This window comes from Aotus nancymaae, unplaced genomic scaffold (genome assembly GCF_030222135.1).
Source record: "Aotus nancymaae isolate 86718 unplaced genomic scaffold, 86718_ANA_hifiasm-v0.15.2.pri h1tg000089l, whole genome shotgun sequence".
In the NCBI taxonomy this organism is placed as follows: Eukaryota; Metazoa; Chordata; class Mammalia; order Primates; family Aotidae; genus Aotus; species Aotus nancymaae.
The window spans coordinates 24,377,507-24,480,240 of NW_026988504.1; the positions used below are offsets into that span (position 1 = coordinate 24,377,507).

The window sequence follows — 102,734 nt, forward strand, 5'->3', positions numbered from 1 at the left end:
GCCTCCCGAGTAGCTGGGATTACAGGCATGTGCCACCACGATCAGCTAATTTTGTATTTTTAGTAGAGGTGGGGTTTTTCCGTGTTGGTCAGGCTGGTCTCGAACTCCTGACCTCAGGTGATCTGCCCACTTCAGCCTCCCAAAGTGCTAGGATTACAGACATAAACCACCGCACCGGGTGGCTTTTGTTTTCTGTCAGCAGATAGTATGGCCTCTCCTATCTGCTACACATGATTGTGGTGAGAAAGAAAGGAGGCAGGGAGTGTATAAGTGCTTTGTAAGCAGTAAATTACTAAACAAATCATAGACCCTATGTTATCAGGGAGGCAGTTAACTGCCTGGGATAGCACAGTTACAAGAGAATGTAGGCAAGATGGGGGATATCTGCCTTGCGGTGTAAATAAACAGTTTAATCAGTACACACAAACTCTGCAGGTAAATACAGCAATTTCCACACTGGGCTGTTTCTACCAGAGGGCAATAGGAGGCTCTCAATCCCACCAGCAGTGACCCTGTGAATTGCCCCATAGATGCCTCTGTCCTTCGTTGGATGCAAGGTGGTACAAGCGGTCTAAATCTGTAGACGTTAGACAGGCTTCAGGTATTGGGAACCATGTGAATTTGTGAGTAAAAGCTTGTACTGTATGTTTCTGGAGCTAGAATCTAGTCTCCATCAAACTCTCAAAAGGATCTGTGACCCCCTTCCAAAGGTTAAGAGTCATTGATTTTTCTCACCAGAAATTAATAAGAACAGCTATCCTTGGGGAGAAGGACTGATGGGGGTAGGGAAAGATTTTCATTTAAAATTTTTGACCTTTCTGAACGGTCTGCATTTTCTAAATATGAACATGTGTCAGTTTCATTGAAAAGTCAAGGGTTATCTGAGCAGTGAGATAATGGGCCCTTTTCAGATTTTGTCTTTATACCTGTTCATATTAAACAAACACAAATATTAATAACATCTTTTTAAAGACCTTTAAAAAATTAAAAACCCTGATAGTATCAGCACATACACAGAAATCACTCCATTATGCAAAGTTCATCCTCTATTATGAAAGGCAAAATGTGTACATTTCCTATGAACCACTGGCTTCAATTCAGTAAAACTTGCATACCAAGTAGACAAGGTGGAAAAGAAAAAGGCAGAACATTTCATGTATTTCAATTCAGACGCATACAAATGTCAAGTCCTACAAGTACGTGTCAGCTTTCGTATCATACTATCTTCTGCATTTGCCTGTAGCAGCCAATGGGCTAGCCGGTCGGCGTTTGATGCTTGAAGTGATGGAACGGAGGACGGGGTTAAATCCACTACCCTCTCCCCACGCACTCTAGTAATTACTCTATTTCCACGTCATGTTTCCGGGTGCATGTGTCCCTGCTCACGCAGAAACTGAAGTTCAAAGCAGGCGGAGTCACCCAGGTTCTTTTTGTTGTCCCCAGAACCGAATTCAGGAGTTGGGTCCCAGAGGATCTGAAGACACCTGGGGGACTGTCTGTCTAACTGGCTGATTCTCACGTGGTAAGAGGCTCTCAACCTCGCCACCACGTGGTGCCCAGGGCCGGGAAAAGGGAGAGCGGGCAGGAGGGAGCTGTATTAGGGGCATTTAAAGTGCCTTGACGTCACACACTGCCAGGAACTCAGCTGAGTTTTCAGCAGGACATTCTGGTCATCTTCCCTCCCTCCCCCCGGGCTTCTGTGCCCAAGTCTTGGGCTCTTCCCTCGCTGTGGCGGAGGGAGGAGCACTAAAGTGTCGGAACAGCCAGCACAGGGGCGTATCAGTCTTCTCTTGGCCCCGCCCTTTCTCCTACTGCTCCCCTCATTGGTTGGTGGGCAGGGCTTCGGTTGTACCGCACACGCACTGGGACCTCTGGGTGGCCGAGCGAGCTGGCCGTTCATGAATTATGCATGACGGCATGCCTGGGCCCGGCCGGGGCTGGGCGGGGATTGGCTGAAGGGGCTGTAATTCAGCGGTTTCCGGAGCTGCGGCTGCGTAGACTGGGAGGGGGAGCCAGGGGTTCCGACGTCGCAGCCCAGGGAACAAGCCCCAACCGGATCCTGGACAAGCAGACCTGCTCGGCGCTGTCTCTCCCTGTCGGCAAAAAGAGGCCCTTTGGCCTGAGGGAGCCCCGCCGCCCGCCCCCGGCGCACGCGCAGCCCCGGCCTCTCGGCCTCCGCGGAAGAAACAGGTGAAGGGGGTGCAGGGTGGGGCCGTCGGGGAGGCCTGGGGACCCAGGGGCGCCGCAGGGGTCGGGGGCCTTTGGGACGTTGGGGAAGTTGTATGGACGCTTCATTGGGGCGGGGAGAGATGAGGCGCGGAGGGTCGCCCTGAGGGAAGACTCCCCGGGATGACTGGAGCGGGCCTCGGAAGGGACTGGGGGCTCTGGAGGGAAGTTTCGTTCTTCAGAGAGACAGTGAGAACGCGCTCGAGAGGGAACCATGGGGCGAGGGCGCACTCGGCTGTGGCGACAGGAGTGAGGGACTGTCCCCCGATTTCCTGCTCCCTGGGGCCCTGGGAACGTTCCGGCCACCGGAGCGACTGTCACATTGGCGGGGATCACCGGCTCTGGTGGGGGTCGGAAAGCGCTTCCTTTCCGCCCGGCCGGCAGCTCCCGCTGAGCCACTTCCTCCAGTTGCCCGGTTCCCGCTCCTTCAGGAGCCAGCTGTGCCCCTCTGGAGGCAGGAATAGGTGTCTGTCCCCTGCAGCCTCACAGGCTGGCTGGTCTTGGGTAGGTTTATTGCATAAGAATCAAGTTTCCTGTAAGGAAATTGACAGACCGGTACTCTTCCTAAATTCCCTCCCATCTTTTTCTAGGTTAAGCTATACTCCCCCCACTCCCCCGCCTTGTAAAAAAGAGAGGGAAAAAAAAAAAAAAAGAAGACAAAATAAAATCCCCATTAACCCGCCCAGCCAGCTGTAGAGAGAAATAAACCTCTTGACATTGTTCTTTTCCAAATACCTGGTAAAGTCGGCCAGAAGATAAATAATTGAGCCATTGCATTTACTGGATTGTGTTGTTGCTTAATTGCATAGGACAGAATGAACCAATCGAGAGTGGGAGTTTTCTGTCTCAGAGCCAAGATCTTGGGTAAATGCAGAGGAGAGTGAAACAAAGACAGGCTGGCTTTGAAAAAAACCATGTGTGCAAACTTTACCTGCGTTTGGGGGTGTGTGTTTGCACTGAAGTTAACAAGATTGAGACTGTCACCCAAGTTGGTATTTCCATGTTTGGTACACATCACTCTGTGCTTTATCAGGTCGTTGTATGTGTGTATGTGTGGTGACAAAATCAGTGGTTAGTCTTTTTTTTTTTTTTTTTTAAAGAAATGTGTATAGTGTGTACCTGCTGGCTTTATTGTATATGCAACTAAAGGTTTATGTAGTCTGTATGGATTGTAAATTTTTGGCTGGCTGTGCTGATAAAGCATTGGTTTGAATAAAGCAGAAAATGATCTCAATCTTTTATATGTGGCTTTAGATTGTGTTATGACTTAATTCAGCCAGTTTATTTTATATCAAATATGTCTATGTTCTCTGAGTCAGCACATTTATTTCCTTATTACATGTTCCAGACTGGAGTGCTAGCCCAGTTTTTGTTCAGTTTGCACAGTGGGATGGGGGAAAGAAGTCTGGAATTAAATGTTTTAGAGGTTGAAGCTTTGATTTTAGTCTGTATATTAGCACACCCATCACAAAAAACCATTGGTAAATTCAAGAATCTTTTGTTTTTTATGTAGTTCATTTGGGAAGAATAATCACTTAGAAACACCCACAGTGCCAGGCATGGTGGTGCACACCTCTGATCCCAGCTACTTGAAGGCTGAGGCTGGAGGATTCCTTGAGTCCAGGAGTTGAGTCTGGTCTGGGCAACATAGTGAGATGCCGGGAGTTGGGTCTAGAGTCTAGTCTGGGCAACATAATGAGAACCTGTCTCTAAGAAACAAAGAAAAAGGATAGGAGGAAGAAAGGAAAAAAAAAATACCCACAGCACAATTATGAATTGACCCACAAAGGACTTGAGGTAGGTAGTTCACATAACAATTACCCTAATATTATAGATAAGAAAATTGAGGCCAAAGAATCAAGACACTTGCCCAAGGCAGCAGAGTGCCATAGTGGTGGAATTTGTGCCTCCTGCTATATATTTTGTGTTTTTAAAACTATTACAATTTTTTTTTTTTAATTTTTTTTCAAGACAGAGTCTCACTCTGATGCCAGGCTGGAATGCAGTGGCACGATCTTGGCTCACTGCAACCTCCACCCCCTGGGTTCAAGCGATCCTCCTGCCTCAGCCTCCCTAGTAGCTGGGACTACAGGCGCACGCCACCATACCCAACTAATTTTTGTATTTTTAGTGGAGACGGGGTTTCACCATGTTGGCCAGAATGGTCTCGATCTCTTGACCTCGTAATTCACCTGCCTCGGCCTCCCAAAGTGCTGGGATTACAGGTGTGAGCCACCGCACCCAGCCTTTTTTTCTTGTTTTTATTTTTTTATTATTATTATTATTATTATTATTATTTTTAAAGATGGGGTTTCACCATGATGGCCAGGCTGGTCTTGAACTCCTGACCTCAGGTGATCCACCCACCTCGGCCTCCCAAAGTGCTAGGATTACAGACGTGAGCCACCGCGCCCGGCTGTTTTTATTTTATTTTATTAATTTTTTTTTATACAGAGTCTTGCACTGTCACCCAGGCTGGAGTGCAGTGACTTGATCTCTGCTCACCGCAACCTCCACTTCCCAGGTTCCAGTGATTCTCCTGCCTCAGCCTCCCAAGTAGCTGGGATTACAGGCGTACCCCACCATGCCTGGCTAATTTTTATATTTTTAGTAGAGATGGGATTTCCCTACATTGGGCAGGCTGGTCTTGAACTCCTGACCTCGTGATCTGCCTGCCTCGGCCTCCCAAAGTACTGGGATTACAGGCATGAGCCACCGCAACTGGCAAGTAACAGTGAAATTCTTTTTTTTTTTAAAGATGGAGTTTCACCATGATGGCCAGGCTGGTCTTGAACTCCTGACCTCAGGTGATCCACCCACCTCGGCCTCCTAAAGTGTTAGGATTACAGGCGTGAGCCACAGCGCCCGGCCGTTAACAGTGAAATTCTAACATGTATCTGAACAGTAAAATACCACCAATGGGCTGAAAGACTTTATGGGAGATAAGTATTCAATAAACAGGTGAAAAAAGAAATATAAATCGAGCTTGCTGGTTATTTTTCTATCTAATTGCTATGTCTAACTTGGGAAGTAAAGAACTGTTTTTGGTCAGCATAATTTATCATCAGAATTTAGCTATTTACTACTGAAAAGAAATACTAATCTAGGTTTGTTTTAGGTGAAAGACAGTCATGACCCCAATGTCATTTAAACCAGAGTGCCTTGAAGCGGCTTTATCCTCCCTGCCTCCATGTGTCTTGACACTCAGATGTGAGATGCGGCAGAAGTGGTGACCAACTTTCCAGGCATCTGAGTCCACACCTTTGTAGCTTAGGGTTTTCTCAGGTGGTATGCAAACCAACAAATATATACTATTTTTTTGCGGGAGGGAGGGTGGGGATGGAGTCATGCTCTGTCCTCCAGGCTAGAGTGCAGTGGCCTGATCTTGGCTTACTGCAACCTCCTCCTCTTGGGTTCAAGTGATTCTTACACCTCAGCCTCCTGAGTAGCTGGGATTACAGGTGCCCACCACCACGCCTGGCTAATTTTTGTATCTTTAGTAGAGACAGGCTTTCACCATGTTGACCAGGCTGCACTCGAACTCCTGAGCTCAAGAGATCTGCCCACCTCAGCCTCCCAAAGTGCTGGGATTACAGGCGTGAGCCACCTTCCCTCACCAACAAATACATAATTTTTGCAACTTTGTCCGAGTTGTTATGAAGAATAAATTGTATCTTGTTCACAGAAATTGCAGTCTACTGGGGGACTTGATAAATGTTTTAACCATCCAGTGTAACATGTCATCAAAGAGATGGTGAGACTTTACACCCGTGCTGTCTAACAAGGTAGCTGTTCTACATTAAAAAAAAAAACATAGTACAGATGTAGAACATTTCTGTTATCACAGAATGTTCTGTTGGACAGTGCTATGCTGAATGCTACAGCTCTTAGAGGAAGGAGAGGTTATGAGGCCTGGAGTTGTCTAGGAAGTCTTTTTTGCCAAAGGAGGGATTTCAACTGGGTCCCAAATAATGGGTGGAATTTGATAGTTGTAAAGAATTTGATGGCTTATGCCTGTAATCCCAGCACTTTGGGAGGCTGAGGCAGGAAGATTGCTTCAACCCAGGAGTTTGAGAGCAGCTTGGGCAACATGGTGAAACCCCATCTCCACTAAAAATAAAAAAAAATTAGCCAGGCATGGTGGCGTGGGCTTGTAGTCCCAGCTACTGGTGAGACTAAGGTGGGAGGATCACCTGAGCCTGGGGGGTCGAGGCTGCAGAAAGCTGTGGTCCCGCCACTGCACTCCAGCCTGGGCAACAGAGTGAGACCCTGTCTCAAAAAATTCCTGGTAGCCTGGTAGACTAGGAGGGTAAGTAGAGAAGTAATTACTTTTAAAAGATATTGAATGCAAGACCAAGGAATTTCAGTTCTGTTCTTTTGTAGGGGAAGCTTTTTAAACTTTTGAGGCGAAGCACTGGTGTTTAATCATATAGTTCCTACTATGCGTTAGACACATGCCTGGTGCTTGTTAATTTGTACAAAGTAAATCAGTACATCTGCCCCTCTGCCCTAGGGGAGTTATCAACTGGAGTCCAACATTGTACAAAGGTAGGTATCCTGATTGATTTGATTTGGTACTTTGGGTGAGAAAAGCATAGTATACTTAAGTGTAGAAGTGTTTTTTAAGGATTTTTCATTGGCTACAGATCACCACTCATATTTTATGTCTTTCACATTTAAAAATTTCACCATAACTTTTGGGTCATTTATAAAAACCACTAAAAGATCACTTGAGGGACATCCCCAAATCCTGAAAAACTTCTGGTGTTTCGGAGCAGCCTCAGTGAGATCCAGGACGATGACATTGCTGGGCTGGCTCAGTCCTTATTGATTATGGCAGAAAGAATTAACATTGTGGTTACATACTTTTGCTAGACACCTTGGCTTACAAGATGCAAGTGTAAAGTGTAGTGCACTTTAGTCAGGATGGCCACATGGTCCTTTGGTGGTAAATTGTTTGAGATGCCTCCAGTTTTTAAAAGGAGTAGCATATCGGGCCCAGGAGCAGTGACTCATGCCTGTAATTCCAGCACTTTGTAAGGCTGAGGCAAGAGGACTGCTTGAGCCCAGGAGTTTGAGACCAGCCTGGGCAACATAATGAGACCTTGTCTCTTTTAAAAAATCAAAACAAAACAAAAACAGGCCAGGCATGGTGGCTGACACCTGTAATCTCAGCACTTTGTGTAGCTGAGGTGAGCGGATCACTTGAGGTCAGGAGTTCAAGACCAGCCTGGCCAACATGGTGAAACCCCATCTCTACTAAAAATACAAAACTTAGGTGTGGTGGCACATGCCTGTAGTCCCAGCTACTCGGGAGGCCGAGGCAGGAAAATTGCTTGAACCCGAGAAGTGGAGGCTGCAGTGAGCTGAGATCCTGCCACTGCACTCCATCCTGGGCGACAGAATGAGACATTCTATCTGACAGTGCTACACTGAATACTACACGTCTTCAGAGGAAGGAGAGGTTATGAGGCCTGGAAATAACATATGTCTATTATGGTCAGTTCTCATTTGTCATGTTAGGATTATCACAACTCTTTTTTTTTTTTTTTTTTGAGACGGAGTCTCGCTCTGCTGCCCAGGGTGGTGCACAGTGGCACGGTCTCAGCTCACCGCAACCTCCGTCTCCCAGGTTCAAGCAATTCTCCTACCTCAGCCTCTTGAGTACCTGGGATTACAGGCGCACACCACCATGCTCGACTAATTTTTTGTATTTTTTGTAGAGATGGGGTTTCACCATGTTGGCCAGGCTGGTCTTGAACTCCTGACCTCGTGATCCACCCACCTCAGCCTCCCAAAGTGCTGGCATTACAGGCGTGAGCCACCGCACCTGGCCCTATCACAGCTCTTTAATTCAGATCAGCAAACATATTGAGGGCCAGTTATTGCACCAGGCAGGATCCAAAGATAATGAAATGTTGTCCATTTTCATGAAACTGGAGATGTTGTAGGGACCAACGTGTGTGCTGTGCCGTTATGGACATAGGACAGGGGAGACAACTGGGTAGTGAGTGGTTCAAGACTCAGGCTCTGAAGTCAGACAGATCTGGGACTGAATGCTGGATCTGCCACTTCCTAGTCAGAATCCCAGCCTCTGTTTTCTTATCTGTAAAAGAAGATGATAACAGTACTTACGTAGTAGGTGCTGTTGAAGATTCAGTAAGATAATGTGGGTAAAATGCTTAGCATAGTGCCTGGCACATAGTAAGAGCTCTGTTAATCTAAGTTCTTATTAAATATCCAAGAAAAGAGACTAATTCTCTTCAGGAGTGAGAGAAAGGCATCATTACTGAGGGGATTTATCAGATGGGAACACCTGAATAGGGCTTTGTAGGATGAATAGGAATTCTCTCCATAAAGTTGCATTATAAACAGTTGCATTCAAGGCTGAAGGAACATGAGTGTTTGGAGGTTTAAAACAGCCTGGTGTGTTCAGGGAGCTATAAGTAGAAGTTCTTAATTTAGGAGACCTAAACCAAGGGGAAAGGAGGCCAAGGAGCTACAGCAATTATCCCTTTTCTTCTGTTAATAATTGGGTTTGCCGGGCGCGGTGGCTCAAACCTGTAATCCCAGCACTTTGGGAGGCCGAGGCGGGTGGATCACGAGGTCAAGAGATCAAGACCATCCTGGTCAACACGGTGAAACCCCGTCTCTACTAAAAATACAAAAATTAGCTGGGCACGGTGGCGCGTGCCTGTAATCCCAGCTACTCAGGAGGCTGAGGCAGGAGAATTGCCTGAACCCAGGAGGCGGAGGTTGCGGTGAGCCGAGATCGCGCCATTGCACTCCAGCCTGGGTAACAAGAGCGAAACTCCGTCTCAAAAAATAATAATAATAATAATAATTGGGTTTAAATGTCATTAAAATAAGTTATTTTGTCCTTTTACAAAAGTCATATCATGCTATTATTATTATTATTTTTTATTTATTTATTTATTTTTTTTTTTTGAGGCGGAGTTTCGCTCTTGATACCCAGGCTGGAGTGCAATGGCGCGATCTCGGCTCACCGCAACCTCCGCCTCCTGGGTTCAGGCAATTCTCCTGCCTCAGCCTCCTGAGTAGCTGGGATTACAGGCACGCGCCACCGTGCCCAGCTAATTTTTTGTATTAGTAGAGACGGGGTTTCACCATGTTGACCAGGATGGTCTCGATCTCTTGACCTCGTGATCCACCCGCCTCGGCCTCCCAAAGTGCTGGGATTACAGGCTTGAGCCACCGCGCCCGGCCATATCATGCTATTATTAACAAAAGACTTGTAGAAATGTAGAATGTGTGTTTTACATGTATCTTTAAAATTTTTTTATTTTTTTATTTTTTTTTTTTATTTTTTTTATTTTTTTATTTTTTTTATTTTTTTTTTTTTTTAGACGGAGTTTCGCTCTTGTTACCCAGGCTGGAGTGCAATGGTGCGATCTCGGCTCACCGCAACCTCCGCCTCCTGGGTTCAGGCAATTCTCCTGCCTCAGCCTCTTGAGTAGCTGGGATTACAGGCACGCGCCACCGTGCCCAGCTAATTTTTTTGTATTTTTAGTAGAGACGGGGTTTCACCATGTTGACCAGGATGGTCTTGATCTCTTGACCTCGTGATCCACCCGCCTCGGCCTCCCAAAGTGCTGGGATTACAGGCTTGAGCCACCGCGCCCGGCCATATCATGCTATTATTAACAAAAGACTTGTAGAAATGTAGAATGTGTGTTTTACATGTATCTTTAAAATTTTTTTATTTTATTTTATTATATTTAAATAGAGACGGGGTTTCACCATGTTGGCCAGGATGTTCTTGATCTGCAGACCTCGTGATCTGCCTGCCTTGGCCTCCCAAAGTGCTGAGATTACAGGCGTGAGCCACCGCACCCGGCCTACATGTATCTTGTTAATTGGCTTGGTTTTGTTCTCCAGATTTTTTGTAGCCCTTTCTGTTTACCAGTTTATCTTGGATATATTTATTCCAAATTCCTTTTAACAGCCTAGCAAAGAATAATAAGGAAGGTAAATCTGCCCCTACAAGAAAATAATGCTTGAATGATCCGGCTTTCCTTCCTGCTACCCCCAACCATAAGAATAAATGACCTTACTCATCACGGAATTTTTACCTGACCTTTGAATTTTTAACTGCATCAGCCAAAGAACTTATATTTTGAGTCTTCCTTGAGTGATTGCTATTGTAGTTTTGAAACACTTGGTTGGTATGTTTGAGGGTTTCATGGTCCAAAATTACTATAGCAGTTAAAAGAGTGGACTATCAAGCTGTTGGTGGTGCATGCCTGTAATCCCAGCTACTCCGGAGACTGAGGGAGGAGAATCGCTTGAACCTGGGAGGTGGAGGTTGCTGTGAGCTAAGATCGCGCCATTGCACTCCAGCCTGGGCAACAAGAGTGAAACTGTCTCAAAAAAAAAAAAAAGAAAAAGAAAAAAAGAGTGGACTATCAGGTCAGACCCCTTGGGCTTTAATCCCAGATCTGCCTTCTCTTAGACCTTGGGCCTGTTGCTTTCACTTCTCTAGGTTTCAGTTTCTCTATCCACAATCCTGGACCAGGTCCACTTGTAGAGTAGTTGAGAGGATTAAGCTAAATGATACATATCAAGTACTTTGCATAGTGCCTGGCGGATAGGTAACATTTAAGTGCTAATAATTACATTATTACTATTTATTATTATTATTATTTTTTTTTTATGAGAGGGACTCTGATGCTGTTGCCCAGGCTGGAGTGCAGCGGCAAAATCTCAGCTCACCGCAATCTCCACCTCCCAGGTTCAAGCAATTGTCCTGCCTCAGCCTCCTGAGTAGCTGGGACTACAGGTGCGCACCACCATGCCTGGCTAATTTTTGTAATTTTTTTTTAGTAGAGGTGGGGTTTTACCATGTTGACCAGGCTGGTCTCGAACTCCTGACCTCGTGATCAGCCCACCTCGGCCTCCCAAAGTGTTGGGATTACAGGCATGAGCCACCGCTCCGGAGGTCTCACTCTGTCACCTAGGCTGGAGTGCAATGAGTGGCAAGATCATGGCTCACTGCAGCCTTGATTTCCCAGGCTCAAGTGATCCTCCCGCCTCGGCCCGCAGAGTACCTGGGGCTACAGGAATGTGCTACTACCCTCAGCTAATTTTTAAATTTTTTTGAGTCGGGATTTCTTCATGTTGCGCAGGCTGAATCACTCTTTTGTTGTTGTTGTTCCTCAGCTGGAATACTCTTATTAAAAACTATAATATCAGTCCGGGCACAGTGGTTCATGCTTATAATCCCAGCACTTTGGGAGGCCGAGACAGGCGGATCATGAGGTCAGGAATTAGAGACTAGCCTGGCCAACACAGTGGAACCCCATCTACTAAAAATACAAATATCATCTGGGTGTGGTGGCGCACGCATGTAATCCCAGCTATTCAGGAGGCTAAGGCAGAAGAATCACTTGAACCTGGGAGGCAGAGGTTGCAGTGAGCTGATATCGCACCACTGCACTCCAGCCTTTGCTACAGAGCTAGACTCCATCTCAAAAAAAGAAAAACCTTTTAATATCAGGCCAGGTCATCTTTGGGAGGCTGAGGCAGGCGTATCACCTGAGATCAGGAGTTAAAGACCAGCTTAGCCAACATAGTGAAACCCCGTCTCTACTAAAAATATGTAAATTAGCTGGTTGTGGTGATGGACGCCTGTAATCCCAGCTACTCGGGAGGCTGAGGCAGGAGAATCTCTTGAACCTGGGAGGTGGAGGTTGCAGTGAGCTGAGATCGTGCCACTGCACTCTAGCCTGGGCGACAGAGCGAGACTCAGAAAAACAAATCTAAAAGCAAAAAAACTGTCATATCAAAAAATAAAGTAATTTTTTTTTTGTAAAAGGCAAAAGATTTATTCGTTATGAAGAGAAACCAGAGCATGCCTCAAAATAAAATAAATTTTAATATCTAACTACAAAGCAGGCAATTTATGATCCATGGCAGCCACTAATGACCCAAAGGAGAGAAATAATAATTGGCAGATTCAACCTAACAGGAAAAAACTAAATGAGTAGGGATGAGGGATTTACATTCTGTTAGAGGAAATTGAGGCTGTCATGTAAAAGGAATAGGCAAGGCAAACTTTAAATTCCTGTTTACACAAATGCTCTTTTGATGAATCTCTTTGCATTGTCCACAATTCATGATTACCTCTCACTTATTTTAAGTAATATTTAACACATTAAAAATGGATTACCACTCAAGGAGTTTCTTCCAACACAGAAAGTGCAGGTAGTGTTGAGGGTCTGAGGGGAAGAAGAATGATTAGAGTTGCCTGAGTCTCAGGAAGAAGCCAACAGGAAGAACCTTATTTTGAGTCTGGTAAGGAAGGTGGGAGTGAGGAGGCATCCCAAGTGGCTGGATATGAAGCTGGGAGCTGATTGCTGCACGTTACTCAGCTGAATTAAATATGCCTTCACATCTATGTGTGTGTGCATACATGCAAATGTACATGTATATGAGTTAGTTGAAGGGGTAGGCCTTTATTTTCCTGTCCTGTAACTTTCCTTTGCAAACTAATCTGTATTCAGAATAGTGTTGCAGTTAAGAACCACCCAGCTTTTCCATGAAACAAGTTCTCTCACCCCATCTCCCCAGTTTTAGAGAAGGCAGGAAAGAAAAGCCAATGCTTTTCTTTTTTCCTGGCCATGTGTGGGGCAGGAGGAAGCCAGCAGAGCTTGAAAGAGAAAGTCAACCTTCTGGGAAATAAATGGTTTGGCTTCCCTATTGTGGAGGAGGAGTGCAAATTATTAGGGGGATGTTTGGGTAGTTTTTGTAGAAGCCATTTCTGAAAACTGATTTGGATTAGCGAAGGTAAGCCCAATTTAGGAAAACCCTGCCCAGTCTGGTGTCAGCCACCTGTTTCCCGCTTTGTTTGATTGATTTGATTACTTTGTGGTATTCTGACCTCTCATTCTTATTACGAGAGTTGGAAGATTTGAGTCTGAACTTGAGCACCTGCTTTGGTGAAAGCTTCCTAAAATGCATGTTTTTCACATTTTTTCTCATGTTCATTTTGTTTTGCTTTTTAGCAAACACTTTTTCTGACAGAATCTAAAAGCATTAGACTTTTCCTGTTTTCCCCTTCTCTCCCCACAATGTAATTTTTAAAACCCAGATGTTAGCTGTGTAATTACCTCTCCCATAAACCAAAGTGCAATACTGCATTGAGTTAGCATTAAAATAGTCGGCCTTTGAATTTTTTTCTGCTTGTGGTTTAGATATAATAAATATTTCATCTCAGACTGACTTTCTCTGACAAATCAGTTTGTATCTGGGCCTCTTTTCATCAGATACTTGCTCTGTCACCCAGGCTGGAGTGCGGTGGCACAATCTCGCCTCACTGCAACCTCCACCTCCTGGGTTCAAGTGATTCTCCTGCCTCAGCCTCCTGAGTAGCTGGGATTACAGGCGCATGTCCCCACGCCCAGCTAGTTTTTTTGTATTTTTAGTAGAGACGGGGTTTCACCATGTTGGCCAGGATGGTCTTGAACTCCTGACCTTATGATCCGCCTGCCTGGGCCTCCCAAAGTGCTGGGATTACAGGCGTGAGCCACTGTGCCTGGCCAAAAATAGTTACCTTTCATAAAAATGTTATTTATGTTAGTATACAGTATATACTACATACATAAAAATGTTATTTATGTTAGTATACATACATAAAAATGTTATTTATGTTAGTATACAGTAAGTTTATTTTTATTTTTTTGAGACAGTCTTTTTTTTTTTTTTTTGAGATGGAGTTTTGCTGTTGTTACCCAGGCTGGAGTGCAATGGCGCGATCTCGGCTCACCGCAACCTCCGCCTCCTGGGTTCAGGCAGTTCTCCTGCCTCAGCCTCCTGAGTAGCTGGGATTACAGGCACGCGCCACCATGCCCAGCTAATTTTTTTGTATTAGTAGAGACGGGGTTTCACCATGTTGACCAGGATGGTCTCGATCTCTTGACCTCGTGATTCACCCGCCTCGGCCTCCCAAAGTGCTGGGATTACAGGCTTGAGCCACCGCGCCCGGCCGAGACAGTCTTTTTTTGTCACCAGGCAGCAGGCTGGAGCGCAGTGGTATGATTCAGTTCACTGCAACCTCTGCCTCCCAGGGCTCAAGCAATTCTCCTGCCTCTGCTTCCCGGGGCTCAAGCAATTCTCCTGTCTCTGCTTCCCAAGTAGCTAGGACTACAGACATCCGCTACCATGCCCAGCTAATTTTTGTAATTTTAGTAGAGACGGGGTTTCACTGTGTTGGCCAGGATGGTCTCCATCTCTTGACTTCATAATCCGCCTGCCTTGGCCTCCCAAAGTGGTGGGATTACAGGCATGAGCCACCGCGCCTGGCCTATTTTATTGATTGATTGATTGATTGATTGAGATGGAGTCTTGCTTTGTCGCCCAGGCTGGAGTGCAATGGCGCGATCTTGGCTCACCGCAACCTCTGCCTTCCAGGTTCAAGCGATTTTCCTGCCTCAGCCTTCTAAGTAGCTGGAATTACAGGTGCGCACCACCATGCCCAGTTAATTGTTGTATTTTTAGTAGAGAAGGGGTTTCACCATGTTGGCCAGGCTGGTCTTGAACTCCCGACCTCAGGTGATCTGCCCACCTTGGCCTCCAAAGTGCTTGGATTACAGGTGTGAACCACCATGCCCGGCCAGTGTTTTTTGTTTTAAGGTACTTTCTGAATGCTCTGGTTAATTTTTACAGACAATTCTGGTAAAAAAAAAAATAGCCTTTAAATTTTATGTGTTATCTGAGACTTCTTTTTTTTTTTTTTTGAGACGGAGTTTCGCTCTTGTTACTCAGGCTGGAGTGCAATGGCGCGATCTCGGCTCACCGCAACCTCCGCCTCCTGAGTTCAGGCAATTCTCCTGTCTCAGCCCCCTGAGTAGCTGGGATTACAGGCACGCACCACCGTGCCCAGCTAAATTTTTTTTATTTTTAGTAGAGACGGGGTTTCACCATGTTGACCAGGATGGTCTCGATCTCTTGACCTCGTGATCCACCCACCTCGGCCTCCCAAAGTGCTGGGATTACAGGCTTGAGCCACCGTGCCCGGCCTGAGACTTCTTAATAAAGTTAACTTCCATTTATTACATATAAGATACATAAAGCTTTCATTTTCCTTTCTTCTCATAATTGTTTGTATAACAAATTCAAAGGGAAATTTGCTTGGCAGAGATCACATAGCAGAGATGAGATCTAAAAGCAGGTAATTTGGCTCCACTAGCCTGGGAGTTTGAAGACTCCAAGTTTATGTTCTGGCTCTACCCTTATCCCTGTGTAGTCACTTAACATTTCTGTCCTTATCTGTAACACCTACTTGATAGGGTTGTTACATTATCTTGGCCGCCTCAGGGTTCTCTTTCGCTGAGTGATTGACTGTAAAAGTAATGTGAATTCAAGCTTCAGGCTAGGTTCTATATGGGTGTGCTTTTTAGAATTTAGATACTGAGGTATCCCCAACACAAACTGGGTAGTGTTTCTTTCTAAAGTCTCTCTAAGCGTGTATTCTCTTTCTTTTTTTTTTTTTTTTTTTTTTTTTGAGATGGAGTTTCGCTCGTTACCTAGGCTGGAGTGCAATGGCGCGATCTCGGCTCACCGCAACCTCCGTCTCCCGGATTCAGGCAATTCTCCTGCCTCAGCCTCCTAAGTAGCTAGGATTACAGGCACGCGCCACCATGCCCAGCTAATTTTTGTATTTTTAGTAGAGACGGGGTTTCACCATGTTGACCAGGATGGTCTCGATCTCTTGACCTCGTGATCCACCCACCTCGGCCTCCCAAAGTGCTAGGATTACAGGCTTGAGCCACCGCGCCCGGCCAACGTGTATTCTCTTTCTTTCCCAGGCATGGCCACCACCTCACTTACATTGTGAGATTATAATTTTATGAGTAGTAGAATTTCCTTAACCTTCTTTTATGTGGGAGCTAATGGATAAGATGAGATATTCTCTGAAGAGCGGTTACATCATGCAAAACTATGATGTATAATGAGGTCACTTAATTTTCTAAGTACATTATTCATTTTGATAAGATTTTCATAGAAAAGCCTGTCTCCTTGGGGAGATCACTCATCTTCCATCTTGATTATAATTTAAACTTCATGAGTCAGATTTATCTTTTTAAAAACTTAACCATAAAGCTCAATTAATATATTTAAAAAATTAATAGACTTTTTTTTTTTTTAATTTTGCTTTATTTTTGACACAGTGTCTTGCTGTGTCACCCAGGCTGAATGCAGTGGTGTGATCTTGGCTCACTGCAACCTCCACCACCCGGGTTCAAGTGATTCTCCTGCCTTAGCTTCCCAATTAGCTGGGACTACAGGCACATGCCATCATGCCCAGCAAATTTTTTGTTATTTTCATTAGAGACAGAGTTTCACCCTGTTAGCCAGGATGGTCTCGATCTCCTGACCTCGTGATCCACCCACCCAGGCTGGAGTGAAGTGGCCCGATCTCAGCTCAGTGCAACCTCTGCCTCCCAGGTTCAAGTGATTCTTCTGCCTTAGCCTTTGGAGTAGCTGGGACTATAGTTGTGCACCACCACACCTGGCTAACATTTTGTATTGTTAGTGGAGACAGAGTTTCACATGTTGCCCAGGCTGGTCAGGTAATCTGCCTGCCTTGGCTTCTCAAAGTGCTGATATTACAGTTGTGAGCTGCTACGCTTGGCCCAGATCTTTTGTGCAGTTAAAAATATATATATATAGTCCAGTGCGGTGGCTCACACCTGTAATACTAGCACTTTGGGACGCTGAATCGGATGTATCATGAGGTCAGGAGTTTAAAACTAGCCTAGCTAATATGGTGAAACCTTGTCTCTACTAAAAAATACAAAAGAAATTAGCTGGGCATGGTGGTGTGCTCCTGTAGTCCCAGCTGCTTGGGAAGATGAGGCAGGAGAATCACTTGAACCCAGGAGGTGGAGGTTGCAGTGAGCCAAGATCGTGCCACTGCACTCTAGCCTGGGCGACAGAGCAAGACTCCATCTCCAAAAAAAAAAAAACAAAAAACCAGCACATGGCCAAGACGCAGTGACTTACACCTGTATAATCCTGGTGTTTTTGGTGGCTGAGGCAGGGGGATCGCTTGAGTTCAGGAATTTGAGACCAGCCTGGGCAGCAGTGAGACAACATCTCTAAAAAAAAAAAAATTATTTTAATTAGCTGGGCTTGGCGGCATGCACCTGTAGTCCTAGCTACCCAGGAGGCTGAGATGGGAGTATCACTTGAGCCCAGGAGTTTGATAGTTTGAGGTTATAGTGAGTTACGATCCTGCCACTGCACTCCAGGCTGGGCCACAGAGCGAGATCCTGTCTTTTAGAAACAAAACAAAACAAAAAAATGAAAATTAAAAACAAAACAGCAACAAAAATGCTGCTTTTTGTTACTGAGTTGTAGCCCAAATTTCTTGAGGGTAAAGCATTGAAAAGCAGGCAGTAGATTTGCTATTTAAAGAGATTTACTTGTAGACTATTCACAATAGCAAAGACATGGAATTGACCTAAATGCCCATCAGTGCCCATCAGTGACAGACTGGATAAAGAAAATGTGGTACATACAGGCCGGTTAAGGTGCCTGTAATCCCAGCACTTTAGGAGGTGGAGGGGGGCAGATCACGAGGTCAGGAGATCAAGACCATCCTGGCCAACATGGTGAAACCCTGTTTCTACTAAAATATAAAAAATTAGCCGGGTGTGGTGGCACACCCCTGTAGTCCCAGCTACTCGGGAGGCTGAGGCAAGGGAATTGCTTGAACCTGGGAGGCAGAGCCACTGCACTCCAGTCTGGTGACAGAGTAAGACTCTGTCTCCAAAAAAGAAAAGAAAAGAAAAGAAAATGTGGTACATACACTGTGGAATACTATGCAACCATAAAAAACAATGAAATCGGCTGGGCATGGTGGCTCACGCCTGTAATCCCAGCACTTTGGGAGGCCGAGGCAGGTGGATCACGAGGTCAGGAGTTCAAGACCAGCCTGACCAACATGGTGAAACCTCATCTCTACTAAAAATACAAAAATTAGCTGGGCATGGTGGCACACGCCTGTAATCCCAGCTACTCAGAAGGCTGAGGCAGGAAAATTGCCTGAACCTGGGAGGCGGAGGTTGCAGTGAGCCAAGATCGTGCCACTGCACTCCAGCCTGGGCGACAGAGTGAGACTTCGTCTCAAAAAACTAAACAACAACAAAAAAAACAATGAGATCATGTTTTTGCAGGAACATGGGTGGAGCTGGGGGCTATTATCCTTAGCAAACTAATGTAGGAACAGAAAACCAAATACTACATGTTCTCACTTATAAGTGGGAGCTAAATGATAAGAACTTAAGAACACAAAAAAGGAAACAACAGATACTGGGGTCTACTTGAGGGTGGAGGGTGGGAGGAGAGAGAGGAAGAGAAAAGATAACTATTGGGTATTGGGCTTAATACCTGGGGGATGATATCTGTACAACAAAGCCCTGTGACACGAGTTTACCTATATAACTGCACATGTAACTCCAAACCTAAAATAAAAGTTAAAAAAAAGAAAAACTGGGTTAGTTGGGAGCCGAGGCAAGCAGATCACTTGAGGCCAAGAATTCGAGACCAGCCTGGCTAACATGGAGAAACCCTATCCTGTTAAAAATTAAAAAATTAGCCAGGTATGGTGGCACATGCCTGCAGTCCCAGCTACCAGGGAGGCTCAGGCAGGAGAACTGCTTGAACCCCGGAGGTGGAGGTTGCAGTGAGCTGAGATCATACCACAGCACTCCAGCCTGGGCAACATAGTGAGACCCTGTCTCAAAAAAAAGAGAAAAAATAAAAGACCTGTCACTTTGGGAATATCTCAAACCTATTCATCCAAGTGGTTGTATGATTTTTAGTGTCTATATATCAATATTTAGTATAATCTACTTTCTTAGATTCTCTAATGCTACCAACGGGCACATGTCGTGAAATAACCTGTTTTAGAGGATAACAGTTTGCTAAAGTCTCATTATTGCAGTTTAAGGAAAACAATTGTTAACAGTTTAACTTTATAGAAAATGCCTTTTGTTTAATTTTTTTTTTTTTCTTTTGAGGCTTAGATTTTTATTTTTATGTTTTTAGAGATGGGGTCTTCCTATGTTGCCCAGGCTGGCCTCGAACTCCTGGGCTCAAGTGATCTTCCTGCTTCAGCCTCCTGAGTAGCTGGGACTACAGATGTGTACTACTGCGCCTGGCTGGAAGTTTAGATTTTAATTTAAACTCTTCTATTGGGAAACTTTGTATGTTTGCTTTCCACTTAACGTTTGCATGCATTATTGTACCTTTTGTCTCCTGCTTAAGGAAGGGCAGTTTATGCTGCTATATGAAGTTGATTAGCCTACTGTGGTACTTCAGTTTTCTCTATGTTAAAAGTATGTTCCAGATTTTTGAAAAATTTATTTAATTTTCGTTCATTTATTCAATAAATATTTGAGCTCTGTAGTTGCTGGGGAAATACCAGTGAACTGAAAAATATCTTTGTTCTTATGGGGCCTAAGACCCTAGCTGATCATAGTGGAAGGAGATGTATGAAAAAAGCAATATATGACCAGTGGAGGGTGATGAGTACCGTAAAGGAGAATTCAGCAGGGGAGATGTTGCTGTTTTAGATAGAGGGGTGTCAAGGGACATTATGCAGAGAGGGAGCAAGCCATGGGGCTATCTAGGGGAAGAGGCTATCAGATGGAGAGAAGAGTCCTAGGGCAGAAATGGGCAAGGTGTGTTTCAGGAGCAGGGAGGGACAGCTGTGAGCAAGGGGAGAACTGTAGGGGAGGAGGCAGAGAGAGGTATCTGGGGCAAAATGGACTGTCTGGTGGGCAGTCGTAGGACTTTGGATTTTTTCCTGAGTGGGTTTTGAGCAGGGAAATGAAATGATCTGACTGTGGGTTTTTTTTTTTGAGACAAAAATCTCGTTCTGTTGCCAAGACTGGAATGCAGTGGTACAACCTCAGCTCATTGCAACCTTACCTCCTGGGTTCAAGCTATTCTCCTGTCTCAACCTCCTGAGTAGCTGGGATTACAGGCTCGGGTAACCAAGCAGGGTAATTTTTGTTTTTTGTTTTTTTTTTCTTATTTATTTATTTATTTAATATCTTTTGAGATGGAGTCTTCCTCTGTTACCCAGGCTGGAGGGCAGTGGCGCGATCTCAGCTCATATCAATCTCCACCTCCAGGGTTCAAGCCATTCTTCTGCCTTAGCCTCCGAGTAGCTGGGATTACTTGTTGCCTGTCTCCACACCCCACTAAGTTTTATATTTTTAGTAGAGACGGGGTTTTACCATGTTGGCCAGGCTGGCCTTGAACCCCTGACCTCAAGTGATCCGCCTGCCTCAGCCTCCCAAAGTGCTGGGAGTACAGGTTTGAGCCACTGTGCCGGCCATGACTCTTATTTTGAAAGGATCTGTAATGTGGAGAATAGAAGGTAGAGGGACAGGGATGAAAGCATCCAGGCCAGTTAGTCTAGTCGAGCTGTCTAGGTAAGAGATGCTGATGGCCTGGATTAAGGGTGTGTCAGTGGGAGGTTGTGAGAAGTGCTCACCTTTTTTTTTTTTTTTTTGAAACAGGGTCTCTGTTGCCCAGGCTGGAGTGCATTGGTGTGATCTCAGCTCACTACAACCTCCACCTCTTGGGTTCAAGCGATTCTCCTGCCTCAGCCTCCCAAGTAGCTGGGATCACAGATGCGCACCACCACACCTGGTTAATTTTTGTATATTTTATAGAGACAGGGTTTTGCCATGTTGCCTAGGCCAGTCTGTAATTCCTGAGTTCAAGTGATCTACCTGCCTCAGCCTCCTAAAGTGCTGGGATTATAGGCCTGAGCCACCATGCCCAGTCACCTCCTGGATATATTTTGAAGATAGAGCCAACAGGATTTGTTAATGGATTGGCTGTGGCAGGAGGAAGGGAAAGAGGAGGGGTAGGAAAAGTGAGAGAGAGACTGGAGTTGAAGATAAGGCTCATTTCAAGGTTTTTAGCCTAAGCATGTACAGGAGTGGAGTTGTCACTTGCTTAAATGGGATAGATTGGAGGAGAAGCCGGCTGGGAGAGGATTTTAATGAAGGGGTTGGCTTTGGGTACATTAGTTTGACACGCATTTTATACATCCAGGTGGAGATATTGAAGAGGCAGTTGGCTATAGGTGTCTGATGTTCATATTAGCAGACGGGGCTAGAGAGGTAAATTTGAGAATTGTCAGCATACAGACGTTGCTTTGAAAGAAAGTGGGTCTGAATAAATAATTTAGAAAGTGAGTGCATAGAGAAAAGAAGTTTACAATTAAAATAGCTTTAACATGCCGGGTGCAGTGGCTCACGCCTGTAATCCCAGCACTTTGGGAGGCCAAGGTGGGCAGATCACTTGAGGTCAGGAATTTGAGACCAGCCTGGCCAAAACAGTGAAACCCCATCTCTACAAAAAATATAAAAATTAGCCAGCTGTGGTGGCAGGCACCTGTAATTCCAGCTATTTGGGAGGCTGAGGCAGGAGAATCGCTTGAACCCGGGAGGCAGAGGTTGCAGTAAGCTGAGATTGCGCCACTGCACTCCAGCCTGGGCAAAAGAGCAAGACTCTGTCTCAAAACAAAAAAATTTAAGTTCTCTTTCTCAGCTTTATTTCAGTTGCCTGTCTTAGATGAGTATCAATGACTTACATAGCATTTTAGATCATCAGTGGATGTTTTTGTGATTCTTTTATTTGGGCTTTGGCCAAATAAAAGGTTTTTTTCCAGTAACTTGCCCTTCTCCCTTCAATGGCCCTTGAGCCTGGAAAATCTGACATGACAGTGTGCTTGCTTAGCCTGCCAGTTTCTCTTTTGAAAAGTTTGGCAGCCTGTTTCTGACACCTATGAGGGTGAGTTCCTCCACATTCAGTTTATTAGAAAAATACTTTGCTGTTCTCCAAACTCTAAATTCAAGATGACCAAACCTCTAGACTAGAGCTGATCTTATTTTTCAGTGTGCAGTTGTCATGTTGATGCCAGGCTTTTCAGTATCGTGGTCATCATCTGTTCAGTAGAGACTTTTGCAATGGGAGGCGGTGTTTATGTGTGTGTGCAAGTGTTTAGTTGGTATCTTAAATTGCACAGCCAACGGGAAGTTCTAAATCAGGATGGTACATGGTTGCCAGCGGAGAGCTGCAACTCAAGTGGAAGAGACAGAATCAAAGCCAACAGGAAAGAGCCTTAGATGCGTATGTATGTGCCATGGGCATTCAGAGTTAAAGCAGTAATTGGACTAGGGTTGGGGTTAGGGAGAGCCTCTCTAACAGACACAGTGAAGGGACAGATAATGCCACCCAGAGGAAAAATCATTTTAGGCAAGAACAAATGTGAAAAATGAACAAAGTCTGTGGGTCGGGGGGAAGGGGGAGATAAGTTGACTTGAAGGAAGACAACACTTACGAAAGTCACCTGGAGGCTGGGTGCCATGGCTCATGCCTATAATCCCAGCACTTTGGGAGGCTGAGGTACAAGGATAACTTGAACCCAGGAGTTTGAGACTATCCTGGGCAACATAGTGAGACTGAGTCTCTACCAAAAAAAAAAAAAAAAAAAAAATCCAGACATGTTGGCATGTGCCTGTAGTCCCAGTTACTCAGGAGGCTGAGGTGGGAGGATTGCTTGAGCCCAGGAGGTTGAGGCTGCAGTGAGCTGTTAACGTACTATTGCACTCCAGCCTGGGCAACAGAGCAAGACTCTGTCTCAATAAAAAAAAGTCATCTTTAGGCTGGAGAAGGGAACTAGAAGGGGCTAAAGTTGGCTGAGTAGTTAGAGAGCCTGAGACAAGGGTAAAGATTTTAAATTGGACAGTGAGTTGTTAGTGTGTGTTTTTGAGCTGGGGAGTGCTGTGATTTTACTCTTATTGAAAAGTCACTGAAGGATCATTCTTGAATCAGTGATTCTTGAACATTCTTGAAGTTTTCAAACAGCAAAACTGAAAGAGTTGGCCTATGCCTCAGAATATTTTCTAACTGGGCTCTCTGTGTCCTCACTTGGGAGAATCTGGCTACAGTTTAGTTGTAAATTCAATCCAGTGGTTCACTCCTTTAGTACCTTTCAGTCCATCCCTATGAAGACAAGAAGAGTCTGAGTCCAAGTTATGGAGTCACAGTACTTGGGTGCAGGTGATACTGATAAAGATAGAGGGAAGGCGTGTGTGAGGGCCAGTGGCAGACAGGAGCTTGGTGTTTTGAGGACCTGAAGAAGGGGCAGAGTGTGTGCCAGGAACTTAGCCAGCAGCTGGTACCAGCCATATGAGAGGGTCAGAGTGAGCCAGGCCATTGGTCATGCTAGTAATGCATACAAACACTTACATGCTGCACGCTGGTGGGCTCCTAAGTGCTATGTGTCCATTAGCTCAATGAATTTGTACAGTGACCCTGTAAAGTAAGCCCTGTTTTCTCCCCTTTTTAAGATGAAATTAAGGCACAAAGAGGATAAATAACTGGCACTTGCTACACACTAAGTGATCTAAGTGGTAGAACCAGGATTTAAATCCATGCTATTTTGCCTTAAGATAACAAATCTTGTTTTTTAGCATAAGAACAGAGCAGTCATCAGGGGGGTTTTAAGTAGGGGAGTGGCGAGATCAAGTTTGTGTCTTGAAAACGTCTCTACCCACTGTGGAAAATGGCCTGAAGGCAAGCACACGGATGTTGAAGACAGTTAACAGCTCTTGCCATGGCCTCCTATGCATTTTGGCTCTGATGTTTCTGCCTGATTTTTCTCTTGCCTCTGCCTCTTTTTCTGAGGGGATGGCAGGGTTTACCAGTCAACTAGAGTACAATCCCTGAGCCCTTTTTGGTTAAATATATACTTTCTTTTACTACAGCACTTATTCTTGGGTTGCTGCAACTGTAATGTCTGAGGGAATGAAGCCCGATGGTGATTTATAGACCAAATAGTCTTTAGAGACCGTGTGGCCCAATTGCCCTCTCAGTGTTGGCACTCCTGCCATGACATTTACCATGGTGAATATTTGACTTCCATTTGAAGACCAAATGCCACAGGAACCTGGGAGGTTGTCACTTACTCCCCCGCCCCCCTTCTCTGAGTTGCCTTTGCCCTTCAGTCAGTCACCACACCCATCACATGTAGCTCTTTAATGTCACGGAAGATGGATGTCCGCCTCAAAACACTTCTAATGCTGCTACCTAAGTTGGGCCACCACCACCTCCCACCTGGATGATTGCAGCCTGAGGGATCTTTTTGAAATGTAAATTAACTTTCACTTTTCTGTTTAAAACTTTTCAAAGACTTACCCCATTGCCCTCGGAAGAAAGTTCAGATACTAACAGGAGAGCCTTCTCCAGCCTCCTCTCCTGCCGTGATCTCCTTGTACAGTCTCTACAGCGTACCGTTTCATTAGAACCCTGGAGATTATTATTCGCTAGGCCTCGGCTAACAACTGGTGTCTGGCTTTGCAGAGCTCCTCAGGTGATTCTGAGGCACATTCAGAGTTGAGCCCTGATCCCTGCTCTGATTCTGAGGTTCTTATATTTATTTATGATCATGAATAAATTTATTTTTTGGCCTCATATTAACATCATATGAGGAGCTTTTGACGGAGTTTCGCATTCAAGAGATTCTCCTGCCTCAGCCTGCCAAGTAGCTGGAGTTACAGGCATCCACCATCACCATGCCCGGCTAATTTTTTGTATTTTTTGGTAGAGATGGGGTTTCACCATGTTGGCCAGGCTAGTCTTGAATTCCTGACCTCAGGTGATCCTCCCGCCTCTGCCTCCCAGATTGCTGGGATTCCAGGCATGAGCCACTACACCCAGCTGTAGCTTTTAAATTTTGAAACCTGGTCCCACCCTCAGAGATTCAAATTTGATACTGGTTTGGTTCCCAAGCACCTTTCTCGCTGTATGTATTTTTTTAGTATCAGCGAATGTGGAGACTTCTGTAGACAGAAGGAATTACTTCACAGAGAAGAATATGGGAGTAGATGTTAGGAAGAGACAGCTTCTAGTCCTGGAATGATTTATCCTTTCTTGTACAGATTTCCAGATACTTGAGGAGCCACTCTTCTGTAACTCACATTTTTCTCTCCTAACTTCACTCCTGCTGCCTGCATCTTCTTGCTGGACAAAATGTTCAAGGTCTTCAACTCCTCACACCCTGGTTACCCCTCCCTGGATGTGTTTAGTTTTTTAGTGTTCTATTTCAATTTTGGTACCCACAATTAGAGTAGCATCCAGATGTGGGTTCATTACAGCTGGACTACTAGATCCTTCAAAATCCAAGTACTAGTATGTCTATTAAAATACCATAAGACCACATTGACTTGGTTTGTGGGTTACTTAAAAATCAACTAAAATTCCCACTTTCTAAAACTCTTGTAGTGGCTGGGTATGGTGGCTCACATCTGTAATCCCAGCACTTTTGGAGGCTGAGGCTGGAAGATTGCTTGAGCCTAGGAGTTTGATAACCAGCCTGGGCAAAATGGCAAGACACCATCTCTAATTGAAAAAAAGAAAAAACAAGACTCTTACAGTGGTGAAGAGCAGGCATTCCGAAAACAAACTGTGTGTTAGGATTCCAGCTCCATGCCTTTACTACCTGTATTGTGACTTTGGATAAATCACTTAAAATTCTGTGCCTAAGTTTCTCTTCTGTAAAGTGGGATAAAAATAGTACCTGTTGGCCCAGCGCAGTGACTCACGCCTGTATCCCAGCACTTTGGGCGGCTGAGATGGATGGATCATGAGGTCAGGAGTTTGAGACCAGCCTGGCCAACATAGTGAAACCCTGTCTCTACCAAAAATACAAAAAATTAGCTGGGCATGGTGGTGGGCGCCTGTATTTCCAGCTACTTGGGAGGCTAAGGGAGGAGAATCACTTGAACCCAGGAGGCAGAGGTTGCAGTGAGCTGAGATGGTGCCACTGCACTCCAGCCCAGGCGACAGTCTCAAAAAAAAAAAAAAGTACCTATCTGATAGGGTTGTTAAAATTTTGAAATAAGTAAATACATATGTCAAGTGTTTAAAACAGCATCTGGTGTCTAGTAAAAAGTGCGATATAAATTTTAGCTATAATTATTACTTATTTTGACTGCTCTTTAACCAAGGTTCTTATTTTTCATCTTTTCCTTTTATTTTGAATATCACTTAGTGTTTTCACCTTTACTCTTTTTAGGACCAAGAGCCATCCTAGGTGAAATATGTATAGAGATATTTGATCAGGCCTCCTGAGCTCCCTTCTCTCCTTAAACACATGCCAAATCACAGCATTACTAGCTCATGCCCTCCAGATACGATAAGAGAGGGAGAGCTGATAGGTGATTATCACACTTAACCTCTAGTGAATCTGTTGGATTAACCTGCTTCTGTGCTTCCAGGGCATTGAGGAAATGGGTTTAAGATAAGAAATGTCCATGAAAGGGAGGCCCTGGGGGAAAGGAACAATAACTGCAGCCCTGAGGATCCCCACCAGTGATACTAGCAGCACCAGCATGGAGGGATGCTGTACAACCATTATTGATTTTAAGTTTACAACAGTCCTTCAGGGGAGAGATAATTCCCTGTTTTACTGAAAAGAAAGCCCATTTGGTAGTCAAGTACTATTTCCAAAGACAAATAGCTGATAAATGTCAGGCAGGGTTTTGCACCCAGGCCCATCCAGCCCCCATCTCTAGTGTCCTTTCCTTCACGCCACACTGATACAGAGGAGTGTGTCTGATTGGGGAAGTGGAAGTGTTCCCAAGTGGAGAGGTCGTCTGATGCACAAATTTGGTCTGTTTTGTGTGTATTTTTTTTTTTTTTTTGTAGCGCTCAGACCTGTTAGTCAGCTTTAACAAACAACTGTACACTCAGTAATTGACAAAGCATGTTTGTTACTTTCAATTTAGAGGGAATTAGGTTTGTTAAGCTCTTGCTCCTTCCTTAGAGATGGAGTCTAGCTCTGTCACCCAGGCTGGAGTGCAGTAGCATGATCACAGCTCACTGCAGCCTCAATCTGCTGAGCTCAAGTGATCCTCCCACTTCAGCCTCCCAAGTAGCTGGGACTACATGCATGGGCTACTACACCAGGCTAATTAATTTTTTTTTTTTTTTTGTAGAGACAAGATCTCACTGTGTTGCCCAGGCTAGTCTTGAACTGCTGAGCTCAAGCAATCTGTCTTCCACCTTGGCCTCTCAAAGTGCTAGGATTATAGGCATGAGCCACCATGCCTGGCCTTTATTTCTTTCATATATTCAAATTTTGTCATATTAGTAGGGAACTATAATTCGAGTTTTCTTTTTTTTTTGAGACGGAGTCTCGCACTGTCACCCAGGCTGTAGTACAGTGATGCGATCTCGGCTCACTGCAATCTCCACCTCCTGAGTTCAAGCAATTCTCCTGCCTCAGTCTCCCGAGTAGCTGGGACTACAGACGTGCGCCACTACGCCCAGCTAATTTTTTTTGTTTTTTTTTAGTAGAGATGGAGTTTCACCATGTTGGCCAGGATGGTCTTAATCTCCTGACCTCGTGATCCTCCCATCTCAGCCTCCCAAAGTGCTGGGATTACAGGCGTGACCTACTGCGCCTGGCCAATTCGAGTTTTCTTATAGCTTGATGTTCGTTATTTTTAACTAATCCTGCTATATGTAACTGAACATATTTGAACATTACAGTAAGTATAGTAATTTGTTTCAGGTTGGGCACTCAAGTATTAGGAAATAAAAACTAGATTTATATATAGACTTATTCTTTTTTTTTTTTTTTTGAGATGGAATTTTGCTCTTATTGCCCGGGCTGGAGTGCAATGGCACGATCTCGGCAACCTCCGCCTCCTGGGTTCAAGCGATTCTCCTGCCTCAGCCTCCCGAGTTGCTGGGATTACAGGCCTGTGCCACCATGCCCAGCTAATTTCTTTAGTAGAGACGGGGTTTCTCCATGTTGATCAGGCTGATCTCGAACTCCCAACCTCAGGTGATCCACCCGTCTCAGCCTCCCAAAGTGCTGGGATTACAGGAGTGAGCCGCCATGCCTAGCCAATAAATAGACTTCTTATTGCAAGTATCTAGTCTTAAATCTTATAAAGGTACTATTTGAACTTAAAAATATGAAATTGTGTGCTTACTATATAAGTGTACTTATTCTGAGTTATCTTTTACTTGAAATTCCAGTCTTAATGTCTAGAGGAATTACGAATGGTTAAATTATGAATGACTGTAATAGTTTAAAGCTACAATATTTATTTTTTGAGATGTGGAGTTTTGCTCTTGTCGCCCAGGCTGGAGTGCAATGGCATGATCTCAGCTCACTGCAACCTCTGCCTTCCAGGTTCAAGCAATTATCCTGCCTCAGCCTCCCAAGTAGTTGGGATTACAGGTGTGTGATACCACGCCTGGCTAATTTTTCTATTTTTAGTAGAGACAGGGTTTTGCCATGTTGGCCTGACTGGTCTAGAACTACTGACCTCGGGTGATCCACCCGCCTCGGCTTCCCAAAGTGCTGGGATTACAGGTGTGAGCCACTGCGCCTGGCCTACAGTATTTAAATGTGGACTCTCTGTCATCCATTATGCTGTTTATCCTATGGTGAAAATTTTATGAAGGTTGAATGTTTTTCTCTAGCATGAATTGCTTTCTCTTACTTTTCTGATTTTTTGCCTTCCTAATCTACTTGCAGATACTCCAGATTATTTTTAGAATGTGGTATGGTGAGAACAAATAAATTGGAGTTTGCAAATCTAAATAAATTCTGTGGCCTTCAATGGGATTAGCAGGATTGTATTGAAAACATCAATAGAAACAAAGTAGTTCTTTTGTGTGCTTTAAATAAAAATTTATTTTCAGGCCAGATGCAGTAGCTCAAGCCTGTAATCCCAGCAGTTTGGGAGTCCGAGGTAGGCAGATCACCTGAGGTCAGGAGTTCAAGACCAGCCTGGCCAATATGGTGAAGCCCCGTCTCTACTAAAAATGCAAAAATTAGCTGGGTATGGTGGCACGTGCCTCTAATCCCAGCTATTTCAGAGGCTGAGGCATGAGAATTGCTTGAACCTGGGAGATAGAGGTTGCAGTGAGCTGAGGTCGTGTACTCTAGCCTGGGCAATAGAGTGAGACTCTCTCAAACAACAACAACAACAACAAAATGTCTCTTTTCAGGCTGAGTACTGTGGTTCTCACTTGTAATCCCAGCACTTTGGGAGGCCAAAACAGGAGGGTTGCTTGAGACCAGGAGTTTGAGACCAGCCTGGGCAACATAGTGAGACCTCTTCTCTATTTGAACAAATAAACAAACACAATACTCTTTTCATAGAAAAATGTTTACTGCACAGTAAACTTTAAAAGAACATGAAGCTGTATTAATGTTATGACTCCAATGTAAAAAAAAAATGCACACACACACACACACACACACACATGATTCTGAAATAGATTTAAAGGAATTACATCAAAATGTCATTTTTTTTTCTTTTTTTTTTTGGAGACAGGGTCTTGCTCTGTCACCCAGGCTGGAGTGCAATGGTGCAATCACAGCTCACTGCAGCCTCAACTTCCTGGCCTCAAGTGATCCTCCCACCTCAGCCTCCCGAAGTGCTGGGATCAGGCATGTGCCACCATACCTGGCAACATGTCAGTTCTTGTTCTGGATAGTAGGACAGTGGGATATGGATTTTTTTAATCTCTTATTTTCTTTTTTATATTTTTCTAAATTTTCCACGGTGACTAGTATTTTGTAATCTTTCAAACATACCTCTTAAAAGGACTGGTTTCTATAGAATTTAGTTCAAGAAATCTTCTGTATTACTTTATACTTTGTTTGCCTTGATCACTGGGCCTTCCCTGATGGCAAAGAAGAGGTTAGTGTAGGCAGCAGATAAAACACAGGTATGCTCTATTTAAAATACATGTATTTATAATAAAAAAGTATAGGTAGTACCCAAAGGAAAATCTCATGACATGTTGCAGAATGGAACAGAAATTATCTTTAGCTCACTTTCTGTTTTGGATTATTGCATGAGCCTGATTTTCATCTCTCTTTCTATCTTTCCTCACCCCAGTTGTAAATCTGCTAGTGCATGGATGTGAAGTATAAGTTTTTTTTTTTGTTTTTTTTGAGATATTGAGTCTTGCTGTGTCACCCAGGCTGGAGTGCAGTGGCATGATCTCAGCTCGCTGCATCCTCTGCCTCCCGGGTTCAAGTGATTCTCCGGCTTTAGCCTCCCGAGTAGCTGAGATTACAGGTGTGTGCCATCACGCCTGACTAATTTTTTGTATTTTTAATAGAGGTGGGGTTTCACCATATTGGCCAAGCTGGCCTTGAACTCCTGACCTTGTGATCTGGCCGCCTCATCCTCCCAGAGTGCTGGGATTACAGGTGTGAGCCACCATACCTGGCCTAATGTGAAGTATAAGTCTTAATTTAAAAATAAGTTTTGTGAAGCTGTGTAGTAAATCCCTTTTGTAAGTGGTCTTGACTGCGTTTCTCAATATATCTTTTGGTTTCATTAGCTTGAAGTATATAAATGAGAACTGTGACTTTGGACAGACTTTTTCAGTCATCTTTATAGTAGTAAGTTCTCCATTAGACAGTAGTTGTTTGTTTTATGACTTACTGTTAGTAGGTTATCCCCAAGGGGCTGATAAATTCTTGTTTTGAAAAGTCCAAAAAGTCTTTGATGATTTGCTGTTTCATTTTTTCTTTTCTCTTCAGTTATAGAGAACAGGATTACACCCACCTTGCCTTTGTACACTAGCATCTACTATCTGCTGACTTAAGCCAAGTAAATGCTTTGAATTGAGCCCCATATAATGTCCTGAGCCAGCCTATATGGAATAATGAATTGACTTCTCTCCTGTGCACCCAGAATGGTACTTAGCACTCAAAGTGTTACTCAAATAACTTTGTGTGTTCTGGGGCTCAATGAAGTCGTTATTAAATCACAGGCTTAGGGGAGAACACTCATTCTATGGCATTTGAATTAAGTGTTGCCCAATTCTAGAACTTATAATAATTTTTTTTAAAAAAACCCACAGGCTTAGAATTATTCTGTAGATATGAAGTAATATACTTAGAACTTAGGTGGAGTTCTTTAGATTAACTTGTAATTTGAAAAACCAAAATTGAAATTGTGAAATAACATTGGCTCTTTGAGGCCTTTTCCAGTAAAACAGTTACAGTAAAGCTGGTTGGCAGTTAGATTGCTGGACACTTTGGCTAGTTACCTCCTGTGACTGCTGTTAATTAGATATGGTTTGTAGCTAAGCAGCCTATAAGGAGAAGACTGTTTTAGTATTTGCCTATACTCTCCTTGAAAATACTACTGGTCTTTGGTTTTAATTTATACTTTTTTTTTCATGTAGAATAGCTATTCAAGTATTACATGGTGATTAGACTAAAAAGTAAAACATAAAATCAGTCATTCTTGGTGCTTTGATTTTATGGAAAAAACTACTAGCTGGTTTCTGGTTTGAGAAATAATACAATTATTGTACTACTTACTAGTCCTCCTCTGTCCCCAGCTAAAAATAAGAACAGCAACAACCAAAAAATCCTTAGTTATATACTGGAAATGAATCAGATAATTTTTCAATAACTTACACTTTTTTTGGATGTGTTAGTTTGAAAATGCAAATTTTCATGCATGACCTTAGTGTTCATCTATGATGGGGTAGGTAGTATGGGATGCTGTTTTATGGTTTTAACTTGGACCTTCAGGGAGTAGACCGTGATGCTTCTGCCTCTGTAGCCAACACAGATAATTAAGTAGTCTATTTCTGGCTGGCCACAATGGCTCGTGCCTGCAATCCCAGCACTTTGGGAGGCTGATGTGGGAGTATCGCTTGAGGCCAGGAGTTCAAGATCAGTCTGAGCAACAAAGTGAGACCTTGTTTCTAAAAAAAACTGCAAAAAATTAGCCGAGCATGCTGGTGCGTGCCTCTAGTCCCAGCTACGCGGGTCCCTGAGGTAGGAGGATTGCTTGAGCCCAGGAGTTGGAGGTCACAGTGATCTGTATTTGCCACTGTACTCCAGCCTGGGTGACAAAGAGAGACCTTGTCTCAAAAACTAAAGTCTATTTTTAAAATTAATTTATAACACTAGAGTTTATTACAAAAAGCAGATAATTCTTTTTTAAAATCTTTCTTTTAGGAGAACCACTCTTTTTGGCTACATTGTCTACAGTAGCAGTGTTCAATAAAAATAATATCCAAGTCACATAGGCAATGTTAAGTTTTCTTTTCTTTTTTTTTTTTCCAGTATGGCTGTCAGGTGGACTTTTTTTTTTTTTTTTTTTTTGAGACAGAGTCTCACTCTGTTACCCAGGCTGGAATGCAATGGCACGATCTCAGCCCACTGCAACCCCTGCTTTCCGGGTTCAAGCAATTCTCCTGCCTCAGCCTCCCAAATAGCTGAGACTACAGACATGTGCCACCACACCCAGCTAATTTTTGTATTTTTAGTAGAAACAGAGTTTTGCCACATTGGCCAGGCTGGTCTCAAACTCCAGGTGATTCACCTGCCTGGGCTTCCCTAAGTGCTGGGATTTTAGGTGTGAGCCACCGCGCCCTGCCAATGTTAAGTTTTCTAGTAGCCACATTAAAAGAAGTAGAAAGAAATGGGTAAAGTTAATTATAATAATATATTTTATTTAACCCAACATATCTAAAATATTATCATTTCAACATGAACAAGATATTTTACATTCTTTTATTTTTCACTAAGTCCTCAAAATTCAGTGTGTATTTTACATTGATAGCATATCTCAGTTTGAAGCAACCACATTCCAAGTGCTCAGTAGCCACATGTGCCTAGTGACTCCAAATTGGACTGTGTAGGTTTAGAGTTTCAGTACATCTGTTTGCAACAGAATCTACATAAATGGCATATTATGCAGATTTCTTTGTATGCACATCAGTTCTTGCATAGCATAAGTCAGGTCATGATGCTTTTAGTCTATGAGGCAGACTTTTTTTTTTTTTGAGACAGAGCCCCACTCTGCCACCCAGGCTGGAGTGCAGTGGCACAATCTTGGCTTACTGCAACCTCCATGTGAGACAGATTTTAACTTGGCCCTAATACAAATATCGTAAGAGAGATCTAATAGCCTTTGATTTCTTACTGAGGGCAAAATACACACCGTCATTACAATGCTTCAGCGTGTAATATGCGCATCAGCCACTGCTTTTACTCCAGCCAGTGCTTAGTGTACCTGTACCACTGTCCAGGCAGCATCTGTCCTGTGGCAGGTGAATCTCAGCGGGGGAGATGGCAAGTAATATTGCTTTTTAATATATATTTTTTCGAGATAGAGTTTCACTCTTGTTGCCCAGGCTGGAGAGCAGTGGTGCAATCTCAGCTCATTGCCACCTCCACCTCCAGGGTTCAAGTGATTCTCCTGCCTCAGTCTCTCGAGTAGCTGGGATTACAGGCATGCACCGCTGCGCCTGGCTAATTTTGTATTTTAGTAGAGACGGGATTTATCCTTATTGATCAGGCTGTTCTCTAACTCCTGATCTCAGATGATCCACCTCGGCCTCCCAAAGTGCTGGGCTGACAAGCGTGAGCCACCCCACCTGGCCTATTTTTAGAACTTCTTAAAACGACTTGGCCTCTATTGATAGTTCCATGACCCAAACTATTCAGAAAGAGGATTACAGGTGATTAGCTGGCTGGGTTTCTCATACCAGAGCATTTCACTGGGGTGTTCCTGAACCTGGGGCAACTTCTATGCCTGGCATTTTTCTTTCCTTCTCTGTTATCCCAGACTAAGAAATTTTTTTTTTTTTTTGAGACAGAGTTTCGCTCTTTTTACCCAGGCTGGAGTGCAATGGCGCGATCTCGGCTCACTGCAACCTCCGTCTCCTGGGTTCAAGCAATTCTCCTGCCTCAGCCTCCCGAGTAGCTGGGACTACAGGTGTGCGCCACCATGCCCAGCTAATTTTTGTATTTTTAGTAGAGATGGGGTTTCACCATGTTGACCAGGATGGTCTCGATCTCTTGACCTCGTGATCCACCCGTCTCGGCCTCCCAAAGTGCTGGGATTATAGGCGTGAGCCACCGCGCCCGGCCATACTTTTTTTTCTTAAGAGACACGGTCTCGCTATGTTGCCCAGGCTGGAGTGCAGTGGCTATTCACGGGCGCGATCCCACTACTGATCAGCACGGGAGTTTTGACCTGCTCCGTTTCTGACCTGGGCTGGTTCACCCCTCCTTAGACAACCTGGTGGTCCCCCGCTCCCGGGAGGTCACCATATTGATGCTGAACTTAGTGCAGACACCCGATCAGCATAGCGCACTACAGCCCAGAGCTCCTGGGCTCAAGCAATCCTCCCACCTCAGCCTCCTGAGTAGCTGAGACTACAGGCATGCACCACCGCGCGCGGCCATTTATATTTTTAAATCTGTAATCTTGGAATTAGCTCTCTGTGCCCCCACCCCCACCCCAAACATACTTTCTACATTTTGTCCATAGTACAGGTTTACTGTGTATAACTAAAAGGGCTGTGGAGTGGAAAGAACGGAACCGACATTTGTTGGGCATCTGTTGTGTGCCATGCACTGAACTGGGTGCTGTAGGAATATCTCAGTACTTCCCATTGAGGAGTGGGAATTATTATCTATTTTATAGATAAGGGAACAGAAATCTGGAAATCAAATAATTTTTTAATTTCACACACCTCTGGTAGATAATGGATTCTAGAACCTGGCATAATAACCGCTTGTCATGCCAGTGTAAAAGAGATGTGTGGCCAGAGGTGGAGGCTCACATCTGTAATCCCAGCACTTTGGGAAGCCAAGGCAGGAGGATCACTTGAGCCCAGGACAACATGGTGAGACCCCCATCTCTGTTTTTTCAAAAATAAAATAAACTGGAAGAAACAAGCAGGGTCCTCCCCAGAGCATCTTTATCCCTAATCACAGACCTGTGTTGGGCAGTGGCTACTTCTAGATTGTTTACCCTGCTGGGACTTGTGGTGATCATATGCACATTTTGCTTTACAGTTGGGACCCCTGATTTTAGGAGGATGGCCCAATGGAATCAGCTGCAGCAGCTTGACACACGGTACCTGGAGCAGCTCCATCAGCTCTACAGTGACAGCTTCCCAATGGAGCTGCGGCAGTTTCTGGCCCCATGGATAGAGAGTCAAGATTGGTAAGTCCTTCTTGAGACTTTCCAAATTGTTAGGTTTTGGTTTGGGTCAAGAAACATGAACTCTCAACGTCATGCTTTGCTGTTTCATTGAAAAATGTATGGGTACAGGTGATGGGGAAAATGAGATTATGAGATAAAGTGGCACCCTTTGGTCTAGTAAAGCATATTTTACATTAGAAGGCATGTGGACAACTGTCTTTTGACACATTGAAACAGCCTGTATGGTGGTAGATGTCTTGAAGGTTGATTTGGACCTCATTTACTTGGGCAGATCCTCTATATATTCTGATAATCCAGTGATGTGGTAGACATTTTTTCTCTGAATGTGAATTCTATCATAGCTAGAACTTTGGGTTGATACTTGTAATTCTCCTTTAATTAAAGGAAAGAGACACAGAGTATATTAGTCTGTTCTCAAATTGCTCTAAAGAAATACCTGAGACTAGGTAATTTATAAGAGAAGAGGTTTAATTGGCTCACAGTTCTGCAAGCTGTACAGGAAGCATAGCACCATCCATTGCTGGGGAGGCCTCAGGAAGCTTCCAATCATGGCAGAAGGCAGAGGGGAAACAGGCAGGTCACATGGGCAGAGCGAGAGCAGGAGAGCAAGGGGAGAGGTGTCACACACTTTTAAACAAACAGATCTCACAAGAAGAACTCACTGTCTGGAGGACAGTACCAACAGGGATGGTGCTAAACCATTCATGAGGAACCCACTCCCATGATCCAGTCACCTCCCACCAGGCCCCACCTCCAACAATGGGGATTACATTTCAATGTGAGATTTGGGCAGGGACATAGATCCAAACTATATCACAGGATAAGGGAAAGAGCTTCCATTCATAGAAGAGATAATGGCACAGAAGTCCAGCAACTACTTCCTTCACTTTAATATGTTCAGGCTCACCTACTAATTTTGGTTTAATTCAGGCCAGTGTTAATACGACCTGGTTTTTTCAGAATGCATACTCTGATTTGGTGAAGGGCCAGGAGGTGATTCACAGATGTTGGAGATAGGCCATCCCAACCTGGGATTATTTATTTGTACTAATAAATCTGACCAGAGTTTATTGAGAATTTAAAGCAAAACGGTATTTCTGTCTACTTTGCTCAAATATTTTACAAATACAGACTATAAAGTGGCTAAAAATATCTGGAATAATTGTTTTTTGTTTTGTGGGTTTTTTTTTTTGAGATGGAATCTGGCTCTGTAGCCAAGGCTGGAATGCAGTGGCGCTATCTCAGCTCACTGCAACCTCTGCCTCCAGGGTTCAAGCAATTCTCCTGCCTCAGCCTTCCGAATAGCTGGGATTACAGGCGCCTGCCACCATACTCAGCTAATTTTTGTGTTTTATTAGAGACAGGGTTTCACCATGTTGGCCAGGCTGGTCTGGAACTCCTGACCTCAGGTGATTTGCCAACTGTGGCCTCCCAAAGTGCTGGGATTACATGCATGAGCCACTGTGGCTGGCCTGGAATAATTGTTAATAATTATTAAATCAATGGTATTTTATTGCTGAGCAAGAGAAATCTAAAATGATGAATGGCTTATGGCATCAGGTTTGCTTTGTTTTTTTTTTTTTTCTCTTTCTTGATGGTGATTTCTGTTTGTGTGTATGCGTTGGCTTGAGAACCATTCTTTATCATTCGTCCTTTTCCTAGGGCATATGCGGCCAGCAAAGAATCACATGCCACTTTGGTGTTTCATAATCTCCTGGGCGAGATTGATCAGCAGTATAGCCGCTTCCTGCAAGAGTCGAATGTTCTCTATCAGCACAATCTACGAAGAATCAAGCAGTTTCTTCAGGTTTGATGAGAAACTGGGGACAAGGAGAAACAGGACCTGCAGAGTTGGGTGTTAGCGTTCTTCCCTGGGAGCATTTCTTTTCTCATTTGGCTAAATAACAAGAATCTATCTTGTTCTCTATGCAGTATCTAGATGCTTAGGAAAAAAAAAAAAGAATCTTATATTTTCAGTCACAGGAGAAGTAATTAGCCCTTTCTCCAAGCACTGTATTCTTACCCGTGAGCATCATTACCTGAGAGTCACTTCGCTTGTCATAATTGAAGTAATAAAGTGATTTTTATGTTGATCATACATGTTAGCATGTTAACCCGGTCCACTGATAGGAAGATCACTCTCACTGTTACAGGTTAAAGGTTTGACAGTAATGGGATACTTCTTGACTAAGTCAGTTGCTTCCCCTTAAGACCAGGATATCATACTGTGTAAAGACACTGCTTCAAGGCTTAGCTTTCAAAAAAAAAAAAAAAAAAACTCAAACAAGGTCAGGCGTGGTCGCTCATGTCTATAATTCCAATACCTTAGAAGGTTGAGGAGGGAGGATTGCTTGAGCCTGGGAGTTTGAGACCAGCCTGGGCAGCATAGCAAGACACCATCTTTACAGAAATTTTTTTTTAAAAAACTAATTGGTTGTGGTGGCACGCACCTGTAGTCCCAGCTACTCAGGAGGCTGAGGTGAGAAAATTGTTTGAGCCTGGGAAGTTGAAGCTGCAATAAGCTGTGATTACACCACTGCACTCCAGCCTAGAGGACAGAGTGAGACCCTGCCTCAAAAAAAAAAAAAAAAAAAAAGACTCAGGCTAATGGTCCTTCTAGTTACAGAAATAGTAACAACCTCCCCTTCACCCAGCACAGACAACCTTCACCAGGCTCTGAAGCCTTTGTTCTGTTGTTTCCTGCAGTAAATGCTTTTCTTGATGAATAAATTGGTTTTAAGTTAGCAAAGTTCAGTCCACATCTCCATGGTCTGCTGCTGATTTTCATTATCTTTCTCTCCTACTTACAGAGCAGGTATCTTGAGAAGCCAATGGAGATTGCCCGGATTGTGGCCCGGTGCCTGTGGGAAGAGTCCCGCCTTCTACAGACTGCAGCCACTGCAGCCCAGGTGAGACCTGAGACAAAGCCCTGGTCTGGGAGGAATGGAAAATCAAACAACTTTATAATAAGATAAATTATTAGATCTACTAATAAGGAAAATAAATTGATCAATAATCATAAAAATACGTTGGAAAACTCTAAAAAAAAGAAATTCTCACCCCCAAAAATACATTGAAAAACTCTACAAAAAAAGGAAGTTCCACCAAAATAATCCAATAGACCCAATGGTTTAAAAGTTTTGTTCTGACAAACTTTTCATGGTACAGATTATTCCAATATCATTCAGACTTTACCAAAGTATAGAAAACCAAGAGATCTTTCAGGCTTATTTTATGAGGCTGGAGAAATCCTCATATCAAAACCTGAAAAACAGCCAGGTGTGGTGGCTGACGCCTATAATCCCAGCACTTTTGGAGGCTGAGTTGGGCAGATTGCTTAAGCCTCAGGAGTTAGACCAGCTGGTGTAATTTAGCAAGACCTCATCTCTATTTTTTTTTTCTTTTTAAAGAAAAGAAAACCTAAAAAATGGTGTAAGTAAACAAAAATGGTTAGGATTTTTGACATCCTACACAGTCTACCAAGCATGGTTTATATTCTAGGAATGCAAGGACGATTTGTTGACATTAGAAATTCTATTAATGTAATTCATTAAATTAGTAAAAGAAAAAAATAGTTTTTGTTAAATTATAAAATCCAGTATAAATTGGATTTTATCAATTCTTTCTTTCAATCCAGTTGATCCAATATCAGTTGGATTTTATCAATTCTTTCTTATCACAAGAAAGAGTATTTATCAGAAACTAAAGGGAACATGATAGACAGTGGTGAAACACTGTTCTCTAACTTAAGCATATCCTAAGAGTGACAGAAAAAAACAAATAAACACTATTCTCAATAAAAACAGCAAAAGATAAGGATGTCTTTTACCCTTGATATTTTTCTGAAAGATTCAGCCTATACACAAAGAAAAAGAAATTAGGATACAAATATTGGAAAGCAAGGGACAGAATTATTATTATTTACAGATAGATAGGTCTTCCTAGAAGATCCAAGAGAAACAAAACTAACAAAATGATTAGAACTAGCAAGGTTTAGAAAGGCCATTGTATACAAGATAAATATTTTCAGAATCTGTAGTTCCCCTATACAGTAGCAGCAGTAACCTGTTAGAAAATGTAATGAAAGTAAAGATCTGGGCTGAGTGCGCTGGCTCACGCCTGTAATCCCAGCACTTTGGGAGGCTGAGGTGGGTGGATCATGAGGTCAGGAGTTTGAGAACAACCTGGCCAATATGGTGAAACCCTCTCTCTACTAAAAATACAAAAATTAGCCGGGCATGGTGGCACGCACCTGTAGTCCTAGCTACTTGGGAGGCTGAGGCAGAAGAATCACTTGAACCCAGGAGGCAGAGGTTGCAGTGAGCTGAGATTGTGCCACTGCACTCCAGCCTGGGTGACAGAGTGAGACTCTGTCTCAAAAAAACAAAAAACAAAGTAAAGATCTGATTCATAATAGTAAAAACAAATGTATGTAATTTGCATATATACTATTGATATGTATGGGAAAATATCTGGAAGTGCATATATGAGATCATAAAAGTAGTTGGTCATAGGAGACTTTTTTACTTTCTGTGAGGAGTTTTACTTTCTTTAATATCCTATACTCAGGGACATTTTTTCTTTCTTTTTCTCCCCCAACCTTCTGCTTTTTAAAAAATTTTGGTAAAATATACATAACATTACATTTCAAATTTACCATGATAACCATTTTTTTTTCTTTTTGAGATAGAGTTTCACTCTGTCACTTAGGCTGGAGTGCAGTGGTGCGATCACAGCTCACTGTAGCCTCAACCACCTGGGCTCAAGTGATCCTCCTGCCTCAGCCTTATGAGTAGCTGGGACTACAGGCACACGCCACCGTGTCCGGCTAATTTTTTTTTTTTTGGTAGAGACAGGGTCTTGCCATGTTTCCCAGGCTGGTCTTGAACTCCTGGACTCATCAGCTGATGAGAGAGAGCTCACCAGGAAGAAAGAAGATCATGTTCAAAAACAGAAACAGAATCGTGTATTCTTGGGAGAAGTGTAGAAAGTTCAGCATCTGATTGGGTCGGGGAACGTGAGCTAGTCAAGGCCACATGATAGGGCTGGGCGCGGTGGCTCACGCCTGTATAATCGTAGTACTTTGGGAGGCCGAGGCGGGTGGATCACGAGGTCAGGAGTTCAAGACGAACCTGGCCAAAATGGTGAAACCCTGTCTCAAAAAAAAAAAAAGACCACATGATGATGTTTTAATTAGTCATACCTAACAACAGAGCTCTGGAAGAGCAGTTTACCACAAGGGGCTAATCTGCTTCAGTTTGAACCCACAGCCCTGCCACTTGCTCTGTAGCCTTAAGTAAACAATTTTTACTTTCTCTGTTCCTCCACTGGGAATGATAATTAGACCTTCTTCGTAGAATTAACACATGCAAAATGCTTAAAACATAAGCATCTGACATAAATGCGAGAATTTTTTTTTCTTTTTTGTTTTTTTTTTTGAGACGGAGTCTTGCTCTGTCACCCAGGCTGGAGTGCAATGGCACGATCTTGGCTCACTGCAGCCTCCGCCTCTCAGGTTCAAGTAATTCTTCTACCTCAGCCTCCCGAGTAGCTGGGATTACAGGCAGGCACCACCACACCTGGTAAATTTCTGTGTGTTTTTAGTAGGGATGGGGTTTCACCAGATTGGCCAGGCTGGTCTCAAACTCCTGACCTTGTGATCCACCAGTCTCGACCTCCCAAAGTGCTGGGATTACAGATGTGAGCCACCGCGCCCGGCCAAGAAAAATGTTAACTGCTTTCTGCTACCACTGACATCACCATCATCACCTTCACTGTAGGAAATGGGGACTCAGTGAAGATTTTTTTTTTCATTTGAGACAGAGTCTCACTCTTGTCACCCAATCTGGAGTGCAGTGGTGCGATCTCTGCTCACTGCATTCTCTGCCTCCCAGGTTCAAGCGATTCTCATGTCTCAGCTTCCCAAGTAGCTAGGACTGCAGGCATAAGCCACGATGCTCTGCTTTTTTTTTTTTTTTTTTTTTTGAGATGGAGTCTTGCTCTATTGCCCAGGCTGGAGTGCAGTGGCCTGATCTTGGCTCACTACAACCTCCACCTCCCAGGTTCAAGCGATTCTCCCGCCTCAGTCTCCCATGTAGCTGGGATTATAGCCACCTGCCATCATGCCTGGCTAATTTTTATATTTTTGCAGAGACAGAATTTCGTCATGTTGGCCAAACTGGTCTTGAACTCCTGACCTCAGGTGATCCACCCCCCTTTGACCTCCCAAAGTGCTGGGAATACCTGCGTGAGCCACCACGCCCAGCCCCAGTGAGGAATTTTAAGCAGAAAACTGATACGCTCAGGTGTAAATGAGGTGGTAAATAACACTTACTGTGCAGTGCCCTGGAGCCTGGGAGGTTAACACAAAGGCACTTGCCCATGCAGCACTGGGGTTTTCTGTTGCGGAAAACCTTTATATTTTATCCTTCTCCACAAGATAAAAAGATGTGGTTTAATAGAGGCTCCAACTTACCATGGGAGGTAGGAAAGCCAAGGGTATACCAAGGATGTTTTCAATCAGATGGATTAGGGGGTCTGCAAACCGTGACCTTGGCCCAAATCCAGCCTGCTGCTTGTTTTTTGTAAATGAGTTTTTTTCGGAACCCAGCCACACTCATTTATTTATGCATTATCTGTGGCTGCTTTTGTGCTGTAATGGCAGGGCTATTTGTGGCAGGGACTGTCTGACCCAGAAAGCCAAAAATATTTACCCTCTGTCCCTCAGAGAAAAAGTTTGCAACCCCCGATATAGAGCTATAAGTTGGATATTTATGGCCTCAACCCGGGCCTCACTGCTATTTTCTCTGTTTACATCATCTGGCATGCTCTTAAGTGTCTAGAATGGGCTAAAGATAGAAGATTGGTTGTAATCCCTGCCACCAGGGGCTCAGGCTAGTTGGGATTATAAGTACACAAAGACTCAAAGTGAGAAAGACACAGAAGAGGATGTGTGTCATTTTGTCAAAGGAAGTTGAATATGATTTTGTTGGAAAGCAACCATTTGAACTGAATTTGAAGGTGAGTGAGTTCAGGTGTGTTTGGGCTGAAGCGCAGGTCAGGCTGAGTGGATCTCGGGTGGGGAGGGAGTGTGAAAACACTGCATGCAGGGAAGAGTGGGTAGTTCAGGGCGACTGAGGCACAGGGAGGGAAACTTTAAGTTATAAACTGTGTGAAACAGCTTTCTGTGTAGGCTTAAGATGTTTATATTTGGAAGCAGTGGGGAGCCAATAAAGTTTTTTACAAAGGTATTAGAGTGGCTTTCTGTGGGCGATAATCACATTTTCCCCCTTTAAGTGTAGTACTACTTGAGAAATAGACACGGGAGTGGAATGAAGGTTAAGACAGCTGTATTGTTGATAAAACTAGAATGGAAACTATGGCTTAAGTTGGTAACCAAAGGGGCTTTCCAATGCCTGGGCCTGAGTTAGATCTTGAGGTGGAGAGATTGGCTCTGTAGAACAGCACCCCCACCACACCCCAGCCATCTATATGGAGCTTCAGCAACCATAGGCCAACACTCATTGAAAGCAGAGGGATAGGCCTCTAGAACTGCTTCTAGAAACCAGGCTGCTGCTCTTACCTGTGGTGTGCCCTAAGAAGGCAAGAGTGAGAGGAGGGAAGCACCAGCTTAGGTGCTGGGTTCTTTGAAGATCTGTGTGTGCACACAGTCTTTCTCCATCTTACCAATCAGATGAATCACTCTCACTGTGGGAAGAAGTAGGGGCATGGGTCACCTTCCCAAAACTTCTAAGAAGTTTGTATTCTGTGGACTTGGATAGGGCAGGACCATGGGAAAGGAAGAAAATGGTTGCCCATAAAACTGGCTCTAGCACAGCCTCAAACTCCTGGACTTAAATGATCCTCTCACTTCAGCCTCCCAAGTAGCTGGAACTACAGGTATATGCCACCATGCCCAGCTTATTTATTTATTTATTTTTGAGACGGAGTGTCACACTGTCACCCAGGCTGGAGTGCAATGGCATGTTCTCAGCTCACTGCAACCTCTGCCTCCTGGGTTCAAGCGATTCTCCTGCCTCTCCTGCCTCAGCCTCCTGAGTAGCTGGGATTACAGGTGCCTACCACCACACCCGGCTAATTTTTTCTGTTTTTAGTAGAGACAGGGTTTCATTATGTTGGCCAGGCTGGTCTCGAACTCCTGACCTTGTGATCTATCTGCCTCAGCCTTCCAAAGTGCTAGGATTACAGGCGTGAGCCATTGTGTCTGGCCCACGCCCAGCTAATATTTAAAAAAAAAAAAGGATTTTTTTTTGTTTTCGTTTTGTTTTGCTTTTTGAGATGGGGGTCTCTCTCTGTGTTGCCCAGGCTGGTCTCAAACTCCTAGCCTCAAGTGATCCCCTGCCTTGGTTTCCCAAAGTGCCAGGATTACAGGTGGGAGCCACCATGCCCAGCCTAAGCCTATAATTTTTAAGTTTCATATGCTGTTTGTTCTTATTTCATTCATTCATTCATTCATTCACTCATTCATTCATTCGAGATGTGGCCTCCCTAGGTTGACTAGGCTAGTTTTGAACTCCTGGCCTGAAGCAGTCCTCCCACTTCAGCCTTTCCAAGTGCTTAGATTATATATGTGAGCTGCTATGCCCGGCCTTCTTTCTTCTTATTCTTTTTTCATGTGCTATTTAACCTTTTCCAAGGTACCAACCTCCCCTTTTCCCCTGAGATACTATCTTTTGATAAGAAATTTCATCCCTAGGGCAGGATTTTTTTATTATCCCTCAGAAATATACTGGATACTACGTTTAAGCAGGCATCCAACATCTGTCATAAATTGTTCTGAGTTTTTTGATATACTTGCCCATGAGCTTTTTGAAGGCAGGGACCATGTCTTAGCTGAACGTGTGGTTTCTTAGTTCATAGAGGGGGTTTATAGTATGACCTGTGTAGTATCACCTTTATAGTGACAGCACCACTGCCTCTGTTTCCCTTCCTCTCGTGATGACAGCAGCATCTCAAGCCAAACAAGAAGGTTAGGTAGGGTGGGATGGAAGCTGGGCAGAGGTATTCCTCTCCCCATATTTCTGTATTCACATGTGCATTGACTTCGTTTTTGGCAGCAAGGGGGCCAGGCCAACCACCCCACAGCAGCCGTGGTGACGGAGAAGCAGCAGATGCTAGAGCAGCATCTTCAGGATGTCCGGAAGAGAGTGCAGGTAATGCAAGTTGCAAGCCTTGGGCAGGGAGCTTTTATTAAAAAAAATTTTTTTTTTTTTGAGACAGGTTGCAGTGGCAGGATCACAGCTCACTGCAGCCTCGACCTCCCAGGCCCAAATGATCCTCCCACCCCATCCTTCCAAGTAGCTGGGACCATAGGTGTGCACCACTACGCCCAACTAATTTTAAAAAAAATTTTGTAGAGATGAGGGTCTCCCTGTGTTGCCCAGGCCAATCTTGAATCCTGGGCTCAAGTGATCCTCCCACCTCAGCCTCTTAAAGTGCTGGGATTGCAGGCATGAGCCACTGCATCTGGCCACCAGGGAGCCTTCTCTTGAGGGTACTGCCTGTGGGTCCTGCATGTATCTTTTTTGAGGTTTTGGCTTCATTTGAATTCTTCTCAGAAAATTTATTTTTTCTGTTCCCAAGGAAATCTTTTTTTACTTCTGTCTTTTTGTTTGTTTTAAACAGGATCTAGAACAGAAAATGAAAGTGGTAGAGAATCTCCAGGATGACTTTGATTTCAACTATAAAACCCTCAAGAGTCAAGGAGGCAAGTGAATATTAGAGACGTTAAAACCTCTAGAAAGTGAGTTTGTGTGATTGAGTTGAAAGACTTATCTGTCTTAACTCTGTGTTTAGACCTTATGGCGGGCGGGGCGCAAGGGAGTTACCTGTGCTCAAAGGAGCCTGGTTATTAAGGACAGGCGTATTCCCTCGGGTCAAGGAGTTTTTCCTTCCTCCACAGACATGCAAGACCTGAATGGAAACAACCAGTCAGTGACCAGGCAGAAGATGCAGCAGCTGGAACAGATGCTCACTGCGCTGGACCAGATGCGGAGAGTAAGGGCGTCCGTCGGCCTACTTCCCCCGGGTGTCTTGCTCACTTGCGGGATCTCGGCATCTTGTGGCAGAACTTGCTTAGTTTCTAAGAAGTTCCTGCTCTGGAGTTGACTAAAGAATGTGGTTAGAGATGGTCTGAGGAAATGTTTTCTGACTTTGTTTTGGTTTCCAACCAGAGCATCGTGAGTGAGCTGGCGGGGCTTTTGTCAGCGATGGAGTACGTGCAGAAAACTCTCACGGATGAGGAGCTGGCTGACTGGAAGAGGCGACAACAGATTGCTTGCATTGGAGGCCCGCCCAACATCTGCCTAGACCGGCTCGAAAACTGGTAAAAGATGAAAGAGAAGCTTTTCCTTTCTTTCTCGAAAGCTAGATTGAATTGTGATCTTAACCGCAGGCCCACAGAATTGGTACTATATCTCCAATGCAGGGTCTTTTCCATATTCAAATTTAGCCCAAGAGTTAAAAGTTTTTACTTTATTTCAGCTGGGCACATGGCTCACACTTGTAATCCCAGCACTTCGGGAAGCCAAGATGGGTGGGCGGATCACTTGAGGTCAGGAGTTCGAGACCAGCCTGTCCAACATGGTGAAACCTCATCTCTGCTAAAAATATAAAAATTAGCCGAGCATAGTAGTGCTCCCAGCTACTCTGGGCGACTGAGGCAGGAGAATTACTTAAACCTGGGAGACAGATGTTGCAGTGAGCTGAGATTGCACCACTGCACTCCAGCCTGGGCAACAGAGTGAGACTCCCAACTCAAAAAAATAAAAATAAAATGAAGTTTTTACTTTATTTGGAGAAAATTTATTAATAAAAATTTATATTTTTATATTTTAAGAATATTTTACTTAATGATTCAATTAAGGCTTTGGTTTAACTGTACTTAACATAGACAAAACTTTTAATTTTAGTTATTTTAGTAATCTGAAACAACACATGCCCTTTTTAAGGGAAAAAATTCAAATACAGAAAATCAAGAGAAGAAAAAAAAATTTTCTTTTTTTTTTTTTTGAGACAGAGTCTCTGTTGCCGAGGCTTGAGTGCAATGGCACAATCTCAGCTTGTTGCAACCTCTGCCTCCCAGGATCAAGCAATTCTCCTGTGTCTGCCTCCCAAGTAGCTGGGATTACAGACGTGTACCACCATGCAAATTTTTTTTAATTTAATTTAATTTTTTTGAGACAGAGTCTCGCTCTGTCGCCCAGGCTTGAGTGCAGTGGCGCAATCTCGGCTCACTGCAACCTCCACCTCCCAGGTTCAAGTGATTCTTCTGCCTCAGCCTCCTGAGTAGCTGAGATTACAGGCACGTGCTACCATGCCCGGCTAATTTTTTCTATTTTTAGTAGAGATGGGGTTTCCCTGTGTTAGCCAGGATGTTTTTGATCTCCTGACCTCAGGCTATCCATCTGCCTTGGCCTCCCAAAGTGCTGGGATGACAGGCATGAGCCATCACGCCTGGCCTCGAGAAGAAAAAAAAATTTTTAATCAAATCATCAGCAGTACCAGTAGTTAAAATTTTGGTCGATGCTCACTCTAGACATCTGTCATTATGTACACATAAAGATAGAAATTTATATGGTTTATATTAGCAGGATTTTTTTTTTTTTTTGAAACGGAGTTTTGCTTTTGTTACCTAGACTGGAGTACAATGGCGCGATCTCGGCTCACCGCAACCTCCGCCTCCTGGGTTCAGGCAATTCGCCTGCCTCAGCCTCCTGAGTAGCTGGGATTACAGGCACGCGCCACCATGCCCAGCTAATTTTTTGTATTTTTAGTAGAGACGGGGTTTCACCATGCTGACCAGGATGGTCTGGATCTCTTGACCTCGTGATCCACCCGCCTTGGCCTCCCAAGGTGCTGGGATTACAGGCATGAGCCACCGCGCCCAGCTGGATTTTTTTTTTTTGAGTCAGAGTCTCACTGTGTTGCCCAGGCTAGAGTACAGTGATGCAATCATGGCTCACTGGAGCATCAACTTCCCGAGCTCAAGCTATCCTCCCACCTCAGCCTCCTGAGTAGTTGGGACTACATGCATGCACCATGATACCTAGCTAATTTTTTAATTTTTTTGTAGAGACAAGGTCTTACTTTGTTTCCCAGGCTGGTCTCAAACTCCTGGGCTCAAGGGATCATCCCACTTTGGCCTCTCAAAAGTGCTCGGATTACAGATGTGAGCTGCCGTGCCCAGCCAAGGATGTTTCTTTATATGCTTTTCTGTAATTTGCACTTTTACCTTCATCCAGCAAATCTTACTGCACACCCTTCATGTGTGAGGCCCTATAGTGAGTATGTTGCACCAGCTTGTCCTAGGAGAAACTTGACAGATACAGAGAACCTGAACTGGAAATTTAGGGCACCTCTACATGAGAATGCCTATCTATTCCCTATCTATTCATATCCTCACTAACCCCAAGTGTTAATTTACTGAAAGCAGTTTAAAATGCTTCCTGATCAGGGAATAAAGAAGCTTAACTTCTGGGAATGGGAGGATAGAAGTGCCAGAAAAATGTTCAGAAATCACTGCAGCGGTCCTCCTCCCTCTCCTTTTACTTTCTGTCTTTTTGGTCTTTTGGTCTAGTGATAAACCGTCAAAGAATGATGGAATGACACTAAAATTCTCTTTTTTTTTTTTTTTTGAGACAGTCTCACTCTATCACCCAGGTTAGAGTACAGTGATGTGATCTTGGCTCACTGCAACCTTCCCCCCCCGGGTTGAAGCGATTCTCAGCCACAACCTTCCAAGTAGCTGGGATTACAGACCCATGCCACCATGCCCAGCAATTTTTTTGTATTTTAGTAGAGATGGGGTTTTGCCATGTTGGCCAGGCTGGTCTCAAACTCCTGGTCTCAAGTGGTCCACCCACCTTGGCCTCTCAAATTTCGGGATTACAGTTGTGAGCCACTGCACCTGGCCTAATATTCTCTATTCCTGGAGATAGACTTAGTGAGCTTTCTCTCTCTATTCACTTATTCCTTGTGCATGTTATCAGTATTTTCAAACATAATGTCATGTCCTTTGATCAGTTGAAAGCTGACATTGAAAGAGCTCATGGGGGTTGGGTGTCATGGCTCACACCTGTAAATCCCAGTGCGTTGGGAGGCAGAGTCAAGAGGATCACTTAAATTCAGGAGTTCAAGACCAGCCTGGGCAAGAAAGTGAGATCCTGTCTCTACAGAAATTTTAAAAACTAGACATGTACCATTACACTTCAGCCTGAGTGACAGATGAGACTCCATATCAAAAAACTAAACTAAATAAAACAGGGATGGTGGCACATACCTGTAGTCCTAGCTACTCAGGAGGCTGAGGTAGGAGGATCACTTGTGTCCAGGAGTTGGAGGAGGAAGTGAGCTGTGATCATGCCGTTGCACTGCACTGGGCCACAGAGTGGGCCCTGTCTCAAAAAAAATAAATAAATAAAAATAAGATGAAGGGCCTGGCCAAGCTTGCACAGGTAGTGTGTGACAGAGCTGGCTCAAACCCATCTTTGTGAGCTGTCTAATCTCTTTTTCTGAGTCTTTATGTTCATGGACAAGTTAGGATGAGGGAAGTAAGTGCTAAATTCCATATTTCATGTTCTCTAGATCTGGACTCAAATGCTTGTCATTTTCCAATGATAACTCCATCAGTTCCTCTTAGTGGTATGAAGTTTAATGCTTCTTTTTGTATGCCCAGCCCCCTCTTAGAAATTTGAGATTTTAGGAAGGGACTAGTAATAAAAGGTAAAATTAATTATTTTTTGGCCCTGCATTTTGGGAGACTGAGGCGGGTGGATCACCTGAGGTCAGGAGTTTTGAGACTAGACTGGCTAACATGGTGAAACCCCATCTCTACTAAAAATACAAAAAATTAGCTGGACGTGGTAGCACACACCTGTAATCCCAGCTACTCAGGAGGCTGAGGCAGGAGAATCGCTTGAATCTGGAGGTGGAGATTGCAGTGAGCCAAGATCGTGCCATTGTACTCCAGCCTGGGCAACAAGAGCAAAACAAAACTCCACCTCAAAAAATAATAAATTTTGGCCGGGCGTGGTGGCTCACGCCTGTAATCCAAGCACTTTGGAGGCCAAGGCGGGCGGATCACCTGAGGTTGGGAGTTAAAGACCAGCCTGACCAACATGGTAAAACCCCGTCTTTATTTAAAAAAAAAAAAAAAAAATATATATATATATATGTAATAATGAATTTTAAAAAATAAATTATAAATTATTTTCTGGGTTTTTTTTTTAGCATCCACCCAACGTGGTGAAAAATTCCTCTTTTCATAATGTCACCAAACTGTAAACCTAAGATGAAGAATTGTAACTTTCATGCTGTATATATTTCACCACAATAAAAAAATTCCCCTTATTGTAGAGGGGTCTCCATGTCTGTGGTATTTCCTTCCCCTTCTCCAGCTCACCTATGTACATTCAGTTTGATAATTAGCAGCTTTCTTAATTTATTGGCAGGATAACATCATTAGCAGAATCTCAACTTCAGACCCGTCAACAAATTAAGAAACTGGAGGAGCTGCAGCAAAAAGTTTCCTACAAAGGGGACCCCATTGTACAGCACCGGCCAATGCTGGAGGAGAGAATCGTGGAGCTGTTTAGAAACTTAATGAAAAGGTAACTTAGCATCCTTGTCCCTTTCCCTCATCTAAAAAACATCAAAAGACTCACGTGGTAAAGTGAGGGGTGGGCCGACTTCTGGTTGTGGCCGTGGCATGTGAGCCCGTCTTCTCTTTCCTCAGTGCCTTTGTGGTGGAGCGGCAGCCCTGCATGCCCATGCATCCCGACCGGCCACTCGTCATCAAGACTGGCGTCCAGTTCACTACTAAAGTCAGGTGGGCCACACCACTTCTGTTTCTGGTAGAGATTTTAGTGAGGGACACTGTTAGGGCAAGGGCAGAGTTGGTGGCCCGGTCATCTTCCCGGGTGTGGTGTCACAGGCAGGTACACCGTTGCAGGGATGAAATTTGTTGGCATACTATCTGCTTGTGCTCTGATTCTGATGTCAAAAGCAAAAGAGCAGTCATCTTTTTGAAGCTACCTGGGCATATTCCTAAGATTGCAGACCTGGAGTGTCAGGCCACAGCTTCTCCTTTTGGCCAACGGACAAAAGAACGTCAACTGTTTTCTGTTCTTTGAGGTTACCCTTCCCTGTGGATTTTTAAGGGAAAGAGTAAGGCTTAGTGATGGGGAAGCTGAGAGGCCCCAGGGCAGGTGGGTGGTGGGTCTGTAGGGTGAAGTGTTACTTTCACACTCAAGTCAGAGCAGGTGTGCTGGTGTTTTGACTTTCTGCAGTGAAATTTCCCTTGTCAGAAATTTAGTATGGTGTTGGGTTTCAGGTTTAATAGAAGAAAATACCAGCTGCACAGCATGTGTTCCCGTAATATTTTTCACTAAATGGCTTTGATTATCCTTTTGTGAATCTCTCACAACTTTATACAAGTTGTTCTTAGACTTTTTCTCAGTACCTTTGGCTTGAAGGAGTGATGCTTAACTTCTGTTTTTGTTTGAGACAGGGTCTCACTGTGTCGCCCAGGCTGGAGTGCAGTGGCATGATCACAGCTCACGGCAACCTCTGCCTTCCAGGTTCAAGCAATTCTTATGCCTTAGCCTCCTGAGTAGCTGGGACTACAGGTGCACACCACCACGCCTGGCTAATTTTGTTATTTTTTGCTAGAGATGGGGTTTCACTGTGTTGGCTAGACTGGTCTCAAACTCCTGGCCTCAAGTGATCCTTCTGCCTCAGCCTCCTAAAGTGCTGGGATTACGGACATGAGCCACTGCTCCTGGCCTGATACTCAACTTAATATCAAGATGGCATTGGCTGGAGGAAGAATTTGGAATTGTCATTTATTCACCTCTTTTTAATTTTTTAACAAAAAAGTGAAGAATTCTTTTTCACTTTTTTATTTAGAAAGTGAAGAATCTTTTTTTCTTTTGAGACAAGAGTCTCACTCTGTCACCCAGGCTGGAGTGCAGTGGCACTATCTCGGCTCACTGCAACATCTCCCTCCTGGGTTCAATTGCCTCAGCCTCCTGAGTAGCTGGGACTACAGGCACATGCCACCACACCCAGCTAATTTTTGTATTTTCAGTAGAGACGGGGTTTCACCATGTTGGCTAGACTGGTCTTGAACTCTTGACCTCGTGATCCACCTGCCTTGGCCTCCCAAAGTGCTGAGATTACAGGCGAGAGCCACCCACCGTGCCCAGCCCACCTCTTTTTAAATTTTTTTTTTTTTGAGACATAGTTTCGTTCTTGTTGCCCAGGCTGGAGTGCAATGGCATGATCTCAGCTCACTGCAATCTCCGTCTCCAGAATTCAAGCGATTCTCCTGCCTCAGCCTCCCAAATAGCTGGGATTATAGGCATGCGCTACCATGCCCAGCTAATTTTGTATTTTTAGTAGAGATAGGGTTTCCCCATGTTGGTCAGGCTGGTCTTGAACTCCCGACATCAGGTGATCCACCCACCTTGGCCTCCCAAAGTCCTGGGATTACAGGCATAAGTCACCATGCCTGGCCTTTATTTTATTTTATTATTTTTTTTTGAGATGGAGTCTGTCTCTGCCACCCAGGCTGGAGGGTAGTGGTGCGATCTTGGCTCACTGCTATGTCCACCTCCTGGGTTCAAGCAATTCTCCTGCCTCAGCCTCCCTTAGTAGCTGGACTGGCATACTCCACCATGCCCAGCTAATTTTTGTATTTTTAGTAGAGATAGGTCTTAGCCATGTTGGTCAAGCTGATCATGAACTCCTGACCTCAGGTGATTTGCCTGCCCTGGCCTCCCAAAGTGCTGGGATTACAGGTGTGAGCCACCACGCCTGGCCTTTTTTAACTTTTTTTAAAGAGAGAGATAGAATCTCTCTCTTTCACCCAGGCTGGAGTGCAGTGGCATGATCATGTCTCACTACAGCCTTGAACTCCTGGCCACAAGTGATCCTCTTGCCTCAGCCTCCTGAGTAACTGGGACTATAGGTTCATGCTGCCACACCCTGCTAATTTTTGAATTTTTTATAAAGGCTTTGTTGCCTAGGCTATTATGGGACTCCTGGGCTCAAGTGATCCTCCCAGCTTGGCCTACCACAGTGCTGAGATTATAGATGTGAGCCTATAATTACAGACAGCTTGGCCTATTACCTCTGATAAATGAAGAATTATGAATTTCACTTTTCTTCAACAAAAGGTTATGGGAGAGTCTACTGACTTTTTTTTCATTGGATAATTTCTTTTTAAATAGGTTGCTGGTCAAATTCCCTGAGTTGAATTACCAGCTTAAAATTAAAGTGTGCATTGACAAGTAAGTACTCCTATCTTAGTTCTTTTTTCAAATGAGGAACAGAAAAATGAGAACTTTGACAGGCATCATTTGAACTCAAGACTCTATCTTTATTCAGAGATCTTTTTTGTGGATGAAAGTTTACAAAAGCCTTGGGGTGCATTGTCATTTACGCGCCAGAACAAAGCCACAAAGCTGAGGGTATAGGTGTGATTTGTGGTTGCTGTTGTTTAGCGTTTTACTTGTACATGTAATTCATGCGTTTTATATATAAGACAGAGATCATGTGTTAATTAATGACTGAGATACATTCTGCAAAATGTATCATTAGGCAATTTTGTTGTGCAAACATTGTAGAGTAGATAGTCCTTATACAAACCTGAGTGGCAGAGCCTATTGCTCACCTACGCTATATGGTAGAGCCTGCTGCTTGTAGGCTGCAAAGCTGTACCGTATGTTACCATGCTGAATACCGTAGGCAATTGTAACACACATCACAATGCAGTAGGAATTTTTCAGCTCCATTATCATCTTATGGGACCACTGTCATATATGCAGTTTGTTGTTGACTGAAATGTCTTTATATATTCTTTCCATACATAGCGTGTGGAAAGAATAGACCTTTTGTTTTTTTTTTGAGACGGAGTCTTGCTCTGTCGCCAGGCTGGAATGCAGTGGCACGATCTCGGCTCACTGCAACCTTCGCCTCTGGGTTCAAGCGACGATTCCCCTGCCTCAGCCTTCCAAGCAGCTGGGACTACAGGTGCACGCCACCACGCTCAGTTAATTTTTTTTTTTTTTTTTTTTTTGTATTTTAGTAGAGATGGGGTTTCACCATGTTGGCCAGGATGGTCTTGATCCCCTGACCTTGTGATCCACCTTGATCCCCTGACCTTGGGAGGCCGAGGCCTCCCAAAGTGCTGGGATTACAGGCATGAGCCACCATGCCCAGCCTTTTTTTTTTTTTTTTTAAATTGTTCCACACTTTACCATATAATGGAATACTCAAAATTTCATAATACTTTTCAGGATGTAAGATACACATACCCTTTGACTATATTAGAAAAGAGAAAATGCATACTTAGTTGATATAATTATCTGGAAATTTCATGACAATGAACTGGAAAATAATGAAATAAGGGAGTTGGCAAAGGTGGGAGGTTTAATAAGTACAGATGCAATGTGAAATGCAGGTTCCCCTTCCTATGGGGAGGCAACCAGCGGTGCCTACTACGCAAAGCTGTTATGATGCACTGTAACTAAATGGTTTATAGAAATGCCAGGAGCACAGAGGTTTTTTTCAGGAGAGTAAATAACAGGCAGTCAAAGTAGGCTTTTTGAAGAAACATGGACCCTGTTTTACTGACAACGGTCTGTGTTCTTACAGAGACTCTGGGGATGTGGCAGCTCTCAGAGGGTAAGTTCCGCCTAGAGGCTTCCTTTTGTTCCATTTAACTTAACTTTATCCTGACTTTATACTTGGTCACCTACATGGCTGACTGTTCTCCTGCGATTCAGATCCCGGAAATTTAACATTCTGGGCACAAACACCAAAGTGATGAACATGGAAGAGTCCAACAACGGGAGCCTCTCTGCAGAATTCAAACACTTGGTATGTGGGAGGAGCTTCCTTCTCACAGGGCCTCTGGCTGAGGGAGAGAGCTGCAGAGAGCCTCACGGGACACTTGGCCTTTTCTTTCCTTGCAGACCCTGAGGGAGCAGAGATGTGGAAATGGGGGCCGAGCCAACTGTGATGTAAGTTTTGTTGGGGGTGTTTTCCTTGAGGGAGAGAGGGGAAAAGACCCTTCTTATTACCCAGAATTAGAAACATCATCCTGTCCTTTGAGCTGTAGTTAATTCCAAAAAGCCATTGTGGGCCAGAGTGACCTGATCAGAAGTTCCATGTGCCGTGGCATTCTGTGGCTTGGAGCATTTTCGTGAATATCTGGGAGTTGGCTCCTCCTTAAGGAGAAGTGGAAAGTCCCTTGCTGAGTCGTTCTCCACACCCATGTGTTATAAAGTAGCTTTCCACCTTGCCTGGGGCTTTCCAAATTCCCCTTCCAGATCCTGCAGCTGACTCTGCTTGGCTCCATTCTCAGTGTCCCATTTTTCTCTCTCACTGAGGTAGGATAGAGGGTGTAAAAGCAATAGTCCCGAGGTAAACTTTAAAATAAATGACCACCTTGTGTTAGCTAGCTTAGGAAAAGAGTAAATAAAATAAAATAAACGAACAAACAAAAACCTGTCTTGTTCTTTATCCCCCTTATTTTCTGCCTTTCATTGATTCAATTGTTGGATTCTTAGTGTCAAGAATAATTTTTTTTTAATAAAAAAAGGTAAATATGACCGTAAGCTAGTTTAGTAATTTTTAAAAATTGTGACACCCTGTTCTTTTTCTCACATTTATCCCCTGAACAATTCTTCCTCTTTAAAACGTAGCAGTCCTAGCTAGGTGCGGTGGCTCACACCTGTAATCCCAGCACTTTGGGAAGCCGAGGCAGCCTGGTCACTTGAGGTCAGGAGTTCAAGACCAGCTTGGCCAACATGGTGAAACCCCGTCTCTACTAACAATACAAAACTTAGCTGGGCGTTGTGGTGTGTGCACCTGTAGTCCCAGCTACTGGGGAGGCTGAGGCATGAGAATGGCTTGCACCTGAGAGGTGGAGGTTGCAGTGAGCCAAGATTTTGCCACTGTGCTCTAGCCTGGGCAACAGTGAAACTCTGTCTCAAAAATAAGTAAATAAAATGAAACATAGCAGTCTTTTTAAAAAATGCGGAATTTTACTTGACAGTAGAGTGAAGTAGCCTGTATGCAATGACATGGGAAAATGTACATGACATATTTAGAAAAGCAAAATGTAAGATAATTTGAATAGTATTACTGTATGTGTTTTAAAAATACACTACACTCTTATGTGCATTTATATGTATATTAAGAAATTCTGGAGGAATATACACCCAGCAGTGCTATGTATTAGTGCTGCTGTCAGCATCCATGGCTATTCTAAACCGTCTCTGTGATATTTGCATTTTAAACTGAATATATTACTTTTATAATCAGAAAAAGTATTAAAAATGAACTAGAATTCAATTTCTTTTTTTTTTTTTTGAGACAGAGTCTTGCTCTGTCGCTCAGGCTGGAGTGCAGTGGTGTGATCTCGACTCACTGCAACCTCTGCCTCCCGGGTTCAAGCGATTCTCCTACTTCAGCCTCCCGAGTAGCTGGGACTGCAGGCGCACGCCACCATGCCCAGCTAATATTTGTATTTTTAGTAGAAATGGGGTTTCACCATATTGGTCAGGCTGGTCTTGAACTCCTGAACTCGTGATCTGCCCACCTCGGCCTCCCAAAGTGCCGGGATTACAGGCATGAGCCACTGCATCTGGCCTAGAATTCAATTTCTGAGAATTCATTGGTAACTGTTATTTAAAATAAGGTTGCTATACTATGTAAGACATTGTTATAGTCACTTTGGCAGTATAAATTGTTATAGTCAATTTGGCAGTATAAAAATGAACATACCCTGTAAACCAACAGTGCCATTCCAGGATTCAACAACAGAGAAATCTTTGCATATATGTACCAGGAGACATGTATAAAGTGCAGAGCAGCCTGATTATAAGCTCTAAATGCAACCCAAATAAATGTCCATCAACACTAGGATGAATAAATATGTGATTTGTGGTTTAGACATACAATGGAATACTACACAGCTGTGAAAAGGAATACATTGCAGATACACATAACCATGTGCATTCATTTTACATTGAGTGAAAAGTGAATCACAAAAGAATACATTAGATCCATATGTGTAAGCTTCACTAAATAATGCCCACATTAATTAGAGAAACAAATATGATAAAACTGTAAAAAAAAAAAAAGGCTAGGAAATGATAAACTCAAAAGACAAAATAGGAGTTATTTTTGAGGGAGGAGGGAAGGGGATGGAGTTTGGGAAGGGTATCCAGAGAATTTCAGGAGTGATGGCCTTTTCCTTAAATTGAATGGTGGGCTCACATTGTTTTGTTATTCTTTGTGCCTTACATAATTTATAAATAACCAACTGGATCTATGTAGTATTATAATACAAACTGAGGAAAGGATTAGGTTGAGGATCATAGCATTGGAGGTTCTTCGTGTTGAAGAGAGTAAGTGCCGAGCAAGTTGTGTCCCTGGCAGTTTGTGGCCACCTGGTGGCTTACCCTTCTTGGTGTGGTGAGGCTTGGCATGTCACTTTCCTTGGCTATGGCTGCTAGTACTGAATGCCATTCTCTCTAAGGAAAGGCATCCTTCTTTTTAAATTTTTATTTATTTATTTTTGAGATGGAGTTTCACTCTTGTTGCCCAGGCTGGAGTATAATGGTGCAATCTTGGCTCACCACAACCTCTGCCTCCTGGGTTCAAGTGATTTTCCCGCCTCAGCCTCCTGAGTAGCTGGGATTACAGGCACGTGCCACCACACCCGGCTAATTTTTTTTGTATTTTAGTAGAGACGGGGTTTCTCCATGTTGGCCAGGCTGGTCTCAAACTCCCGACCTCAGGTGATCTGCCTGCCTTGGCCTCCCAAAGTGCTGGGATTTCAGGCATGAGGCACCGCGCCCAGCCAATTTTTTTTTAAGATGGGGTATCATTCTGTCACCCCAGCTAGAATGAAGTAGCACAATCATAGCTCACTGCAGCCTCCATCTCCTAGGCTCAAGCTGTCCTCCCACCTCAGCCTCTCAAGTAGCTGGGGCTATAGGTGCATGCCGCCACACCCAGCTAACTTTTGTATTTTTTGCAGAAGTGGAGTTTTGCTCGAACTCCTGGGCTCAAGCAATCCTCCTGCTTTGGCCTCCCAAAGTACTGGGATTACAAGCATGAGCCACCACACCTGGCCTAAGAGTGTCCTTCTCGTTACTGTAGGCTTCCCTGATTGTGACTGAGGAGCTGCACCTGATCACCTTTGAGACAGAGGTGTATCACCAAGGCCTCAAGATTGACCTAGAGGTGAGTTCTGCAGTAGAGTCGGTGAGAGGCTACATGCAGGGGTGACTCAGGAGAAAAACTTCCAGCGGGATTTTTACAAGAGAAGGTGGAATGATTACTGTTTGCCTAACACTGTGCTTATTTTTGCTTACTTTTCTCCAAAAAAATCCTTGGCATCCCATCTGAGAATGAAGTCTTACTTGAGTGCTCAGAAGATGTGTGTATACTCAGTTGATATAAAAATCTGTATTTAGAAATTGATTGGCCAGGCATAGTGGCTCATGCCTGTAATCCCGGCTCTTTGGGAGGCCGAGGCTGGTGGGTCACGAGGTCAGGAGTTCAAGACTAGTCTGGCCATCATGTCAAAACCCTATTTTTACTAAAAATACAAAAATTAGCTGAGCGTCTTGGCAAGCACCTGTAATCCCAGCTACTCAGGAGGCTGAGGCAGGAGTCACTTGAACCCGGGAGGCTGAGGTTGCAGTAAGCCGAGATCATACCATTGCACTCCAGCCTGGGCAACAAGAGCAAGACTCTGTCTCAAAAAAAAAAAAAAGAGGCCGGGCGCGGCGGCTCATGCCTGTAATCCCAGCACTTTGGGAGGCCAAGGCGGGTGGATCACGAGGTCAAGAGATTGAGACCATCCTGGTCAACATGGTGAAACCCCGTCTCTACTAAAAATACAAAAAATTAACTGGGCATGGTGGCGCGTGCCTGTAACCCCAGCTACTCAGGAGGCTGAGGCAGGAGAATTGCCTGAACCCAGGAGGCGGAGGTTGCAGTGAGCCGAGATCATACCATTGCATTCCAGCCTGGGTAACAATAGCGAAACTCTGTCTCAAAAAAAAAAGAAAGAAAAAAATTGATTAGAGCTGACTTTATAAAGGTTGGGCACAAGAGTCTTAGCAAATCGTGGCAATGACATTCTCTTTTCCCAACTTTCTTGACTTTTAAATTAAGATATACCTAGAAAAGCAGGAATCCTGGTCTTCGATTCCTGAGACCTCTCTGTTTCATGTGAAGATACAGCTTCAAGTCTTGGAGAATGCCTTCAGGGTCTTAAAATGGGGCAATCTGTAGACTGTGAGTCAAGCTGTGAGCAAGTCAGGTTTTACAAGGGACTGGTATGTTCCGACAGCAGCCTGAGCTCTGTGGCCATGCTGAGCATTCTTTCCACTCTGATTGCTGACTCAGCTGACTCAGTCACACTCCTTGCCTAGAGTTGGCAGCAGGTGTGGCTTATGGCATGTCCTTTCATTCTGAGCCCCGTGAGATGCGGGTGAAGACATTTCCGAGGCTGTGCGAGCCCCTCTGCCTCCCTGCTCAGTGCCCACTTCCTCCGCAGACCCACTCCTTGCCAGTTGTGGTGATCTCCAACATCTGTCAGATGCCAAATGCCTGGGCGTCCATCCTGTGGTACAACATGCTGACCAACAACCCCAAGGTTAGTGCCCCCTCCTTTTAGTTGGTGCCCCAGGATCTTCTGCAACTTATGAGTACCTAGTAGAGACAACGAGCACCATCGCTCATCTAAACGAGCAAATGTGTTCTTTCCAATAGAACGTGAACTTTTTTACCAAGCCCCCAATTGGAACGTGGGATCAAGTGGCCGAGGTCCTGAGCTGGCAATTCTCCTCCACCACCAAGCGAGGACTGAGCATCGAGCAGCTGACTACACTGGCAGAGAAACTCTTGGGTTCGCATTTTTACCCCTCCTCCCTCCCACCTGCCCAGAAAAGGGATCTGTCCATTTTCATGCTGTGGGTGAAAAAAAAAATCTGGCCTATAGGGCTGCTCATTTGGGCGATGTCTACTGATCATTAGGTCACGTTTCCTGAGCAAGGCACTGTGCTGGGGCCAGGAAACAGGGCCTCCATCAGGTTGGGGAGTCGGGGTGCAGAGGCAGTTTGCAGTCAGGGTGATAATTTTTGAGGTAGGAGGTAGATTTCTTTTCTCCTGGTTGCTATCTCACTCACCCTTTCAACCTTAGAAGATTTTTTTTTTTTTTTTTTTTAAAGACGAGGTTTCACCATGTTGGTCAGACTGGTCTTGAACTCCCGACCTCAGGTGATCCACCCGCCTTGGCCTCAAAGTGCTTGGATTACAGGTGTAAGCCACCATGCCTGGCCTAGAAGATCTTTTAAGTGTGTTTTGGAAGGTAGAGCTAAAGGCTTGATATTCCCCATACATTTCTTCTTTTTTTTTTTTTTTCCTTGTTCCCTATCCATTTCTTTAATCAACTATAGGCCAGTTTTTTGTGGGTTTTCTTTGAGACAGAGTCTCGCTCTGTCGCCAGGCTGGAGTGCAGTGGTGTGATCTCGGCTCACTGCAACCTCCGCCTCCCGGGTTCAAGTAATTCTCCTCCCTCAGCCTCCCGCATGGCTCAGACTACAGGCATGCACCACTACACCAGACTAATTTTGTATTTTTACTAGAGATGGGGTTTCACTATGTTGGTCAGGATGGTCTTGATCTCTTGACCTCATGATTCGCCCACCTCTTCCTCCCAAAGTGCTGGGATTACAGGCATGAGCCATCACGCCCAGCTGACTATAGGCTAGTTTTTAAAAAAGAATTAGTGAAATATTTTATGTGCTACCTGGGCTAGAAGTAGCTTTATCCTAATAAAGCTGTTGCCACCAAATACACCTGTCTGACACCAGATGTCCGCTTGTTAGTGAGTGCTGCTGCTGGTCCCCAGCCCACCACCCAAGGCTCGGAAGAACAGGGGCACTTATTACATCACTCTCTATCCCTGCTGGGCTACCCAGCAACAAAGATGGGTCAGATAATGGCAGTGTGTTTGTCCTCATGTGTGCACACACACAACAGCGGCCACCTTTTAATATGTGAACGCCAGTGGTTTCGTGGCCCATTGTGGGACCAATATGTGTGTGTTCTGTTTTAAGAAATAACACCAGGCTGGGCTTGGTGGCTCATGCCTGTAATCCCAGCATTTTGGGAGGCTGAGGTGGGTGGATCACAAGGTCAAGAGATCGAGACCATCGTGGCCAACATGGTGAAACCCTGTCTCTACTAAAATAATAAAAATTAGCCAGGCGTGGTGGCACATGCCTGTAGTCCCAGCCACTCAGGAGGCTGAGGGAGGAGAATCACTTGAACCCAGGAGGCAGGAGGTTGCAATGAGCTGAGATTGCGCCACTGCACTCCAGCCTAGCGACAGAGCGAGACTCTGTCTCAAAAAAAGAAAGAAAGAAAGAAAGAGAGAAAGAAAGAAAGAAAGAACATCTTGACCCCAACCTGAAAATGTACTACTTGATTCTTTTTCATTTCCTTCAGGACCTGGTGTGAATTATTCAGGATGTCAGATCACATGGGCTAAGTTTTGCAAAGTAAGCAATCTTGTTAAATCCTCGTGGGAATGGGAGTACTCACCTGCACGGCTCTTGTGGAGGGCTCTGGCTTGAAGGCCTGAACTCTTGGTCCAGCAGCCAGTAGGACCTGCCAGCGGGTAGACGGGCCTGAGGATTTGGGTGGTGCACTATGCCTTAGGAAGGGAAAGGCTGGTGTGGCGGTAGACTTGGCTTTCCCGTTATTCTTTTCTCCAGGAAAACATGGCTGGCAAGGGCTTCTCCTTCTGGGTCTGGCTGGACAATATCATTGACCTTGTGAAAAAGTACATCCTGGCCCTTTGGAATGAAGGGTAGGTCGGACAGAGTGTGCACAGGTGTAACCAAGTCCCCTGCTCTCCGCGAGCCAGTGGCAGTCGATGGCTGCCCTGTTAGCAGTAACAACACTGTTCCTCCTCTTGGCTTCAGGTACATCATGGGCTTTATAAGTAAGGAGAGGGAGCGGGCCATCCTGAGCACCAAGCCTCCAGGCACCTTCCTGCTAAGGTTTAGTGAAAGCAGCAAAGAAGGCGGCGTCACTTTCACTTGGGTGGAGAAGGACATCAGCGGTAAGTGAGGCTCCCACCCACTTTATGTGCTGGCAGCCGCTGAGGCCTCATCACCACTGCTAGTTCCAGGCACCTACTGCCCCCTGGTGGGTGGAGATGGCCCCGACTCCCTGCCGCACTCAGACACATTTGGGTGACTTCTAAATCCTTCCAGCTGAAGCATTGGTTTGCTTTTGTTTTGCTTCCTCCAGTGGCTACTGGTTGAGAAATTTGCAGTTTAAATTTTATTCTTCATCCCTTTTCCTACTTATCCTGTTAATATATCTTACGCAAGTAGTTATATTCAAGTTATTGCCTTTGACCCTGCTGGTAGCCTCTTCTAAATTAGAAGCCAGCCTGAAACATTTCCACAGTACCAGGTCACTGGACAGGAGGTTCAGGGTCTCAACACTAGGGTGGCTTACGTGTTCTCCCCTTAGAGGAAATAAAAATGGGCCCTTTTCTCTGAGATTACCTAGCTGTAGGTTCCATGATCTTTCCTTCCCACGTCCCGTGACAGGTAAGACCCAGATCCAGTCGGTGGAACCATACACCAAGCAGCAGCTGAACAACATGTCATTTGCTGAAATCATCATGGGCTATAAGATCATGGATGCTACCAATATCCTGGTCTCTCCGCTGGTGTATCTCTACCCTGACATTCCCAAGGAGGAGGCATTCGGAAAGTATTGTCGGCCAGAGAGCCAGGAGCATCCTGAAGCTGACCCAGGTAGTTGTTGATTTTCCATGTTCCTGGCATTTAATTTTTGGGAAAAGTTGGAAATTTCAGGATCCTTGGAGGATAGACAGGCAAATGCCTGAATAACCTGGGGAATCATTATTTCTCCTTATGGGAACACACTGTAGTGAGTGCTTTTTTGGGGGTGACCAATGGGATTGGAGAGGAGAATCAGAATCACTTAGACTAGTGCAGCCCCTGCTTCACAAGAGTTCACTAGTCTTAAGAGAGGAAACAGCCTGGGCAACATGGCGAAACCACATCTCTACAAAAATACAAAAAAATTACCCAGGTGTGGTGGCGCGCGTTTGTAGTTGTAGCTACTCGGGAGGCTGAGGCAGGAGGATCACCTGAGCCCAGGAGTTCCAGGCTGTAGTAAGCGGTGATCGTGCCACTGCACTCCAGCCTGGCTGATAGTGAGACACTGAGTCAATAATAAAAATAAAGAAGGGATTGATACACATACATACCCTAAAACATGAGAAGAGAAAGTGAAGACAGTTCTTTGTTAACAGGATGCCCAGCTGGCACAGTGCTTCTGTAGACGCTGGAAGGTTTGAGCACGGATTTTAGCCTAGTGTACTGCCTTTTGCCTGTCACTGAACCATGTCAGTGTGGCAGGCATGTGGGCTGAAGAAAGGCTTTCTGGAGGACATGATTATTAGCAGCATGGGAGAATAGTTTACACCAGAGTAGAAAAGCTGGGAGCATCATGTTTGAAGGGGAAGACAGTGACTGGGTGGAGGGGAAGGGATCGGTATTTAGAATGTGCAACTATTGCAAATAACGTATTTTTTAATGTGTAAGAGGATATGTATTTATATGTTACGTATAAATTATTTTAGCTGGATGGCTCATGCCTGTGGTCCTAGCACTTTGGGAGGCCCAGGCAGGAGGATCACTGGAGCCTGGGAGTTTGAGATCAGCCTAGACAACATAGTGAGACCATAAAAAAATTTTTTTAAATTAGCCAGGGGTGGTGATTTGTGCCTGTAGTCCTAGCTACTTAGGAGGCTGAGGTGGGTGGATTGCTTGAGCCCAGGAGGTTGAGGCTGCAGTCAGCCATGATTATACCACTGCACTCCAGTCTGGACGACAGAGCAAGATCTTGTCTCACAAATAATAAAGAAATTAAAAGTATTATTATTTTTTTTTTTTTTGAGACGGAGTTTCGCTCTTGATACCCAGGCTGGAGCGCAATGGCGCGATCTCGGCTCACCGCAATCTCCGCCTCCTGGGTTCAGGCAATTCTCCTGCCTCAGCCTCCTGAGTAGCTGGGATTACAGGCACGCGCCACCGTGCCCAGCTAATTTTTTGTATTAGTAGAGACGGGGTTTCACCATGTTGACCAGGATGGTCTCGATCCCTTGACCTCGTGATCCACCCGCCTCGGCCTCCCAAAGTGCTGGGATTACAGGCTTGAGCCACCGCACCCGGCCTAAAAGTATTATTTTACATTAAACCTGTAATCTCAGCTGGGCATGGTGGTTCACACCTGCAATCCTGCCACTTTGGGAGGCTGAAGCAGGAGGATCACTTGAGGCCAGGAGCTCAAAACCAGCCTGGCAACATAGTAAGACCCCTCTACAAAGAAAAAAGAAAACAGCCCGGGCACGGTGGCTCACGCCTATAATCCCAGCACTTTGGGAGGCAGAGGCAGGCAGATCACCTGAGGTTGGAAGTTCAAGAGCAGCCTAACCAACATGGAGAAATCCTGTCTGTACTAAAAACACAAAATTAGCCGGGCATGGTGGCGCATGCCTGTAATCCCAGCTAGTCGGGAGGTTGAGGCAGGAGAATCGCTTGAAACCTGGGAGGCGGAGGTTGCGGTGAGCCGAGATCGTGGCATTGTACTCCAGCCTGGAAAACAAGAGTGAAACTCCATCTCAAAAAAAAAAAAAAAGAAAAAGGAAAAACAAAAACAAAACAAAACTGTAATCTCTGGAGCTGTCTTCAGTGTGGAGAGGGCAACCCCATCTGTTCCCTTTCAGCACTTGTTGCTTTGACTCTCTGGGTTCCCTGTGCAGATCCTGATGGGGAGCCTTTGTTTTATCTAACTTTCTGTAATTATAAAGCTGGAGTGCAGTGGTGTGATCTCAACTCACTGCAACCTCTGCCTCCTGGTTCAAGTAATTCTGTCTCAGCCTCTCGAGTAGCTGGAATTACAGGCACTCGCCACCACGCCCGGCTAAATTTTGTATTTTTAGCAGAGAAGGAGTTTCACCATGTTGGCCAGGCTGACCTCGAATTCCAGACCTCAGGTGATCCACCCGCCTCAGCCTCCCAAAGTGCTGGGATTACAGGCGTGAGCTACCGCGCCCGGCCCAATGATGGGCTCTTTAACGTGATTTTTTAGGGTTGACTCCCTGCCCAAGGTACTGTTGTAAAAGCTGTTTTTGTCCAAATAGCACACACACAGAAACCCACCAACTTCTCTCCTACTTTCTCCTAGGAATTCCTTCTGAGGAATTTCTTGGGGTGGGGCAGCGTGGGGCTTGGAGGAGGGAGTTGGAGCTAATTGACAGTTGCCTTTCTCCTTCATTCCAGTCCTGAGTCTTGTTCACAGTATAGGAGTTTCACTCACTTCCTGTCTGCCGCCTATCTCTCTTTCCACGTGTGTTTCAGTTGGGAGATCTGTTTATCAGCCCCAGCCACACTGCTCTTTGTTCCTTCTGCAAAAGACATTGAGGTCCCAGGGCTGCTTTCAAGTTCCCACCTCCCAGTCTGAGGCTGCATCCTCCATTACCATTGCCCTTCCTGTGGGCTGGGAGGCCAGGTCCTTTCCTGCCCAGTTTCCTCAGGGGCAAGGCACTCATCAGGAGAAAAGAACTAATTACTTGAGTAATTTGCCTGTCTCAGTGAGAGGAGTGTACCCTGAGGGGCTTGGTTGAGGGGGGGTCCCTGTTTTAAAATGAGCACCTTCAGGAAGGTGAACATGTGACCATTTCTTCTCTTTCCATCACAAGAGTATTATGGTGTGAGAGTCTCAAAGATAATTATCCTCCCAGGACTCTTCTCTCTTCCTTCTCTACTGGAAACCCACAGGGCATTTCCTTCTGCTTGAGGGAGAGGTTCTGAGCCACTTACAAATTAGATAAAGTACATTTACAACCTTGTACAAAGCCACAGATGAAGGCATTTTTCTCAGTTATCTTTGTTTTTTTTTTTTTTTTTTTTTTTGAGACTGAGTCTCGCTCTATCTCCCAGGCTGGAGTGCAGTGTCATGATCTCGGCTCACTGCAACCTCCATCTCCCGGGTTCAAGAGATTCTCGTGCTTCAGCCTCCCGAGTAGCTGGGATTACAGACACACGCCACCACGCCCAGCTAATTTTTAGTAGAGGCAGGGTTTCACCAGGCTGGTCTCAAACTCCTGACCTCAAGTGATCTTCCCTCCTTGGCCTCCCAAAGTGCTGGGATTACAGGCTTGAGCCACCAAGCCCGGCCTTGTATTTGTTTTTGTTTTTGTTTTTGTTTTGTTTTGAGAGTCTCTGTCATCCAGGCTGGAGTACAATGGCGAGATCTAAGCTCACTGCAGCCTCTGCCTCCTGGGTTCAAGTGATTTTTCTGCCTCAGCCTCCTGGATAGCTGGGATTACAGTCGTGCCACCACACCCAGCTAATTTTTGTATTTTCAGTAAAGACGGGGTTTCGCCATGTTGGCCAGGCTGGTCTTAAACGCCTGGCCTCAAGTGATCACCCAACTCAGCCTCCCAAAGTGCAGGGATTACAAGCGTGAGCCACTGTGCCCAGCCTCAGCTATCTTGATTGCTAGATAATTAAATCCTTTTCTGTCTAGGGTGTCAGCTCCGTAAGGGCGGGGCCAAAATGATTGGATTTATAAGATACTGGAGCCCTGTCTCAGTAGCTCCTTTGAATTCTGCACTGAATTGATCAGTTTCTTGGCCAAAAGTAAGCTCAGAGGGTAGCCCAAGAGCCGCTCTGCAGTGCTTTCTTTCACACGGTCATCATGCTTTCCCATCCTTCAGGTTCTCTGTAAGCCTCGTGTTTTATGGCCGTGCTGTTCGCAGCTCACCCCTCCCTGCCCCAGGCCTTCTCAACAGTTTGTTCACCTGAATTCCCCAGATTTCCTGCCAGTGTCTGCAAGGTTCCTCGACCTCTTGATATAAGCATTCAGCATCTAAAATTCAGTTTATTCCCATCATCGCATTTCTTTTTTTTCTTTTTCTTTTTTTTTTTAAGATGGGGTTTCACCATGATGGCCAGGCTGGTCTTGAACTCCTGACCTCAGGTGATCCACCTACCTCGGCCTCCCAAAGTGCTAGGATTACAGGCATGAGCCACCACGCCCAGCCCCATCATCGCATTTCTAACTGTAGAAGAATAATTATAAATGACAAAGCTCATAGAAAATCGGCACCTATTCTTCCCCCCCCTCTTATTTTATACATAAAAAAGAACATTGGCTGGGCGTTGTGGCCAAGTCTGGGTGTGATGGTTCATACCTATAATCCCAGCATTTTGGGAGGCTGAGCTGGGTGGATCACTTGAGGTCAGGATTTGGAGACCAGCATGGTCAACATGGCAAAACCCTGTCTCTACTAAAAATACAAAAATTATTCTGCGTGCGGTGGCTCACGCCTAATCCCAGCACTTTGGGAGGCCAAGGCGGGTGGATCACCTGAGGTCAGGAGTTAAAGACCAGCCTGGCCAACATGGTGAAACCCTGTCTCTACTAAGATTACAAAAAATAAAACTAGCCAGGCATGGTGGTGGGTGCCTATAATCCCAGCTACTCGGAAGGCTGATGAAGGAGAATCACTTGAACCCGGGAGGTAGAGGTTGCAGTGAGCCGAGATCACGCCACTGCACTCCAGCCTGGGCAATAGAGCAAAACTCCATCTCAAAAAAAAAAAAAGACAAAAATTAGCCAGGCATGGTGGTGCCGCCTATAGTCCCAGCTGCTTGGGAGGCTGAGGCAGGAGAATTGCTTTGACCCAGGACGTGGAGGTTGTAGTGAGCCGAGATTGTGGCACTGCACTCGAGCCTGGGCAACAGAGTGAGACTGTGTCTCAAAAATCAACCACCACCACCACTACCACAACCACCAAAAAAAGAGACTATGCCTTGTTCCAGGTCTCTTAGCTGTTGACGATGTACCTGGACCCAGGTCTCCGGTCTTCTGTTTGAATCAATTGTACTGCCCTACAAAGTCATATTCTCTTTGGTGCTTTTTGATTGATGTATTTATCCAAGTAAGAAGTTACTCATGCCCTCATCCAAAAATGTGGTAGAGGCCAGATGAGTGCTGGTAGGAATACGAGGTATAACCTTTGGCTTTGGAACCACAAGCATTAGCCATCTCCATGTTCTCTTAAAGACTGCGTGATTTGGGAGGCTGAGGCGGGTGGATCACGAGGTCAAGAGATCGAGACCATCCTGGTCAACATGGTGAAACCCCATCTCTACTAAAAAAAAAAATACAAAAAATTAGCTGGGCACGGTGGCGCCTGCCTGTAATCCCAGCTACTCGGGAGGCTGAGGCAGGAGAATTGCCTGAACCCAGGAGGCAGAGGTTGCATTGAGCCGAGATCGCGCCATTGCACTCCAGCCTGGGTAACAGGAGCGAAACTCCGTCTCAAAAAAAAAAAGACTGTGTGATGTTGGTATCTAGGCTGGACACCATGCAAAGACTACACAGGCTCGGTTCCTGCATGCAGCGAAGTTACCTAAGAGATAGGACCAGCCGGAATAGAATCCTCAGACCACATGGAGGCTGTTAAACTTTTAAATCTAGGGAAAGAATGAACACAAGTTTGGCATTAGTCTAGGCTCAGGTGGGAAAGGGTTATGCTGAAAAGTCTCGGCAGCTCAGCACAGCTTTGTGCAAAGGATTGAAGTTCAAAGCTGCTAGTACCTAGAATACCAAATAGTAAAGATGAGGGCGGGCAACCCTGAGGGGCAGATAGAGCTTTCCAGACAATCTCTGCATGAGGATGGAGTGAGCTTCAAATCGGTCCTGCTGAGGCAGCCGGCCTCCTCCGGCTCTGCTTACTGAATGTGAAGTCACAGTAAGAAAACTGGTTTTGTTCTTCCCAGGCGCTGCCCCATACCTGAAGACCAAGTTCATCTGTGTGACACCGTAAGTGGCTTCCTTTCCCAGTTTTGCCATTATTTCTAATATCCTCAGTTATCCCTGGGAATAGGACACTGGGTGAGAGTTCATCTGCCAAGGGTTGGAAGCCCCTGGGCTATGTTTAGTACTCAAAGTGACCTTGTGTGTTTAAAAAGCTTGAGCTTTTATTTTTCTGTTGGAGACCAGAGTTTGATGGCTTGTGTGTGTGTGTTTTGTTCTTTTTTTTTTTCCATTGTGTCTTGTCAACCCCCCCTTTCCCCTCCTGCTGCCCCCCATTTCCTACAGAACGACCTGCAGCAATACCATTGACCTGCCGATGTCCCCCCGCACTTTAGATTCATTGATGCAGTTTGGAAATAATGGTGAAGGTGCTGAACCCTCAGCGGGAGGGCAGTTTGGTGAGTATTTGGTTGACAGATGTTGTTCCTCTGAGGGAAGTTGTTCCCCTTTTGAGTGATGCTCGCATGTACACAACCGAGAGCCGGTCACTTGGAATGGTAGGAGGTTCTAGAGCATTGTTCTCCAGTAGAAATGGCATGAATACCACATGTGCAAATATAAATCCTCTAGCAGCCACATTAGAAACCGACGAAGTTAATTTTCACAATATATTTTATTTAACCCCGTAAATCCAACATACTTCAATCCAACATTTAAGAAAAAGTTGAGGCTGGGTGCAGTGGCTCATGCCTGTAATCCCAAAACTTTGGGAGGCCGAGATGGGTGGCTCACTTGAGGTCAGGAGTTCGAGACCAGCCTGGCCAACAGGATGAGAGACCCCATCTCTACGAAAAATGTAAAAATTAGCCAGGCATGGTGGTGCATGCCTGTAATCCCAGTTACTCAGGAGGCTGACATGGGAGGATCCCTTGAGCCTTGGAGATAGAGGTTGCAGTGAGCCAAGATGGTGCCACTGCACTCCAGCCTGGGCGACAGAGTAAGACTCCATCTCAAAAAAACAAAACTAAATAAAACTAAAAGAAAAAGTTGAGATCTTTTTCTTTTTTCATTTTTTTCTTTCCTATACGTCTTTAAAATCTGGTGGGCTTTTGACAGCCACAGCACAGCTTGGTTTGGACAAACCAAATCTCAAAAGATCAGTGGCCATGTGTGACTCGGCTCCTGAATTAAATAGTAGATCAAGGGCAGAAGAGCCAAGGACAGCCTCAGATCTTCTATAAATGTAGAGAACTGGGAATCAGTGAAGGGAGGAAGGAGAAAGGGCCGTTTCAGAGGTAGGGTCCTCTAGGGAGGAGAGTAAACCTGGCTTTTCTCACCATCCCTGGGCTTTAAGGGGCAAGTGATTGGATAGCAGTGGTAGCCTGAGCCCCGTCCTCTGAAGGGCTGGGGGCGTGCCCTGCCAGTTGCAGAGGGTGGACAACTGAACCCTTTTTCCTGTCTGCCCCTCCAGAGTCCCTCACCTTTGACATGGAGTTGACCTCGGAGTGCGCTACCTCCCCCATGTGAGGAGCTGAGAACGGAAGCTGCAGAAAGATACGACTGAGGCGCCTACCTGCGTTCCGCCACCCCTCACACAGCCAAACCCCAGATCATCTGAAACTACTAACTTTGTGGTTCCAGATTTTTTTTAATCTCCTACTTCTGCTATCTTTGAGCAATCTGGGCACTTTTTAAAATAGAGAAATGAGTGAATGTGGGTGATATGCTTTTATCTAAATGCAAATAAGGATGTGTTCTCTGAGTGCCATGATCAGGGGATGTGGCAGGGGGGTGGCTAGAGGGATAAAAAGGAAATGTCTTGTGTTGTTTTGTCCCTGCCCTCCTTTCTCCGCAGCTTCTTCTTGTTATTGTTCTTAGACAAGTGCCTCCTGGTGCCCACGGCATCCTTCTGCCTGGTCCTGTAAGCAAATGCCACAGGCCACCTGTAGCTATATACTTCTGGCATTGCACTTTTTAACCTTGCTGACATCCAAATAGAAGATAGGACTATCTAAGCCCTGGGTTTCTTTTTAAATTAAGAAATAAGAACAATTAAAGGGCAAAAAACACTGTATCAGTATAGCCTTTCTGTATTTAAGAAACTTCAGGCTGGGCGTGGTGGCTCACGCCTGTAATCCCAGCATTTTAGGAGGCTGAGGTGGGTGGATCATGAAGTCAGGAGATTGAGAGCATCCTGGCTAACACGATGAAACCCCATCTCTACTAAAAGTACAAAAAAGTAGCCAGGCATGGGGTGGCATGCGCCTGTAATCCTAGCTATTCAGGAGGCTGAGGCAGGAGAATCGCTTGAACCTGGGAGGCGGAGGTTGCAGTGAGCCGAAATCGCGCCACTGCATTCCAGCCTGGGCAACAGAGAGACTCCATCTCAAAAAAAAAAAAAAGAAGCTTCAGTTAACCGCCTCCTTGGTGCTTTAAGCATTCAGCTTCCTTCAGGCTGATAATTTATATAATCCCTGAAACAGGCTTCAGATCAAACCCTTAAAAGACATCTGAAGCTGCAGCCTGGCCTTTGGTGTTGAAAGAGGAAGGTTTAAGGAGAACCCAAGCATTTTAGACTTTTTTTTATAAATAGACTTATTTTCCCTTGTAACGTATTGGCCTTTAGTGGGTAAGGCAGGGCAGAGGGTGCTCACAACCTTGACTCCCTTTCTCCCTGGACCTGATCTGCTGTTTCAGAGGCTAGGCTGTTTCTGTGGGTGCCTTATCAGGGCTGGGATACTTCTGATTCTGGCTTCCTTCCTGCTGCGCCCTCCCGACCCCAGTCCCCCTGACCCTGCTAGTGGCATGTCTCCTCCATTGTCTATAGGTCCCTCGTCCTGTTTGTTTTAGGAATCCTGGTCTCAGGACCTCATGGAAGAAGAGGGAGTTACAGGTTGAACACGATGCAGACAGACTATGGGGCCCCAGCGACGTGTCTGGTTGAGCTCAGGGAATATGGTTCTTAGCCCAGTTTCTTGGTGATTTCCAGCGGCACTTGTAATAGCATCTTCACTTAGTTCATGCAGGGCAAAGGCTTACTGATAAACTTGAGTCTGCCCTTGTGCCAGGGTGTATACTTGGCCTCCCTCTGAGGCTGGTGACTCTCTCCTCCCTGCTGGGGCCCCACAGGTGAGGCAGAACAGCTAGAGGGCCTCCCTGCCTGCCCGCCAAGGCCCATCAGCTCGCCTCTCCTGTGCATATGGGAACACTCAGCATATGCTAGTTGGGTCACCTCTGACCCAGAGGCATGGCCGGATTTAGCGACTCAAAACTATCTTGCCTTAGCTGATCAGAGTTTCTGTGGAATTCTGTTTGTTAGATCCAATTAGCTGGTCTCTGAATGAAGCGGGAGAGGACCTTCTCTGAGATGAGCAGGGCTTGCCTCAGTCCTCCCACCTGGAGACAGCTGATGTGTCATGCAGAGCTCTCGCTTCTCCAGCAGCTCTCTTCAGTACATAATAAGCTTAACTAATAAACTGAGGGAATATTTAGAAAGGTGAGACTTGGGCTTACCATTGGGTTTAAATCATAGGGACCTAGGGCAAGGATCTGGACTTCTCTGGAGCAGATATTGTCAAGTTCATGGCCTTAGGTAGCATATATATCTGGTCTTAACTCTGATTGTAGCAAAAGTTCTGAGAGGAGCCCAGCCTTGTCTGGCCCCTAAAAGAACAGGGTCCTCAGGCCCTGCCCGCTTCCTGTCCACTGCCCCCTGCCGGCCCCCAGCCCAGCCCAGGGAATCCCATGGGTTGCTTACCTACCTATAAGGTGGTTTATAAGCTGCTGTCCTGGCCACTGCATTCAAATTCCAATGTGTACTTCATAGTGTAAAAATTTATATTATTGTGGGGTTTTTTTGTCTTTTTTTTTTTTTTTGGTATATTGTTGTATCTACTTTAACTTTCAGAAATAAACGTTATATAGGAACCATCTGATAGCATGGCAGCTCTGTCTGGCTGGTGGAGGCTTCCTTTTCCCTTGCATAAGTTCTGAGGGGCCTCACACACAGGCAGGTCCTGGGGTAGGAGCAGGAAGGGGTCTTGAGAGGAGGCGGTTGCCTCAGCCCTCTGCCCCCTCTTTTGTTAGCCAGCAGTCCGGAGGTAAGAGGTGCCTGGAGGAGCAGGGGGTCAATAGTCCAACGGCAGAAAGGTGTCAGAGTGGAGGCCTCCCTCCCTGGCTCCATCCTCCCCCCAGAGCGGCCTCATCCTGTCAGGGTTCAGATAAGCCACCTAAGCGGGGTGGGGGGTAGATACTCCCACCGCACCCCCCCAAGGCCTCCCCTTCCACAGTTGGCTCCTTTATCACTTTCCCTTCAGTTCACCCAGCGGGGACAACACGCAGACACTCGATGGCTGCTGGCCGCGGGGCCCCCGGCAGCGAGCAGTGATAATGCAGGGAAAAGCGCCCCGACCTTAGCTACACAGGCGCCCACGGGGCTTCTCCCCACCCCTACACGTGCCCCAGTGCCCTGGAGACCGCGCCTGGGAGCTGCGGAGCGAGCGCCTTCCCTCGCAGAGATAGAGCAGATTAGCCCGGTGGGGCGGTGGCGCTTGCCCTTCCCCTCCCCGCCCCGCCCCTCCTCTCCCACCCCCGCCAGCCCCCTGCTCTGGGCCCCCTGCGCCTCCCTTCTGGGGCCTGCAAGCCTCCCCGTCCCTCGTTTGAGCTCTGAGCTCAGAAGGAACCTGCCCGCAAACCTGGCTCCCAGCCCCGCCCGGAGAGCGCGTATTCCTGAGCCCGAGGCCCCCAGTGACTGCAAGCACTGGCTGCTGGCGGCGCGGGGGTCCAGCTGGGGCGAGCCGGTCCACCTGGCTGCACCCCCGCCTCACACAGTCGCCGGCAGCCGCTTGGTGCCACCTGCTGGCCTCCGGGAAGGAGGAGGATGGGACGGTTGCTGCGGCTCTAGGGCTGCCCCTGGGCCCGAGGGTTGAGAAGCATCTCGGCGCCAGGCCCTCCGCCGCCAGCTTCGAGGCTGCTGGGAGCAGCAGCAGCTAAAGAGAGGCCCGGGTCAGAGAGCTGCCCACCCGCGCCCATCCCCATCTTTTCCCCAAACCTCGAGTCTCCTGCTTTCTATGGAATGTGTGCCCCCTAACCTGGCTCCTTAGCCTTTTGAGAAACACTGACAGTATTCCAGGTGGTGGCCAGCACCCTGAAAACCACAGAAAAGCGGGCAGAGTTAAAATCTAAGACTAAACATGACAGCATTACGGATGCAGGGGGGAAGGAACAAAAACCACCCAGCTCCAGGGAGGCCACAGCGCCCCAACCAGGAGCCATAGCAGCAAATGTATGAAAAAAATATTTTATTCCAAAACACTGTTTACACAAATGTGTGGTGTCTGTACAAAGTACAAAAGAATCCCTCTTCTCATCCCCACCTCCCTTCAGAGATGTTACAGGCTTGGGCTCCCAATCTTCCATGGCCAGCTGCCCCGACAGCGAGTCCAGCAGCCTCAGAGGGAGGATCGTGGGTTGGGAGCAAGGCCTTCGCAGATCGCAGCCAGTTACGCAACAGCGCAAGGCCTGCCCTAGGCCCCACCTCCCAGCGGAGTCAAACCAGATCAGCTTTTACCCCTCACTCCAGATTCCACAGGCACGCGGCACGTGGCTGATTCGCAGCTTGTCTTTCATGGCAGTTTTTTTTCCCCCCGGGAGGCAAGAGGACCAACCCTGCAAAGTGCCAGGGCTCCTGTCCACCCACCATATCCTAGACCCAGTCTTTTCTTCCTCTTCGTAGACAAGGTTACAAACAGGCAAGGAAAGAAGCTGGGGCCCGACGCAGGGGAGAGGGTGCAGATCCCGCGGAACGTGGGCAACAGCATCATAGACTTGAATAAAACCCAAGAACAAGCAGCCAAGCAAGGACTAATTCAGAGCAGCTCGGAAGCCCTCACTCAAACTGGGCGGCTCCTCTGTGCTAAGGACATGGCCAGGGCCCAGAAGAGCACTCAGAGGGTTCACACAGAGAGTCTGAAGTCCACATTCACTAAAGTATAAAATATTACTCGAAAATGAACCCAGCCTCCCTCCTGAGAGATGAATCAGTTACATCCACATATGAGGACAGATGCATTTACATAAACACACACACACACACACACACACAAGAGGGCAAAGCTTCTCACTCCAGAGTGAAACTTCAGCTTAGAGACGTTACCCGTCTCCTCTCCCCATCTGAATCATCTCATTCAAATACCTGCTGAGCAGATGAAGGGCACAGGAGGACTAGGTTTGCCTGCATTGAGTGCCTGCAGTGACAGAGGCTTGGTCTCTACCACGGCGGAGACAGGCCCAGCGGGCTCTTGGATGCCATGATCTGAAAGGAGGCCACCGCTGCTGCAGCCACATCCCAGGGCTGCAAAGGGGAGGCAGGCGTAGCTCATGCACCAGGACACACACACGCACACACATGCCTGCAGAGGTGTCAGTATGCACAGCCATATAAACTCACAATGTATACGAATGCTTCCCATTGAATATTGTTTCCAAAGAGAAGCCTGGGATTCAAACATTCATGAGAGGGAGCCTCTGGCAGAGGTGAAAAGACCAGCAGGGGGTGAGAGGCGGGGGTCAAGACTGTCCATCGGTCGGCGTAAGAGTTCCTCCACGTGCCTGGCCACATCCATGGTCTCATCCAGGTCGAATTCTCCATCCTGGTCGAGGACAGGGTCAGGGCTAGTAAAGAGAGGGGGATGTCAGGGAGCTGGTGTGCCCCAGAGCCTCCAGCGCCCTGGGGACAGCCTCCAGCCTGCTTGCCACTCAAACCTGCCTCATGAAAACAGGACCAGTTCTGGGTGGATGCCCCCGCCCCACCCCAAGCTGGGTAGCAGTCAGCCCCCTGGCTTCTTCAGATCCCCACTCGACTCACATCTCTTGCTAACTCATGGAATCATCTTAGGGAATTCATTTCCCCTCTCCTTGTCCTCATCTGTAAAACCAGGTGGCTGATGCAGTGGGCCCCATCCACTGAGCACCTACAATGGCTGAGCTTTTTTTTCAGACAGAGTCTAGCTCTGTCACCAGGCTGGAGCATGCAGTGGTTCGATCTAGGCTCACTGCAACCTCCGCCTCCCGGGTTCAAGCAATTCTCCTGCCTCAGCCTCCTGAGTAGCTGGGATTACAGGCGCATGCTACCACACCTGGCTAATTTTTGTATTTTTAGTAGAGACGGGGTTTCACCATGTTGGCCAGGATGGTCTCGATCTTTTGACCTTGTGGTCCGCCCGCCTTGGCCTCCCAAAGTACTGGGATTACAGGTGTGCGCCACTGTGCCTGGCCAATGGCTGAGCCTTTTAAGCACATGACTCCAATTTTTACAGCCACCTGGAGAGTGGGTATTGACCCCATTTTATAGATAAGGAAACCAAGGCCATGTCAGGAAACTTGCTCTGGGCCACCTGGCTGGGAGGTGGTGGAGTCAGGATTTGAACCTGGGATCTTCAGGGGTCCCACTGGAAGGTGGTACCTCCCAGACATCCAGGCTGGTCATCCACAGTGAGGGAGGAAATTAATTCTCTACGTTGTTCCCGCCAGACTCTTAAGAACAACCACCTCAACAACAAGAACCACTACCCCATTCATAGCTACCTGTATCAAGCCCTTCCAAGGCCCTCCCTGTGGAAATGCTTCACCCACACCATCTCATTTAACGCTCATCCCGTTCTCATGAGGCAGGCATTCTTGCCTCCATTTCACACATAAGGAAACTTGAGCATCAGAGAGGCTCAATCATTTTCCCGAAGTCACAGAATTAGTACCAGAGTGAGGACTGGCTCCTTCTATTTCTAGCTTCTAAATGCTCTGTTTTCCTGGCTGATCTCACTCCTCCTGGACCTGGGCCTAACTAGAGCTCTGGATTCCTTTGCCCGCTAGCCCTCCAGGGGTCTAGCCTGGGGCCAAGTCCCCAGTTCCTAGCCTGCCAACCCCCACAAGAAAGCCACCTACTTCTGTGGGTACATGTTATAGTGAGCCTGGGGGCACACGGCTGGGGAGGGGGCCTGGTCCATGTACGTGGCGCTGCTGCCCCCACCGGCATCTGCAGATACGTTCACAAACCTGCAGAAGGAAGAGCACAGAGCTCAGCCACCAGGGAGGCTGGGGCAGCTGACCTGGAGAGGGGACCAAGGGGCATCTTGGTCTTTCTTGGGGTATAGAAGGACAAAGTGCCCACCGGCCCTGGGGCTCCAGCTGCAGGAGTGGGGCCTCGGGTACTGGCACAGCGTGACCAAGCCCAGGTCCCTCCCCAGGGCTGAGTCAGGTTTCCTGGGGGATCGGAGAGCTGGGCCCAGGATCAGGACGGGAGGCAGGGTCTGGGGGAGGAGGAAAGAGGCAGAAGGAGAGCCGGAGCCACCTGGACACTTACTCAGGGACCACTTGCTTGATCTGTGGCTTCACGTATCCGTCAACGGCTTTAGCTGCCAAGGGGAGAAGGTGGTGAGAACCTAAGTCTCTGGGGACTCCCAAGTGGGGTGGAAGCCCACAACCCATGCAGTCTGTCTCCTGCCCACACCACCTTGTGGTCTCAGCTGGGATGAGATTTCCCATGGACCCTCAATAAACACCAGGTGACGAATCCCGCATGAGGGTCCCTGAGACCCCTGGCTTGAATCCCATCCCTTCTCCTGGTTCCCTTCCTGGCCATTTGCTTTCCCTCTCTCTGCCCCCACCCCTGCCAAAGAAAGAATCAACAAGCAAACCCAACCAATGGATTTGGGGCAGCAGCTGGAAGAAAAGAGACTTCTCCCTTTTGCTGCCGACACTCCACTTGGGGGAAGGTTTGTGAGCAGGGTGTGGAGAGGGCAGCTGGTGAGGTGGGGAGCAGAGCGCTAGCTGTGAGCTCGAATGATCCCGGCCACACCCAACGGCACTGGCAGCCCTTCCTCTGACGGTGCAGAAGTGAGAATCCAGGCAGCTTTCACTTTGCAGAGAGGAGAGCTGGGATGGGTTTCTCGTTCCCTCTCTTCAGCTGTGAGCCCTGAAATCCTCTCCACCACCCCTGGGGCCAAAACCCACAGGGGACATGGCCCCTGGGCTCCTCCTGGGGAGTCCCCATGGCGCAGCCTATGGGCTGGAGAAGAGCCCCAGGTCGGGGGAGTCAGGCGGCAGCACCCACCCAGCACAGGAGTATAGTACTTGGAGAAGACCTCATCCTTGGGGCGGTCAGGAAACACGTAGATGAGATAGTTCAGGTCCCCCAGCCGGTCAGCCAGGGACCTGATGGAGAAATCCCTCGTGGTGAACGGCTTCAGGTTCCACAGGTTACGTTCCGCTGTGAAAAGAATAACCTCATTTCCATAATCCACGTAGCAGGAGGAGGACCAAGTTTGTGGGGCTTTAAGGCAGGCTTGCAAGAGAAATCTGGACTTTTATATACTGGCTGGTGCTGCAAGCACCGATTCGAGATATTCTACTCAGCAAACCAGGTGAGTAGACACCAACAAGCCTAGGTCCTGGCAGAGAGAGGCGAGCGGGAAACTGCAGGAGGACTCGTCCAGCGGTCCTGGAGTCTGTGGGGCTGCTGACTTTAGGTTCTCCAAAATGGAAAATGATAGAAAGGGAATACATTTCCAAGCCACAGCGGTCTCCAACTAAGCTTCCCAGTGGGTACCTTCTTTTTTCTTTTTTGAGACAGAGTTTCGCTTTGTCGCCCAGGCTGGAGTGCAGTGGCGCAATCTCAACTCACTGCAACCTCTGCCTCCCAGGTTCAAGCAATTTTCTGCCTCAGCCTCCCGAGTAGCTGGGATTACAGGTGCCCACTATCATGCCTGGCTAATTGTTTTTGTATTTTTAGTAGAGACGGGGTTTCACCATCTTGGCCAGGCTGCTCTCGAACTCCTGACCTTGTGATCCACCCACCTCGGCCTCCCAAAGTGCTGGGATTACAGGTGTGAGCCACCGCGCCTGGCCCCCAGTGGGTACCTTCTAAGGACAGAGGCCCGATGGAGGTGCGGGGGGAAGGGAATGGGAGACCGGGCCTTGAGGTTGAAATGTGGGCAAAACGGGCACTCACGGGAGTCAAACTTCCAGGCGATGGTGATGCCCCCAATTTCTGAGTCACTAAAGCGCAACAAGAAGGTCCCGTCGGGCTTGTTGATGAGCAGATCATGGGCCTGTTGCTTATTCACAAAACCTAGGATGGCCCTGGGTGCATGGAGCATTGAGCATCACCACTGGGCCACAGACATGGTCATCCTGTGCCCACAGCTGGCCCCTGACCCTGCGGCCCCCGTTCCTTACCCGTCATTCCAGTGGGGCCTGTGGTGCTTCTTCAACACCTCCATCACCCCATCAAACCACTGCCAGAAGGTGTAGTTCCAGCCCGGCAAGTTCTCCTGAGGACCCAGGAAGCCCCGAGTCAGGGCTGGTGCCCCAGGTCACAGGTGGCCCAGGAAAGTCAGTGCCCTCCTGCCCCCACTCAGCCTTCTCCCAGTTCCTCAACCCTGCTGGCCGCCACACTCCAGCAGACCATAAAGTGACACGGTCCCCATCTTGCACCCTAGGAACCCAGAGAGGAAACTCACTTCTAAGACACAGGGGTCTAAGACTAGCCCATGGTTGGGAGTAAGAGGTATAGAGAATAATCCAGGCTGGATGCGGCCTCCAAAGTCATCCCTTCATTTTGTACATGGGAAGACTGAGGCACAGAGAATAGATAGGTCTTCAAAAATTAGCAAGGAAAGAGGCAGGAGAGCCAGTGCCATGCGCGTGGTGGTTCATGCCTGTAATTCCAGCACTTTGGGAGGCCTAGGCGGGTGGATCACCTGAGGTCAGGAGTTCGAGACCATCCTGACCAACATGGTGAAACCCCATCTCTACTAAAAATACAAAAATTAGCTGGGCTAGGTGGTGGACACCTATAATCCCAGGAGAATTGCTTGAACCCGGAGGCAGAGATTGCAGTGAGCCAAAATCATACCACTGCACTCCAGCCTGAGTGACAGAGTGAGATTGTGTCTCAAAAAAATTAAAAAGAAAATCAGCAAACACATCCAGGCCCAGAACCCAGCGATCCTGACTGCCAGCCCTGGGGCCCTCCATCATCCGGCTCTGGCTTCACCGCTGAGTACAATTCCTGCAGCCCCAGTCTGCATCTCTTGGGGCTGGGGCCCCCTTTCTCTCCTGGTGGTAGGAGAGGGTGGTTGGGGGTGGAGAGGGGGTGCTAGCCCCAGGCAGCAACCTGTCTGTGAGGAGGAGGAGCGACAGGCCCTGGTGGGCCCTGGCGGGTGGCTGGTGGCCGGGCCCCTCACCCTGTTGAACTGGGACCAGGACACGGACAGGCCGCTGTAATCCTCCAGGTGGCTGCTGCTGTTGTTGAACAGTTTCTGCGCCAGGAACACGAGGTTCTCCTTGGTCAGGCCCCGGTTGCTCTGCACTTCGGCCTTGAATTTCATGTTGAGCGCCTCACACAGCTGCGGCCACAGCACTTTGTCAGGCACGGCAAATGGCACCCTACCCTGCGGGGGAGAGGAGAGGGGGAGAAAAGGTAGATAGAGGGTGCTGGAAATGTATATACACACACAAGACACACAGAGACACACACGAGACACACACACGAGACACACGACACACACACACAGAGACACACACATGAGACACACACACACGAGACACACACACACACACACACACACACGAGAGACAGAGGAGACTGAGACAGATCCAGAAAGGTGACACAAACACACGGGCAAGAAAAGGGTGGCAGGGGTGGTGGCACAAAGGGACAGAGATGTAGACTAGGGGTCAGAGGACAGACAGCAGGGACCCAAGCCATCTGCCAAAGGAGGATCCCAGACCAGGATCCAAAGACCAAGGTCACAGACCTCCCAGACCCCAGTCCAGGAACCTGGAACCCACACAGAGCACCAAGGCCATGGCGGAAGGCAGGTGCCCTGCACCCCAGCCCTTCCAGCCTCTCCTCACCTCTGGGCTGGCCCTAGGGTGAGGAAGGACCGCTTAGCAGGGGCCCAAGGTGGGGGTCTGACCCCAGGTGAGTCCTAGGGCCTGGAGGGCCGGGGTGGGGCTCCCATGGGGACTCACCGGCTCAGCAAAAGCGTTGTCCCACAGCACGGTGGCTGTGGCATTGTGGTCCTGGCTGCCGTGGACGATGACAACCACAGGTAGGGACAGAGTCTACAGGAGTCAAAGGAACCTGAGTTGATGGGGGCTGACCACCATATGCCCTCTGCGTAGGCAATGTGCCCAGTCCACTTTATTTTTTTCAAAACAGGGTCTCATGTCACCCAGACTGGAGGTTATTGGTGCAATCACAGCTCACTGCAGCCTTGGCCTCCTGGGCTCAAGTGATCCTCCTGCCTCAGCCTCCAGAATGCCTGAGACTACAGGTGCATGCCACCGTGCCCAGCGTTTTTTTTTTTTTTTTTTTTTGTAGATATAGGTTCTCACTGTGCTGCCCAGGATAGTCTTAAACTCCTGGACTCAAGCAATCCTCCCTCTTCTGCCTCCCAAAGTGCTGGAATTACAGGTGAGAGCCACTACACCGGGTCCCAACCCACTTTCCTCACCCACCATTCCAAACACAAGCCCCTCCCAACAAATCTAAGCACAAGCAAACAAACAGAAACTGCAACGGATTTCTTCTTAGCCCATTGCCCAAATTATCTGAGTTAGTCTCAGATCATAACCTAGCAAGCAGGTACCCACAGAGTCAAAGCAGGCTGTCCAATAGCATTGCTGCCAGGAAGCCCCAGGCAGGCCCCTCCCGTCTTGGGTGAGCTGGAGCAGTGAGGGCAGGAAGGCTGGGGCCTCACCTTCACCTGGAACACAAGCTCATTGCTGCCAACACTGAATTGAGACTCAAACAGGACCGTGAACTTCTCCTCCGTCACGGACTCTGCACCCCGCCGGTCAGCACGCTTGATCCTCTTCAGTGACTGCAGGGCAGGAGGTGAGAGGGGAACAGGGAGATGGTGGCTGCTTACAAGGACTGGGCTCTGGGCAGACTTGCCCTCCGAAAGTGGGCCCCATCCTCACCATGTTCCTGAAGTGGGCACTGAGGGTGCCGGTGGCTTGGTGGTACTCCATCACGCAGCAGTTGTTCAGGATCTCACCACTGCACTCGCTGCAAAGGAGAGGGGAGTCCCAGCTCCACACAGGCCCCAGGCCAGGAGCATGGTCCTGTCCACGCCTTGGGCGGGGGCCTTCACTCAGGTCAGCCCTGCCAGCAGCCCCTGTCCCCATCCCCAAGAGTGTTTCTCAGTGTCTTTCTGGGTGACTGACTTTTCCATCAACCTGGTACCCAGCGCCCCAAGGCAAGGCCTCCCATGGTGAGGTCTGGACCTATCATTAGTTTGAAATTCCTCAGGCACCAAGATTGATGTGAGGGGCTTCGGGGACTTCCAGTAGCTTCTAGGGCACTTAAAGTAAAAAACACAAGCACAGCCTGTAAGGTGGTCAACACCCACCCACCCGCCTGGCCTCAGCAAACTCCTCTCCCGTCACTCAGGACACGCAAGCCCCGCTGGGCCTGGCTGTCTGCCGAACATGCCAGGCTCGGACATTGGCACTTGCTCCTCCTGTCGCCCCAGACACTTTTAGTCTTCTTCAAGTCTCAGCTCAGATAGCTCCCCAGAAAGACCTTCCTGGACCACTTATCTGGTGAAGCTTACCAGGCTGGCCTTCCCTCATCCCTGCCTTGAACACATCTCTGACGCTAGCGGATGGCTTTTTTGTTTTTTTTGAAACAGAGCTTTACTCTTGTTGCCCAGGCTGGAGTGGAATGGTACCATCTCGGCTCACCACAACCTCCACCTCCCAGGTTCAAGTGACTCACCTGCCTCAGCCTCCCAAGTAGCTGGGACTACAGGTATGCGCCACCACATCTGGCTAATGTTTGTATTTTTAGTAGAGATGGGGTTTTGCCATGTTGGCCAGGCTAGTTCCAAATTTCTGACCTCAAATGATCCTCCTGCCTCGGCCTCCTGAAGTGCCGGAATTACAGGCGTGAGCGACCACGCCCAGTCTAGATCGCTGTCTTAACTTCCTTTCCAGCGTCTATTGCTGGTTGGCCCTGCCTGATCTTTTTTTTTTTTTTTTGAGACCGAGTTTTGCTCTTGTCAGGCTGGAGTGAGTGGTGCAGTCTTGGCTCACTACAACCTCTGTGTCCCAGGTTCAAGCAATTCTCCTACCTCAGCCTCCCAAGTAGCTGGGATTACAGGTGTGCGCCACCACACCCAGGTAATTTGGTATTTTTAGTAGAGACGGGTTTTGCCCTGTTGTTAGGCTAGTCTCAAATTCCCACCCTCAGGTGATCCGCTCTCCTCGGCCTCCCCAAAGTGCTGGGACTGCAGGCACAAGCCACCGCACCTGGCAGCCCTGCCTGATCTTTTAAAGCGCTGCAATGCAAGCTCAAAGGCAGCGAGACGCTCATTTGTCTTCATCTTCACCCCAATCACATGGTAGGCACCCAGTAAACATTTTTTTTTTTTTAAACAGAGTCTTGCTCTGTTGCTCAGGCTGGAGTGCAGTGGCACAATCTCGGCTCACTGCCACCTCTGTCTTCCGGGTTCAAGTGATTTTCTTGCCTCAGAGTAGTTGGGACTACAGATCCAAGTAGCTAGAGCTACAGGTGTGTGTCACCACGCCCGGCTAATTTTTGTATTTTTAGTAGAGATGGGGTTTTGCCATGTTGGCCAGGCTGGTCTCGAACTCCTGGCCTCAAGTGATCGGCCCGCCTCCACCTCCCAAAGTGCTGGAATTACAGGTGTGAGCCACCGCACCCGGCCTCAGTAAACATTTTTAATTGGATGACAAGGGATGGGGTCATATCTTCCACATCACTCATTCACTCATTCATTCACCCACTGCATACGCTGTGGGTGGCCTGTCCTGACACTGGACACTGCCTCCCCATTTTCTGCCACACACGACTTCTCTGCCCTCTTTCCTCAGGACAAGGCACATGGGCTCTGCCTGAAAGTCCTCCCTCTCTGTGACTTCCCTCCCTATCACCAGCTACCTCCAATTCCACCGGGGGCCTAATACTCTCATTTCGTTAGTCCTGCACCACGACCCCTGGTGCCCTACACGTCCCCCTGTCACATGGCTACAGCCTCTGTCTGCTCTGCTGGTCTAGGGGCTGGGTGAGAAGACAACCCAGTTCTGTTGGGGTCACAGTTGCATCCTCAGTACGTAGCACAGGTTCTAAACACGGCAGTAACGCCGTACTTTGTGTGATCTTCTTGGAGACAGGTTCTCATTCTGTTGCCCAGGCTAGAGTGCCGTGGCAGAATCATACCTCACTGTCATCTCAACTCCTAGGCTTAAGCCATCCTACCACCTCTGCCTCCTGAGTAGCTGGGACTGCAGAGGCGTGCACCACCACATCCAGCTAATTTTAAATTTTTTTGTAGAGATGAGGGTCTCCATATGTTGTCCAACTCAAACTTCTGGGCTCAATTGATCCTCCCGCCTTGGCCTCCCAATGTGCTGGGATTACAGGCCTGAGCTACCGCATCTAGCCTAGCACCATACTTGTTGACCTACTATGTGCCAGACACAGGCAAGAAGGGCAGTGTCCATCTATCCTAGGCTTAATGATGGTTTGACATGATCGTTTGAATTTACAATGGTGCAAAGTGATACACTTTCAGGAGAAGGTGGTGTGATGGTCCTTCACAATGCTGGGCAATGAGCCTCACCTCTCTGGCAGCCACACCATCCCCAGGGTAAAGAGCTGATATTCAGCTGGGCATGGTGAATCATATCTGTCATCTCAGCACTTTGGGTGCTGAGGTGGGCAGACTCCATGAGTCCAGGAGTTCGAGACCAGCCTGGGCGACATGGTGAACTAGGGAACAAGACATGTCTGGATGAGAGGACAGAGAGAGGAGGTGCGCATTCCCCACACCTGAGCCTGGGCAGGGGAGGGGAGAGGCACAATTACTTGCGGGTGTTCTCGTTCTTGAGCAGAGACTTGGCCTGCTGCTCACTGATGATGGTCGCCTTCACCTGGGGGGGGTTCATGTGCACGTTCAGCTTCCCGCCCACCAACAGGCGCACAGTGGCTGCAAACTTGGTCTGGGTCTTCAGGACCTGAGGGGGCTGCTTCTCAATGATGAATGTGCTGCAGGGGACACAGGGACGGACGCACGATGAGGGGCTGGCTCGGGGAAAGGGGTCTCGGTCCCTCTGTGGTGGGAATGGGGCTGCCTCCCGAGGGGCTCAGCAGGTGAGGAAGAGCACGGCACAGCCTCTGTTCCCAAGGAGGCCGTGAGAGTCCAGGGAGAGGCTGGAGAGGGGGAGTGAGATGAATGCAGTAGCTGGCATGGGATGCCACCCAAGGACATCCCTTGCAGTGTCTACAAGAGAAACTGGGCAAGGGCGGCACCCAGCAGCCACAGTAACTGGAGACGGAGTGGGGAGGGATGAGAGGCAAAGAGAGACAAGGATGAAGGTGAAGCTGCTGGTCTGGAAAGCACCTGTGGCCCCCCACACGCCCACCCCATGGGAGCTGCCCCAAGCCCCGGGTATGGCCAACAGGCAGCCGTCACCTGGTCACCAGGGCTGAGATGATGTCCGTGATGGTGGCGTTGACCTCGGCCAGCATCTCCTCCACTGGGCCGGGGATGGGCAGCTGCTGGCAGAGGTGCTCAGCCCTGCGGATCTGCTGCCGGTTCTGCCAGATGATCTCGGCCAACTTCTCACACCTGCACGGAGCCCCAAGGCCAACAGGACACTGGCTTCTCTGCACAGACTCCAGGCCAGAGCCCAGCCCCAAGACACGGCTCCTCCTCCCCCGGGAAGGTCTCGCCCAGGAAGGCTCTGTGCTTTCCCCACACTTCCCACCCACAGGAACAGCAGAGCTCCCTGCCTCAAAGAATTAGAGACGTTCACAGGAGGGGACCCTGACTAGGCCCAACCAGCCTGAACATCACTCCGCACACCCGAGCCCTGTCCTACCCCCAGGACAGCAGCCCCCTTCCTGGGGGAGGTGGCACAGGACGGCGGACCAAAGTCTGAATCAGGACTCAGGCCCCTACAGAAACAAGAGCTGTCCCAGGACAGAGGGGGCCTGCTGCAGGAGCCAGCGCAGGAGGCAGAAGCAGTCGGGGTCCCCGCGGCCCCTCCTGCCCTGCCCGCTGGCTGCCCCACACCGTTACCAGGACTGTAGCACGTCCAGGCTGCCCTCGGGGGGCCCGCCATTGCCGGCCAGCTGCTGCCGCCGCTTCCACTGGATCAGCTCGTCATCCAGGATGATGGTCTGTTGCTTCCGCAGCAGCTGCAGGGTCTTCTGGTGCTTCTCGGCCAGCTCCTGAGGGAGGGAGGAGAACAGCCCCTTCTGGACTCCCAGAGAACCCCGCAGGGCCTCGCTGGGAAACGGCAGGGCAGGGCCCAGGCCCTTCTCTCTCCCCAAGCTGCTCTGCCTCGCATGGCCCCCAGGTAAAAAGGCCTCCTGCCCTCCCAGGTTCTGCTCTCATCCCGGTCCCAGCCCTCCCTCGGGTCCCCAGAGACTGACTTTGTGGCACCCATGCCCAAGAGAGGCCCAGGACCCCACTCACCAGGCGGTACTGCTGTAGCGTCTGCGCCTCGCGCTGCAGCCAGGCCTCCAGGGACACCTGCTTCTGCTGGAGCGCTGTCTCCCGGCTCAGACGCTCCTGGGGGCTCAGCTGGCCCAGCGTGGCAAACTGAGCTAGAGGAGGGGACAGGGCACCATGACCGTCACCTCCCAGAATCCAACAGGAGGCCCAGAGGAGCCCACTCGCTTGTTCTGGAGCGAGACCTTCCCAGGCTCAGAAGCTGCATCAAGGGCGAGTCGGTGTTCCTAACAGCTCGGGGCGCCAAGACGGATGTGTGCCTCGGGAGGCACCTCTGGGCCCTACTCACAGGCCTCCTGACTCTGAGCGTCCCCTCTGGGGGCACATGGGGTGCTGGGGCAGCTCGGGAGGAGTCCTGCCTGTCTCCTGCCTGCCTGCCCCAAAGGGCTGCCAGCCCTCTTCTCATGGCCCAGCAGCAGCTCCTGGCTGGCCCCCTGAGGGTCCATGTCACCCTGACCCCAGCCCTGCCCCATGGGATGCACAAGCTGGGACAGACAACGGCAACTCTAGGCAGCCAGGAGCAGCCCAGAGCTAGAACTCCGAAATATGGCTCCAGTCCCACTGCAGGTATCCAGCAGGAAGAGGACCATCCAGGCACGGATGGATCCAAGGCATCTGCACTACCTCGGGAATCCTGCCCAGCCACAGGGAGGGTGGTGGTGACCCCAACACCTGGGCCCAGCCTTCCTATGCAAGGGACCCACTTAGGGCTCTCCTGGAAATTTGTAGCAGCTTTCGGGAAGGAGGCCAGGGAGGCGAGAAGCAATTTCCCTACTCCACTGGAGGCAGCTGAGCCTTCCCTGGCACAAACAGATCAACAGTCTGTGTTTCTGCTGAGTGAACTTGACAAATGGGACTGAGGAGACATTGCACGATGGATCCAAACCCAACCCGAATCCAAACTGAATCCATCACTGTGCCCATGAAACAGAAAACCCAGTGCGGGATCAGAACCACTGTCAACAATCTAAGGACTTGGGTAGGAAGAACAGCCCGAAATCTCCCATTTCCTTTCTCAGAAGGAGCTTCCCTTTTTCTAGGGCCAGTCTGGGATAGATTCAGATGAGGGGAAGTTCTTTTAGAATTATCCTGCCAGTACTGGCTGGGTGCAGTGGCTCACGCCTATAATCCTAGCACCTTGGGAGGCTGAGGTGGGCAGATTGCTTGAGGCCACGAGGTTGAGACCAGTTTGGCCAACAGATCAAAACCCCATCTCTACTAAAGCTACCAAAAAAAAAAAAAAATTAGCTGGGCGTGGTGGTACACATCTGTAGTCCTAGCTACTCAGGAGGTTGAGGCACGAGAATCATTTGAACCTGAAAAGCGGAGGTCACAGTAAGCTAAGATCACGCTACTGCACTCTAGCCTGGGCAATAATAACAATTAAATAAATAAATACAAATTTAGAATTATCCTGCCAGTCTTTACATAATGCCTACAATATTCAGGCATTGTCCCGGTCTCTGTGTACACAAAGCACTGACAGTGCAGGGTTAGGAAGAGAGCTTAAATAGTTAAAATAGAACTCTAAAAAATTTTTAAAATGATTTTCACAAAGACAAAAGAGAAGGAACACAGAAACAAAACCCAAAAAGGAACATAACAGAACATAAATATTAAAATAGTAAACCCCAGTACAAATTATATTAAAAATTACATTAACTGTTAATGGACTAAACATCTCAATTAAAAGCAAAGACTATCAGAATAAATACAAAGCAAGACCCAACTATATGCTGTCTACATTTTAAATTTTAAAAAAGCATAAAGAAAGATATTCTATGAAACATATAAAATAAGAAGGGGCTGGGCACAGTGGCTCACACCTGTAATCTCAGCACTTTGGGAGGCCAAGGCAAGTGGATCACCTGAAGTCAGGAGTTCAAGACCAACCTGGCCAACATGGCAAAACCCTGTCTCTACTAAAAATACAAAAATTAGCCAGGCATGGTGGTGTGCACCTGTAGTCCCAGCTGTCTGGGAGACTGAGGCAGGAGAACTGTTTTAACCCGGGAGGTAGAGGCCAAGATCATGCCACTGTACTCCAGCCCAGGCAACAGAGCAAGACTCTGTCTCAAGAAAATAAAATAGGCCAGGCGCAGTGGCTCACGCCTGTAATCCCAGCACTTTGGGAGGCCAAGGCGGGTGGATTGCCTGAGGTCAGGAGTTTGAGACCAGCTCAGCCAACATGGTGAAACCCCATCTCTACTAAAAATACAAAAAATTAGCTGGGCATGGTAGTGGGTGCCTGTAAGCCTAGCTACTATGGAAGCTGAGGCAGGAGAATCGCTCGAACCCAGGAGGTGGAGGTTGCAGTGAGCCAAGATTGCACCATTGCACTCCAGCCTGGGCAACAAGAGCAAAATTCTATCTGAAAAAAAAAAAAAAAAAAGGCCAGGCACAGTGGCTCACACCTGTAATCCCAGCACTTTGGGAAGCTGAGGTGGGCGTTCTAGACCAGCCTGACCAACATGGAGAAACCCCGTCTCTATTAAAAAAACAAAATTAGCCAGGCATGGTGGCGAATGTCTGTAATCCCAGCTACTTGGGAGGCTGAGGCAGGGGAATCACTTGAACCTGGGAGGCAGAGGTTGCAGTGAGCCAAGATCGCACCATTGCACTCCAGCCTGGGCAACAAGCGCAAAACTTCGTCTCAAAAAACTGAATAAATAAATAAATAATAAATAAACTAAGAAGGCTAGAGTAGTTATATTAATATCTGATAAAGTGGACTTCAAGACAAAGAATATCACATATTAAGTAAGATATTTCATAATGGTGTCAATCAGAAATTGATAATTAAAATATGTACATATTTAACAGCAAAGCTTCAAAATACATAAAGAAAATATTTACCAAATTAATTGGAGAGGTAGACAATTTCCCAATGATAATAGGAGATTTTTTTTTTTTTGAGACGAAGTCTCTCTGTCGCCCAGGCTGGAGTGCAGTAGCGCGATCTAGGCTCACTGCAACCTCCGCTTTCAGGTTCAAGCCATTCTTCTGCCTCAGCTTCTGGGATTATAGGCACACACACTGTGCCTGGCTAATTTTTGTATTTTTAGTAGAGATGGGGTTTTGCCACGTTGGCCAGGCTGGTCTTGAACTCCTCATCTCAGGTGATCTGCCCGCTTCGGCCTCCCAAAGTGCTGGGATTACAGGCATGAGCCACTGTGCCTGGCCTCATAATAGGAGATTTTGGTACCTCTCTTTCAGCAACTGATAAAATACTTAGCCAAAAAAAAAAAAAAAAATTCAATAACAACAGAAATCCGTGGTTCTCAAAGTATAGACCAGGATCCCTGGGGTTTTCCTGAGTCCTTTACAGGGGACCCACAAAGTCAAAACTATTTTCATAACTTCAAAAGACCTGATTTGCCTTTTTCACTCTTAATATCATTGCAGGTACACAGTGGAATTTTCCAGAGGCTTTAAAGATGTGTGATATTGCAAGAGATTGCAAGATCCAGCTCATAGTAAACCTAACATTAAAGAGATTTGCAAATATGTAAAGCAAAGCCATTCTACTCACTAACTTTTGTTTTGGAAAATACAGATGTTGAATTTGTTTTTTCTAAAACTTCCCCATTTATGTTAATGTTATTGAATTTATTTTTGCTATTTTTAAATGAAACAACCACAGAACATGCATTTTTTTCAAGTACAACATGCATTCACCAAGATAGTACATATGCTGGCCATAAAATAAGTCTCAGTAAGTTTACAAAAAACTGAAATCATACAGAGTATGCTCTCTGATCACAGTGGAATTTAACAACCTTCACTGAAATCAATAGCACGGGAAGTGGGAAGGGTGGGGAGGGATAACATGGGGAGAAATGCCGGATATAGTATGCAGCTAAGCAACAGCCCTGCATGACCTGCACATGTACCCCAGAACCTAAAGTAAAATAAAAATTAAAAAAAATAGTAAATAGCAATATGACATCTAGAAAAAAACCAAATAGGCTGCTCTGCCTATGGAGCAGCCATTCTTTATTCCTTTAGTTTCCTAATAAACTTGCTTTCACTTAAAACAAAACAAAACAGTTGGAAATTAAACAGCACACTTTTTAATCATGTATGGTAAAATAATTAATTACAAGATAAATTAGAACTATTTCAAAGCATATTGAATAGTGAATATATAGCATATCTGTAATTATGAGATGTAGCTAAAGCAGTGCCTAGAGGGAAATTTATAGCTTTGAATATACATTAGAAAAGAAAAAAGGGCTGGGCGCTGTGGCTCACGCCTGAAATCCTAGCACTTTGGGAGACCAAGGCGGGCAGGTCATGAGGTCAGGAGTTCAAGACCAGCCTGACCAACATGCTGAAACCCTGTCTCTACTAAAAATTCAAAGATTAGCCAGGTGTGGTGGCCTGCACCTATAGTCCCAGCTACTCGGGAGACTGAGGCATAAGAACTGCTTGAACATGGGAGATAGAGGCTGCAGTGAGCTAAGATCATGCCACTGTGCTCCAGCCTAGGCAACAGAGCAAGACTGTCAAAAAAAAAAAAAAAGAAAAAAGAAAAGAAAGAAATGAAGAAAGGTCTAAAATCAATGATCTAAGGTTCCACCTTAAGAAACCAGATTTAAAAAGAGTAAAGGAAAAAGCGGTTTGACAGCCCTCACTAAGATGGGGTGGTCATTTCTGGGGTCAGTCTGGAATGGGACATATTAATAGATGGGCCATGTCCCATGAGTCTTCAAACTGTACCTGGTGTTAATTCCTTCCAAGCTAATTTGTTTTTTACTTCCCCACATCTTTACCAGCCATTGGCAAACTACAGACCTAGGATATAGGAGAATTTTCTACTGTCACCCATTCCCTCAGGCCCATGTCCTATCTGTGAGGCTCACGAAGGCCCACTCTGGAAGTCCCACCTCTCCCCAGCCTGGTTCAACCAGAAGACTTTCCAATCCAAGCCCTCCTTCTGGTTAGGGAACACTGCTCATATTTGCGCATTTGTGTATATTTACTAAATACGTACCATTAAGGAGAGAATACTGGTTAATAAAGGACAGGATTTTTTTTTTTTTTTGAGACAGACTTGCTCTGTCGCCTAGGCTGGAGTGCAGTGGCGCAATTTCGGATCACTGCAACCTCTGCCCCCTGGATTCAAGCAATTCTCCTGCCTCAGCCTCCCTAGTATCTGGGATTACAAGCACCCACCACCACACCTGGCTAATTTTTGTATTTTTAGTAGAGATGGGGTTTCATCATGTTGGCCAGGCCAATCTTGAACTCCTGACCTCAAGTGATCCGCTTGCCTTAGCCTCCCAAAGTGCTGGGATTACAGGTGTGAGCCACCGCACCCAGCCTAAACTGCAGGAATGTTATGATATATCTCTAGCTGAGATACAGTTCTGCAACTTACAGGCAACCTAGGCAAAGTTACTTGTTCTCTTTGAACCTCACTTTTACCATCTGCAAAAGGGGGATAACACAACTGTTCACTCCATAGGCTTGTTGAGAGGGTTGAATTAAATAATGTGTGCAAAGGGCTTAGCCCTGAGTCTGACCCACGGCAGGGGCTCAATCACTGGGAGCCATTGCTTCCACCAACTTTGGGCAAAGTGCTGAGGAGATGGACACCGACCCAGCCCTACTCTCTAGGAGTTCATAGACTGTTCCTCACTCCTGCCCTCAGGACGCACATGGCGCCTCCACCGCGCCTCACCTTGGATCCTCAGGCTCTCCTGGTACTGGATGATGAAGTACTCCTGAGTCTGCTGCAGCTTCTTCAGCTCATTCTCTGTGTCTTGTGTGACCAGTCGCAGCTCCTCAAATGTCTGGTTGATCTGCAGGTGTTTCTGGGACATGGCGTCAACCAGGATCCCAGCCGGAGAACTACACTGGAGACGGATGGAGTGGAAATAACTCGGGGCCGAGAGGATGGGAGGGGACCGCAGGCATTAGGAAACACCAATACTACAACCCCAAACCCCACACTAGGGTAAGGGAAACTAGTGCAAGAAGGGAGGGTCATGTGCATCAGAAGGAGTCATTTGCCAGAATTGGGGTGGAAAAGGGAAAGAGAGAGGAGAAACAGGTGACCTCGCAGATAACGGCAGATAATGGCACCTTCAAAGCACAAAAGTCTGCAGATAATGGCACCTTCAAAGCACAAAAGTCTATGTCAGAGCTGCCTCCACTAGAGTAATCCAAACAGGGTTCATCTAATTTCCCTCCCAGAGACTAGAACTCAGCATGTCCCAGGTGTTACCTGGGTTTCCCACTAATGATCATGACCCCTCGCTCTACATTTATTCACTGACTCAGTGCTGCAGACTGCAGTAGATACTAGGGACATAGGGAGGAATAGGGCTGTGTGAACACACATTATCTCACTCAAGCCCCCCATGTGACTGAAGGAAGAGGGAAGAGCCTGAACCTCTCACAGGCATCCTGGAGACCCCAAAATGAAGTTAGCAGGGAGGCATCAACAAGCCTCCCTGGATCCAGCCATTCCTTCAGCACAAGTCCTCACAGCCTTTCCAGTGAAATTGTTCTCGAAATAAAATCCAAACTCCTTCCCATGGTGCCTGCTGGCCAGGGCCGTGCCTACCTCCCGCCCCAGCTCTCTGGGGCAATGTGTGCTTTCTGTTTCTGTTCCTTGAACACACAGGCATGTTCCTGCCCTGGGGCCCTTGCACTTATTGTTCCATCAATCTGGAACATTCTGGCGTCAGATCCTCCGGAGGCAAAGCACTTTAATTGGTACCTTTGCAGAGCGGCCATCTCTGATGAGCCAGTTCACAGTAGTGCTGCTCCTATCTGAAAGTGTCTTGTTCTTCTATTTGTTATGTTTCTGTCTGTCTCCTTGCACAAGGATGTGAGGTTCTCAAGGGCTAGGACCTTGGCTTTCCTGTGTACTACAGAATCCCCAAGGCCTAAACGCCAGTGGTGTTCAGGAACAGCTTTATGGCTGGAGGAAGGAATGAGCTCCCAGACTCTGACAACACCAGCATCATGGACGTGGATTTGTCAATGAGGCTGAAGTCATTTTTAGGTTTGCAGATAGCTCTGTGATGGCAACAAGTCAGGGACACAGGGGTTGTGTGAGAAGACCCTTTGTGACCTGGTTTCTACCCCCTCTCTATCTTTTTTTTTTTTTTTTTGAGAGGGAGTCTCACTCTGTTGCCCAGGCTGGAGTGCAGTGGCACAATCTTGGCTCCCTGCCACATCCCCCTCCTGGGTTCAAGCGATGCTCCTGCCTCAGCTTCCCAAGTAGTTGGGATTATAGGCACCCACCACCATGCCTGGCTAATTTTTATATTTTTAGTAGAGATGGAGTTTCACCATGTTGTCCAGGCTGGTCTTGAACTTCCGACCTCAGGTGATCTGCCCGTCTCGGCCTCCCAAAGTGCTGGGATTACAGGCGCAAGCCACCGTGCCCAGTCCTCTCTATTTTTATCTATGACAGCTCCCCACTTGGTTCCTTCTCCCCAGTTACACTGACCACTTACAAGTCTTCCAACAGGCTAAGAGGATTCACACCCTCCTGCTCTCGCATGTGCTGTCTTTTCACTAGAAAATGCATCCCTCCTCCTCTCCTGCCTTTCTCCACAGTAGCTAAGACCTCCCCGTCTTCAGGACACTCCCCTCCAGCCCACCCCAATCTGAGTTGGGCACTTTTCCCATCTAGGCTCCTTTAGCACTCAGTTCATCTCTAGAGAATCCATCACTGTCGCCGGGTGTGGTGGCTCAAGCCTGTAATCCCAGCACTTTGGGAGGCCGAGGCGGGTGGATCACAAGGTCAAGAGATCAAGACCATCCTGGCCAATATGGTGAAACCCCATCTCTACTAAAAATATAAAAATTAGCTGGGTGTGGTGGTGTGCGCCTGTAATCCCAGCTACTGGGAGGCTGAGGCAGGAGAATTGCTTGAACCCGGGAGGCGGAGGTTGCAGTGAGCCGAGATTGTGCCACTGCACTCCATCCTGGTGCCTGGCGACAGAGTGAGACTCTGTCTCAAAAACAAACAAAAAAAAAGAGAATCCATCACTGTCAGAGTTCCTTCCAGGCAGGAACCAGGCCATTCGGCGTTTCTCTCATCCTAGCCCAGCATCAGACACAGAGTACGACCTCAATAAATGTTTACTGAGTAAATCCTGAAATCTGTGTCCACAACAATAAATAAATAATAGGCCAGGTGTGGTGGCTCATGCCTGTAATCTCAGAACTTTGGGAGGCCGAGGCGGGCGGATTGCTTGAAATCAGGAGTCCAAGACCAGCCTGGCCTATATAGTGAAACCTCGTCTCTACTAAAAATACAAAAAATTAGCCAGGCATGGTTGCGGGTGCCTGTAATCCTAGCTACTTGGGAGGCTGAGGCACAACAATCTTTTGAACCCGGGAGGTGGAGGTTGCAGTGAACTGAGATTGTGCCACTGCACTCCAGCCTGGATGATAGTGTGAGACTCAGTCTCAAAAATAAATACATACATAAATACATAAATAAATAAATAATATGACCTGCGCTCTGGTCACTGTTCTAAGATTTCTTTCTTTTTTTTTTTTTGAGACGGAGTTTCATTCTTGTTGCCCAGGCAACAAGGAGTGCCATGGCATGGTCTTGCCTCACTGCAGCCTCTGCCTCCCGGGTTCAAATGATTCTCCTGCCGCAGCCACCCAAGTAGCTGGGATTATAGGCACCTGCCACCACACCCAGCTAATTTTTGTATTTTTAGTAGAGACGGGGTTTCACTATGTTGGCCAGGCTCATCACGAACTCCTGACCTCAGGTGATCCACCCACCTTGGCCTCCCAAAATGCTGGGATTACAGGCATGAGCCACGGCGCCCGGCCTGTTCTAAGATTTCTAACTAACTAACTGTTATGTCATGTTGTTTTTGCTCTATTGCAGATAGTAGAGCACTGTGCCACTGTCCATGTAGATATCCAATGCCTTTATGATTTCAGAACTGGGAAGACGTGCCCTGCTGCCCCTCCCTGGGCCTCACTTCTCTGAGCCTGCCTGTGTTAGTTCTTCTGACACAGATAGGTATGATAGCCATCTCCATTTTACAAGAGTAGGAACAGAGCCTCAGAGAGGTTAAGCAGCTTGCTCAAGTCACACAGCTAGTAAGTGGCAGAGCCAGGGGCTGAACCCAGGGGGTCACCACCCCGCCATTCAATGCTGCCACCTCTCACATTTGCCCATGTTCCTCATCTTTGTGGTACTCTCCTCGTGCTGGTGTTTTACATAAACACAGTTGTGTCTGGAGAGAAAGGCATATGAAAGGACTTCCCAACACCTCTCCCCACATCCACGGGACACTCACATTGTTGGCTTCTCGGACCAGCCTCTGTTCATTGTACAGAATGTGCCGGATGCAGCGGACCAGCTCCATGGGGCAGCGGTCATATGCTTTCTGAAAGAATCCAACAGCAGCCTCCAACAGCCACCCTCTGCTACAGCCACGCCACCCCCTGCTCCAGCCACGCCACCCCTGTGCCATGCCCAGCCCTTCCTCTCCTTCAGCCTCTGCCTCAGCTTTTCCCAGGGAGCCTCGGGAACTATACACCTCTGTCTGTCTGTTCCTCATCTTCCCCTCCAAGATCTTCATATGTGGTTTGGAACGAATTAAAAACCACAGTTTATGAAGCACTTTTTTATTTTTTTATTTTTTATTTTTCTTTGAAAACTCGTTTTCTAATGAAGCATTTTCAATCGACCATCTCTTTTGACTCTAACACAGAGGTCCCCAACCCCTGGGCCGTGGACTGGTACGGGTCCGTGGCCTGTTAGGAACTGGTGAGTGTCGGTGAGCAAGCGAGTGACGGGTCATCTGTATTCACAGCGGCTCCCCACTGCTGGCATTACAGCCTGAACTCCACTGCCTGTGAGATGAGCAGTAGCCCTGGATTCCCATAGGAGCGCTAACCCTATTGTGAACTGCGCAAGCAAGCCATCGAGGTGATAGGCTTCTTTTTCTTTTTTAATACAAAGTCTCATTCTGTCGCTCAGGCTGCAGTGCAATGGTGTGGTCTCAGCTCACTGCAACCTCCGTTTCCCAGGTTCAAGTGATTCTCCTGCCTCAGCCTCCCAAGTAGCAGGGATTACAGGTGCCCGCCACCATGCCTGGCTTATTTTTATATTTTTAGTAGAGATGGGGTTTCACCACCGCCAGGCTGGTCTCAAACTCCTGACCTCATGATCCTCCTGCCTCAGCCTCCCAAAGTGCTGGGATTATATAGGTGTAAGCCACCATGCCCGGCCCGGCTATGCGCTTCTTATGAGAATCTAACATCTGACGATCTGTCACTGACTCCCATCACCCCCAGATGGGACTGTCTAGGTGCAGGAAAACAAACTCAGGGCTCCCACTGATCTTACACTGTGGTGAGTTGTATAACTATTTCATTACACGGTACAATGTAATAATAATAGAAATAAAGTGCCCAATAAGTGTAATGCCCTTGAATCATCCCAAAACCACCTCCCTGCCCAACCCCAGTCCGTGGAAAAATTGTCTTCCATAAAACCAGTCTCTGGTGCCAAAAAGTGGTTGGAGACCACTGCACTAACAGCATGGAAACTCTGTACATACACAGAAACTATAATCCCCATTTCACAGATGAGAAAACTGATGCTCAGAGAGATTAGGTACTTGTCCAGATGCAACCAAGTGAGAGAGCAGATGACTCCAGACTCAGGGCATCTGATGCCAAGGTCAAGTACTTCCTACCAGCCTGACCCTGGACTCCTATGTTGCTTCCCCTCAGGCTTCTCCAGTTTCCCCTCTCTTCTGGGATGGACTTGTATTTCCCTGGCATCCTGCTGTCTGTGTTGAAGGGCTCTCTAGGAAACACAAGTGAGTTCCAATAAACGCTTAACTGCGATCACTACCCACACCCCTTTCCTACTTCCACAAAAACTCCCTCTCTTCCTCCACACCCCCTCCCTCAAGTAAAGAAGAAGCTACATCTTATTCCTAAACCCTCAATTCAAAGCCCTTGTGTCCAGCTCTTGTCTCTGGGACGGCTCCCTTCCCACCTTTAAAAGAGCCCAAGAGGGAGGTCTGGTGGCCTCGTTTCTATAGTCGGCTGGTCTTCCCTTCTCCAACATAGGAATCCTGACTCAGTCTATCTCCATCCCTTCTGCTTCTTCCATAAGGACAGTTCACCCATCTCCCTCTGTTGGCAACAGACATGTACCACCCTTGCTTTGCAATACACTAAAGAAATCCGACAGGTCTAATTTAGAAAGAGGGGGTGGGGGAAATGAAGAAAAGCTGCCAATAAGTTTGCGGTCACATGGTGAGTCAGTGGCCAGGCCAGGAAAAAACCCAGGGGTTCTGATGCTGGAACAAGATGATGCCGCCTCCCCATAGGTGGCCCAGAGCTCACACCCACCTGGAGCTGCGTGGCGTAGTGCCCCAGCTTGATCTTCAGTAAAAACCCATCTTCCCCCACCTGGTGCTCCGCCTTCTTCTGCAGCTCCTGCACCAGGCCCTCTAGGAGCTGGGTGGCTTGGGCTCTGTCCTGGGGATTGTCCAAGTCGATGGCATCCCTTGGGGCAGGTCAGGAGGGAAAAACCTACTGTGGCACCATCCTGGGCAAGGAGGTCAGGCACCCAGAATAAGGTGGAAACCCCAGGCTCATGACCGAGAGCACTGCAGGGCCCACAAGACTTGTTCCCGGCAGTTCCACAGGCATCTGAGGCTAGAAACATTCTCTGTCCTCCCAGGCTTGCCCTTTCCCAGGGAAACTACCCCTTCCGCACAGAGACCGACAGGCAGGACCAGAGTCACACCAAACCACCATGAGTAGAACTAGAGGCCAAAGGGCCTGGCTTGTAGGGACCCTCTGAGGAGGGGCAAGGCGGGGCGGGCCTACCATGGCTGGCTCTCAATCCACTGGGCCAAGTAGTGTCGGACCTCGATGGGGAAGTGTTGGCCATACAGCACCTGCATCTGGCGCAGCGCATCACCCTGCAGCTGCTGGGCCTGGATCCACCCTGCCATGGCCGTTCACCTAGGGCGAACCCAGCACTGAAGCTCTCTACCCCCGCAGAGCCAATGGCCGGGACTGCCCCGACCCTGCCATGCCTACCTATCCCTGGACTGTGGTCAGGCCAGGCCCCTCCCCTCCCACAGACACGCTTTCCTGTGCGGGAACAGAGATGGTGAGGAGGAGCAGGCCGCCCATCCCCTGCAACAAGGAACCCGCTGAAGGGGAGGGGAGGGTGCGCTGCAGAGGCAGGTGCCCTCCCCATCTTCCTCTACCCTAGCCCCACCAGAGCTTCCCCAGTGGGGGGTGGGGGGAGGACGGCTAGAAACTGAAAGAGAAACTTGACGCGGAGGCCCACAGGCCCTCTGAAGAGGGCTGCAAGAATCCCCCCACCCCATCTCAGGCCCAGTTTCTGGAAAGGGAAGATATTCCAACCCAAAGTTAGGCTAGCACCGTGACAGCTCCCACTCGACGGCTAGGGCTCTTCAGGCACGTGGCTGGGGCTGTTTAGGAGAGAGGGCTGGGGACCTCTTCGGCTGCTCCCCCAACTGGTCACCGGCGTCTCCCCGGTCCGGCCCGACTGCGCTCCTTCTCCGAGGCGTGCCAGGACGGTGCCCTCCCTGGCCTCCGCCCTTCATCCTCAACCCCTGTCCCCACGTCCCCCGCCGCCCTGTCGTCCCTTGTCTGCGCTGCGCCAACTCCCTCGCGGTGTCGGGGACTGATCCCCGCGCTGCGCTCGGCCGTCGGGCCCCAGGTACCGTGGGTGCCGGGGGTACCGGGGCGGCAGTCGAGTGTCCCCTCTCCGCGCGCCTCCCGGACGCGCCACCGGGCCACCCACCTGGTGAGGCCGCGCCGTCCGGCAGCCGGGCCAGTTCTGCGCCCCGCGGCTCAAGCTTCGGGCCGGGGCACCTGGGGGCGGCGGCGGCAGCGGCGGCTGTTACTACAGGAAGGAGCAGAGAGCAGCGATTTCCTCCTCAAAGGTCAGCTGCCTGCGATAGACCATACACAGCGCGCGAGCCCGCGCCAGCACCCCTCCCAGCCCGGCTCGCTCCCTCCCCGCCTCCGCCCTCGGTCGCCGGCTCCCCGGCGAGTGCGCAGCGGCGGCGGCCGAGCCCGGCGGGCGGCGAGGCGGGGCGGCGCCGGCGTGGGGGCTGCCCCGACGGCGGGGTCCCCCGGGAGTCCCAGCCGGCCCTCGGCTGCGGCTCCGAGGGAGCGTCACGGAGCCGCGGCGGGTCAGAGCCGCCTGGAGAATGGGGTGGGAGGGCCGGGAAATCCCGGGGTCTGGAAATCCCAAACCCGGGCCTCGGTTTTCTCATCCGCAAAAAGGGAGGAGGGAAGTGTGGACTAGCTGGCGAGGCCTTCCAGCTCGGGCGCGTGTCACCTTTTGAGCCTCTAGATTAAAAAATAAATGTGTGTGGAGTGTGTGTGTGTGTGTGTGTGTGTGTGTGTGTGTGTGTCCTGGGGGCCACAAGTTTTAAGACCTCAGAGACTAAACTGGAGGGAGGGGAAGGACCGGGGATTCCAGAGAAGCCAAGATCACCCCCTCTACCGCGGCACCTCCTTCATCTTTTACTCCTACCGTCTAAACTCACCCTGACGGAGAAACAGGAAAGAACCTTGGCAGTCATGTGTTTCAACCCTCCCCCGCTCCACAATTTTGAAGGTAAGAAATGGAAGTCCAGAGAGGGGAATGGGCTTGCCCAGGGCCACACAGTGGGCGCCTGGCCTCTCCAGCCGGCTGTGATCCACACACTAGCCAGCGCCCCGTTCACCCAGCCTGGTCACTTACGAGGCTGGTTCTACTTTCAGAAAAGTCCAGGGAGGGGCCCTCTTGAGTCCTCCCAACCTCAAAACTGCCTATAGGCCTTGCCACAGCAGTGAACATCCTGCCTAGAGCCTCGGTCCCCCTCTCCAATAGGCCCCTTCTCACGAGGCCCAAGGGGTTTGGTAAGGTCGCGCTGGACGCCTTCCATCCCCTTTGCCCAGCTTCCCTCTCCTCTGGGCCTCCTCTCTGCCTGGCAGTGGGTTGGCAGCACCAGAGGAGGGGCCAGCCCAGCTGTCCACTCACAGCCCAGCTGGGCCAAGACCGCATGTACTGGGAGGGGTGCATTCTCCTCTGCCTCCCTCCCCAGCTGCTTCCCGGAGCTGCCCTTTTCTCTCCATTCCCACTCTCCCTTCTTGCCCCTTACTACCTCTCCCAGTTTCATTCTTTTAACTTCAGAGAGTGCAAAAGCCAAATTGTATGTCTGGGTTCTCCCCACCTTCCATGTGTGGTCACAGTGTCTTAGTTGGCAGGATCACGAGGAAAGGAATTGAAAACTCTAAGGGGGTGCATGGAGGATGTAGGGAAGCCCTGCGTCCCAGATGCTCTGCACGGGGCCCAGGGAGGAGGAAGTCTAGCCCTTCTCCTCTCCTTTCCCACTCTGAGCAATGGATTTGGCAGGGGAGGGTCAGACACAGAGCTAGGGGGCCACCTGGAATGAAAGCCAAGTGTCACAGCTGTAAGTGACCATAAAGATGATTTTACAAGTGGGAAAACAAAGGCCAGAGAGGGGAAGTGACTTCGCCGCTGTCATGCAGCCTGTCAGTGGCTGGATCCAAACCCGTCGCCACATTTTGGTGGGTCCTGCTTGGCACCTGTGCCCTCCAGTGGTTCCCTTCAGGGAGGTGTGGAAGTCAGTGGATGGGAGCAGATTCCTCAGGTTTCCAAGTCCTCTCAGCCAGGTCTGAAGAGGGACAGAGGGCCAACCTTGTCATGTGCTGACATCTGGGCACCTGATGGGGTAGGAGTGCCTGTGTAAGAGTGGGGGTCCTGCCTGCCCTCTTCCAGACAGCTGCCTCTCTAGGCTCCTCCCCCAGGGCCTGCAGAGGCCTTTTGCTCCAGCAGGCAGCCCCACCCACCAAACATCTGTCTGGGTTGGGCTGGGCTTGGCTATAGTGTGGGTAGTCCTGGGTCCTAAAAAGCTAGCATTGAGGTGCCAGAGAACAGAACGGGAAGGATGGGCTTGAGAGGGTGTGGGGCAGTGTTTTCAGAGCCCTCCCGTGACTCCCAACCCGACCCTATGCCCAGTGGCTGTGCCCCTGGTTGACTGTCTCCTCATTTGGTCTCTGATTACAAGGCCCCAAATCCTGGTATCTTTCATTGCATGTTTCCTCCTCTGGCTTTTATTCTCTCTCTGTCTCTCCCTGTCTCATTAGGTCTCCATCTGGTTCTCTGATAGTCTGGGTTCCTCTCTGTTTCTTTGTGCCTGTTCTCCCTCTGAGATGCAGTGGGGAGGAGGAGGAGCTGTGGAACTCTCCCAGGATGGGCAAAGGGCACCCAAGGTAGTAGAGGGAAGGGTGTCAGAGTTGGGTTAGGGGAAGAGGTGACTGTAGTCGTGGCTTCAGATAACACAACTACCCGGAAATGTCAAATTTGGGGTTTCTTTTTGCTTTCAGTCCCCTAGTTTAGTCTCTGCGATTTCCCACCGCAAAGCACCCTGGTGGTTTTGGGGAACCAGGCTGTGGAGGAGAAAACTGAGGCCTCCAGAATGGGGTTCAGGAAGATGAGAACCTGTCTAGGTTCTGAACTGAGCTGGGGCCCGAGGCTGGCCTCCTTGCCCCTGACTGCCCTTCACCCCCAAATCTAAGTCACAGCATTAGATAGGGAGTGAGGAAGGATTTTAGAAATCTTACAGAAATATATTCCCCAGGTTGGGTGCAGTGGCTTACACGTGTAATCCCAGCACTTTGGGAAGCCGAGGTGGACGGATCACTAGAGGCCAGGAGTTTGAGACCAGCCTGACCAATATGGTGAAACCCTGTCTCTACTAAAAATACAAAAAAATTAGCCAGGCGTGGTGTCTCACGCCTGTAATCCCAGCTACTCAGGAGGTTGAGGCACAAGAATCTCTTGAACCCGGGAGGCAAAGGTGGCAATGAGCCGAGATCACGCCACTGCATTCCAGCCTGGGCAACAGAGCAAGACTTCGTCTAAAATAAGTAAATTAATAAACAAATAATCTTCTCCAAAAGAAGACCTTCTATATTTTATTAGGAATGATAATCATCTGCAGCCTAGGCTGTAGCTGGCACACTGTATGCATATCCTGAACTACATCGTTGCACATCTGTGTGCAAATACGGTTGTGTTCTTCAACTCAACAGATCCCCTCGAAACAACGTTGAAGGCAGTCAGGGCCAGAATCACACCCTTTGATTAGTCTATGAAAGAAACCTGCCCAAAGCTGTCTGACCAGTAAGTGCACAGAGGGCACCAGGATCCAAGTTGCCCAGTTCTGTGGCAGGGTCTCAGTATAACCTTTCTAGGCTTCTCCAAGCCCAGCACACACAGGCAGAGTGAAGAGGCCTCCCTGGGCTGGGCTAGCCCACCATTGTTCTGTGGTGCAGAGCATAGCACCTCCGTTCTCACCCAGCCTATGCCCATGCTCTATTGAATGGGACAGTGTTCTCTGTGCATGCTTAACATGAGGGTGGGTTCGAGTTTATGGATTAAGAGAATTACCCCAAAGAGCTGGGCACGGTGGCTCATGCCTATAATCCTAGCACTTTGGGAGTCCCAAGTGGGTGGATAACCTGGAGTCAAGAGTTCGAGACCAGCCTGGCCAACACAGTGAAACCTTGTCTCTACTAAAAATACAAAAATTGGGCCGGGCGCGGTGGCTCATGCCTGTAATCCCAGCACTTTGGGAGGCCGAGGCGGGTGGATCACGAGGTCAAGAGATCGAGACCATACTGGTCAACATGGTGAAACCCCATCTCTACTAAAAATACAAAAAATTAGCTGGGCATGGTGGCACGTGCCTGTAATCCCAGCTACTCAGGAGGCTGAGGCAGGAGAATTGCCTGAACCCAGGAGGCGGAGGTTGCGGTGAGCCGAGATCACGCCATTGCACTCCAGCTGAGTAATAAGAGTGAAACTCAGTCTCAAAAAGAAAAAAAAAAAAATACAAAAATTAGTTGAGCATGGTGGCGGTCGCCTGTAATTCCA

General features: G+C 47.4%; 2 protein-coding genes across 8 annotated transcripts; one reads left to right on the top strand and one right to left on the bottom strand.

Annotated features, from left to right (window-relative positions):
- Window positions 1–2,025: 2,025 nt before the first annotated feature.
- STAT3 (signal transducer and activator of transcription 3) lies at window positions 2,026–72,163 on the top strand. 6 transcript variants are annotated; one of them, XM_012443912.3, is made up of 24 exons: window positions 2,026–2,190; window positions 35,150–35,300; window positions 36,963–37,107; window positions 38,111–38,209; window positions 44,378–44,473; window positions 44,946–45,027; window positions 45,223–45,317; window positions 45,494–45,645; window positions 49,772–49,930; window positions 50,056–50,148; window positions 52,553–52,612; window positions 53,979–54,008; window positions 54,110–54,203; window positions 54,299–54,346; window positions 57,498–57,581; window positions 58,906–59,004; window positions 59,121–59,256; window positions 60,861–60,913; window positions 61,130–61,224; window positions 61,340–61,479; window positions 61,979–62,191; window positions 68,255–68,297; window positions 68,577–68,689; window positions 69,703–72,163. In XM_012443912.3, exons 2-24 carry the CDS (start codon window positions 35,173–35,175, stop codon window positions 69,756–69,758), a joined length of 2,313 nt encoding a protein of 770 aa, XP_012299335.1. In that variant the 5' UTR covers window positions 2,026–2,190; window positions 35,150–35,172; the 3' UTR covers window positions 69,759–72,163. The 6 variants fall into 6 exon arrangements, with proteins under 6 accessions (XP_012299335.1, XP_012299338.1, XP_012299337.1 ...); XM_012443915.3 differs by having other exon boundaries at window positions 68,627–68,689; XM_012443914.3 differs by having other exon boundaries at window positions 61,979–62,188.
- A 1,351-nt stretch (window positions 72,164–73,514) lies between these two features.
- LOC105711173 (signal transducer and activator of transcription 5A) lies at window positions 73,515–98,614 on the bottom strand. 2 transcript variants are annotated; one of them, XM_064369569.1, is made up of 19 exons: window positions 98,583–98,614; window positions 97,631–97,768; window positions 97,148–97,304; window positions 95,074–95,163; window positions 91,467–91,641; window positions 85,745–85,875; window positions 85,346–85,497; window positions 84,737–84,892; window positions 84,130–84,309; window positions 81,219–81,306; window positions 80,996–81,118; window positions 80,265–80,357; window positions 79,475–79,681; window positions 78,465–78,559; window positions 78,238–78,368; window positions 77,341–77,496; window positions 76,591–76,642; window positions 76,173–76,283; window positions 74,640–74,903 (listed from the first exon to the last, which is right to left on the bottom strand). In XM_064369569.1, the coding sequence occupies exons 2-19, from the start codon at window positions 97,756–97,758 to the stop codon at window positions 74,741–74,743; spliced, it is 2,388 nt and encodes a 795-aa protein (XP_064225639.1). In that variant the 5' UTR covers window positions 97,759–97,768; window positions 98,583–98,614; the 3' UTR covers window positions 74,640–74,740. The 2 variants fall into 2 exon arrangements, with proteins under 2 accessions (XP_064225640.1, XP_064225639.1); XM_064369570.1 differs by lacking the exons at window positions 76,173–76,283; window positions 76,591–76,642; window positions 98,583–98,614 and having other exon boundaries at window positions 73,515–74,903; window positions 97,631–98,380.
- Window positions 98,615–102,734: the final 4,120 nt, after the last annotated feature.

Coding starts and splice junctions, on each gene's coding strand:
- LOC105711173 (XM_064369569.1), bottom strand. CDS start 97,758: ATGGCAGGGTGGATCCAGGCCCAGCAGCTGCAGGGTGATGCGCTGCGC. Junction 97,305..97,630: donor TGGATTGAGAGCCAGCCATG/GTAGGCCCGCCC, acceptor ACCTGCCCCAAG/GGATGCCATCGACTTGGACA. Junction 78,369..78,464: donor AGGCCCCACTGGAATGACGG/GTAAGGAACGGG, acceptor CCATGCACCCAG/GGCCATCCTAGGTTTTGTGA.
- STAT3 (XM_012443912.3), top strand. CDS start 35,173: ATGGCCCAATGGAATCAGCTGCAGCAGCTTGACACACGGTACCTGGAG. Junction 54,009..54,109: donor GATGTGGCAGCTCTCAGAGG/GTAAGTTCCGCC, acceptor CCTGCGATTCAG/ATCCCGGAAATTTAACATTC. Junction 68,298..68,576: donor AAGTTCATCTGTGTGACACC/GTAAGTGGCTTC, acceptor CATTTCCTACAG/AACGACCTGCAGCAATACCA.